This window comes from Dendropsophus ebraccatus, chromosome 8 (assembly GCF_027789765.1).
Source record: "Dendropsophus ebraccatus isolate aDenEbr1 chromosome 8, aDenEbr1.pat, whole genome shotgun sequence".
In the NCBI taxonomy this organism is placed as follows: domain Eukaryota; kingdom Metazoa; phylum Chordata; class Amphibia; order Anura; family Hylidae; genus Dendropsophus; species Dendropsophus ebraccatus.
The window spans coordinates 88,339,504-88,473,610 of NC_091461.1; the positions used below are offsets into that span (position 1 = coordinate 88,339,504).

At 42.8% G+C, this 134,107-nt stretch overlaps 1 protein-coding gene across 3 annotated transcripts; it reads right to left on the reverse strand.

The window, feature by feature from the left end:
- Nucleotides 1-4,559: 4,559 nt before the first annotated feature.
- Nucleotides 4,560-108,663, reverse strand: DLG5 (discs large MAGUK scaffold protein 5). Of its 3 annotated transcripts, none has more exons than XM_069980866.1 (33): nt 107,874-108,663; nt 69,877-69,945; nt 64,609-64,777; nt 64,328-64,471; nt 55,313-55,496; nt 50,718-50,977; nt 48,769-49,081; nt 46,656-46,886; nt 44,981-45,165; nt 43,464-43,589; nt 41,741-41,873; nt 40,876-41,003; nt 40,319-40,494; nt 38,660-38,763; nt 36,171-36,263; nt 33,785-34,699; nt 33,533-33,662; nt 33,275-33,305; nt 32,986-33,107; nt 25,383-25,457; nt 21,122-21,290; nt 14,367-14,529; nt 13,586-13,716; nt 13,322-13,486; nt 12,993-13,176; nt 11,725-11,873; nt 10,887-11,057; nt 9,500-9,696; nt 9,156-9,299; nt 8,887-9,014; nt 7,868-7,977; nt 7,669-7,778; nt 4,560-7,123 (listed from the first exon to the last, which is right to left on the reverse strand). In XM_069980866.1, exons 1-33 carry the CDS (start codon nt 108,169-108,171, stop codon nt 7,020-7,022), a joined length of 5,811 nt encoding a protein of 1,936 aa, XP_069836967.1. In that variant the 5' UTR covers nt 108,172-108,663; the 3' UTR covers nt 4,560-7,019. The 3 variants fall into 3 exon arrangements, with proteins under 3 accessions (XP_069836967.1, XP_069836965.1, XP_069836966.1); XM_069980864.1 differs by having other exon boundaries at nt 33,275-33,419; XM_069980865.1 differs by lacking the exon at nt 25,383-25,457 and having other exon boundaries at nt 33,275-33,419.
- Nucleotides 108,664-134,107: the final 25,444 nt, after the last annotated feature.

The window sequence follows — 134,107 nt, forward strand, 5'->3', positions numbered from 1 at the left end:
GCTGCTGAACTTGGATAAAGCTCTAAGGTTGTCTGGAAAACATGGATACAGCCAATGACTATATCCATGTTTTCCACATAGCCTTAGGGCTTTATCTAAGTTCAGCAGCCACCGCTAATCAAATGCTGAAAGTTCGGGTTCGGATCGACTCGAGCATGCTCCAGGTTCGCTCATCTTTAATCACAATGCTTTGAGCAGCATGTCTGGCTTTCAGGTAGTTCAATATGGAGCAATAATAGATGTCTATATAATACTCAATATATTGTTTTATTTCTCAAATACTGTACAATATTTATGTGTCTTACCTAATTAGCCTTTTATTAGTTGAGTTTCATTACTTTGTGGCTCTTTAGTTTTTGATGGATTTACTATGAGCCAGAGAGCCATGGATTAGAGACCACAATGGTAAAAGGATATGCAGAACTTTATATGGAGAATTTTGTGAGAGTTTTGCCAAACAGGCCACGTTTAAAGAAGTTGGATGAAGCTTTCTGCTCCCCGGCGCTCACTTTCCGATATTTCATGTCTCAGAAGTATGCCTTCCAAGACATGTACACAGGGCTAAGCCGCGAACATCTTGTGTGGGGGCACTATGTAACCAGAGCACGAGGTTCAGAGGATATACTGTAGTTTTATTCAAACATACATAGCAAATGGGGTGAGGCAGTTTTATCAGTGATTGGCAACTTTGTGCATCTGTCTGCCGTGGCTTCCTCTTTCCCGGGTTCAGCTGGTAACCGTAGCACAAATGTGTGTAAGAAATCCTCAGGAGATGGAGAATGCAGTGGGCGCTGAGAGCCTATACCATCCCAATGGAATGTCAATAAGCCTGGAGGTTCCAATCATATAAGTTTTTTTGGATGATGCATGTGCACCGGGATGTCATTTGCACCTGTTCCAGGTGCTCCAACAGAGTTATTAATAAAGTACCTGGCACTGGTGGAGTTCAAATGAGCCGTCAAGGGGGGGGGGGGGGGGGGGGGAATAAAAATATGTATTGTAAAATTGAAAAGTGTGTAATTATTGTACATTGTAAGCTTTTTTTTTTTCTTTCTTAAAATAAAAATAAATAAAAAATGTGCAGGACACATTATTTTGTATACTTGCATTATTCAGTAAAGCTAATTGAATCTGAATCTTCGTGCCTAATTTGGATTCTTACAGAATAGTCTATACATGTCAGCACCTTCCAAGGACAGGAAACCAGCAGATATATAAAACCAGAGGGGGGGGAAAGACACCTGCAGCCCAGGTGCTGTCAAATAATAAGACAACAGTGGAAACATCTATTAGGGGTTTAGAAAGCGATCTGTCCCTCTTGGAACTCCAACAAAAGGGGTAAAAAAAAAAAAAATCAACAACTTTTAGGGAGTTAGGGGGAATAGAGCCTAAACCAAGTTGCATTTTAGAAGATTGAGAGATGATGGCGCTGTGTGGAAATATTTATTTGCGTCGAGAACCGGAGGATGTTTGGCTCAGGGCTGTGCGGTGTACATGGCCATGCCTTTGGTATATTTCAGACTCTGAATCCAGCCTTAGGGTGCATTTACACAGAAAGATTTATCTGACAGATATTGGAAGCCAAAGCCAGGAAAGGATAGATCCCAGTCTTTCCTTTATGACCTGATCCCGGTTTATAGTCTGCTCCTGGTTTTGGCTTCAAAGATCTGTCAGATAAACCTGTCTGTGTAAACGCACCATTAGATTGTGGATCTCCTAATACAGGTCCCTCTGTGGCAGCACAGCTTGGAATTTTAGTTTTGACCTCTATTAAAGGAATTATCCAGGCCAGTAGCGCTTATACACAGAACCTTCGAACATCTTGATAGAGAGGCTGACCCCTGAATCATTATTGCAGACAACAGTAATCTTGTTTGTAAGCTCATTGCTGGCCCTTTTACCGAGGCCTATTATTACTCATGAATGGCCTATGTAAAAAGAAAAAAAAAAAAAGGCCTTAAACTTAAGTGCCTTAAAGGGGTTGGGTCATGACAAAAACTAGTCTATACTGATGCATTATGTTAAATGCAACGTATTTAGAATGTACAAGCATTTCTTAAAATGTATCGTTTGAGACATATAGACTCAATAATCCTCTATAAGCCTGCTTTGTTTAATAACCTGTTGTCCTTGGTTAAGGCTCGCCAGGCATCCACTACATTGGATTACTCAGGCTCAGTTCAATCGCAGTCAGATGATCTGTCTCATAAGTACTGCCAATTGGTTTTCAACCCACATGGAAGCAAGAGGAATTGTGGACAAATGTCTTCACTACTGCATAGCAACAGCAGGGTTATAGTGCATAGAGGAAACCAGGAAGTGAATAGATCCATGGGGAAGAAAAATAGTACAGGGATGTGGAAAACTTTACTAAAAACAGCACATTTGTTCTTCTTTACATACATGTATGTGGTACCCATCTTTGCTTTGTGAAACCATTCTTATGACCCCTTTGACCCTCTGAATACTAAAGGTGTTATCTAGCCCATTAAAGGGGTGTTTTCCTCTCTATCATTAGGATGATAATACTACTGCAAGATGTGTGTATATGCATAAAGAAAGATATTTTAATGTGTTTTTGGCTCGTTCTTTCCTCCCCCCATTACTAAAGTGAACAGCTCATTGTACTATTTCTCTCTCTTACACATACAGGTATAGAAGTGCATATAGAAATGATACAAAGCACAATTATATAAGAATACATTAGCGGGACAAGGAGGAAGGCAATTCAGTGAATTTAGATCCCCCTGTTTATTTATTATTAAAGGGGTTGGCCACTTCATAGTAAAATTGCTCATTGTACAGTATTAGTAACTGTACTCACTGCACTTACTGACAGCAGCTCCCTGTGTACCTCATAGAGCTGCCCTGCCATGGGATGGCAGACATGGAGGAGCATGTGACAATGCCCTGCCCACCCAGTGTCAATCATAGACATATACAGGCTCAGTGTTGGACACTTGGTGGCGGGGCATGGTCACATGCTCCTCCAAGTCGACTATCTTATGGACAGACTTACCACAGAGCAGGGCAGCCCAGTCTGGAGGAGGGGAGTCTGATTTTAGCTCTACGAGATACACAGTGAGCTGCTGTCAGTATATACAGTGAGTACAGGTACTTATACTGTATACTGAGCAATCTTAATATAAAGTGGCCAACCCCTTTAAGATATCTAAATCTGTGTGTGCGTGTGTGTAGAACTACTTTACCACAGAGCAGTTACTAAGGGTAAGACTGCAATGCACTCTGGGAAAATTCATCTGCTTCTTGCTCACATGGTCACGCAGATACCCACCCACAGAAAGTAAGACCAGAGCCAAAACCAAAGTATCAGGTTTTTTTTTAACAAACACAAAAATGAGGTTGACTACTTTCTGTGTACGTTAATAAAAACTGATCTATTTTGATCTAGGTTTTTTTTTTTTATAATGGAATTCTTGCTTTTTTTGGTCCTGCATTTTTTTCTTTTTTTTTTTTACTAATATGGCCACTAACTTTAATGGGTCTCAGGAAGAGATTCTCCTGTGCTTCTGCAGTAACACTAGGTCTAAAAGAGAGAGAGAATTACATTGCCTGGATGTCAGAAGGTGTGTTCAGACACTTGGATACCTGGATGTCTCTAAACCACATAGAAAGACTAGCTCCCTTCTAGTTTAGTTTGCAGGTCAGAATAAGGGCAAGGCATTGAGTATACAGTTGATAGCTAGGCAAATTAAACAGGCATTTAGCTTAGCCTACTTTCTAAGAATAGGCCTATTCAGGTCATTTTTTTACAGCCTATTCTCCCAGGGCCGACACCTTTATACTTGCACTTGTGTTGGCTCACAGGGTGTGCATTAAAAATATATATATATTCATCAATATATACACACATTCTATGTGACTATGCAACCTCTATTCTCTGTAAACATGGAGGAAAGGTAAAAGGCTCCATGTTTTTATAGCTGCAGGTTTGAAGATGAACCTTCTCTCTTCTCATGCTGTCATGGGTTCCATGAAATAAAATTACAGGTGAGTAGTTCTTTATTTTTTTTTACACCCAAGAATGTTTTTTTTCCTTAAAGTGTGCAGCAACTACAAAGCATTAATCAGGAGTTGTCTAGGGACATTTTTTCTTTTTACCAAAGGCCCAGGCACTGCAAAAATAAAAAAAAAGTACAAACACACTGTTATCCTGATGGGCCCCAGTCCTCTCTCTTCTGCCTACCTCCTCCCTGGCAGTTCTGAAAAAAAAAGTCAGTGCCTGGACTTCTCCTTTAATATGTGAACCTAACAATAATAACTCCAAAACATGATAGGAGATCTTGAAACTGAGATGGCCGTGAAAGGTCATATGGTACCTGTAGTCAATGGACCTGAATACATAACTGGCTATTTGGGAATTAATAAAAGATATTATATTATATATAAAGATATTATGTGGATTGTCATTGAGCAATACCAGTAAACAGAATCATCTGAACATGGATATACTTTACCTACTTGTTCCCTTCTTAATACTTATAATTCCCTCTCCCAGCCTTGGATTGTGATTGACTATCTTAAAGCTGACACTTAAGTTTTGTATAAACATATTGATTTATTCATAAATTACCAAATTCCATACTCCTGAAATCATATTTTCCAGGTCCCTTTTATGTGAGAAATACAAAAATGTAGGCTACCAACAAATGGTTATGAACCTGAAGGTGCTGAATGTATTCAGAATCAGAAACCTCAAGAAACCTGTGTAAAATGTAATTTCTAAAATTCCTGCTCTTAAGGGAAACACCACATACTTGAAGAAAGCCTTGAGCATTCCACCGCAGCCCAAGGATGGCAAAAGTACTTTCTCATCAAATCCGGCAATTATTAGATTCACAACATCTAAAAGGTGGGTTTATACAGAACATTGTTTCAGACAATCCAACAGATAACCACATGTTGTAGATATAGCTAAAGCAGGTATGGACAAAACCAACAGAATTCTATATCATTGGCTGAAAAAACAACTCAATATTATTATCATGTAGGGCCAATTGTAAAGTTATAAATGAAAAGACACATATACTGTAGTACTCACAGAAAGCTGTAAAGGGGTTGTCCAAGAATAAACCATCAAATTAGCAATAAAGTTAAACATTAAAATCCCCCACTGCTCAAGTGCCAACGCTTTGGTGGTTTCTAGAGGTCTTTGTTTACACCCCCTAAATTGATGATGTGCTGTACAACCCTGTGACCAATTACAGTTCTCATTGGTGATGCGTAGCATGTATGGCACATAACCATAGCAGCCATGGTCATAGTGGTCATGTGGCTTTATGGCACATCATCACTCCAGAAAGAGGTCAACAGTATTGGTGCTGGAGCAGTAAGGTTTAGAGGCGAGCGCAACTCAAGTAAGCTGGAGTCCAATCGTTCTCCATTTCAATTCCAGTGGGTGAAGAAGTTGGATGCAGTCCTAGGGTGTCCTGGAAAACATCCAACATGCAACATCTCCAGCCAATAGTATTCAAATGGCAAACAATCAGACAACTGCAGCTGATTTAATTTCTTAAAGACTCGGACAACCCCAATAACTTTGCAATGTAGTTCATTAGCAGAGCCCTCCTCATTCCTGATCTACAGCTATAAGAACATCTGTGCTGCCCAATGCAGCTACTAAAAAGTAACTGCAAGAGCAAGCAGAGGCACTGTAATTCCAAGGCAACCCAATGGGAATTTTTATACAGAAGCCTGAGATTATTAGCCACTAATACACCTCTGCTGAAAATATACAAGTGAATAGGTGCAGCCCAGTGAGGCCTGCTTCTGGCTACAGATACCAAGGGGAAATGCCCACGGATCTGCCTGCTGCTAGAGCTTTCAGTCATTAGCTGATTCTGTTGGCTGAGCTCAGAAAGGAAAATGACTCAGCTAATAAACTACATAGCATAAAGCTTATCATAGTTCATGTAGTATGTGTCTTTCATTTATACCATAAGGTGCCTTATAGGGGACGAGAAAAATGGAAATGATTCTATAAAAAAAAAAAAAGATTAAAAAAAAAAAAAAAAAAAAAAAGATAGAACTTGGTGGCGACACATTATCGGAATGTTTGGGTGATCCAAGTTAACAGGTTTGTGTGAAAAGCCATGTTAACACCTTAACAAAGAAAAGAAATGTATTGCATACAGAGCCATTAGGCATGGAGGATACATTGCACTAACATCACAATATCTGTACAAATAAATGGTAAGAAATGTTCGTAAGTGGAAATTTGAGTTACACTCTGATTTACTTATCAAAGATTTAACAACTGGCATGTTTCAAGAAAGATTTAAAAAAAAGTGCAGTTACTTGTAGTGTCACTTAAACTGGTCTACAGAAACCAATCTGGAGCGTGCCATGGTGCCCCTAATTCAAGTATCAGCAGAAGCAAATGACTGCTAGTCACCTCTAGCAGTTAATAGGTAAGGGGTGGTAAGACTGTTTATACTACAGGACCCAAGCAAAAGTTTACATAGTATATTGGTGAGAAACAGCTCTTTATGTTGAAACCCCTGGTCAAGTACCTATGATTAGTGTGTTATGAAAGGAAAAGGAAAGGCTCTCAGGTTGATCTGTATACACTAAAGACTAACTGAGCACTTAAAAACGTCCACCACCATTTGGCCAACTCATTAGTCATTGCTGATGGCGCTCAACATTCAGTCTGTTCTCCATTTACTGGACTGGTTCCTTTTTTCCATGGTCCTGTAGAGTTTGTCCATGACTGTGTTACCTCTCTGCTTCTGTTAGTCTTCTATTCTGCAAGCATCTTGTACAATGTGAGACACAATGGTCAAGGCCATTTATCCATTTTTATATGGTTTGTCCTTAACCGGTGCTCTGAAGAATGTTTTTGTTGACACAATGGCAACATGATTGAGTAATGGATCCAACTGCGGGAACAATGTTTTTTTTTCCCCTCTTCAATCTCCGTGACCGTTAAGCTGCAGATAGGTACAGACTGGTCATCGCTTTTTACTTCTCTTTATGAGGATGAGGCATGGGGAACTTCACAAGGCACCAGCTGGGATCCACAGGGCTTTGTTCTGTTCCTGATCCACAACTGCCAGAATCTGAGTGCAAATGCTGAATAGTGCACCCCCTTGAATTACAGCTGGAATAAAATTGAAGTAAAAAAGGTTGAAGCATTCACAATGGTCAACACAGGGAATTTAAAAAAAAAATCCTTTATCCTAATTTTAATCTGTACCAAAAGACATTTGGGGCACCGACACGTCACATTTTCTTCACACATCATTAAAATGTTACAGGATTTTACAATGGCACTAATGCAGTGTGTGAACAGAGCCTAACACAATGCCAAACAGAAATTTTCACTTTTTTGCTACCAGGGTTCCAAAATAAGATTAAAAAAGCAGAGGGGGCGGGCGCAATTTCTAATCATTGCAGGAAGGCAAAACCACACTCTCATGCAGCAACATTGGACATTGTGTGTGGGTTTGGTTTCAAACACAAGCAATGACTGCAATGGACACATCTTGTCTTAGAAAGTATACTTTCGAGGCTAAGTGAGTGCCAGGGAGCAGAACAGGTAAGCTTTTCTGCTCCCCAGACAACTCTTTATTATCCAAGAGAGAATTTCTCCTAAAAGGATTCATACACAGCTTGAATAAGCTGCCATGGGTCTTGGTAGCTCACCTGTAAAATACTTGCTGTATTCTTGTTCTATTTTCTGTGCAGATTCAAACTGCTCTTTGGAATTTTTCTGTGTTACCTTGTCCCGTAGAAAGATTGGATCCTTTTGCTCCCTACAAAAAAAAATCCAGAGTTTCTCAATTTGTTTATAAGTAATACACAAATTACAAACTAACACTACTGCTGATAATACATGACTTACTTTATCTGTTTAGTGCTTTTGTACCGGATAAAAAGGACAATAGGATATATGTGGACACTGTGAAGTCGTTCGATGGCATGGGGAGCTATGTCCAGGAGACAGTGGCAGTTCTAAGAGGTAAAAAAAACACAAATCTCATTATTATGTTTCTTCAAAAAGCAAGATATTATTGCGTGTAATGATTTTCAAAATCCAAAACTATAAGAATAGTGTAGAGCCAAGATAATGTATTTATTTGCACATGTAAATAAATTTTCACAATTTAAACTGTGGCCCAGGTATACTAAAACTGTCTGTACAAACTTAGGGTACTATTTCACGGGCCGAGGAGGGCCCGATCAACAATGTAAACGAGCGCTGATCTGCTAGATCGCCGCTCGTTTACTGGGCCTATTCCACGGCCCCATGATCGTTGAGCGAGGGCTGCAGGGACATCGTTACCAATGTCCTTGCAGCCCTTGCAGCATACATTAACTGTCAGGTCTTCTGCTCCGCTCCGTCTTCCTCCCCGGGTCCCGCACGTTCTAGCTTCAGCTGACCGGCCACTCAGCCAATCACAGGCCGCAGGGGTCCCGACCTGTGATTGGCTGAGCGCTCCGTCAGCTGACAGGCCATTCTGAAGCTAGAGCGCGCGGGACCCGGGGAGGAAGACGGAGCAGAGCAGAAGACCTGACAGGTAATGTATGCTGCTGCTTCTCAAATCGTTTGGTCGCCCGCCGTGCACCGCTATTCAACCGTAGCGATGTGCGGTGGCCCTTAGAGGGCCCTTACTTAGAGTAGCAGTCTTCAAGTGCCCCACATTTATCAGTGTGGCTGAAGCTATTTAATAAATCTGTGCGCATCTAAATACTGTCTACTCTAGTATTTTGGCAGACTGTTAAATCTGTCTCTAAAGTGACTAAAACCTATAGTAAATGCGAATAAAAAGTCCTGTGCAACACTTTGTACATCTGGGCCTACGTGTTTACATAACATGAATGTTAGGGTGTTATTATTTTAGTCATAGTCTATGGCTATACCTTTTCTGTGATCTCCTTGATTGAAGCCACTGTGGTGACATCAAAATGGCCACTACGCCTCTTATAATCTATGAAGAGACAGTCCTTTACCCCTCGTTCTATGGCCTGCTGCGAGGCTTTCATTACCTCTACAAATGCAAGATGAAAGAAAATAGAAGATGATTAAACATTATCAGGCAATCACGAATCAACACAGAAATCAAGTGCTATGAATTTTCAACAATGACTGCATATCATGATAGGACAGAGCTATGTAACAACAATCTTACCAAGAGGACATCTACAGAACTTCCCAGGGGACTCTTTGACCAGCATGTCCTTTACAGCATCAACTAAGGGTCCTAAGATAAGCACAGGACGTGGCGCAGTGCAGTCCACCCTCTGCACCCGTTGGTACGCCAAGTTCATGGATTCTAATAAGAGATGAGATTTGAAGCATTGATAAAACATTACTGAGTCTATGGAATGCTATATGCAATCAATAAATACCAAATCATTACAATAATGTGCAACTTTCACACATAAGGATATCCAGTGGACAAGAAAACTGTCAGACAATTAATTTAGAAGCACAATCAACTTCTCTGCAAAGAGTTTCCTTAATTCCCCTCACCATCAAGGAAGGGGATAGAATCTGTGCTGATTGTGTCCAATCCTTGAAGCTCCTTGCCATCTCGTGACCCACTTCGCTTATGTTTATTCTTCCTGCGAAAAAATGACCGCCTAGCAGCAGCAGAGAGAGTTTTTGCTGCACCACCTTCATCTCGAACTTCAGAAACACTAAGACGCCGGGAAAATTCTTGCTCCATCCTAAAATAAATAGAATAATAATAATTTTTAAAAAATATCCAATTTTTAGGTGACCAGCAAGTAAAAAACAAACAAACAAACAAAAAAAAACAACCTAGAAATCATAATGAAGGGTTTAGAAGCATTTTGTTTGCCAGGGTGCCTTGGTGTTTCGCAGTAGATGCCATAAGGACACTTATTTTAATGCAGAATTGTCATAAAGACCTTTGGTGGAGCCAGAATGCCAAATACATTCATCCTATGAGGCTTCAGTTGTGGCAGCTAAATGGATACACTGAGGAATTTGTTAATTTGAAGTTCAATATATGAAGTTGCTTACTTGCTTGTGTAAAACAAAACCTGCAGCGTGGCTGTGTCAGTACACCAGTGCAAACCTTCAAACCGTATGGAAGCTCCCAACATCATAATCATGTTGTTGAGAGCTCCAAAGGTCCAGTCCGCAGAACACCGGCCATGTACAGACGGAATTCTACGGATGTGTGCATCAGCCCTAAGCACGTAAGCAGCAGAGTACAAAGGAGTAAATGGGTGGCAGGAGAGAAGGAAAAAATATTTGCTAGTTTTAAAAAAATGTATCTAACACAAAGTTGAACAGAAGTTGTAACCAAAATATGCTAAAACTAAAACTTGAGCTGCCGTGGCCGGAATGCAAAATAAATTTGTTGCCTAGGATTTTTTTAAATTAGATTTTAATTTTAATACATTAATATGGAAGGGTGACTATTTTCCCTGACATGTCTATAACAGCATTTAGTGATACACTTTATGGCAACAAGGCAAGACCCTATGGACACAGACACCATGAACATCTCAGACTCTTCGTATAGGACATGTTAGCAAGCATGCTTTGTGACCTGTGCAGAAGTCATTCAACAGGGGTGGGAGGAAGTGCTCCTATTTTTTTAATATGCTGGTGTCACTTTTCACTGTATTGCTGTAAAAATCACTTTCCAGCTGCCTCCTCCTTATCACAGACAGAATAGCTTAGTGGTGATGACACTGAAAACTGCAAGATCTCGGAATGATTTTAGTTGTACATATTTCTATAAACTAGCCTGCAACTTTCAGAGAAGAGCTCTTAAGTAGCTGAAAGTATTTGTTTCAGTCGTTTAAGGAGGACTTAGTATTCCTAAGAAGATGCCAAAACTTATAAAGGAGGATACAGAGTTTGTAACAGTTTTGGTACTTACATATATTTGCTGGGAATCTGTCCCCTTTCTAGTTTCTGTGCATTCTCATCAAGCTGCCAACCCATCCAAGTACCAAAAGCTCCTTGAGGGAGTGTGTCATCCACATATAATATATCATCCTTCTTGAAACTTAACTCCTGAGGGTTCTCAGCTTGCCGGTCATAAAGTGCTCTGCAAGTGAAGAAATCGTTTTGAAGTGATAATCCTGTCTGTTCTCTATTCATAAGCAATACAGCTATATTGTCAGAAGTTACATGCTACATTTTGTCATTCAGTCATTACCATCATTTTTCCACAATTGCTTCACTTTTGCAACTAGGGATAAGGGCTACTGACATCTCATTTCATGGATCTGACCACAAGTAGAAGCCATTAGAATTATACACATAAAAAGGTTCCTTCTTAAAACAGTGTTCTATATAAAAAGTCTGAATAACCTTGATCGAGTACAGAGTACTCATCTGTAGACTGTTGGCTTGATTTTGACCGAACCTGCTTTGCACAACAAACAGGGACTCATATGCAGTACCAGACAATGCCAGTTTTCGAGGTACTAAGCCTATGTTAAAAATTATGAAGGTAAGGCACTACAGCCCGAATACCTGATGAATGCCAAAGGTTATACCACATTAGTCAAAGATTGGTGGGCAATCCTAAAAGATAGGACATTGATGTTTAAATTCAGAGTTAAAACATTTGATCAGGTAGCTTTGCAGTTTCTACTGCTGCAATGAAATTCTTCCATTACTTGCTATTGGAAGTTGTAGCAATGCAGTTACAAACTGCAATGCAACCTGATCATGTGTTTTCACCCTCATACCTTCTAGAAGAGACTGACCTTACGTAAAACCCATCACCAGGCTGATCTTTGATTTTGTTGAACTCGTCCACTTTTTGCTGAACCTTCAACTTAACATTTTCTGTTGGTTTTAGCATCTCTAGGTAGGCTTCCTCTGCTGTTTTGTTTCTCATGTCAACAGAGCCGTACTAAGGAGGAAAACAAAAAGTTCTAAGAACTAAATGCAAAAGGGAAATGCCACACAATATTATAAAAGCTAAGTAGTAATAAAAGAGCATAACATAAATCTAACAAACTTTCCTGGTTCTTAAAACGTAAAAGACCTCAGGACAAGAATAACTTAAGCGATGTGTACTATAGAGTGGATAAAACCCATAGTCCAGTGTCATTAGAGACTGGCAGCATGATAAGTTTAAGGGTACAAACACACACACTGTATACGCAGGAGATCTGCAGCAGATTTGATGCTGTGTTCAGTTATTTAGATCTTATCTGCTGTGTATCGCAGCAGAAAATACGCTGCAATACGGTGTGTGTGTTTGTACCCTAAGTGTACTTGTAATTTCAAACAACTTTGCAGAAATCAATAGTACAAGTGATTATAAGAAACGGAGTACAGAGGGAAGCTCTTTTGCCTCATAAAACCTACAAAGCCCCCCTCCCTACTGGTTATACCTCTAGCTATACAGCCAAGCAATCGATTTGCTTTCTATACCACCTGGTTACACTGGTGACTCATTTTAAGGCTGTCAGAAATCACTACCCCTAAAGTGCATTATTTTACATTTAGAAACAGTGAACTGCAGTTTCCATTGTTTGGACCGCATTTCTAATAACACTAAATAATTCACGTATTACTGATACCTCCAGGAATATCAACCCTATTGCACATTTTTGTGTCATCAGCAAACAGATAAACCTTACCTACCAAACTTTCTCCTATATCACTTACAAACATATTAAAAAGAATAGGACCCAGAACAGACCCTTGTGGCACACCACTTGTAACCAGTCTTAAACTATATGTTTTATTCAAATAGAAATGTCATAAGTTTTTATAGGTTGAGGGCTTTAATGTTCAGACCACAATTGATCTCCAGATTGAGCCAGGAGAAAAGCGAGCAGCTGAGTGCTTCTCTTCCAGTGTGACGGCTCCACAGACTTACACTGGTAGTCTGTCTTAGTCACATGGCATAGAGCTTAGCAAGCATTCTCCTGAATCATTCTAGTGATCAGACTACAACGGATCAAAACTTCTGACAAGTGATAGTGCTCAATTAAGCAGCTACTATATGCATCTTTCATACGTCTATGATGAAGTCTCCTGTCAGTAGCCCCTCCAGTCCACTAGATGCATTTTCTTCATCTAAATCCAAAACATATATCCCGTGCAGGTTTCCTCCACAGATAAGCATTCCCAGTTCCACAGGAGACTTAGTGAGTGTGACAACGCGGATCTCTGAGTGTTTCTTTATGCCATCCACTGGAGTCCTGGTAAAGAGAAACCAGTGAATTAATGAACCATAGAGGGAAATGCATCAAAGTAAGTTGAAAAAAGTAAATAAAGTTTAGAAGCAGTAAAAAGAGTTTATAAATTATGAAGATGACCATTACTTATCAAAACAAAACAAATCACCTAAGTGAACTGCGAGGGCTTGTACTAGGGGTGGTTTCTTTTGATGGTGGAGTCATGGTTCCCTCATCTTGCTCACTCACTGTGTCGATGACAGAATGATTGTCGGGTGTTGCAGCACCACTACCGTGAGGTGTAGAGTGAGATGTACTAGTATCCAGACGTGAGCTGGTAAAATAAAAATAAAATATTTAAAAAAGTGCATAAAAACATGCAAAGAACTGCAGGAAATAATAGGGATTGTGGTAACATGTCTGCACATATTACCTGGATCGAGAATGAAGTGGCTGGCACATGTGAGGGTTGTACTGGGCCAGGATTGTGATGGTATCACACTGCTGTCCGATGATCAGCCGCGCCTGCTGTTCTGTAGCATTTCTCAAATTTATACCATTGAACTGCAGGAAACAGTAGAGAGATTAACATATGCACAATGTGGATCTTTAGGTAATGTTTTCTATACATAAAGACTGGGAGTATGTGAAACTCTTCTTATACATAAATTTACAATTTTTACTATCCAGAGTATCAGAGTAGCGGGCAGCCCAGTGCACTCATGTGGACTACAATGTGTGCCCCCTATGTGTCCATTACATGACCACAATAACCTTTATACAAACAATTTAAACCATCAGGTACATTCGCTTTAAGTTTTGCCCCGTTCTATCCATGGGCAAAACTTAAAGCGAATGTACCATCAGGTACATTTGCTTTAAGTTCCTATTGAAATACATTAGGGCATTGGTACAGAAAGCATACTAGAAATTGCATAACTTTTTAATATACAAACGATAACTTGAAAGACCCCCACTAATCTCTAGATGTAGCCAAGAGAGGCACATAGATGAGCACTCCTCTCCCTGGCTCCCAGCCGTGTCCCATGCAACAAGGGGCAGGATGGCAAAGAGCCAATAATACGGCCCCCCATACGTCAAAGATTTTTTTTTTTTTATATAGGGAAATGTTAAGAGTTATCCTATGTCATTAAAGAAAACGCTGTATCTGCACAAGACTTTGCCAACTTAAAAGTAATAAAATGCTACATTACCTCAAGCAGCTGGTCCCCATATTCCAGCCCAGCTTGCTGAGCAATGCTTCCAGCCATCACTTTAGAGACAAAAATGCCTCCGCTCTCTCCGCCACCAATTGAAATTCCTAGCGGTTCAGCTCCTTTCTGTACCTTAACATGTCGAGGCTCATCTACCAGTGGTCTGTGGAGAAAACATATGGCTTAGCATCATTTACTGGTGGAAGTGTCCTCGCTGCAGTATCTAAATCATAAATGGAGTTTTGGAAACTTTTCACTTATAGAGGAAGCAGCAGTAAGTTCTCATTTCCTTGCAGCATAGAGGAGCTGGGCAATCTGAAAGCAGAACTGCTCTTGGCTGAATGATTTCCCCTTTGGCACAGCATATTTTTATAAGATGCTCTATGGGGGGAACTTTTGTAAATATTTCCTGTTGACAATGTGAAGCAGAAGAGTGTGTGTGTGTGTGTGTGTGTGTGTACACAGCCTTTTTTATGTAAAAAAAAAAAAAAAAAAAAAAAGCTGCACATAATAGATAAAATAGACTTTCTATCCAACTGGAATTCTTTTTTCTTTTTATTACAAACAGATCTTTTATCTGACCTGTAGGTTAAAAACGACCATTTGACAAGTTTTCATCAGGACAGAGGACAGTCTAATTTTATGTAAAAACAAAAACAATACAAATCTATTTCAACAGGATGCTGCAGGATAAGCATTGTATTGCATCCTGTTGAACCATGAGTAACAACTATGTAAAAAGGGCAAAAAATAAATGGGATCCCTAAAAATGGGATCCTTATGTCCCTATGTGTTCTTTTAACAGACCATTCATCTCTATTTTGTGGCATCAAACAGAATGCCCAAAGCCTGACAACATAAGACTACAAATATTTCAACCTTTCTTGAATACTTAGGTACTAAAACATACATGGTGGAAATACAGGAAGCATTCTAAAAGATAAGGAGCTATAAGAGATTTATAAAACCTGGCACCTTTTGGTGTAACCAAGGATTATTTTTACTTACTATGGATACCTGCATTACCACTTATACTTCCATCTATCACCTATGAGAACTTTTTATGCAATTAAAAATTTTTTTTTAATAAAATGCAGTTTATCTGTATCATTTATGCTCTTTACCGTCTTCTGTTCATATCTGTATTGCTTAACACGGCCTTGTCAGACATACTTGCTATAATGTACGCCTCCATACCCATATAACACTGTTTATTCTTATCTATTGCCGACTCTTTTGGATTAGCATTCAGTAGCCTATTACTTTTAATGGCTACCAGTAGAGGGCATAGACATACCTAAGTGGGGCTTTAGTGCTCAATATCTCTGACTATGCTTTCTTATAAGATCCTGCTATTCCTAGTAACTACCACTAGATGTCAGACACGCACACCAATGCATTGGTGTAATTTACTTAATTTTTGGACAACTAATCCAAAAATCATGGAAAGCTAAAGTTTTCAACAGATTACCTGGAAAATGAAAATTAATCTGACAATTTAAGTAAAAAGTAAAAATTTAAGTAAAAAGTAAAAATTGCATTAATACACAATAATCGGCACAAGCTCCTCCAATTTAAGTCTCTCATTTATACAGACCCTTTCTGTAAATTTATACTGTTAGCAACCTCTGAGCCACATGAAACTGTGTGACGTGGGATACCCTTTTGCTCAGTCCTTTCCCACAGTGCACTGTCAACAGATCTGTTCCAGTGTTTTAAATTAACCTTTTTAAGGGTGCATTCACACGTACAGGATCCGCATCAGATTTAAAGTTGCAGATTTCCTTTTAATCTAATCTGGGCTATCAAGTCTGCTGCAGATTCAAATCTGCTGCAAATCTTGTACGTGTGAACGCAACCTTAATGTACCTGTTGCCGTAGAGCTCCTCATTCTGCTCAGGGCTTCTTATTTTCCTCTGTGGGGCCATTTAGGAGGAATTTGTTACAAAAGATATATGCAAATTATTCAATTTGGAGCCCTAGGGGGTGCCGACTCGCCCGTCCACATCAACTTAAGTCATCTATGCATAAGTAGGCATGTCTCTCTCTTCACACAAGATCTCGCCCTTGCGCAGTCACAGCAACCATATAGATTTTGTCTGAGGGATCCATAGCTACTTATGCATAGATAGATATGCATATTTCTTTTGGAACAAATTTTTCTGAGCCACTGAGAAAAATAAGAAGACCAGCGCTGGAATGAGGAGTTCTTCAGCAACATCTTCAGCAACATGTACATATCTAGTGTCAAAGTTTTTATTGAGGAAGATTTAATGCATACAATAAACAGGATCAAGGCAAAATCTCCCCACGCAGGGGGGATAAAGTACATTGGATACCTCCTCCAGGTTTGGAAGAAGAAAACAAATAAACAAACAAACGGATATACAGTATTAGCATACAAGGTCGTTCAAGTGCCTGCAGGATTTAAACATGAAGGGTAATAGAGTCCCTTGGGGGGGGGGGGGGGGGGGGGGGGGAGTGGAGGGTTCAGCTCATGCATAGGTACAGAGGACTCCATTGCTAGGAAGCTAGACGGAGCATTGATAGTAGGGATGGGGTGGTTGCGTAGTCTAGCCATGGTTGCCAGACAGCTTCATTTATCAGATACAGCTGTCTGAACCTGACCAGTAGTGCTGGTACGAGATTACTTGTGGACTTTATAAACTATTCTTTTCATATGGCCAAAAATAAATACAGCTTCCTACTAGTGATACTCTCTTAATACTAAAGCAATATTGCCACTATTGGGCCTGAATTCCTTGTCAGACTCTGGGGCACAGATACATCAGCAACCTGGCAAAATGGGTTGCTGATGTATAAAACCATGGACAGTCACTTATATACAAAGCTTATACCAGCGCATCACTGCAAAGCTGTTAGTATGTAGTAATGCTCTGTTTAATATAAAGCAGCTGGGGCTATAATCCAAATAGTAAAACAAAAGTACTGTAACACTAGAGTATAATCTGAGCTGCTTTATAATAAATGGCGGACTACTACAGGCTACTTACAGCCGAGCAGTGATTGATGTTCCCCACAAGGACAGGTATATACTCTGAGGAGACGGCCAAGAAGGATAAGTGCTGGTGGACTTTCTATAAACAGCTTGAGATCCTTATTGACTACCTGTCTTAAGATTGAAAAGTGCACTTTAAACGGATTGTTAAGGATTAGAAAGATTTAACTGTTCTGCTTCAAAAACAGTGTTGCAGCAGTGAATAAGCCATTTGTTTTTGAGATAGGTGGGGTCCCAGGCATCAGACTTTTATTGAATTAACTTTTATGACCTTTTCGATAGATAACATTTTCACAGTCTTTATACTTAGACCATTCACAAGTAGGAAAGATATAATACATTTAAAACAAAACTTCTTGGTCCAAGGCTAAAACAGTGACCGATGGTCTCAAAAAGGTTCAACATACGCAGTAATTCTCTGTAACACATGTAATAATGCAATACGATTTTTAAACCAACATTTGTCAACATTTTGCCCTTTACATCCCCAAGACAAATTCGAATCACTACATGCACCAACATGCAAAAGGCTAAATAATGCTGCAATTACAGGAAACATCAGTAATGTACACCCCCACCCAATGCAGCCAGTTAGTAAATGGATAAGGACAGCAATCGGGGCATTCCAGCATGCCATAAGTGCAGGGGGTGGAGAAAGCCGGAGGAAAAGCAGCAGAGGGTCAGGACACATTAGGGAGAGTTTTAAGCCAAAGTCAAGATTCAAGAAAACGCAAAAGGCAGACCTCAAGCATCTTACTGAGGAAAACCTGGGCCTAGAATGGGCTGGAAGCCTCAGTAAAGACCTAGTACGGAAGACATATCTAGAAGATGAGAAGTGGGGAAGAAAATAATAATGGCTTGGGGTATAAAGGAGGCATCAGTGAAAAGATAGGAGGTATGGTGGGGTGGCAGAAGATGAAAGAATATCATAGGTAGATTAGGCAAAAGTTACATGCGTGGTATGGCAAGGAGAACAAAGTTGCATATAAGTTGGAATGAAAAGTGTAATAACAGACCATGTTAAATGGAGGGAAAAGAGGGAAATATAAAAAGGAACATGGATTAATAATCGCTGACACTTAAGGCAGACACCAAGACAACTATTAAAGACCACAAGACACAGCATTCGCTAGTAACAGGAGCTCTTATACACTAAACATACAAACATAAAGCATAGACCTATTCAATATGACAGATTGCACTATACAAATTAATATTTTTTTCTTTTATACACAGCTAAACTTCGCTGGAGTAAATAGCTACAAATGTATTAAAGGGAAACAGTTTAAACTATTTCCCTTTAAGAGGTACACGTCTCCTAAAGGGGTCGTCCAGGATAAATTGGTAATTTGGCATCCTGCCAGGGCCGCATACTTACCTGTCTGGTAACGTGCAGCTCCCTCCATGGTGGCGTGCAGCTCCCTCCATCAGCAGAGAACCTTTATTATGTTGACAGGTTAATTCTGGAGGGAGCGGCATATTACTGGATGTTTCCAAAACATTGACATTGGCCTGAGATTCGGCAGCTGCGGGGAAGCGGGACAGGTAAGTATACCTTACTGACATGTCCCTGGCAGCCCCAGCAGAATGCAAAGTTATTAATTTATCATGGACAACCTTTAATAAACTGTCTGTTTAAATCAGAGTAAAATCTATGCCAGTTAGAAGCTGGGGCAGATGATAGTTATAATTTACACGTTTTCTGGTGTAAATTATAGTAAATGAGACACGGACCCCTTCATGTTAAGCTTTGCGCACATAATTATATATAGTAAGCATGTGAAGTGGTAGTACAAAGTTTAGCACAAAAATGTGTTTGTGTTTTTTTTTTTTAGACATTAGATGCCATACTAACTAGCAATTTACAGGTATACATGTAAAAAACAAGAACAGAGTTTAATATACCTAGCAAACTGTGCTATATCTTTCACACAATTCGAATTTTCATTCAGTGTAGGCTACACAAATACCTTTATATATGTTATGACAACAGCAAGGAATTGCTCTAAGGGTCTACAAGTGGTTAACAGTGGCCTATTCCATGCTTATCTTGTACAATAGATGCATGCTCACCTCAACCATGTGTGCATGAACAAGCATTCAGCAGACGGCTATCTGATGGCTATGGCCAACTTTAGACAGCTTGACGATTACTACATTCTTAAACTTTACTTTTATTTGCTTAATATGGCACAAAAGGTTTCAGTTCCTGGGAACCCATTCTAAAATAGCTCTGTACATTCCGCAAGCTAATAATAGGTCATGTTCACACGCTAAGCATATCCATAGGACTCCATTAACCATATGTAGGCCAAAAGTGTCCTTCTGGCCTCCATCAGGATAGGACAAAACAGTATACTGTAAGAACAAAACAAATAAACAAACAAAAAAATATATGGAATAGAAGAGAATGTATACCATGTAGCATATATGCAGGGCTGTGGAGTCAGTAAGCCGCAGCTCTAACTCCAACACCTGAATTTTATCAGACACTGAATCAGATGCCTACATAAATGGCCAGTCAGACACAGGGGAGTTATTTATCAAACTGGTGTAAAGTAGAACTGTCTTAGCAGCTTCTGTGTAATGTCCTACATGATCCTGGGGCGACTTCTGAGTTAATAAGGCTAAGATATAAAGCAGATTCTCCTCTGTGTGTGTGTGTGTGTGTGTGTGTGTGTGTGTGTGTGTGTGTGTGTGTGATCATGACGGGAGCGGGAGCCCGGCGCGGGGCCATGAGCTGTGATACTGCACTACAGGAGTACAGGGATGAGTAAATAGATTTTTTTTTTTTTTTTTATTATTATGATCCTACCACCCGCTGTTCACCCTAGATTTTAATTTCTGCCTCTCTCTCCCACACAAATGCATCACACACACACACAGACTGCTGCAGCCATAGCACACTGAAGAAAAACACAATCTTCTCTGAGAGAGAAAACTCCACAGTGAGGACAGAGTTTGGAGATACACTAATTTATGTCTTCTTCTCCTCCTCCTCTATATTACACAGGATATCTTCATATTACACTGATGCTCATAAACAATCATCCAGCATCCAGGAAGAGAACAGCACAGATCTCCCACCACACAATAAACTCTTCTAGCTCAGAAACAAACTGCCAAATAGTAACCGCTAACTTTTCCCTGTTCACCCTTATCTATTAGGGCCAGTGCTTTATTACTGATATATGGAGAAAATTCTTCACCCTGTATAACTAAATGTCTGTGAGAAAGTGTTTTTATGGTTTTAATAAATATGGTCCTTACATTGATAGAACACAAAATAAGGAAATTAATGAGAAACATTTATAAAATTCAAATAAAAATTCAATTATAAAATTTTGAAAGATGGTTTTTTAAGCTGGTACATTTTTTTTCCGACTCCAGTTAAACTTAGCTCTGACTCCATAACCCTGTATATATGTATAGGTTTAAAAACAAATAAACAAAAAACAAAAAAACGGAAGCCTGTGGATGTCACAAGCAAAATGGAGGCTATTAAGGTGATGTGAACAGAGCTATTTTTGTAAGACTCTCTCCTATGGAGCTGCATGTGCATCCAATAAAGGGAATAGACGGAAAACAAAGTTCAGATAAAGACATTGCTTTGCTTCCCAGAAATAAAATGGTTACATTCTACAATGCTACAGGGTTCAAAGCTGAACTGACTTTATTTAAAAAAAATAAAAATAGCACATTTAAGTTGTATTATGAAAAAATCATGAAATTTTACCTGTCTTTCCTGCGTTCCCCCATGGGCACAGTGCTGATGGAAATTCTAGGCAAGCTGGCAATAGAATGTTGTGACTGGCTACTGGCAAATGATGATGTCTCCAAGTTAAGGGGAGAATGAGGAGGACTGGCCAGGCTGGGACTGCTGCACTCTGACTGTGATAGGGAACCTATAAAGAAAAGACAATGCACCTAAATACAAAAATTATCTAAAACTATGCAATATGCCCAGACCAGCACAGAGATAAATGCTATATACCTCTATCCAACCCCCCTGAGCATTTAAAGTTTAATGGTCTAGTCAAACAGCAGATATTATGAATTTTTTTTTTTGCTACCTTTGCCTCCCTTTATAAGATTCTGACCCCCAGGATGGCAGCACTTTCAGTCACCCAGCTATGCTTGAACAGCGGTAGACCCCATTCCCATTTAGGTTATACATTTTGGGTTGCTAGGGGCTCTTGTGCACAAGACTAGCTCCATTACAGGTCTATAAAACATTTTAACTCTTGATTGTCAACCCATAATAAATTTGTATATGTTTTCTGCTTTAGGATGTACATGATGTTCCCTTTTCCCATCAAACTGATACAGTACTGAAGTAGTAATTATGAGGACATGGAACAACTAGTCACTATATGACTACTGCATTTAATGTGGTGATTGAGGTTTTAGAAATATTCTTAAAGTGTAACCGTCATTTATAATATTTTTGTAGAAGTCATTAATACATACTCTGTAATAGGTTTTATTAGGCAAAAAAGCCTCTTTCTTTACTCAAAAAAGCTGTTCTGCAGCCTCCCCCTCACTTCATATCTAATTATTAGGCAAAGTCAACTACATTACAGAGGAGCAAATTAAAGACAAGTTTACAGAGTCCATTATAACCTATTAAGGGGGGAGGGGCTAAGGAGGATGAGTGAGCAAGAGGAGAGAACCAGCACTGCAGTTTGGAGACAGTCTGGGCAGATAAAACGCTGGATTCACATGCCAGACTGCTCAATGCTGCTCTGGGAACTTGGTGAGATAAGGAACCAGGATGATGTGCTGTGCTGTGCAGGGCTGCCTTCTCTCCTCTCCTTGCTCATTCATATGCCTCAACCCCTCACCCCTCTATAGACCTTAAGGGACACAGAAAAACTGCTTCTTCTGAAGTGCTTGTGTGGAAGGGGGGGAGCTGCAAAACAACTTTTTGAGTACAGAAGGAAACTCTTTTGCGTAATAAAACCAAATACAGGGTTTCTTAAAATCGCTTGTACTATTGATACTTATTGATTGTTGCAAAGTGACATTTAAATGACAGTTCTGCTTTAAATCAGGTGGTACCATATACTCTTTAACAGAAAAAAAAAATAATGATTGCAATTGCATTTGACACGTCAGAGGGACATGTAAAAACTTTTGATCGGTCCAGGTCTGAGTGATCAGACTTTTACGGATCGTGAGAAGTCCACACTTTCCCGCCTCTGTGTCACGTGATGAGTCAAACTCATCATGAAAATCATTGGAGCATGTAGGGTTGGGCCCCTCTATGTTGGCTTGGATCACCTCTCTGTACACTACTCCCACGGCGGCAACAAAGGTCAATGGGGTGTTCTCGCAACCATTTTCCATCAACAATGGCACGCGCCAAGGCTGCCCTCTCTCCCCATTGATCTTTGCCCTTACCCTGGAACCATTGTTGAGGAGAATTAGAGCCAATCCGAACATACAGGGCCTCACTATGGGATCACACTCTGTAAAACTAGCCACGTATGCGGATGATCTCCTTTTTTTCATTACCCCACCCCTGACCTCTTTCCCTAACTTGTTGGAGGAATTGGGGACGTTCTCCAATCTTGCTAACTTTAAGATTAACTATGAGAAGTCGGAGGCTCTCAGTGTCTCGATCCCTCCCTCTCTACAATCTTCCTTAGCGGACTCCTTCTCCCTCCACTGGTCTTCCTCGGATATTAGATATTTAGGAGTATGGATCACCAGGATCTTTCAGAATTGAATGCCTGTAACTTTCTAACTTTATATAGGACACTTCATGGTGACTTAACCAGGTGGTCTAAAGGTTCGGTAGATGTTCCATCTATAAAATGAACGTGCTGCCCAGAATCCTATATCTTCTGCAGACCCTTCCGATTAAACTTCCTAACCAATTTCTTCGCCTCATGTCCAAGGACTTGACCAAGTTTATCTGGGCAGGGAAGGCGTCCATAATCTCCTGCACTCTGCTGTTCATGCTGAAACACAGGGGTGGCATAGGGCTACCGAATGTCAGGGCTTATTATGAGGCCTCTGTGTTACAGAGAGTATTGGATTGGCACAGTCATGCCAATCTTAAGCAATGGGTCCAATTGGAACAATCTTTCACCACACTGCCTCTTACGTCTCTCCCTTGGATCCACCCTGCGCACCTGGGGAATTTATCTAGTCACCCCTCTATAGGCCCAACTTTAGCTACCTGCCAACGAGTATTCCCTAGAGCAGATTGACCCATTGCGCCATTCCCTCTCTGTTTCATTCCCTTTTTTATTCCCTTCTTGTTTCGCCCCCTGAAGATTTCCATCCTCCTTTTGTAGCTAAGTGGGAGGAGGACCTAAATATTACATTCACTGACAAACAATTAAAAAGCGTGCTCCAATTCACGCATAAATCATCTATTGCTAGTAAATTTCAGGAGGCGGGTTATACATTGTTAGCCAGATGGTATTATTTTCCCAATAGATTACATAGAATCTTCCCAGAGGTGCCCTCTGTTTGTTGGCGATGTGGAGTGGAGAAGGGCACGTTACTCCATGTTTTTTGGTTCTGCCCAGTACTACGTCCCTTCTGGGAGGGAGTCCATAATGTCATCAGTACCAAACTGCAACTTTAAATCCCAAACACTCCTGCTTTCTTTTTATTGCACCTATCAGACTTTCCCATCAAACGGTACAAAAAAATCCATACAAAAATTTTTGGTTAATGCAGCTAGAGCCTGCATACCAGCTCATTGGAAATCAAGGATCCTGCCTACAGTGGGTCGGACAAATTTGCTTCTACCTGGACGGCTTGGACTGTCTTTGAGGGGTCTCCTGACTACAAGCAGCTTTTTACCATCTGTGGACTTTAGTGTGCGGTCCTGGAGTTCTGAGCCTTAGGGCCCTATTCCACGGGCCGAGCAACGATGTAAACGAGTGCCGATCTGCTAGATCGGCGCTCGTTTACTGGGCCTACTCCACGGCCCCGATGATCGTGAAACAATGTCCTTGCCGATGTTACCGATGTCCTTGCAGCCCTTGTTTTATACATTACCTGTTCGGGCGCAGGTCTTCTTCTCCCGATCCCGCGCGGCAGCATCAGCTTCGGAGCGGAGCTGTCTGAACTGACAGACTGCTCAGCCAATCAATGGCGTCGGCCACGGTCTGTAAGTTCAGACAGCCCCGCTCCGAAGCCGATGCTGCCGCGCGGGATCGGGAGAAGAAGACCTGCGCCTGGACAGGTAATGTATGGTTCTGCAGAAATTGTCGGTCGCTGCCACGCACCGCTATTCAACCGTAGCGATGCGCTGGTGGCGAACGATGATTTTAGGTCTGAACCTAAATGAACGATCAGCCGATGACACGATCGGCTGATCGCTCTCTCTATTCCACCGAGCGAAAATCGGCCGATTATCGCTCATGTGGAATAGGGACCTTATTCTCCCCTTCCTTTCCCTGCCCCACCCCCTCCTCCACCCCCTTTTTTTCTCTTTGTTTCTCTTCTCTTCCTTCTAAAAAAAAAAAAAAAAAAGAAAAAAGACACCTGATTAGTGGCTTTTGTTATTTTTCTGCTGATGTTCGCTGGCTGTAGGCGGTTACTGTAACGATATACGTCGATGTTCAATTTATCTTTGTATATCTGCGATCTGTAATCGCTTGATTGTTTTTGTTATGGAAAATTTGATAAAGAATTAAAAAAGAAAACTCATAATTAAAATCTATCAGGCAAGCTTTTATCACTGACTGCACAGTCCTCTCCCTGCTCGTTCTGCCAATCCGTAAGAGGTTGAGCACAAACTTATCACAACCAAGGATTTCAGAGCATTTTTTTTTCAATTTATTATATTCACCATGCTGTGTGAACGTAATATTTGCCCAATGTGTGTGAATGCCCTACTACACACTTACCTACATGACGTATACAATTTTCTTTTCTTTTTTTTCTTTTTTTTAAGTCACTTTCTTATAAATTATACTATACATACAAAGCTTTAAATATACTATCACACCAAAACGATGAATGCTATATACCTCTATCCGAACCCATATGGCACCTCAAATATCTTGGTGTTAGTGGGATTTTAATGCGTTCTGTTCTTGAGGATCCTGAAAGGAAGAATAAGACCTTGTAAAGGATATAAAAAGAGGATTTTTTACTCACCGTAAAATCTCTTTCTCGTAGTCTTCATTGGGGGACACAGATACCATGGGCATAGGCTGCTGCAACTAGGAGGCGCTGACACTAAGAGAAACAAAGGAAGTGAGTCCTCCTGAGCAGGATATACCCGCCCACAGGCACTGAGCTAAACCAGTTTGTACCAGAGCAGTAGGAGAAGTCAAGAACAGGTAAAGTAGGAATAACACCAAAAACTGAGAAAACTACCATACCGAGGAAAAACCCCAAAAGAAAATGGGTGGGTGCTGTGTCCCCCAATGAAGACTCGGAGAAAGAGATTTTACGGTGAGTAAAAAATCCTCTTTTCTCGTGCGTCTTATTGGGGGACACAGATACCATGGGACGTCCAAAAGCAGTCCATGGGGTGGGAAAGATAACCGCTAGACAAGAGCGCTTGGTGAGAAGGCACAGAATAGCACCAACACAACCATCAACTAGGAAGAGAGCGAGGGATGATGCTGAATGCATCAGAGAAAACCCCTACAGGTCCGCAGCAAAGGAAAAAAAAGAGTGTCTAGTCCCTGGAGCAATGTGCTGCACGGCAGACAGAGTGGGTTGTGTCCATCCTGGAAGCCAGCAACATGATGGAACATTGAGTCCAACAGAACTAGTAGGCTAGATGTGGGGAAAAAAAGAAGACGCCCAGCCAAGTAGTCGACCACAGGCGGCAGGGACTTACTCTGAGGTAGAACAGAATAAAGGCAAATACAACCATGACGGGAGAGACTGGAAAATGTTTCATGGCACATAGAGGCCTAAGGTGTCAAATAAAGGAGAGGACTGAGCGTCTCTCATAGAAGGTGCCACATAAGATGCAGGAGAAGCTGCGTCCCTGACTATGGAGCTGGAAAGAATGACCAGGTTGGAAGCTCCATAGGCCTAGGAGTACAGTCTTCACTAAAAAGACAAAGCTTGAGCACAAGAGAAGTATGGCGATCTGGGAGAAGCCATGGCCTATGACATGAGTTTCCCCATCTGAGAAACACATGTTAGAAGAATAAAGCTGTCCAAGCATAATGCAGTCCAGGAAAAAGGAAGGAGCTGGAGGAAGGAAAACCAAGATCAAAATCTTGAGTAAGTTGTCCTGGAAGGAGTACATTAGTACCTGGTACTCCGCAGTACCCGACAGAAAAGAGGAGCAGAGGAAAGCTGGTAAGCCGAGGAAAAACAACTCCATGGGCTGTTAGAGCCTTAGAAGGGAGGTCGATCATATAAAACACTCCGCTCCAAGGAAGCCTAGAGGTACTCGAGAGCCTGAAGTCCCAGAAGAAAACTGTCGAGGGAGGTCAAGGTAAGGCTGATGGGCACGGGAGTTGTCACAGGACAATGGGCACAACAGGTAATACACAGACTAGAGTCCATATGTTGACTAGATCTAGAAACCAAAGCCCCAAAGGGTGAGCAGAGACGTTGCTTGGTAAGAGCAGAACAGCAAATCTAAGTCCTGCCAGAATGCGATAGGTTTGGAGACGATAAGAGGTAGGGCCAGACATGGGCCAGTGAACAACCCTGTTTCCAAGTAGAGGAAACCTCTAAGGGAGTAATTTCTTAAGAAATCCACATGGGAGACAAGATAAGGGAGGGGGACTGGGAGCCCCGTCTGGAGAGCATGGCCAGTCAACAATAAGACCAAGGACAAGGAAGTCAAGCAGGAGTGCTCAAAGGGGCCAGTGAGGGCCGGAAACCCACACCCGCCTGTCGGAAGAAGCAATTACGGAATAACAGTCCTCTGGAGGATACTTATTATACTAAATATTCCATCCTCGTGGAGGAGGGAAGGGCTGCTTGAAGATTTTCTGACAGAGTGGTAAAAAACCAAACCCAGGATAGTGGGGTCATGCACAACAGTGCATTACTCCAGGGAGAAGGAGTAATGGTGTATGCGGGAGCACTGCAAAACCCTGAACTGAGAACAATGCTTCATAGTCCGTATGGCCAAGCAAGGACAGCTGGAGAAGCTAGACCATGAAGAGACTATACACCTATGCTTAGGACGGTAGAGAAACAGTACAGACAGTAAACAGGAAATCCTCACCCTGTGAGACTGCAGCTGCCTAAGAGAGAGAAGACTAAATACTTGCCATGTTGGCCATAGGCAGATGCAGAAGGAGAAGTCCTAAAGTAGCACTGTGATAGACATGTAGGCAATTGATGTCCTACATACACCAGGGGTAAAAGAAACCCTTTACTGTTTTACCTGAGGAGCCAAGAGGCCTCACTTCACCCAGATCAAAGAGAAGAGGCAATGTGGCTGGTGCTGACCAAAGACAGCTAACTGAAGTGGTGCACCATGAGAAAATAAGACCAAACCTTGCAGGACCATCCGCAATATAGCAGAGGGGACGGCCTAAGCAATACAAGCCATACTACTGGGGAACAGCCAGCGAGACAAATGCCAGAACATGGTAGTTATGCCAGATGAAGGACAGAAGAACCACCCTGACAGTACCAGGATGAAATAGTGACCAGATCTGTATGCTGCCGGCCACTCAGAGGACCAGAGTATGAGAGTCCAACAGTCCGGGGGCAGGTAAAGCAGGGGGTTCTGTACCTTGTGTAGCGGGACACGTAGCAGAATGCTTAGGCTTTAGAAAGGATACAGCCGAAGAGGAATACAACAAGGTTACGCTGCCTGAGAGCAGGTAATGATACTTGTTAGTGGAAACATACAGAAGACGACATGGTGTGGTAACAAGTTACCCTATGATGATCCCCTGAAGTTACAGGCACAGATCATGGAAGTCCTACGAGGATGAAAGGTAATATACAGGGTAACACAAGCAGACTAGCTGCAAGCCGTAAGTAACAGAGGACCAGCATTCAAGAGATACAAATCCCTGGACTGGAAGCAGGTAACGTGCCTGGTCAGACCTGTAAACTAGACAAGTAAACAGAAGCCTACAGTGTGTGCTCTGGGAGCAGGGAAGAGAACAGGACTGTGTCCCAATGTAAATGAGAACTGGATACGAGAACTGCCCAGCATCACCAGGATAGTGAGTGGACCTAAAGGAAGGTGTTCCATCGTGTAACAGAATACCACAATCTGCGCACACCGAGCTACAGGTAATGTAGTTGGAGCCATATCATGCAGCAGAGGGCAGAGCTCTGAATAACCTTGTACCACCACCTGGGAGGGGGGTAACCTGTCCAGTTCTATGTCTGTGAAATCATGTAGTAAAGGAATCTATGTCATAAAGATTAGAGGCAGGTCTGAAGCACCGCCCGCTAAGGGGTGATGTGAGTGACAGGACATGTGTTGTGCTTATGACATCCTGTAGCAGAGGGGGAAGCTCAGAGTAACACCGAAACAACGACTGGCAATGGGTGATGAGTCTGGTCCCATAACCTGTCTGACAAACCATGTAGCAGACGGTTCTGTTGTGAGAGCACAGGAACACAGCATAGTAATAGGTAATGTGTCTGGTTCCATGTCCTGCTTGCGACACCATTTAGCAAAGGATTCTGCCTCGAGAACACAGTAGTCCCCTTAGGAATGGTAATGTGTCTGGTCTCATGTCCTGCTTGTGAAACCATGTAGCAGAGGGTTCTGCTCAGAGAACGTGTCTGGTTCCATGTACTTACCGTGACACTGTGTAGCAGAGGGTTCTGCTCAGAGCAGATACACTGCCTGGAAACAGGTAACGTGTCTGGTTCCGTGTACTTACCGTGACACCATGTAGCAGAGGGTTCTGCTCAGAGCACATACACCGCCCTGATAACGGGTAACGTGTCTGGTTCCATGTACTCCTTGTGACACCATGTAGCAGAGGGTTCTGCTCAAAGCACAGATACACCGCCTGGATAGCGGGTAATGTGTCTGGTTCCATGAACTTCTCGTGACACCATGTAGCAGAGGGTTCTGCTCAGAGCCAGTAAACTCCGTCTTGTAGTGAGTAACGTGTCTGGTTCCGTGTCCTACTTGTGACACCATGTAGCAGAAGGATCTCTCTGAGGGCACAGAAACACCGTATGGTGATGGGGAATGTGTCTGTGCATATGTGGTTGGCGGGGAACCAGAGTGTGTCTATATAAGTATTATTGTAATCTTTATATATATATATATATATATATATATATATATATATATATATATATATATATATATATATATATATAATCTGACACAGAGGGGTCAACCAGCACCAAAAATGCTGGATCTGCAGACCAAGGGTTGCTGGAACATTATATGGAACATTGGCTATAAAACATGATGCAAGCCATTCTCATATGTGTAATAACACACTTCCACCAGTAGGTGGCAGGAGAGGTGCATCAAGTGTCCCAAGCTGCTGGGAATAGGAGGGCAGTGTGTGTGGTAGCTCCATCAGGAGACCAGACACACACATGGCAGGGGGAGGTGGGGAAGCAGCATCCCTCAGTGCAGGCTCTGGAGAGAACCAAAAGGGGGGATGTCACGGTTCCCACTGCACCCGAAAAGGGGCGGGACCTACCGGGAGGGGGCAGGGCATCTTACAGTGAAGGCTACACAGAGAGCCACAGGTAAGATTAAGGTGGAATGCTGCGGCCTGCCCGTCTCCCGAAGGGGGCGGGGCCTACCGGGAGGGGGCGGTGCATTCCAGTGCAGGCTCCACAGTTAAGAAAAAAGGCGCAATCCTCCGGCCCATGAAGCGAACCGCGCAGCGCCCGAAAGGGGGCAGGGCATATCGGGAGGCGGCGGAGGTAGCCCTGTGTGTACTCTGGAGAGCCACAATATAGGGAAAAAAGGGTGGGATGTCGCGGCACCCGGTAAGGGGTGGGGCTTAGGGAAAAAGGGGTCTCTAGAGCCACATGAAAGGAAAAGTGCAGGAAGCTGCGCTGCACCCAGTCAGGGGAGGAACATCCCTCACAGTGCACCCCATGGCACCCAGAGAGAGACACAAATAAAAATAAAATGGTGGAGAGGGCTGGCCTGCTACTGACTGTGGGGAGACCCCGAAAATGGCGGGAGAGGAGCATCTGCCTGGGGAGGGCTGCAAGTGACTGGAGAGAGAGAGAGCTGCCTATGTGGAGTAAAATGGTGGCCTGGGAGGGAGGGCAGGGGGAATATACTCACCACATAGGAGCCCATACTCACCCTGTCGTCTTCAGCCGGTTTGTGCCGCCAGCCGCACATAGCTTTGGGGGGCTAGGCGGGAAGGGGCTGTGCGGATACAGAGTCCGCAGAAAGGCGAACAGATAGTCAGACTGATCTGGGGCCATGGTGTCACGTTGCCAGCCGGTGGCGACCGAGGGGTGACAGCCCATTTACATTTATGGTCTGTTCCCTGGTTGCATAGTGGGGGGGATCAGGGTGAGTTTTAGATTACCCACCGTGCCCAAGAATCCATAGGACCTAGAAGGAAAAAAGAAAATCTAACTAACTAAACATAAAGGAAGAAACTGGTCTGGAGAACCCAGACCTGTGTCTGCCTCCTACTGACACTAAGCTAAACTGGTTTAGCTCAGTGGCTGTGGGCGGATATATCCTGCTCAGGAGGAGTCACTTCCTTTGTTTCTCTTAGTGTGAGCGCCTCCTAGTGGCAGCAGCCTATACCCATGGTATCTGTGTCCCCTAATAAGACGCACGAGAAACCACAGTAATACCCAAAAGATTTGCATACTTTAGTAATAAACATGTGTAAAATAGCATATGAAGGTATACTGCATTAGCGCCAGTTCACAGTGAGCAAACACGGCGTAATTCCACGGCGGACCTCTCTGCCGAGCTCAGTGTCCTGTTGTAAGTGAATAAGAGGGCACACGCTCGTCCGCTCCCTCTCCTCTCAAAGTAGTCACATGTTACTTCCTTGAGCGGAGAGCGGCGTCAGCGGACGAGCGCACGCCCTCTCATTCACTTACAGCAGCACACTGAGCACGACGGGACCTTTGCTGTGCTTAGTCAGTGTGAACTAGCCCTTAAAAGGGAACTCCAGGTAGAAGTTAAAAAAATGAAACTTCTGCAGAAGCATATAGCATTATTTATCTATCCTAGTTTTGAAACGACCAAAAATCAATTTGTTCTTTTTTTTTTTTTTGTATTGTGTGGCTGTACTTCCTGGTTGAGCAGTTGTACACAGTACTACAGGTTCCAAAATGCAATGCTTTCCCTCAGCTGTTCATCACAGTCCTCCACCCTGCCCATTCCCCGCCCAAAGCTGTAGCAGAACATCTTGGCTGTGTTCACACATTGCAGTTCCATTGTGTTATTGAATTTTTTGCAGTACTTTAATATTTCATTGCGTCCCCCCCAGCACACAGTAACCACCTGTAACACCACACAGCACGCTGTATTCTCTACCTGTAACACCACACAGCACGCTGTATTCTCTACCTGTAACACCACACAGCACGCTGTATTCTCTACCTGTAACACCACACAGCATGCTGTATTCTCTACCTGCCTCCTATCTGCATTATCAACCTTATCTCAGCAAACACACACAATGAGAGACAGAGGCAAGGAATCTTTGTCTCCTACGGGGGATAGCAGAAGGAGCAGGAGACAATGTGGATTGGAACAGAGGCCAGTTTTCTTCACTTCCTGGATGTGATTCAGCTACCAGTGTGGCAGAACCATACAGATATTGTAATACATTATATAGACACATCTATATAACTTTTTATGTCCTTTTAATAGAAAACAAGTTTTCCTTATCTGGAGTTCCCCTTTAACAGAGGAGTGTGGAACACTCAACGTTCAGCTATTGGTCACAGTAGGTAGCAGCTACAAACAGCAACTCTCTTTCTGAAAGGCCAGTCATGCCCATATATTACACAGACATTCAATTGATTACAATAGACACCATTTTCCCTAGTAATAGAGCAGCACAGAAACTGAACACTTGTTGCTGGTTTCCCTGCAGATGGTAGCTCATCTCCAGGCATATCCAGAGATTAGGCCTTGCTTGCTTTATGAATTAGAAATGTATTGGTTTTTCTTACAGTGTACATATATATCACTGTGACACTATTATTAATTACTCCTCAAGTTATTATGGTTGCATAGATATCTAAAGAATGTAGATTTCTTTTTAGTATGTTTAACCTATTGCTCTCTTTGCAACATCTCTTGATTGAGGACTACATACAAATATATATGAAATCAGAATGTGATCTGGTTTTACGTAATCGCTAGTACATGCATTCATGTGTAGTGCACACTGAGCACCAGTATGGCGCAGAGAACAATAGGCCCGCCTTATTGACACTGCTAATGTCCTAAATAAGGCCCTCTTTTGGGGGGGGGGGGGAGAACAGCAACAAAAGTTATGTTCTAAATTCTTCTACTGATATCTACCCAGTGATGCCACAAGCTCAGTAGGCATTCAGGGGGGGGGGTGACAGCATCGCTGTAAAGCCTAAAGTATTCATAATAAAAATATTTATTTCTCAATCACTGCTCCAGAGATAACAAATCCTATAATTTCTTCTATTATATAAAGACATAATAAAAAGGTAAGAAAGCCAGAACATACTTACCTAATCGGGCACTGGAAGGCAGAGAGTTTGAACCATGTGGCACCCTAGGACGGGAGGTATCACAATATTCACTTGGGTGTTTGTGACTCAGGTCCAAGCTTAACCGGCCATGGTGTTGGGCACTGAGTGAAGAAAGAATACAGTTATATGAAATAATTTTTTAATTCCAGTTGAAAAAACAATGTACAGGGAGTTTGAGCAAACAAGAAGCATGCAGCATGAGATTTAAAGCTTACATTGATGTTATATGTGCTGAACAAATAATCTAACAATAAGCAAAAATGTGTACCTTTGATGCATGTGCTGAGAGCAGACCTGGCCTGTAGAGGAGGGACAATTATTAGACGGAACACGGTGACTCCAAGCTGTGTAGATTGGATTCCTTAAAACTGCGGTAACAGCAGGACAAGGAGCGAGGCTCCGAGGTACAGTACCTAATTAATATGCAATTTTAGGCTAAGCATAATAGATATAGCTACATACTAGCAGTGTAAATATCAAAGGGCTTGAACATAACGTTGTTTACTTGGTCAAGCCTTTAACTCACCTGACATACCGGATCCATACAAGGTAGAGGCAAAAATGTCACTCTGGCGGGGAGAACGGGTGGGAGAGAACCTGACCCACTCATGATTTAGTTCAGGAGACAGGCGATCGTCTGAACTAGGGGAAAACTTCTGTGAAGAGAGACAGGAAATAATCAGTAGCTATCCACTCTCACAGGTTATCGGAAGACTTGTTTTAAATGCTAAATAAATGTAATAGAGTGTACATCAACTGACAAATGATGGAAACTCACTTGTAGTGAATGGTGGGGAATAGTGACAGGTGCCAATCTGTGTTTTAAAGCCGGAGCGGACAAAGGTCTTGCCCTCTTCACTTCAGGCTCTTCTGCTCTCTGCAAGCAACTTTCTACATCTCCACTTCCTCTACAACCTGTTAAAGAACAATCTACCCCATCCTCTCTGCAGCATTTTCCAACCCCTCTGTTCAGATGGCTTTTATGGCTACTCTCTTGTGAGCTGATCGGAAGAGAAGTTGGTAAAGGGCTAGTAGGTGGAGAACCAGCAGTTACGGTGGAATCAGACGCTGAGCTAGACTGATGCCTATGTTTAAACTTAATAGAGTCACTGCGTTTAGGTGGCGTTGGAGGAGATGGGGGTCTGTCTGTTTTTGAAGAGTGAGATATTACTGATCCAGGTGGCATAAAAGTTAGTTTTGGAGGTGTCTGAGGCCTCTTAAAAGTCTCTGGATCAAAGATGGATTTTCTCTGTCTTGGTCTCTTAAAGACGGTGAACTCACTTTGCGAGTGTCCAGGGCTTACCATAACCTTTGGCCATGTGCCACTACTTCTCTTGCCAACGGTTGGCTCAACAAGAGCATCTGTAATAGTATCAGTATAGCCAAGAGGTCTGCCTTCCTCTTCTAGTAATTCATAGCCACGTCCCATAAAAGCATCTCCACCTATAGACCCCAAGCTGTGCTCAGAGTGGCTGTGGCAACTCAGCTGAAGTGCTCTCTCTGATCCGCTGCCATCTCCCATCTCTTTCTTATGATCAAGGATGTCTGTGCGAAAAATGTCAGTCTGTGTTGAACTGTTATTCTTCAGGTTCCTTTTATTCTGTGCTTGAATGTTTGGAGGGAGAATGCGACAAGAATCCTTCAGGTTTTCAAAGATGTTTTGTCCACTCCAAGATGTAGCGGGCTGGAAGACCTAGAGGAAAAATGGTAATGGTTTTTGCTTCCTGTGTAAGGTATTATAATAATCAGAGACATTGAATACTTAGATTTCCGGGTGTTGGCTGATCAGAGAAGTAAAGATTCAGATAATTTCACATTAAAGATATTAGATATCACTGTAGTATATCTAATGGAAGCGTTTATATTGTGACAAACAAGTATAACTTGTCTCTTTGTTAGGCACTCTGCAAACACTCTGCTTGGCAAAGGAGCCAAAATGACCCAGAAATACACTGAAGCTATTTGTCACACTATGCGACCGGCATACGATAGTCTGCAGTGACCCGGAATACCCGGAGTTCTGCAGAGGACTACTCTAGTTGTATCTGCCTTAGCATGTTATTATAATGAAGTATATTCATACAGCATTAGAAAACACAGAGCTCCCAATTTGCAGAGGTTCCATGGGGCAGAAACCAGTACAGGGATGATCAGTATTATCCACAGGAATTAGAAACTGTTTGATCTGTTAATTTTAAAATTCTGCATTTACAATCTCTACTCAAGGCTGTAAACTATACAGTGAATGTACTGTATAAACCTCATAGATAGCTGGAGAGTGATGTTAGGTATTGCCTGCAAAACAAATAAGTTGTGGAACAGCACCGGCTAGAATCGGTAGAATCGTAGCAGAGTGCACACCTCACCAAACGGGATCCCAACCGTCCGGATTAAGTCCAATAGCAAGCGTAGAGACAGCACTTAGGTGAAAACATGTGCCTTTTATTCACATCCTACTCCCGCAACATTTCGGCTGACACTCAGCCTTTTTCACGCTTGAAAAAGGCTGAGTGTCAGCCGAAATGTTGCGGGAGTAGGATGTGAATAAAAGACACATTTTTTCACCTAAGTGCTGTCTCTACGCTTGCTATTGCTGTTAGGTATTGCCTGGTCATCTATTCCATATTTAAAGGGGTTGTTCACCCAAACATTTTTCCTTTCAAATCAACTGGTGACAGAGATTTGTAATTTACTTCTATTAAAAATCTCAAGTCTTCCAGTACTTATCAGCTGCTGTATGCCCTGCAAAAAGTTGTGTATTCTTTTCAGAGCACTACTCTCCTCTAAACAGTTCCTGTCATTGACAGAGATGTCAGCACAGTAGAAAATCTCCATAGAAAACCTCACCTGATCTCCAAATGGGAAATAATAACCACTTCCTGCAGGACATACAGCAGCTGATAAGTAATGAAAGATTTTTTTGGGGGGTAAACTACCCCTTTAGGTTGCCTCTTACCATTGGATGCACAGAGTCAGTTACAGACAACAGCGAGTTGTCTTAAGTACGTCTCCTGTGCCAACGCTCTGTGTTAGCAATGTGCTGGAAGTCATTTAGCTGCTTATTCTAATACCAACAATGATAACCCCTTTAAATATGCCCTGCTAAGTTCACGTTAACTTTCATGCATTGGCTTATGTTTACACTATACTAAACTTTGAATTACCTTTAACAGAGAGATGCTGAGTGATTCCCGACAGCCCCTGAGTAGAGCTTCACATTCTGTAATGGATTTGTTGTCCAGAGCTATACCATTAATCTGTAACAGACAATAACATATTAGGGTTTCCAGTTGTTAAGTGCACAATATAAACTTAGAAATCAGCTTTATTACAGGGATATGACCTGGTGATCTTCAGGGCACTGTGTCCCTTTGACACATACCTTGCGTGCATGTTTAAGTCCCATTTAAGTCTATGGTCAGACCACTATTATTAGATGAAAGATCTGGAGATCTCAGGAAAGAGCACACAGCTCAGCTGGGTAAAGTCTTACAGTAGCTTCTAAGTGAAAATGTGACATGTCCCTATGTTGAAACCATACAGCCACCAACGGGCAATCTGGCTTCAGCAAATAAATTCTTCTATCATGAAAGTTTACACAATTTTCCAATATACTTTCCATAACAAATCCTCATAGTTTTTAAGATCTTTACTTGCAGCCATTCCATAAAAACAAATGAAGGCATCGGTGGCTAAAGTACAGTGTCTCAGATTTCTGTTATGCATCTGGCGATTATCACATGGACAGGGAAAATTCTATCCAGTGGAAATAAACAATGAGATGTCTATTAAATCGCTGCAAGCAGAGATCTTAGAAAAAAATAATTTTCAGTGAAAGGAATAAAAAACTAAGTTTATATTGCTAAAGATAAAACTATCATTTGGTAGATTGAATTGTGGTGTACCCAGGGTGTGATGTTTTATTGGAGGAGCGGCGGGTCACTTGCTAGGTGTTGTAGTGTGACACCACTCCTGTGGTGGATGGCAGAGATACAACAGGACCTTGGTATGTTGTCACGTGACGCCAGTGCCTGGTGGGCACACAGGTGTGATGGCACGCCTGTTTTTATTTTGAAAGGCCGGTTGTACCTTTTTCCCCTGTGGTCAGTGTCCTGCCAGGTTGCTACTGGGTCCCTTGGGGTTAAGTCATGGATGGCCAGAGTGGTGTAGTGACCCTCTCGGATAGTAGGACCCGCCACCCACAGAAAGGGGAGAATGTCCCAAGGTTGCGGTGTGTGCGCGCGCTCTGTCGGTGGTGGCGAAGAATCACAGAGTCTTTGAGTACAGTTGAGTTGGTTTACTACTTGTAAATGTGCAGCAGGTAATACAGAAGTGACAGTATAAGGTTTCTTTAGGTAAAGTCTCTGAAACACACTTGACAAAGTTCCAATAAACATATAGTCGTGTTGGTTGAGTTGTGCTGAGTAATGCAAGAAGTAAAGTAGCAGAGAGGAGGATGCTGTGAGAGTCTCAACCCATGTAGTAATGTGCTCTGCCGGGATGTTGGAGGATGAGGTAGAATACTGAGAAAAATAAGAATAAGAAGAACACCTGTGCCCGTGTATTGACCTTTGACTTCAGTCTTTACACTACCTTATGCCCACTAGACTCGGCTGAACCTTCCTAATGGGTGACACAGGCCCCAGACCTCGTTACCTTGGATGAGTGGAGTGCTGAGGGATCCCTTTCTGACACCCACACTGCAAGACAGAGTTCCTAGGCTACTGCAACTTTGCGCTGTCCGGATCAGTTCCTGGCTCTGTGGCTCTGTTACGGATACTGTCCTACACTGTGACTTCTCCTTGTCCTCGGCATGGGTTGACGTCATCTCTGGCTAGTCCTCTCTTAAGAGGAGTTTAACAGTGCATAGTGCTTTAGAGTGTTACTCGTAAAGAAACTGGTGACAGTGTGCTGTCTTGGGTCCTTCCCATGCAGGGTACTGACTAAGACTGAATTGTAGGTACAGGGACCTGGCAGAGGGCCAGGGCCCAAATAGGATAACTCTGGAGAGCTTTCTAGCTTGTGTCCTTCCTCAACAACGTCGAGAGCAAAACAACTCCTATGCTCCTTCTCCACCCATGAGACTAACTTCCTTCCCAGCGTATAAGAAGCGCTGCGAGTGGGTGAAAGAGTGGAACAGAAGAAGAAAGGAGGGAGATGATAGGAGAGAAGAAAGCAGAAATCCTATTGGTCTACAGATTCTGGTGACACAAACACAATAACCCTTTGCGATCCTTAGGGTACAAACCCACTTGACATATTTGCTGCGTGAATCAGTCTTAAAAATAGGCAGGCAAAACGCAGGTTGGCTTTATACAATTGTTCTGCGTTAAAATACGCAATTGCGTATTTTTGAAGTGTGAAGCTACATGCGTTTTTCGCACAGATTGTTAACAACTGATGCTTTGCTAACAACAAGCTTCACGCTTCAAAAATACGCAATTGCGTATTTTAACCCAGAACAATTGTATAAAGCCAACCTGCGTTTTGCCTGCTTATTTTTAAGACTGATTCACGCAGCAAATACGTAAAGTGGGTTTGTACCCTAAAGCTGTGCAGCTTCCATATAGACATACATAATACAGCAACATCTAGCATCACAATAATACAATACAAGTACAGACTTTCTCACAGATAACTGGGTTATACTTACAGCCACTACTCTGTCACCAACGGTGAGAGATCCCTCTTTGGCAGCAGGACTCCCGGGCATCACAGATGCCACCAATATTCCAGTCTCCAATGAAACTCCACTATCTATTAAGAGAAATCAGTGGGAGTTCATATTTTAGTTACAATCCACAGGTATATTACCATTGATAAGAATGAGAGATTTAATGGGTGACCAGCAATCTAAGATGACCCATAAAATGTACATTATATCCATATCAGAAGTAGCAGTACAGATTTACATAACTTATAATGGAATAATGCAGACATATTGTGCCCGGGCAGTTCATAATGCAGCATTCGATAATTACTATAGTTACAACCACACAGGCAATTACTATGCACAAAACAGGCTCGGTGTGTAGACAAAATTAGATAAGTTTGAGATTGTAATGTTAAAATAAAATAAGTAATAATTAATGAAGACTCTAAGGGTGCGTTCACACATACAGGATCAGTAGAAGATCCGCAGCAGATTTGACACTGTGTTCAGTTATTTAGTCAAATTTGCTATGGATCCTGTACGTCTGAAGCTACCCTAAAGATATAAATAGGGCTAGGTAAGGCTAGGCTCACAACAATTTATTTTTGTATCCTGATGAAAGGTCCTTTTTTCCTTTGTCTCTTTAAAAAAAAACAAAAAGAAATTGTGCATGGTCTGAAAATTGCAGACAGCCCTGGTTCAGTCCAGGTGTAGGCCCGTGCCAGTAGGTGCGAATCCTTAAATTTTTGCGACCACATGATAAATAAGGTGCAAATCCCAGATTATGTGAATGATTAGGTGAATACAGAAAACAGATTATTTAAAAAATTGCATCTAAAATCACTCTGCATATCAAACAAATGATGGGAGTAACCAACACTCATTTACTGAAAAATAACATAAAACCATTGATAAATGACACCCAATGTGTCTCCTTGCCCTAACTGCTATTAGTGTCAGCAGTCTTCAACATGAATTGCTGCTGATAGATTCACTTGATGAAGTCTTTGAAATAAAAAAAAGTGGTGCTTTATAACTTTTTTTTTTTCTTTACAACTATTTCCTTAAAGGAGTACTTCAGAAGGAAAAAAAATACTTACATTCCAAAATCTCAAGTCTTCCAACACTTATCAGCTGCTGTATGTCCTGTAGTAATTGGTGTCTTCTTTCCAGTCTGACACAGTGCTCTCTGCCGCCACCTCTGTCCGTGACAGGAACTGTCCAGGGCAGTAGCAAATCCCTATAGAAAACCTCTCTTGCTTTGGACAGTTCCTGAAATGTACAGAGGTACAGAGAGCATTGTGTCAGACTGGAAAGAAGGCTCCACTTCCTGCAGGACATACAGCAATTGATAAGACGTAAGATTTTTAAATGGAAGTAATTTACCAATCTGTTTGCTAATTTTCCAGTCTGTATAACTCTCTGACACCAGTTGATTTGAAAAAAAGATATCTCTCTGTTATACCCCTTTAAAGGGTTTGTCCAGGAAATTTTTTCTCAGGATAGGTTAAAAGGGACAGTAGCGTTTTTAAATGTCAAATGTGCGTACACAGCCTGAAGAATACACAGATTCACACAACTGGCAGCAGCAGAAGTATGGTTAGATAAAGTATGTGACATAAGTTACATCTCCAGGCAAGTATTTTATAGGACCCAAACCTTTCTGATTGCCCAGGCTGATATGCAGAGGTGTTACAATACGACTTCCAAGAGACTTTCTCCTCCGTATCACCATGTTGATGACATCCCCTCCGCTAAGGACAGCTTTTATCAACTGTTTTCTGTCTTTGTTGGTAAGATCTACATCATTTATCTTCAGGAGGCAGTCATTCACCCTGAAACAAGAAGGAAAAAGTGGTGTATTTTATACTGATACTAACAATCATTCTGAACTACTTTTTTATCTTAAGATGTTCATACAAAATTGCCTAGCTGTTTCCATAAGTCATATAAAACTTTGTAGAGAGTGGCAGCAACCTTGCGGAGCAGAATTGGATGATTCATAATCCCTGTACTAGAGATTAGTGGGAATCCTAGCCGAAGGACCTTTAACAATTAAAGATTTATCACCTAGCCTGTGTAGAGGTGATAAATGTTTATTACAGGAAACGGTTATAATAACTAAATGACTAATACTAAAGATCACAATCTACCTAAAAGGAAAAACAAAGTCCACTATCAGTGTCCCAAAAGAAGGTCCAAAACAAATAAAATACCTTAGCCGGCCATCAGCAATACTGCCTTTGTCCACTTTAGTCACAAAAATTCCACTATCCCCTGGGAAAAAGGACTCGCTAACTCCATCTGCCACATCAAATCCCAATGCTTTGAGGTCCATGTCTTCCTGCAAAAAAAAATAAAGATTGGTTTATTTAACTATGAATATTTTTCTAAACACACTTGCTTCCTTTTTTTTTTGCTTCACGGTGTCCCTAAAGCCATCACTATCATCAATAGTCTGTGCAGTCTATACAGCAAAACTGACAAATGGGCTGCAGAAAACAGAATTAACTGATCAATGGTGGGTGGGGATGTTATTTTCAGCTCTATAATGAAGCTGGCCACACACATTAGATACGTTTTGACCAATCCTGCTAATATCTAACATTTAAGCTACCAACACATCCTGCACATCTGACACAACACAACAGGGATCTGATTGTGGCTTGTCTCTATCCATAATGTCAGAGGTTGGAAGGAATAGCTGTAAGCTGAACTATGTTAAAGCTAGCCCTACACAAAAAGGGGCCTTTTACACAGGCAGATTATCAGCAAGGAGCCTTGTTAGAAACACTCATTTGGCCAATAACTGGCCCATGTAAAAATGTCAGCGATCAGTGCGACGGCTGATGGAATCTTTTGTGCAGGCCTATAAATCATTATTTACCGGCCTCACATCTCCCTGTGTAAACATGTATCTAAATGGCTGTACAAACGATACAGTGATTACTACAATTTATAAAAAATACACAAATACAGTTTATTTCTACAGACTTAACTCAGTGCTACACACAAGTATATAGCATAATAATTATCTCCTTTAACTAATATAGGAGTCTTGTCTGATTGTTATAAACCTACCCTATCACGTTCAAACTCTACCACTTCTGTCTCCCACTCCAGTGAGTCGGTGTCTATAGCTGAGTCGTGAGAACTATGGGCCATGAGCTGCCGGAATCGGGCTTCTTTCTCAATCTGGTTATCCATCTTCTCTCTAAAAAAGAAATGGAAACACAATTGAGGTAATAAAAATAATTACAGGAAATGCAAGCACTACAAATGTATGTAAAATCATTTAGCATAAAGTATACCTAAATTAACCCTAAAATGTAACAGTCGCTCCAGCAAATGTAACCAATCTAGAAAAAAAATTCACTAAGGATATGGTACATTCGCTTTAAATATTGAATAAAGGCCTAAGGCCCTTCTGCACCGTCCCAAACTATGCTGTACTATACATTTGGTTTACTGTGAATGGGGATCCTAACCAGGTAAACTATACGGAACCATAAGATTGTAATGACTGCATTGCATGTGACCATTTCAGCAGCCAGAGATCAAAAATAAAGACGACAAAGTGGGCAGAAAGAGGATAAGGAAAATTTGTTATTCTGTAAATAAAAAGACAGAGGCAAAATGAACCTATAAACTGAGATTTCCATGTAAATATATTACAAATCCACGCACCTACAAGTGAACAGGACAGCAGCATACAATTTTATATTGCCCTTTTATTTATTTCAATAGCGACTACATGTTTTATTTTCTGTACCTAAACTAAGCTACATAGGCCGACCTGATAAATGTCTGAATGTCTCTGCACAAATAGGAATGCATGTGGATGTGCTATTCAAGACAGGTACTAGGAACAGGGAACAAACACTTTTTGTGCCTCTATTTATGAAGGACAAATACAGGAAGTTGTTATTATTCATGTCGGGAGCAAAGACTATGGACATTAATGGCATTTTGACTTAAAGTGTAACTGTCATGTTTTTTTATATTGCAGAAATCAGTAGTATAAGCGATTTTAAGAAACTCTGTAATAGGTTTCATCAGCCAAAAAAGCCTCCTTCTGTACTCAAGAAGCAATCTCCCAGCCTCCCCCCCTGACTTCTTATCTGTGCATTATCAGGCAAACACGTCTTCATTACAGAGAAGCCTGTGAAGACGGGCTCTGCTCTCTCCATTGTAAGCCTATGAAGGGGGGAGGGGCTGAGGGAGATGAGGGAGCAGGAAGAGATGACATGAAGGTCAGCTGTTTGTAGACTCTCTGGGCACCTAAAACGCAGGATTCAGGTGTCAGAAAGGTCAGTGCTTATCTATGAACTTACTGAGAGAAGATTGCAGGGTGTTGTGCTGTGCTGGACTGCTCCGTGCTCAGTTACTCCTAACAGCCCCTCCCCTCTCCATAGCCACATAATGGACACAGAAATCCTGCTTCATTTGATGTGAGGGGGGAGGCTGGGAGATTGCTTTTTCAGTACAGAAGGAAACTCTTTTAGTACATAAAACCTATTACAGAGTTTCTTAAAATCGCTTGTACTGTTGATATTTAATGTTTTCAGAAAAATGGCCCTGAAATGACAGTTACGCTTTAAAGTGGCATTACAGACACAGTATAACATAATCACTCACAGTAAGCATTTTTTTTTTTTTTTTGCAAAACAACTAAACTAATATTGAAAAGTTTACTTTGCTTAAAAAAAAAAAAAAAAAAAAGAAAGAAAAAAGTACAGCGCATTTAGGGCCATGACTAAACCTAGCAGTGAGGAAACTGCTTATTTGTAGCTACCGAACTCACTTCAATTCCTTCAATTCCCGTGTAGCATCATTCTTCTGCTTCCGCATGTCATCTAGGTTTCTCAGCGCCTCTGCTAGTTCACTAACTGCACGGTCCCGTTCTCTGCGTAAATTGTCACACAGGGTCCTGACAGAATGGAAAAAAAAGTGTCAATAATAAGACATTTTTCAATAAATGATTCTTTATGTATAATATTTCACTATAGAGAAGAATCCTGCCTACTAGAAACATTTTTTTTTGAACCCAATGAGTTTGCAGTCAATAAAAAATTTTTTTATATATATATATATCTTTATAGTATATGTATGTATATCTAAAATATAAAAAAATGCAACTGGTGAGTGCTGGTCATTCGTCATATTAAAGCTGCCGCCCAGTGACACAAGCACCACATTGCTAACAGGAGTGCCAAATGGATACTATATACTTCGAGAACCCTTGCTTTAAAAGGGGTGAAATAATAAAGATGCTCACCTCTTCACGCTTCCCAGATGTCTTCCTGCTATGTCTCTGGGTCCTCTGCTGACTGCGGCCACCGCCAAACCAGTCTTAGCAGTGACTGCCCGTTCAGCCAATCACTGACAGAGACAGGACATTGGCTGAGTGAGGTGTCACTGCAGAGATTGGGTCAGCAGGGGTCCCAAAGTCCCAGCAGGAGGAAATCGGGGGAGTGTGAAGAGGTGAGCATTACATCTTTATTATTTTCTATATACTGATGCCCGAGAATCCCTTTAAACACCTATTACATTGAGTGAGTGCATGGCCAGCGGCCGACTGCTCGCTCCTAGGCTGATCGTTGTCTTCTTTACATGGAGCAATATCTGTCAGATTTGGCAGGTAATCGCTTCTTGCAAAAGGGCCTTTGAAGTTTTAGTTGACAGTAAATTTAACTGTAACAACTAGTGTCAGGCAGCTGCTGCCAAGGCAAATAAGAGAGTACATCAAAAGGGGCATAGATGCACATGACAAAGACTGTACAAATCACTAGTCAGACCACACATAGAATATTGTGTAGAGTTTTGGGCACAAGTGCACAAAAAAAGACATAATAAAGCTGCCGTAGATTCAAAGGTGGGGAGGGATTGTTGATCTCAGGATTCATTATTCTAATTGTTTTTAAGCATACAGTATATGTATAAACAAGTATGTAGAGGTTGTTTTTTTTTTAACAACAAGAATGATTTCCCATTGATGGATGATTAGTGTTGAGGGAACCAACATTTGACTTCTGCAGTCGTGGGGAATCAGACATCAAGTGTTGGGGTTCAGATAACGTTGCCGAACCCGAACATTATTATCCATCAATGGGAAATCCTTGTTGTTGTTCAAACAGTGTGGGCTTTTTCAACACAGATTTGTTTATAAAAAAAAACAAAAAAAAACACCCTGGATTTCTCCCATGTATCCATAATGGATTTTTTTAATCTTACATCGATCATACATATCTTTTTATACATATATGCTTAAAAAAAAATTAGAATTTTTACACTATATAAGAGAAAACCTAAATCACTGACCGAATGCTCTCTCTCTCAGCTACAATCTTGTCCCTCTCCTGGAAGGCCCAATCTCGCCGGCACTTGGCTACTTCAGCTTCCTGGGTGGCCTCTTTCAGTTCATGGGTCATTGCTTCATACTGTTTTCTCAGCACCTCTATCTCTTTGTTGGCTCTTTCCATGTCCAGAGTTGCAGAATCCTGAATCTGAAAGTAGTGAAGGCCATACATAGAATTACAAAGGTGAATTCATAAACTTTCTTTTAATCACTTAAACTACTTATTTACAATTGCTTTTATTGTGTCAACATATCCTACAGTGCTGTACAGGGATCACTCACCGCTGTCCACATCACTATAGGGTTGTGTTCACACATTCAGGTCTATGATTGTAACTATTAAATAAAAGGCAAAAGCAGATCATGGAGGACATATATAAAGGACTGTGATTTATCTTACATTCATTCTTAGCCTTGTATTCAACAGCTGCATTTAAAACCTAAATGTGTGAACACGCCCTTCACAATCAATCCCTACTTTATTTCTGTTGCTGAATTAACACAATGCCACTGATCTGAGCTTTATTTACAATGTGTCATATTTGTAGGAACAGAAATCTACCTGCGGTGCCAAAGGGGTATGAGCAATCTCTTTAACTTTAGCTACAATCCCCATTCACAGGATCTTAAAATGGCTTTAGTGGTTTTACATGCACTCATACACAACAGAATTTGCTGAATCACAGTACGCTTTAGTTTACACAAAATAAAAAGGAACAAAAATGTCACTATGTCTACATTCTACTTAAGATCACAAATGTGGTGTTAACATGCAAACTTAAAAGGACAACTTGAAAATACAAGAATTAAAACACACATCACATGTCTTACATCCACACAGAGATCGGAGCCTAATCAAAAGCATTATCACAGATCCACTGGATATCTGAGAAATGCTAAATCCATGGATCTCTGCGGCTAAGAGGTGCTCAAACAAAGCAGCAGTTAAAGGGGTTATCCAGCGCTACAAAAACATGGCCACTTTCTTCCAGAGACAGCACCACTCTTGCCTTTAGCTTGCGCAGGGTTTTGCTGCTCACTTCCATTGAAGTCAATAGAGCTTAATTGCAAACCGCACCTGAACTGGAGACAAGAGTCGTATGGTCTCTAAAAAAAAGTGGCCATGTTTTTGTAGCACTGGATAACCCCTTTAAAGTATGTGACCAGCCACCTCATTCAAAGTGTATGGCTTTCCAGTAGGCTTTTCCAAACCAACATAGTGCTCTCTGCTGCCATCTTGGTCTGGCTCCAGGAACTGTCCAGAGCGGAATAATGGGATTATCTAAGCTTAGAAAAACATGGCCACTTTCTATCAGAAAGAAACAGCACAAGTCTTGTCTCAAGTTTGGGCGTGGTTTCATTTACAAATCAGCTGCCATAAGAACATAGATTTTCCAAAAGCAAAATCTGAACCCATTTTTTCTGATATTTTTAACCCCCTAATAAATAGAATAAAAACAAGAGAACTGCAGCAAAATGAACAAATATGAAAACTTAGGACACTACAGTTTCATTATCTGTTTGGTCTCAATGTTGGTCTGCTAATACATTTGTCTGGACATACATCAAAAGTTGTACGGACTGTGCAGAAATATGGTATGTAATATAAACAAAGTGTAGAGGGAAACCTGGCTGTACCTGTCTGGCCTGATAGTATTCTCTTAGTAGGTGGTCCCTCTGAATTATGGCCTCTGTCCTCTCCTTTCTTGCCACATCCCGTTCTTCCTTCACAGTCTCAATATCTTTACAAGCTTGGTCCAGTTCCTTTTGAGCTTCTGCTTTGTCCTTCACCTCGTGGCAGTATTTCTCTAAAAGTTCATTCCTTTCAAAAATGGCTCTATCCCGTTCCACAAGGGCAGAGTTAAGCTCCTATGTAAGAAATCATAAGGCAATTCAATGGCTTTGCCAGATTTTTTATTCCCATTTTTACAGCTGTCCACAATATTATTACATGTCAGCAGGAGTTTCATCATGAAGGTAGTGGAGTTTCAGACAGAAATGTGTCTGACCTGTATTTTGGAGTATTTCCCTTCTCTATGTGTACATTATCATTGTATAACTGTATTGATGGGCTCATACTGTGACTTAAAGGGGTTATCCAGTGCTACAAAAACATGGCCACTTTCTTTCAGAGACAACTCGACTCTTGTCTCCAGTTTAGGTGCGGTTTGCAATGAAAGGGGTTATCCAGCACTACAAAAAAAAAAAAAACATGGAACACAGTTTCAAAACCCCACCCAAACTGGAGACAACAGTAGGGGGGAAAGTGGCCATGTTTTTGTAGTGCTGGATAACCCCTTTAAGCTCTATTCACTTCAATGGAACTGAGCAGCAAAACCCTGCCCAAGCTGGAGACAAGAGTGGGGCTGTCTCTGGAAGAAAGTGGTCATGTTTTTGTAGCGCTGGATAACCCCTTTAAGGCCCTATTACACCAAGCGATTATCAGCCATATTTGGCCAATTATTGTCCATTACAGACAATAATCGCTTGGCATAATAGGTAGCGGTAAAAGGCAACAATCAGCCAACACGCACGATGTTGGCTGATCGCTGTTTTTCAACATGTTGAAAAGATACTACAATGATAGGACAGTCTGCTGGCTGTCACACCGTCTAGTAGGAGCAGCAGCTGCAGACTGCTTCTCTCTATGCTCTAAAGGTCATCCGGGCAGCCAGCCCCCACCCGCCCCGCAGCTTCCCACAATCCCCCTTTCTCCCCGCTCGCTATTGGTGCGTGTAATAGCACCAACAGCGAGCAGGGAACAAGGAGAAAGTGAGCGCTAACCTTGCGCTTGCTTGCTCCTAAATATCAGCCCCTGTAATAGGCCTTAATGTAGTGTGCTGTGACTGACCTGATATCTCATTGATGGCATTACAGATGCTCTAAGCACAGGTTTGGAGCTGGCTATAAAAAATTAGATAGCTGCTGGTGCATTTTCAAGGGAAATAAGCTGCTGCCATACAAGTATGCGAGCTGCTTATTCTAAGGCTGCATTCCCACGTTCCGTGATCCTGACGGATCACGGACGTGGAATGCATGTACTGGAGCCTCCCCACGCCCGGACAGCATCTGTAATTAGATGCTGGGAGCGGAGGAGACTGTATTCATAAGCACCGCGCTGTAATGAATCAGCCGTGCGGTGCTGTTACTACAGAGCGGCACTTATGAATACAGTCTCCCCCGCTCCCAGCATCTAATTACAGATGCTGTCCTGGGGGGCGGAGGGGCTCCGGTACATGCATTCCACGTCCGTGATCCGTCAGGATCACGGAACGTGGGAATGCAGCCTCAGAATCTCCCAAAATGTGGGAGAGAACATTCACCTAATACGTATGGTCACCATAACACACAGGCTGAGGCACCAAAAACAAGCATTTTAGTGAATAGGGTTTCAAAACCTTTAGGTCGCATCCACATTTTCTGTGGATTTTAAAAACAAACTACAGTGCGTATTTCCATTGAAAATAACAGGTTGCATATTACGTGTGATTTTCATGCACAGCCACGAAATATGGATAAAAAAATATGCAGTGTGAACTTGGCTTTACAGAGAGCCTTCAGGCATGGAGAACCATGGAGAGTTTGCTGGAAGGTGGGGAACATGCCATTTTACATAGTTTGAGGTTACATAGTTTTGTACATGAATGTGTGCTACTTATTTTGTCCTTTATATTAATAACGGGTTGATCATAACAACTTGTAAAATACCCCTTGTAGTCTCCCATAACGCACAATATATTTCCTATAATACCTGTCTAAGGGCTTCCATTTCCTCACTTGCAACTCTCTTCTCACTAGATGTATTTTTTAGCCGTCCTTGCGCTAGTTCAAGTTCAGTTTGCATTTTGTCCATCTCTTTTATGACTTGGTCTCGCTCGCTCATGATTAAACGATACTCATTGAATACAGAGTCTCTCTCTTCCTTGTATTTCTCAGCATCCTTGACGGCTTTAAGCTGCATGGTTTTAAAACGTGTGGCCTCTGCCTGTAGCCGCTCAATCTCTCTTTGCAGCTCCTTGTTCTGTAAGGTCGCCTTATTCAGCTCCTGCTGGATGGAATCGTACCTGTGTAGATTAGAAAACCCATGTGAATATTATGTGGTAAATCAGCATAAAACAGCCCAATATTAAAGTAAAATCCATTCTCTGTGGCAGGGTTCACACAATTTGTCTCTCGCAGAAAAAGACTTAAAAGTCACTATCTGACTAAGGGCCCTTTTACACAGAAAGATTATCTGACAGATTATCTGCCAAAGATTTGAAGCCAAAGCCAGGACTGGATTTGAAAAAAAGAGGAGAAATCTCAGGCTTTTATGTATGACCTGATCTCTGTTTATAGTCTGTTCCTGGTTTTGGCTTCAAATCTTTGGCAGATAATCTGTCAGATAATCTTTCTGTGTAAAAGGGCCCTAAGGGTCCATTTACACAGAAAGATTATCTGACAGATTATCTGCCAAAGATTTGAAGCCAAAGCCAGAAACAGACTATAAATAAGGAACAGGTCATAAAGGAAAGCCTGAGATTCCTCCTCTTTTCAAATCCATTCCTGGCTTTGGCTTCAAATCTTTGGCAGATAATCTGTCAGATAATCTTTCTGTGTAAATGGGCCCTAATGCTGCGTTTACACGTAACGATAATTAGCCCGATCGTACGATTAACGATGTTGGAGTAACGGTTTTTCTTTTTTTCATAACAAGCAGCGTTTAGACGGTACGATATATCGTACGGAAAATTCGTTGTGCGATCGTTTTGCGAACGCTTAAGCCTATCTCACACATTGGTTAAATCGGCGAACGACTGTTGACACGGAACGATTTGCGAATTTTTTGCGAACGACGAACAACAACTTGATAACATGTTGAAAGATCAAAATGCGCGATGTATCGTTCTTCGTATGATCGTTCGCTGCGTTTACACGTACGATTATCATTCGAATTCGATCGTTATCGCGCAAATTTGTACGATAATCGTTACGTGTAAACGCACCATTAGTTTGGGCAATTAAAATGAATGGGCCCATCCCTCTCCATGCAGTCACATGTCAACATGTTAATTTAAAGGGGTTATCCTGTGCTCCAAAAACATGGCCACTTTTGCCCCGCTCTTGTCTCCAGATTGGGAGGGCTTTGAAACTCAGTTCCATTGAAGGAAATAGAGCTTAATTGCAAACCACAACTGAACTGGAGACTAAAGTGGGGCAAAAGTGGCCATGTTTTTGTAGCACTGGATAACTCCTTTAACAGTTTCCAGACATATCCATGCCTCGGAGGGGCACGAATCATGACGTGAACAATCCCCTTCTGAACACATACCCCAGATGTGGTGGCACCCTTAGGCCTCATTCACACGTCTGTTGTGCGGCCATAATTGTGGACCGCACTATGGATGTGTGCAATTCACGGAACACTGCAAAGACAGTGACCTGTCTTTTTTTTATTGTGGGTGTTAATTACTGAGATTGGTTGGTTTCAAACTGCTGGGACCCCCACCAGTTTGTTATCCCATATTCTGTGGATCGGTGGCAACTATGGGAGATACGTCTTTATTTTGTATGCCTGTTTTGTCTGCTGGTAGTTTCCACTTGAATATCAGCTTTCTGCTGTCAACACTCATAGGGAACATGACCAAGAAGTATATTATGGTCCACTGATTTTACACGCAGTGAGACCTTATTTTAGGCGGCACATATGACAATGCATACCTTCTCATAGAGGAGGAATATTGGTGCTGGAGATGCAAAGCACTGTCCCTTTGCTTTAGCAGCCCCTCCAGTTGTTTCTGAAGACTTCTTTTCTCTTCCTCACTTTGCTCCAGTCGCCCTAAATCCAGATTGTGACTAGAAACCTTCTCATTGTACTGTCTACGTAGGGAATCGTAATCCTTCTTTACAACTTCCAGCTTGTCTAAAGCAGTGTCGTATAACTTGTTAATCAGCTCTGAAGAACCATTCTGTTTCACAACCTACCATGTAAAAGAAGAATATTAGTATTTAAAGCAAGGACAGACAATAAGCAGTAATACAGGAGCAGGTAAAGGTCAAACACTGTATACCTTGATGTCATATGTTGCTGACAGACTATGAAGTCTACTGTGCTTATTTCTGCTCCATGACATACCAGAGTGAGGGGGGGGAAGGGGGCATTGAGGCAGTAAATTACTATGGAGGCACTGGAGTGCTAAGCAAGTGTCTTTACTCCTCTATGTCTCCTATAAGACGTTTTAAACATGTTTGAAATGAAAGGACAGTGTAAATCCTTGGCCTACTAAAGACTGATTTAATGTTGCTTGTTTTTCTTTACTTGCAGTCAGGCAGTGTGTTCAGAGTGGCAGTAAAGTACTTCAATTTACTCAGGGGCACTTTTTTTTTCATGGGATCTGACATTATCTTTAACCCATTCAGGACTGCGCTACTTTTCATTTTTGTGCTTTCGTTTTTTTCCTCTCCATGTTTAAAAGGCCATAGCGCTTACATTTTTCCACCTACAGGCCAACATGAGCCCTTATTTTTTGGGACACCAATTGTACTTTGCAATGGCAAGCTTAATTTTTTTTTTCATAAAGTATGCTGTGAAACCGGGAATAAAATTATTTGTGCAGTGAAATTGGAAAAAAAAAAAAGCAATCTGTTTTCATTTTGGGGGGTTTCATGTTTACGCCATTCATCCTATAGTAAAACTGTCATGTTATATATGTTCCTCAGTACAATTACGATAGGCAACTTGTATACATTTGTATATGCATTAGGTTGGCACACCCTCCCTGTCCCTCCTCCCCACCTTCCTCATCATTAGGAATACTCTAGGCAGATTGCTTCCTATTCCCCATCTGTGGCAGCCCAGCACATGGGCTGGATCGTTAATACACCTGTGCAAAGCTCAAACAGCAATAAATGTTCCTGGATCATTCCTAATAATGAGGAGGGTGGGAAAGGAAGGACGGAGAGGTGGTGCCAGCCTAATGCATATACAAATGTAAGCCCCGGCCGTTAGACACAGCGCTGCCCGATTAAAAGTTGTTTTTAGGACAATAACTGCATCCCCTGCCGAACGGACCCCAGGACAGATCTTGGATTAAAAGCAGCTATCTGAAGGTACAAGTGGTTTGGGGGGGACAGATTGTGGGTACGGAGTCGCTTTAATACAGCACTGATTGATTAGATCTATAGATTGCCGAGCTGGGGAACTTCCAATACTTATCAGCTGCATTTACCCTACAGAAAGTGGTGTATTCTTCCCAGTCTGACCCAGTGCTCTCTGCTGCTACCTCTGTCCGAGACAGGAACTACCCAGACTAGTAGCAAATCCCCATAGAAAACCTTTTGTGCTTTAGACCGGTCCAGTGCCCTCAAGTCCACTGCTTAGAATGGTCACCACCACTTCTGAGACAAACTCATCTCATCAGTGACAGCCCGTTCAGCCAATCATTGGCCGTGGCACTGTTCGGTCTCAGTCAGTATTTGGCTGAGTGGGCTGTCACTGCCGGAAGTCAGCAGGGGACCCAGAGGCACCGCAGGAGGACACCAGAGGGGAGCATGGAACGCTAAGGATAAGATGTTTCTCTGTTTTATATAAGGGCAGCACTATATAAAAAGTTTTTAGTTGCCGGATAGCCATTAAGTATTGTGCTCACCGCTGTATTAAAGATAATTCCAGATTCCATGAAAAATAAATAAATGAATAAATAAAAAATTGTGCCAGTCAGTAAACGTTTGATAACTTGACATTGCACACACATTGGTCACTCCATGAATGAAATATGACACAGGTTTCCAATCCTAAATAAGTAGAACAATTATATACGCAAAAGAAATCTAGAATATACTAGGTATTTTATCTGTATTTACCTAAATGATCATGGTGCAAGCCAACACTGTGCACACATATATCATTATGTATTTATTCAACACCAAGTCAATGTCAGATGAATTAATATAGTAAGCTCTTACTACGCTAGACCAATAAAATAGCTGTTGGCTAAATGTTCATTTGTCTGACAGCTGTCTCCTCCAACTCAGCCATAAACATACACTCCCGGATCGGTCAAGCATGGATGTTTAATGCCATAGGGAGAGGGGGATAAGCCATTGCTACAGTTTATCCCCGGGGAACAAAGGCTCAAGCACGTTCAATGTTCAAATCTCATATGGCAGACAGTGGAGGACAGCTGAGTTAACCCTATAAGGATTAGATTATCTGTGAGAAGAGCCAACAGGTAACAAATGAGCAAGAGTAATACTAACAATAAGTTCCACTATTTTCTTCAGCCTTTTTCAGACAGGAAAATAGGGGAAGGTGGCAATGAGTACTGTTCTCTGATCATTTACTAACCCTTTACCCAGCTCAATTAATCCCAGGCCGGGCCAAACAATTTCTGAAACGTTTTTACCACTTCTGATGTTTTCATGTTAAACATATTTTTAAGAATTTTTGGTGACATATTTTCTAATTTCCTGATATCTTGCAGTTTTAGGCTGGGTTCACACTACGTATATTTCAGTCAGTATTGTGGTCCTCATATTGCAACCAAAACCAGGAGTGGATTAAAAACACAGAAAGGCTCTGTTCACACAATGTTGAAATTGAGTGGATGGCCGCCATATAACAGTAAATAATTGCCATTATTTTAATACAACAGCCGTTGTTTTAAAATAACAGAAAATATTTGCCATTAAATGGCGGCTATCCATTCAATTTCAACATTGTGTGAACAGATCCTTTCTGTGTTTTTTATCCACTCCTGGTTTTGGTTGCAATATGAGGACCACAATACTGACTGAAATATACGTAGCGTGAACCCAGCCTTAATTCTCAAGTAATCTGTACAGCATTACAGCAACATGTGACACCAGTAGATGGAGGCGACAATAGCAGCTCCCTGTGGAATGACCTCTTCAAAAGGTCACAGAGCACACTCAGTAATGTTTCACATTTATCTCAAGGGGACAGAGTCTGTCTATTGTCATCTATTTGCCTTGTGAGATTACACATTACTAAATAAATTGTGGCAAAAGCCTGTACTGATTTATACGGACATGGAGAGAAAGAAGCGCTGCACCTCAAACCTATGGCTGACACTAATGCATCTCGGCTACAGTTAAAAACCAACGCCAGGATGTTGGTATATAATTTGAACAAACCATATTTCCCCATGTACCACATGCAGGTCCCCTGGTTCACATAAGTCCCTACACTAACTCAACACTGTGTCAGTCAGCAACCGCTAACCCTGCAGAGCGAGCACAAACAGGGAAGGAAAGCCATAGAATGGCCCTGCAACCCCACTGCCACAGGACCAAACCCCAAAGGCCCCCCCAAACCCCAGCAGGCACCGCCAGCGGAGAAAGCTGCCACCAAGCAACACAAGTGTGAACAAGGTCTTATCACTCACCATTGCTCCTGCAGGTAGAATGGGAAAGATAGGAGGTACTAGTCATGCGTGCACAGGTGCCTCCTGCTGATTGAGGTTACATGGGTCTTACCAGGAGAAGTGCTAACACTCAGAAAAGAGAGAAACTTAAAATACGGACATGGAGAGAAAGGAGCGCTGCACCTCACACCTATGGCTGACACTAATGCCTCTCGGTCGCTGACTGACACAGTGGTGAGTTAGTGTAGAGACTCATGTGAACCAGGGGACCTGCACTTGGTACATGGGGCAATATGGTTTGATCAAATTATATACCAACATCCTGGCGTCGGTTTTTAAATGTAGCCGAAAAGCATTAGTGTCAGCCATAGGTGTGAGGTGCAGCACTCCTTTCTCTCCTTGTCCGTCCTGTACTGATTTATAGTACACAAAAATGCACACAGTTTCAATTCTGATAAACCATGGCAGAATATAGTGATGTATCATATCATAAATAAGGGATACTAGTAGCAAGATTACAACGGATTATAACTTTGGCTTCTCAGGGCAATAGAGACAGTCAGCTGGTAAGCAATAGTGTAACTATTAGAGATGAGCGCAACTAAAGCATGCATGAGGGCGACTGTTCAGTATTTAAATACCGGTGGTAGGTGAAGTTGGATGCAGCCCTAGTGAATCCTGGAAAACATGGATACAACCATAGTGTATCCATGTTTTCCAGTACTCCTTAAGGCTGCATGCAACTTCACCTACCACCGGTATTCAAAGCGACCACACTCGAGTAATGCTCAGCTCTCGTAATTATATCATTACTCAGTAAGGGATCAAGCTGTTCCTACATCGGGCGATTCGGTTTAATAACAATTTGTGTTTTTGCTGACGTACAGTCATTGTGTTTATTCACTAGGAGTGAATAGAAGTAATGGTTACCAGTTGCTGTTGTCTGCGCAGCTCAGAGATCTCCTTCTGATCTGCTTCATGCATCCTCTTCAGATCCTGGCAGGACTGCTGCAGATGGGTGAACTCACGCTGTAGTTGGGCATGCTTCCTGCGCAGGCTCTCACTATCCTCTTGTAGTTGCGTTTGGTCACTTAAAACACGGCTGTGCAGAGTACTGCAAGGAGAAACAAATACTGGAAGGGAATTCCTACTGGTTGTCAGATATACAATTACTAGAGAGTTATTAGTTTGGGAGCAATTTGCCTGAAAAGTACACACATTTCCCTGTATGAAAAACGACTTCCCGAAGGGCAGAGAATGGTCTCTCCAGTGGCCGATTAGGTGGTGGTGTCTGTCCACCGCTGCTAGGAGAGATGGAGCTGGATGCCGTCAGCGAGAACAGGGCACACAGCCAAAACCTGGTAGCCAGGGCCAATTTTCTAGTCACCATGGCGACCAATTGAACAGATTTTTTCAGCTTTGTTTTAAAGGAGTCAGACGTAGATTACACCTACAGGTATCATTTGGAGAGGCTTTTTTTGCACAGGTTTTTACACACTTTTTCCAGGAGACATTGCCTTACAATCTCTCCTTTTTAGAGTTTCTACCTATAAAGTCACTGTATGGAAGGATCGGGGGACAATGGAGACTTTAAAAGCTGGCACACAACCACTGAAGCTGTAGACATGGCTCAAACAAAAAAAGCAGAAACTAATTCATATAAAACATTTACAATTATACATAAGCATATAATTAAGTGCAAAATATTTCTTCTTTGGAAATCAGAGCATTTTAAGGGTAGCTTCACACGTACCGTATCGCTGCGTTTTTAACGCTGCGTTTTTAGTGCGATTTTTGATTTTCACATGAAAATCATGTGAAAATCAAAACGCACATGTAAAAAAACGCAGCGTTAAAAACGCAGCGATACGCTATGTGTGAAGGTACCCTAAAGGAGAATTCAATGTATTTGTATTGTATGTTTGTTGTACAAATGTATGTATGTATTACATCGATTCATAGGCCCATATTTGCCTGACAGAGGCCAAAACAGTATCCTAGGGGGCCTGTATACAGTTTTATTTATCCCACAACTTTAAAAGAAAAGTTCGGGGGGGGGGCGTGTCTGACCGCCCAGCAAGATGGCCGCTCGTTAGAGGAGCTCCGCTCTTAGCCGCCTGCTTCATTAGCTCCTTGCCTGTTTCGCCGCCCACTTGCCCATTCCTCGCTGCTGGTGACTTGCACGGGACCGCTGGGGTGCTGCTGGACCTGTCGCCCACCACATCAGTGTCCCCGGAGACCGAGAGGAGACGTCCGGAGAGCTGAGGAGACTGCTGCGCCCGCCATCTTGGGACACGCGGTGCTGCGATACCGCTACCCTGCGCTGTGGAGAGGGAGCCTTTACTTTACCCCACCGGGCACGGAGACACAGAGACTATACCTCAGCCCTGCACACGATTCAGCCCTGCACAGCGCCCGTAACCTTCCCGGCCGACGTATCTTCCACACAGGAGCCCTGTGAGTAACAGCGCTCGGCGCCATCTTAAGCCTTCCCCTGACGGCCCTGTCAGCACCGGAGGTTTGCGGGAGGACAGTGATTGTCTGGGCAGAGAAAGGGGCTTAATCGCACCAGACTGAGTTACCGCCCCTGCCATATTGCAGCCCTGCATATACTGCCCTGGGGCTGCCCGTCCCTGCCCCCCTAAAGTACAGTGTATTGGCGGGGAACCGCCGCCATTTTATGCACCACCGTGCTGGAGAGCACAGGGTCTCAAACCCCCTCCCTTTTGCGGGACACGAACTTTCTCCCTGCGTCCTTGCAGCCCCTACACCAAAAGTCTTTGCTGCAATACTTCAGTCCTAAATCTATGACAATAAGCCTCTCAAGTAGAGACCTACATACACAAGTTCAGATCTCTGATACACTGCATAATTGTGAGCCGAACCTTACCTATTTTTCAGACGTAAATATGCCTTACAAAAGTTCTAAGAACTCTAACTCAGTGAAGAAGGGCCCTGCAGCCCACACCCGGCAGCATGCAAGCGGTCATGTGCAGCATGAAGATGATTATAGCCTGACCCCTTCGGCACTAGCCCCTGCAAAAGGATGGCGTTCCTCTTCTGAATCTTTGCAAGAAGAGGCGGTGGAACAACATGGGTCTCCACTTACAGCTCCCCCAGAATGGCGCTCACTATTGCAATCCCTGCCCACCAAGGCAGACTTCCAAGCTCTGGTTACTGAGGTGAGGGAGGCATGTAGGGCTGAAATTGCGCATATTCGCAAGGATCTAAAACATGTTGCGGAACGGGTTGATGGTTTGGAACATACCCATGATGATACTAGGAAATACATTTCCAGCCTCCAAAGACACGTGGTGCTTACCACTAACCACCTACAGGAAACAACACGACACTTGGAGGATTTGGATAATAGAGGCAGGAGACACAATATAAGGGTCAGAGGTCTCCCTGAAACATCCCCTAAAGACCTACACACAGTGCTACAGTCTAACTTCAATGGAATCCTGGGACGTCCTGAGGACGCTACTATCCAATTGGACCGAGCACACCGGGCCCTTCGACCCAGAAATGCCTCCACACAACCTAGAGATGTCATTTGTTGTGTTACTGACTACACTACCAAAGAACTGATCATGAGCAAGGCGCGGCAGCTAGATGTCATCACCTATCAGGGACATACTATTCAACTCTTCCCAGATCTGTCGTGGCTAACACTGCAGAAGAGACGCCAACTAAAGCCCCTGCTGAACTTGCTGCGGGATCACAACATCCCCTACAGATGGGGGTTCCGTTTCGCCCTCATTTCCCGAAGAAATGGGCAGACTGCTACGTTGGTCTCCTTTTTCTGACCTGGATGATTTCTGTGGGTCCCTGGAAATCCCCCGCCCTGACCTCCTGGACTGGGAGATCCCACTTCCACCTAGGCCTCCACCACCTGAGTGGCAGAGAGTCGAGGCGCAAAAGAGAAAGTCCACTCCATCCAAAGCTCCCCCGGGACCTCCCCCTCGCTGATGTATCCGGTTCCTTCTTTGTGATAATTAATGCCTACTGTTCATTTTCTTTATACCATAATGCCTACTGGGGAGTTTGTGCCTGATATTGTCACACTGTTGCCCCCGAATATTGTGTTCCTTGGAATCTGATGTGTTTTTCAGCCCCCCCCCCCCCCCCCCCCCCTACACGAGGACTGAGATGGACACCCGGGTGCTCGGGCTGCACAATTGCCTTCGGCTTTCCTTTTACAGTTTTACAGTTTGCTGTGTTATATGTGTAGTGAGGTTCGGGTATAATGGGTTCAAGTGATGTGCCTGGCACTAGACTAGTGCCAAGATAGTTGAGACACTCATGCTCATTTGGCGGTTGAGCCTCCTCTTGTAGAGAGTATACAAATTATAGTTTTTTACTATCACCTGTTGGATCTTGCTGGGTTAGATCGGATACTTTTCCCCCCTCCTTTTGGGGTAATTTTCCGGGTTCATTGGATCTCCCCTTCCTCGTCTGGAATTGGGGGGGATCTAATCGATCCCTTTTTTCTGTAGGCTGCATTCGCCTGATTGTGATTACTTGACCCCGTTATAGGACTCCCAGGACGCCCTCACAGCTATCTGTGAGGCTACCTGGTTAAGTTGATTGGGAGTATAGTTTGTTCGTTAACATTGATTTCCTTTTTCTCTGATTGATCATTCACGTTATTTGGTTCTCCGTTTCTTTGCTCTAGTTTGTGTCCATCCCTGTCTGTCGTCCATCTCCTCCCTAGTGTTTTCATCCTTACCCCCCTGCAGACGAGGTCCTCCTAGTCCTTGGTGAGTACATTACACATCTCTTTCTTTGTCTGGGGATAGGTGCTGCTGCGCTTCTGGGAAATGGTCCGGTTGCTCACCCTAAATGTTCATGGTTTGAACACCAATGCGAAGCGTAGGCTAGCCCTTACTGAGTTCTCCTCCTCAAAGGCTGAGGTAATCTTTTTACAGGAGACCCACTATGATGATACAGGCAACTTCAATTTTGCAAAACATAAGTTTCCTATCTCATACTCGGCATGCTGTAATAGGAAAAAGGCGGGAGTAGCGATCTTACTAGCTAGACATTGCCCCATCCAAATATCTACAGCGGAAGTAGATCCTGCTGGCCGCTATCTTATTCTCCAAGGATCCTGTAGAGGCTCCCCAATTACCCTGTGTAACGTCTACGTACCCAATGCCCACCAAATAAGGTTCCTCCGCAAGCTTCTATTGAAACTCTCACGGCTACCCCCTTCCACACTAATAATTGGGGGAGATTTTAATATGATATTTTCTGAGCAGATGGACCGCTTCTCCCTGACCCACCCACGGACCCCCCCCCCCCCCTTCTACCAGTCTAGCAAGGGACTTCCGCAAATTAATGCGACAACACTCCCTGTATGACCTGTGGCGGATTAACCACCCCCGGGATAAGTCCTATTCCTTTTACTCCCCCCCTCACAAGACCTTCACAAGAAATGACTACTTTTTCAGCAATATTATGGGACTCCGGCTTATGTCGGATGCATCCATGGGCATTATCTCATGGTCAGACCATGCCCCCGTTCTACTGGACCTTAAGGATACTGTCCCCCATATGAGGTCCTGTCATTGGCGCCTCAATCGCTTCTGAAAAACCCCCATCTAAGAGACCCCCTTTCTTCCTCCCTGACGGCTTATTTTACAGAGAATTTGGGTTCTGTTGGGTCCCCGGTGGTTTTGTGGGAGGCCCATAAGGCGGTTATGAGGGGTCTTTACTTCGGAAGGTTATAGGCCTCCGGGCGAAGGTGAAGAACTTGGCTCTGCATAAAGTCGAGAAGCTGCTTCTCTGTACTAGACAAAAGTACTATGAAAGAGGCAATAAAGCCCACACATTATTAGCTAAGCAGCTTCAGGATTGCACTGAGCCTAAGACTCCTCACGCACTTAGGGATAGAGACGGTGCCCTGCTTCATGACCCCTCAGTTATAGCTGAAAAGTTCCGGGACTACTTTGCCCGCCTTTATCACTTGCCTTCCACGCTGCCTGGGGACTCCGCAGAGCGCATAAGGCTTTTTGATGAGTTTCTTGAGGGGTGTCGCCTCCCCAGGCTGCCGCCGGAGGCTCAGGAAGCCCTAAACGCAGAGGTGTCCGCGGAGGAATTGGGAGACATAATGAAAGAACTTCCCACCGGTAAATCTCCTGGACCTGATGGTCTCATATACATATACTACTGCACCTTTGCGCTGATTCTGACTCCCCACTTGCTAAACCTCTTCAATGCGTTCCTGTCCACGACACTGACTCATGCTTACATATCTTTAATCCCCAAACCGGGCAAAGATCCCGCTGATTGCGCTAGCTACCGCCCAATTGCCCTTCTAAATGCTGATCTCAAGTTGTTCACTAAGGTTCTTGCCACCCGCCTGTCGACTTGGCTGCCACAGCTCATTGACAAGGACCAGGTTGGGTTTGTTCCGTGTCGACAGGGGGGTGACAACACCAGGAGAGTTGTCAACCTGATAGACGCGGTCAATAGGGAAGATGGATCGGCCTTGTTTTTAGGCCTTGATGCAGAGAAGGCCTTCAACCGCCTGAGCTGGCCATTTATGACACGGGTCTTGGAAACGTTTGGCATATGTGGAGCCTTTCTCAGAGCGGTCGACGGCCTGTACTCCTCTCCCACGGCCTCCATAAAATTTCCACATGCCATGTCCGGGACGATCCCGATCCACAATGGCACCCGCAAGGGTTGCCCACTCTCACCGCTCATTTTTGTAATGTGTATTGAGCCCCTGGCGGCTGCCATTAGAAACCACCCGGATATTCATGGGGTACAAATCCGTGGGAAGGACTACAAGCTCTCTCTCTTTGCGGATGATGTCTTGCTTACCCTGACTCGACCACATATCTCCCTCCCCAACCTCCATACTCTCTTGACCCACTTCACTTATTGGGGTATAAGGTGAACGCATCTAAAACAGAAGCCCTGCCTATTAATATCCCCAGCCCGTTACTTACTACCTTGAAGAGTAATTTCACTTATAATTGGAGAACCGACTCGCTCAAATACCTGGGGGTTCAAATCACAAACTCTTACTCCTCCCTCTATACCCACAATTTTCCAAAACTATTTGCAGAAATCCGAACCCTGCTGGATAAATGGAATTCACTGCCCATTTCTCTACTAGGGAGGATAGCCGCAGTCAAGATGACGGTTCTGCCTAAAATTCTGTATTACTTTGAGACTCTTCCGATCCAAGTCCCTATGAGTGCCCTTAAAGCAATGCAGGCCTCCATCTTACGTTTCGTGTGGGCTCATAAACGCCACAGAATAGCAAAAAGTATCCTGCAAGCCCCCAAGTCCTTAGGGGGTTTAGCCCTCCCTGACTTGGTTTGTTATTACTGGGCAGCACACCTCCGCCACATTCCTGCCTGGTCGGAGCATTTAGCCTACACGAAATGGATGCTACTTGAGAAACTGTGGATGGCGCCTGTGCACCCCAACTCCTTCTTATGGTCCACCTCTGATACCCCCCTTCAGAGACCGGCCTTAGGCCCTATGATTCACACGAGACAAGTCTGGCGTACCTGCATCAAAAAATTCTCCTTAGTTTCCAAATGCTCCCCAATGACCTCCTTTCTCTTCCACCCAGGCCTTCCGGATAGCTTGACGAGTGGTATGTCTAGAGTGTGGCACCCCAATAAACTATTTAGTTTTGCAGACATTGTTAACCCTAGAGATAGGTCCCTTCTATCTTACTCTTCTTTGGCTGCCGAGTATGGCCTACCTCCCATAGCGCAGTATCAATATCTCCAGATAAAGCACTTCTAGCTTACCCTTTTTTCTACTACTACAGTTTCCTCTCCTACGGATTTTGAGAGGTTGTGCAAGGCAGGAGTGTCCACTAAGGGCCTTATCTCTGATATATATCGTATTTTAAAGAGTCCCCCTCCTGACGAGGAAGTGAGATACCCCTATATGGCGCGCTGGGAAGCATTGTTTGGTAGACAGCTACCGCAATCTGTATGGCGTGTGATATAGGATAGAGCTGCTAAAACTTCTATATGCACAACCTATAAAGAGAATCAATACAAACTGATGTTGTTCTGGTATCACACACCCGAATTCCTTCATGCTATAAATCCCACGCTGCCTAATGTTTGCTGGAGATGCCAGGGGGGTGTAGGCTCCCTTCAGCACATTTACTGGTCCTGCCCCCTAATTACCTCTTACTGGGCGATGGTGAAAGATCTGATCAAGGAGGTTGTGGGTATTGAGATCGCGCCTGACCCAGTTTTCTATCTTTTTAATGTACCGTCTGTGAAATTGGGGCGCAGGACCATGAAATTGCTTCTTCACATCCTTACAGCCGCACGCTGCCTCATAGCGAGGTTTTGGAAGCCGGCGGTCCCCCTACACGAGACGAACTATATGCCCGTATCCTTGATGTGAGGAACATGGAACAGTTAACAGCCATGCTTAACAATAGATTAGATCATCTTAAGCAGGTCTGGAACCTGTAGGATGTTTTTTGGGCCGAAAAGGAGTCCGCGAGTACCAGACCCCACCGTAATGCTTGTCCCCCGAATGACAGGAATCCCTCCCTGTAGCCCTTCCCCTGTGTCTTTTGTCTTGTCTACCCCCTCCCTTTCCCCCTGGGATTGTTTGGTATGAGGCTGTTTATTTATTATGCCTTATTTTGGGTTTGGTTTTTCTTTTTCTCTTTTTTATTTTATTTTACTATTTGATGTGACGTGGGCAACGTTTTTACCGGCACATGCGCCTGATCGTAGGCTTTGACCGTTTCTTTGTATTGGGTTGTGTAAGCTTGTATGTAGCCTACTGGTTGATGCACACGTTGTATGACATGTTGACTGTTGTATAGAAAAGAAAAAATCCTTTCAATAAAAATACAATTAAAAAAAAAATAAATTTCAGTGGATTATAAAATCCTGCAGCCGGCATGGGGGAAATTGATAACAAGTCCTAACTTACCTCTCCCCGTGCCTGTGGTGAGCCATGGGGGTGGCCGCAGGACCCCTGCCGGGCTCCGGGATCTTTGGAGCTGACACATCACGACCCAGCTAAGGGACTGGCAGATCAGTGACTGAGGCGGGACACCTCTTCAGTCACTAAATGATTAAAAGGCTGATCCATCAGCAGGGATGGGCCTTTTCCCCCTAATTGTGCGGCCATCACAACTCCGGGGGGAAAATGCCTTTCGCTGGGGTCCCACCGCTTAACACACATACAGGGAGAGGTAAGTTAGTACTTATAATCAATTTCCTAGCTGCAGGATTTTATAATCCACCTGACTTCTACTTTAACTAATACTGATGACACTCAAATCTCTCTCTGGTTCTGATAGAACCTCTCTGCTATCCAGGATTCCAGCTATATCTGTCTATCAGCTACATCTTTTTTTCCTTCTCTTTCTGCTTCAAACCACACATCCAGACCACCTCCTGCCACCTTCACCATAAAAATATCCCCTGAAACAGCTCTTTCTTCAACTCTTGTTCTTGTCCGATCAATCCTTTACTCTGCTGCCTGACTAATCCACCTCTCCCCTCCAACCCCTTTACTGACTACCCAGTGCTCAGCAAATTGACCTTACTGTTAACAATGACTTGCAGGGCCATCAACAACCTGTCCCTTGATGTCTGACTTGATCCCTCAATAACGCTCCTCACAAGATCTCCGTCCGTATTTTCCCTTTGTCCACTTCTCACACAATCGTCTCCAAAATTTCTTCTGGATTGTAAGCCCTTGCGGGCAGGTTCCTCTCTCCCTATGCGCCAGTCTATATTATTATATATATTATATTATTTTGTTTGTACTTGATTTTATGTTACAATTTGCATGTTAACCCCTTATCATAAGTACAGTGCTCTGGAATCATGGGTGCTTTAAAAATAAGTAATAATAAAAATACAATCATCAGAGTGCTCAAATGAGTGATAAGTGGGAAACCCGTTTAGCAACATGTACTTTACTTACTGGTAGAAATCTGCTTCCTTTGCAGCCTCCTCACACTTTTTAAGTGCCTTAGAGTGCTGGCTCTGTAATGCCTCCAGTTCTGACATAGCTTTCATGCACTGCACCTTCAATCGCTCATAGTCTGGAGTGGGCTTGGGGCTTGGTCTGTACAAAAATTATGACAGACATTTTGTTACTTTGTTACTTGTATTTTGTTGCTCTCTATTCTGTATTACAACATGTATGAAAAAAGTATTAAAAAAAGAAAAGAAAATACTGAAGAAAATGTTCTCTTTTTCTACCTGCAGTCATCAAACGTTGACCCAGGAGAGGACAAAGCCAGACGTTTCCGAAGCTCATCCCTCTCTCGTGTCACTTGCCTCAACTGTGACAGTATGGTGTCTAACTTCTCGCTCATAAGACGACCATCATTGGTAGATAAGGGAGGGGAAGAGGCCTTATTAGTCGTACCTACAAAATGGAGAGACAGTGATAAAAATTAATTATAATAAAGTCTATCATAACAACAACATTAAAGGGGTTATCCAGTTATGTAAAATACATGTGAAATCATCTCCCCTACTGTAGACTAATAATTTGTTCCATACTCATACATCATTACTTCCTTCCCCCAGTTCTGAGCAGCCGCTCAGAAGACACAGAAAACTGTTTTGTGAGCTGTTCTCTCAGTCTCCGCTCTGATCTCCCTCCCTTTCAAGACGGCTCATGTAAACACATGTAAATAGCCTCCCTGGCTGTATGTACACTCTGTGATGCTGGAAGGATTAATCACTGTGGTGTCACCAGCAATTTAACCTCAGATCAATCCATCCCTCATTACAGAGTGCAGAATCAGCTAGTCAGGGACGATATTTACGTCAGCCTTCACGGAAGAGGAGACTAAGAGAACAGTTCACACACAGTTTTCTGGGTGATACAAACACATTTGTAGCAACATCACTACCTGAAGGTTTTAGGTTCCTTCTTGAAGGAAATGTTAAGCAGATCCTTACTTCACACGGTCACAATGCCAATAAAAACGCTAAAATGTTCAGCTGAGAGTAAACAGGTAAACATGAAATGCCATACCCACAAGGCGTTCTTGTGTTTGCCATTTTTTCTGGGAATTTTGGGTATTCTTGTGCCCCTTGGCAATGAAATAGTGGCAATGAGATAATGAGAGCAAGAAAAACACTAGAAAAAAAAGTCATGTCTATATGCATAGTGACCTAAAATAGGCTGACGTCAGCAGGTTGTGGGTCTCTTCATATATAAATGTAATTTAAACTTACAATGAGCAATAGTATATTTCTGCCCAATATAAACCTATGGGCACAATAGATCTGGACACTTTGTTCCCTACGGTATGGGTACATGGGGTGTGAACAGAGACTTAATGCCAGCTGTTTTTGCCTGAATGTGGTCACAAGGATGTTTAAAAAAAAAAAAAAAAAAAAATAGTATAGGAAAATATTCCTGCCAGTGTTTCTATGAAAGCCCATCAGACGCCTCAATTTGAAGAGGATAAAATATTCCTTAAGAGAAAGTTTTCCTTCCATAACTATTTCTAAGTTAAAAGACAGACAAAGAACCTAAAAAGAAGCCATGTAAACAAGTTTTTAAAAGTAGCAGAATTGGTGTGGTTTTTTTTTATTAGACAATCTGTGTTGTTTATTAGAATTAAAGAGACACCAAGTGTCTCAGAAATGATCTTTTAAATACCCTAAACAAGTGAGTAATAAGGAATAGTAAGAGGAGCGGGGCATCCATGCACACCTACACACAGCGCTTTGTTATTCCAAACTAGTGAATCAGACACTGATGGAATAAATGTTCTACAGTGTTACTGCCAACAATAAACTCACGATTTATGGACTCAACAGAAATGGCTTTTTTATATATATTTATACACCCCAAGCTGTCCTGAGCTTTATGGATGGCGAGAAAAGAGAGAGGTAAGCCCTGCATACAGACAGGCTTAGCGTGCAGGGACACAACTCTAGCTTTCTTGGACTCTCCTGTGTCCTGGCCTGCTGCATCTGTTACTAGAGACAGATTTTCACTAACAGGTAGTGGGCAAAAGTCTGCAGGGAAGTAAGACATTTAGTGGTCAAGATTTAAGGGCAACACCACAAAAGTAAAAAAAAAAATAAAAAAATATTTGAATAATTTCTGATCCAGTACTGGAGAGCGCTGTGCTCAATTGCTCTAGCTTTTCTATGAGTTTGGTTACTAGCACTTTCACAATGGGAGGAAGCTTGTACAAGAGTACTTGTACAGCAATGCTGTCCCTGCTCTATGCATATAGCAAATCAGGGCACTGACTAAAGACAATATAGGTTTGATATGGTATTGTATATCAAAATATATAAAAGTTGTGTGATGAAGGATTTTTATGATTTAATGAAAAATTATCTTACCAGATCATCTTACCAGAAGTATTTTTAGCAAGATCTACCACCCAATAATTTGTAGGCAGGACAAAAAAAAAAGAAAAAAAAAAAAGAAATTGGTATAAAAGTATCTCAACACTTCCTTTTTTATTTGCCCACATCAAATGTATACTAAAAATAAAAGCGATGTTCCCTTCACTTATCTTTCCTACTAGAATTTATGCATTAGCTATTCTCTTTTTTTATAGTGCTTGAAAAAGCCATATATTGTAATCCCTTTTCTTTATTCTTCCAGTTTCTCCCGATTTTCTGCAAATATAGACCGAAACGATTGGCACACAAACTCTGTTCAAGCTGTCTTTTGAAGCCTTTGCCAGTGAGAGGTATGCTACTCTATTTATTTTTGGTTTCAATCTGATTTCTAAGAAAATTATGTTTAAGGCTATGTTCACACAACGTAAAACTATGGCCGTAGTTTTCGCCACAGAACTACGGCGGTAGTTTTGCGTTGTGGAACAATGCCTTATGTGCAATGGGATCCTGGCCGGAGCGTACACACATTGTACACGCTCCGGCCGGGAGCCCATACGGCGCCGGAACAAAACTGACAGGTCAGTTTTCTGCGGCCGGAATTCAGTGAACTCCGGCCGCAGAAAGCCCTGTCAGTTCACACAGTGAAGCGAGCGGCATCAGAGCTCCGCGGCCGGAAAGATCACCCGGCCAGAGACCGGCCGTTCCATGACCCGGCCGGGGTCACGGAACGTCCGGTCTCATACGTAGTGTGAACATAGCCTAAAGATTAAAAATTCCCCATAGCTTTAATGTAGCAGCCAATGGAAACTCGCAGGTCCTTCATTCAATGCCTGCTAACATCTATACAATCACATGTCCCCTATTGGCCAATAGAAGACGGCAGGTCCACACTGACAAATACAGATGTCCACAATTCAAGCAATTTTCTTTACCATTATAAGGCAGCTGTGGATATCACTGTTAAGGAGTCTGTATTAAAGTCAAAGTCGCTCTGAAAAGGGACGGTACCATAGTTGCTTTTAGAGGGGTTATCCAGCGCTACAAAAACATGGCCACTTTCTTCCAGAAACAGCCCCACTCTTGTCTCCAGCTTGGGCGGGGTTTTGCTGCTCAGTTCCATTGAAGTGAACGGAGCTTAATTGCAAACCGCACCTGAAGACAAGAGGAAAAGAGGATAACCCCTTTAAAAAGGTACAGTACCGAGCTTACTTTTAAGTAAGTACCACTCTTAAAGGGCTTAGCACTGAATTTGCTCTAAAACGGCTGGTACTGAATTAGCTTTTAATGCGTTGGTATAAATTTTTCACACATACCGACTTGCAGCGGAAATCCGCTACGAGTCAAGGTCCTGGCAGGCCCCTGGGACTACATACGCGAGTATGTATTGCAGCCGCCCCCTTAACCCCTTCGGCTGCCCCGCTGTCTGTATGTACATTACCTGTCTCCTTGCTGCACTGGGTCCCGGCGTCCTGCTCTGCCGCCCAGCCAATCAGTAGGTTGCCCAGCCGCAGCCACTGACTGGCTAGGCGGGAGAGCAGGAGCCTGGACCCCGTGCAGCAAAGAGAGAGGTAATGTATAAACAGACAGCAGGGGAGCCGAGCAGCAGCTGAAGGGGTTAAGAGGGTGGCTGCAATACATAAACTTGCAGCGAGACTTCCGCTGCAAGTCGATACGTGTACATACCCTTAAAGGGCTGGCACCAAAGTCGCTTTTAAAGGGCCGATACAGAATTTGATTGCAAAAAGCCAGTCTGAATTCTTTCTTAAAGGGTCAGTACTCAATTAGCTCTTAAAGAGCTGGTACTGATTTTGCTTTTAAGGGGTCGGCACCAAAGTCTATCTTAAAAAGCCAATAACAAAGTTACCCTTTCAGGTCACTCACCAAGGAGGTGGTATCAAAGAACAAGCTTAATACTCCCTTAATGGACTCAATAGGGTATAAAACACACACACCGTATACGCAGCGTATTTACTGCTGCAATACGCATTACGCAGCAGATTAGATCTAAATAACTGAACACACCATCAAATCTGCTGCAGATCTGCTGCGTATATGGTGTGTGTGTTTGTACACTTAAAGAAAAAAAAAAAAGTCATGTGTCGTTAAAAGGTTAAAGTTTCTCTCTTAAAGGGGCGCTATTGAAGTCACATTTAAAGGGGCACTCTTTTAAAGCACCTAGTTTCACTTATTGTTCCCAGGCTCTGGAGCATTTGTGGATTGTACTTTAACTATGCCTGAAGCTATATACTATAGTGCTGTGTGCAGGATCTGTAGTAGGCAGGAGGCTACTACACAACTCTGTCATGCTCACCTCCCAGCCATTCTCACAGTAGAATTACAGGGAACTGTGCAAGTGTGGCCTAGACAGTAGCAGCAGCCATGTGTGTTAACACACACACAAAAAAAAAAAAAAAAAAAAATATATATATATATATATATATATACACCAACTTTATCTAACACTTTTACTAGGATTGCTCAGATAACTACAGCTTTACCAGCTTTTTTTTTATAGTGGTCCAACTATACATTGGGGATGCAGAAATTTTTGAGCTCTTCCACCGTATGGGGGCGACCATACCCGGACGACCCCCGACTTCTAAGAAGATTGTTCGGGGTTAAAAAGTCATCTTATATGCCAGAAAAAAGTTATATTTAGAGGGGTATTTCATCAAAAAAAAATCTCTTTCAGATTAACTGGTTTTAGAAAGTTAAAAGAGATTTGTAATTTATTTCTATTTTAAAATCTCGAGTCTTTCACCACTTATTGGCTGCTGTATGCCCTGCAGGAACTGGTGTGTTCTTTCCAGTCTGTCGTGGTGCTCTCTACTGCCACTTCTGTTTGTGACAGGGACTGTCCAGGCAGTAGCAAATTCCTGTCAAAAACCTCTCCTGCTCTAGACAGTTCCTGACACAGACAGAGGTGGCAGCAAAGAGCAGTGTGTCAGATTGAAAAGAATGCACAGCTTCCTACAGGACATACAGCAGCTGATAAGTACTGAAAGCCTTGACATTTTTAAAATAGAAGGAAATCTATATAACTTTCTGACCACAGTCGATTTGAAAGAAATAAAATTTCACCGGAATACTCATTTATTAATAAACACTATACTGTAAAAATAAGGGCTGGAGACTTTGTCTTACCAACACTGCTGAGGGAGCCACTGCTTTCGGAGTCTGAAGGCATGGTGGTGAGGACACTGTATGTGGAGCCTGTTACAAAGCATAAGAAATAACAGTAAGGAAAAGTCTGACTATATAGTTATTGTGCTATTAGCTATACAAATCACAAGCAACACAATAAGTATAAAGGCTTCATTAGTTCCAGTAATCAATGAGCAAGCAGGGACACCCATGCCAAACATAACCTCTGGGAAGGACTTCCTGCTCAGTCTATAAGAAATCTCATCCAGTTCATGCCTATAGATTTACAAGAGCAGGACTGGATCATTTCAGGACTCCGCAAGCAATCTTTCCCAAAAGGTTATATTTACCTCGCTCTATGAATTCTTCCAGTCCCTCCCACTGTTACTGACCACCATTCTGCTCTAAAAGCAGTGGTCTGGCTGGTGTGTATATATTTATAGCCATAATGTAGGAGTACAGAGATACAGGGCATATATATTGTATAATACATGTATTTAGAGCTGACTGGTGGTCGGTAAACAGCACACGCTGACTATAGGAGGGAAAAAGCAGCATATCAGCAGGCACGTTTAATGTATTTTCAAAAAAAAACACATGACGAGCCCTATAAGTATAATTATCTTGAGACAGGAATACCCCTTTAAGAGCACATAACAAAAACAGGGTTTCTAAAAAGAGAGGAAATACTCTGAAATATTTGCTCCTACTTATACAGCCAAGATGTTACCTGGTTAGTTCTGTTTACAAAGCAAACTCAATGAAAGATTCCCAAAGCAGGTTGTTGTGGGTGGGTTACAAGACTGCTGTATTCTAGAAAGGGGCTCTTTAAATTTAGGTAAAAAAATCCATTCCTTTGTATTTTTTATATCCATTTCTGTGTGATATTTACTGTTGTTTACAGCTCCCATGCCGCCAAGCTTACCCAGTCTCCTGAGCGGCATGCAGTAATATCTTACCTGTTCCTGAATCTCTGGAAGACTCTGCAGATTTGCAGCTTTGCTCGAAAAAGCTACAGAGTATTGGCCTCATAAATCAAAACCCGGACTTAAAAAAAAAAAAAGTTTGCTTGTTTCCATGGCAACCTAAATCTAGGTTCATAACAAAATCTAAGCTAAACTCACACACAGTTATAGTCACACACAGTAGACTTGTTTTCTGCATGTGTCTCATTCATAAATTTCCCACCTTTTCAAGATCTCTGCATAACGCTGGTGACAAAATTCCTGCTTACACCACGAGCCTCAGGCGCTATTCACACATCAGTAATTGCAGACCCACAATCACAGACAGAAATATGGGCACGGACCCATTGATCGAGATTGGTGGATCTAAGGCACAAATACTGCCCCGTATTATGACTTACCAGTAATTTTTTGCAACACGGATCATGGCCCTTTTATGTGGATCTATAGTAACTATGAATGTGTAATAGGGTCCATCCAAATCAATGCATACTGTACTGTCCGCACTTGTGGATCCGTAATTGTGGACAGTATAATACTGATGTGTGAAAGGGGCCTTAGGCTGGATTCACAGTATGTTTTTGCATTCCGTTTTTGCAAAAATGTAATAAAAAACAGATGCATTTGTGTGTATCCATTTTTCTATTGACTTCAATTTAAAAAAAAAAAAAAAAACACGGATCAAAACACATCTGTTTTTTTAATGTACACAAAAACGTAGCTGACATTTTTGTGAACGTTAAAAAAAAAAAAAAAAACACAAAGGATGCGTTTTGATCTCTTTTTTTTATTTTTATAATGGAAGTCAATGGAAAAACGGATGTATACAAATGCATCCGTTTTTTGGCCAAAAACAGATTGCAAGAAGGTAGTGTGAACCCCGCCTTACTGCCATTGACCTGTTTGTGCTGACAGCTGAGCGGTGGATACATTCTTGTCAAATGAAGACAGTTCTCTGTGGGGTTGCTAAAATCTATCAACCTGGGGTGCAGCCTACCAGGACAAGTATTATGCTGCCGATGAATATAGCCAAACAGGCTGTAAAATAAAATAAAAAATAAATAAATAAAAGATACATCAATCGTCTGCTAATCCAGCACAGATGCTATGATGGACCCTGGCCAATGTACAACAAGCTGTTAGTGATGATGTGCTGCATGATATCCTATCTGGAGAACAAAGCATTCAACTTTCTCTTCCAAAACAACCTAATTGGTGAATTCGCTTCTAACAGAAAATAAAATCGCAACATGTTCCCCAATATAGCAACTAGTGGTAACTATAGTAACACAATTCACCAACATCAGAATCAACCAAAAAAAAAAATAAAATGTGTCTTTGGCTACAAAATAATCTTATTTTTTTTTATTTTATAACATATACTGACCCCTCTCCAAATCGAAGAGGAATTCTGACAAGTGGTCCTGTGACTGTAAGTGTTGCATGTAGGGACATTCAAGATGAAGTCCGGCTTATTTTAATTTTAAAATATGGCAGGGGGAACATAATGAGGAACAACTACTTACCTCTCCCCTTTCCCAAAGGTCCCGGACCCCCGCCGGGAGGCATTTTAGAACGACTCTCGGAAAAATGCCCGACCTGGCTGATGGACAACCTGCTCAGCCAATCAGTGACTGCAGCAGCGTCCCGCCCCAGTCACTGACTGGCTGCGCGGGCTATCAATCGACCGGGTTGTGATGTCAGCTGAGAACATAATCACAGAGGTTGGCGGGGGTCCTAGAGCGGCGATCCAGTGCTGGACAGGCAAAGGGATGGGTGAGTAGTTGTGCTTATTATGTCCCCCCCCTCCCGCCGTCTTCTTTAAAGGTGGATTCACACAAGGCTGTGATGCTGCAGATTACAACAGCAGGCAGGCAGATGACATTATAACAAGAATTTGCAAGCAGCTGGCCGCTGTACGGATTTTTACACTGTTGGTGACATTATCACTGCAGGTCTGGCAGAGACCAACGAAGCAATGAGGGATTTAATGGCTGCGAGTATGTGCTCTCTTGGGAATGAATGGCACTGGATCCGCAGCGGATTTCGTAAAATCCGCTACGGATCCGGTAGGTGTGAAGGCACCCTAAAATTGTGTTTTTGTAGGAGAGTTTTCAGAAATTATTATTTCAGATGTGGTCTCACAATCTTCCTACTGGTTACACTTCTAGCCATGCATCCAAGCACTTGATTTGCTTTAGCCAAAGTCTGGCTGATTGACTCATTTTGCTGTCAGAAATCACTACCCTTAAATCCTTTTCTTCTGAAGTCTTCACTAACACAGAACTGCCAAATGTGAACTTGTCTTTCCTCTCCCCAAGTGCATTATTTTACATTTGGAAACTGTTTGCAATGGTTTGATCACTTATCTAGTATAGCTGCATCTTTCTTCATATTACACATACCACAGGAATATCAACCCCTTTTTTGGCAATGGTACGTGTCATTATACGGTTCAGGGAAGAACCTAAGGGTACAAGCACACAAACACCATATACGCAGCGTATTTACTGCTGCGATACGCAGCAGATTAGATCTAAATAACTTAACACAGCATCAAATCTGCACCATCAAATCTGCTGCAGATCTGCTGCGTATCTGCTGCATATACGGTGTGTGTGTTTGTACCCTAAGGGTACAAACACACACACCGTATATGCAGATCTGCAGCAGATTTGATGGTGCAGATTTGATGCTGTGTTATCTGCTGCATATACGGTGTGTGTGTTTGTACCCTAATGGTGTGTTCACACCTACAGGATCTGCAGCTGATTTTCTGCAGCAGATTTCATTTAAATAACTGAACACAGCATCAAATCTGCTGCAGATCTGCTGCAGATCCTGTAGGTGTGAACGCACCCTAAGGGTATAAACCCACACACCGTATAAGCAGCGTATTTATTGCTGCGATACGCAGCAAATACGCAGCAAATACGCAGCAGATACGCAGCAGATACGCAGCAGATTATATCTAAATAACTGAACACAGCATCATATCTGTACCAACAAATCTGCTGCGTATTTGCTGCGTATTTGTTGCGTATCTGCTGTGTATACGGTGTGTGGGTTTGTACCCTGAGGGTACAAACACACACACCGTATATGCAGATCTGCTGCAGATTTGATGCTGTGTTCAGTTATTTAGATCCAATTTGCTGCGTATCTGCTGCGTATTGCAGCAGAAAATACGCTGCGTATATGGTGTGTGTGTGTGTTTGTACCCTTAGAGTGCGTTCACACGAACAGGATCTGCAGCAGATCTGCAGCAGATTTGATGGCCCAGAATTGATTTGCTTTGAATCTGCAGCTTCAAAGCTGCACCATCAAATCTGCTGCTGATCCTGTACGTGTGAACACACCCTTACAGTATATATAAACAAAGGAATGTTAAGTGACTGGTTAGGGGTCACTGCTATTTTTTATTCATAGACTATAAAAAAAAAGTGTCACATAACAATTGGGAAAGCGTTATAACGAGGTTATAAATCAATGGGGAGTGAATAAATAAAAATAATCGCGCAGAAAATCAGGTCGGTTATGGTCCTTTTACACAGAGCGATAATTCACCCAAACGATTAACGATTTTGTAGTAATGATGTGTTTTTTTATAACGATCAGCGTTTAGATGGAATGCTATATCGTTTGAAAAAATCGTTATTGAGATCGTTTTAAGATTGCTCTCACACATAGGTTGAATCTGTGAAAGACTGTTTAGACAAAGCGATCTGCAAATTTTCAGTGAACGACCAACGATGAATTAAGAACATGTTGAAAGACCAAAATGAACGATTTCTCGCTCATCGCTTGATCGTCCGCTGTGTTTGCACAAGCTGATTATCGCTCAAATGCGATCGTTATTGCGAAAATTTGAACGATAATTGCTTCGTGTGAAAGGACCATTAGTCAAGGCTATATACGGTTTTGTTTTTTTCACGCTTAATCAGCCCTACTTCAGTAATTGTAAATCTAGCCTTACAAATGTTTTTTTGGCCAACATACACGAGGGCCTGGTCTACGACAAAATTAAAAAGTTACTGCTGTAGAATTTGTGACAGAATTCTTTGGAATAATTCTATAAACAACTACGGGAACTAAAATAGAATTTTAGAGCTAGAAAATAACATTTAATAGCAGCAATGTTTATCCCGCACCACTGCTGGCCTTACTTTTAACCTACTCATGTATTAAAATAAAAAATGCAGAAAGATACACTGTACTATGGTAAAAATTCCACCTATACATTCTCAGTCATATCTATTCTAGCGCAAATAATAATCCTGGGCCATGTTCACATGTACGACATTGGATGTTATTTGCATTGGCCATGTCAAACAATGGCCAATGTTTTCACACTGGGTGAACATGGCCCAACACTGCTTTTTGCAGAGTGGTTCTTGCAGCATGCATGGAACTCGGTGATGTAACTGACAGCATCCAGCTCCATCAACAGCAGCAGGGTTGTCAGATCCCGCTAAGAGGAAAATGCACAAAGTGGCTGTAAAATAATGATAGCAGCCGTTTACTCGTCCAGATCTCTGTTGGTAGAGATAGATGGAATAAGGGGAACTCTGCAACCACCGGGAAAATGATGCTGCTTGTAGCACCTGATCCTGGCAGAAGGCACATAACCAAGTGTGTAGGATTGGAGGATATGCAGGTAGACAACCACTGCTTAGGGTATATTCACACTGAGGAATAGGTGAGGAAGTCAAGTTTTCTGTTTGAAATTTCCTCCTCTCTTCGCACAGAATGTGAGCAAAAAGCAGAAATGACTTCTATGGGATTTTTCTAGCGGAAGAAAGATTTGACATGCGGATCGGCGTGTAAATTCTGCCGTGTGAACAACAGAGCAGAAATCCCATTGAACACAATGGGACATTGCTCTGTACAGGTGGAATTTCAAGCAGGTGGAATTACATATTACACATAAAATCAAGCACAGATTTTGCTTAAAATTCCTCGCCTATAAAGTGTAAACATACTTTACTGTGGACGGAGCTGAGAACTGGAAATAAGTGGGGGATGTCTTTCTGTTTACTTATTGAGCCCTTGCTGACACTACCACTGTCGATTCTCGTCTCTGGGTCCCCTGGAGACAACTGGGGCATTGGAAACTTCCTGCTATGCCCAAATATCCAAGAAGGCAGCAGGATAGAGGAAGCATTTGGCAAGAGACCAGAGTGTGTTCCATGACACTACATGCATTAGGTACCTATATACATTATTTAGATGAAACGTATACACTTCCACATCCAAGATATATTATATACCTATGTATTATACACATGGTACAGTATATATACATATAAAATACAGCTGTGTATACTGTTTCTCTGTATATAAATGTATATGTACTGCACCTCTATTATATTTAGTATATACCATGCACATACACTCAGCGGCCACTTTATTAGGTACACCATGCTAGTAACGGGTTGGACCCCCTTTTGCCTTCAGAACTGCCTCAATTCTTCGTGGCATAGATACAACAAGGTGCTGGAAGCATTCCTCAGAGATTTTGGTCCATATTGACATGATGGCATCACACAGTTGCCGCAGATTTGTCGGCTGCACATCCATGATGTGAATCTCCCGTTCCACCACATCCCAAAGATGCTCTATTGGATTGAGATCTGGTGACTGTGGAGGCCATTTGAGTACAGTGAACTCATTGTCATGTTCAAGAAACCAGTCTGAGATGATTCTAGCTTTATGACATGGCGCATTATCCTGCTGAAAGTAGCCATCAGATGTTGGGTACATTGTGGTCATAAAGGGATGGACATGGTCAGCAACAATACTCAGGTAGGCTGGGGCGTTGCAACGATGTTCAATTCAAGAATATGTTCAAGAAAATATTCCCCACACCATGACACCACCACCACCAGCCTGAACCGTTGATACAAGGCAGGATGGATCCATGCTTTCATGTTGTTGACGCCAAATTCTGACCCTACCATCCGAATGTCGCAGCAGAAATTGAGACTCATCAGACCAGGCAACGTTTTTCCAATCTTCTACTGTCCAATTTCGATGAGCTTGTGCAAATTGTAGCCTCAGTTTCCTGTTCTTAGCTGAAAGGAGTGGCACCCGGTGTGGTCTTCTGCTGCTGTAGCCCATCTGCCTCAAAGTTGGAGGTACTGTGCATTCAGAGACGGTCTTCTGCCTACCTTGGTTGTAACGGTTGGCTATTTGAGTCACTGTTGCCTTTCTATCAGCTCGAACCAGTCTGCCCATTCTCCTCTGACCTCTGGCATCAACAAGGCATTTCCGCTCACAGAACTGCTGCTCACTGGATGTTTTTTCTTTTTCGGACCATTCTCTGTAAACCCTAGAGATGGTTGTGCGTGAAAATCCCAGTAGATCAGCAGTTTCTGAAATACTCAGACCAGCCCTTCTGGCACCAACAACCATGCCACGTTCAAAGGCCCTCAAATCACCTTTCTTCCCCATACTGATGCTCGGTTTGAACTGCAGGAGATTGTCTTGACCATGTCTACATGCCTAAATGCACTGAGTTGCCGCCATGTGATTGGCTGATTAGAAATTAAGTGGTAACATGCAGTTGGACAGGCTACCTAATAAAGTCGCCGGTGAGTGTATGTATGCATAGATATTTACTGTACAAAAATAATATTAATGCATCTAGATATACCTTAAAGAGGACCTGTCACAGGCTCCCGACCCCCGTTACAGCCCCCTATACTCACCTGATCCCGCCGGGTCCCGCTTTTGGATCCGGTCGGGTCACGGAGATATCAGCTCCCGAAGCCCGGGGCGCGCACTGACAGGAGAGTCCAACGCTCATAGAGAATGAATGAGGAGTCCGATGCTCAGTCATTCTCTATGGGCATCGGACTCTTCTGTCAGCGCGCGCTCCGGTCTTCGGGCGCTCATATCTCCGTGACCCGGCGGGATCAGGTGAGTATAGGGGGCTGAAACGGGGGTCAGGAGCCTGTCACCCCGGCACGGGGGGGGGGGGGGGTGACAGGTCTCCTTTAACCCCTTAAGGTCAGAGCCCAAAAAGACCATTTGCATTTTCTTATTTTTCAATCTACAGGGCCTTAAGAGGTCTTGTTTTTTTTTCCAGAAAGAAATGTACTTTTTAATGGAGCCTTTCAATGTACCATAACATGTATGATGAACCCTCAAAATATTCTTTATGGGGTGAAATTGGGGTGAAAAAATTACAATTCTGCATTTTATTTTTAGGGGGGGGGGGGTGTCAGTGTTTATGTAATGCACTGTACGATAAAACCAACATGATATCTTTATTCTATAGGTCAGTCTGGATACAGTGATATACACGTTTGTATAGTTTTTCAAATGTTTTACTATTTGTTTTTTTATCAGTAAATTTTCCTTTTGCAAAAAAGTGTGATTACAATGGCCCTATTGTGACTGCGCTTTTATTTTTTCACAAACAGGGCTGTATGGGATGTAATTTTTTGCACCATGATCTAATTTTTATTAGTCTCAGATTTGTGTAGCTCCTGGAGTTTTTTTTTTTTTTTTTTTACAGCTTTTTGCACACGCCATTCACCATACAGGAACAATATATTTTAATAGATTGGACAATTACACATGCTATGTATACAATGTTTATTTTTTATTTTTTTTGTCTGTTTTATTTATCAAATGGGAAAGTGGGGCGATTTAAATTTTTATTGGGGGAGGCTATGTCTTTGTTGTTTAAAACTTTTTTTTTTTTTTTACACCTTTTACGCTCCCCTAGGGGATTTTAACATTAGATCGGTAACACTGATCATTGTTATGCCATAGCATAGCATTTATCAGTGTTATCTGCAATCATTGCATAGAACCTGCCTGTGGCAGACTCTATGCACTGATTGCCCATCTGACTGCTGGGAGGAAAGTAGGGCCCTTTTACACGGAAAGATTATCTGACAGATTATCTGCCAAAGATTAGAAGCCAAAGCCAGGAATGGACTATAAACAGAGAGCAGGTAATAAAGGAAAGCCTGAGATTTCTCCTCTTTTCAAATCCATTCCTGGTTTTGGCTTCAAATCTTTGGCAGATAATCTGTCAGATAATCTTTCTGTGTAAAAGGGCCCTAAGAGAGCTCCGGCAGTCAGTCAGTGCAGCTCCTATCACTAGCTTTTAATTGCCGCGGCACTGCAGGGGTTAATGGCGGAAGGAAACATTCAACATTCTTATTACTTGAAGGACACTTTAAGGTACTTTTTGAGTTACAGCATTTGGGAGTTTCATTTTTTTTTTTTTTTTTTTTTTTTTTGGGGCATGTTAACCCCTCAACCCATTTTGACATTGGGCTATGTCATAAGGAATAAAGGGGATACAGAGAGGGCTCACAACGAGAAGAAGCATGTGCGTTCAAAGTAGCTGCCACCTGTGTTCGTGTTGGCGTCCTCCTATGCTTTGAATAGACACGCTGGGTTGTATGTCTGAAGCTTGCAAATAAACCATCACAAAAGATTTTGGTGAGTGCCCTCCATTTCTCTATTGTTTAGATTGTGGATACAGACTATTGCCTCTGTGGATTGATGCATCACCTATATGACATGTGAAGTATTCCCACTCCAATCTTATGTACAAGCTTTACTGCAAGAGTAAGGGTAGGGGTGCCGATCGCTACCTGTTTATATAGGCATATACTGTATATATTTTTTGTATTATACACAGGTATACACCAAATATACTCTAACCATATATTCTGCTATAAAATAAAAAAACTGAAATGAGTGGGTACTTTTAATCCGCTGGACACTATTGAGTGCGTCCTCTGATTTGGCGAGCACAGCTCCGATATGTGGTCAGTCTTAGTATAGTTACCCATTATTCCCGATAACCTCTCCGGCAGTGGAAAGGTTACAGTGAGTGTACTGCGATACTTTGATGAAATTACGTCATACAGAAGACTCATTTTACTGCCGCTGATATTCTGCCAGTTGCATCATTAACCCCAGAGACGATGAAGGTAAAGCCAGTAATGCAGTCCCAGCAGTTTCTCCAAACAACCAGGTTAGCAGTGATGTAGGTCAATTCATAGACTATGATGCATCCTCTCTACATAACCTATTAGTCACTTACTTCACCTGTAACCTTTTGCATGCTACTGCACTTTGGTAGGAAACAGTTAAAGGCAACAGAGCACAATGACAACGCACTTTGGACACAACAAAACAAAGGCTTGTTGTTAATCGGTGGTGAAACCAGTCAGCCCGGGTGTGCTGTATTAGTCTGTGACTTCTGAGGTGTAATGTTACACAGTCTTCAATGTCTGCATCCGGGAAAAAGCAGGGGAAAAGGCAAGGGAATTAAAGAGACGGACATGAAGTCTGATCAACAGACAGCACATACTCAGATACAATGGTATATAAAGATCACAGCTTAGGGGGACAAGAAAAATAAGATGCAGAAATATTTTATATGACATACACAAGGAAACAATGAAAACACAAAGCTGTATATATACCACAAGCATCTCTGCATACACATAGCTGTAAGCAAAGGGGTTGTCCTGGATTGGGAAAAACAGGGTTGTGGAGTCAGCTGGAGTCGTAAAAAATGTACTGACTCCAGCTTAATAAAAAAAACTTTTAAAATGTTATAATCGAGCTTTCATATGAATTTTATAAATGCCCCTCATTAATATATATATATATATATATATATATATATATATATATATTTCCCTTACGTCCTAAGCAGCAGCACATAATGGGGAAGATTCTATCTTCCTGCAATGATAGGACAGATGGTAACAAGCAATAAAGAGTTAATTGCCCCGCCTATAAGGCCCTATGCTGACCCAGCCTCCTTGTGTTTTTTTCTGTCCTTCTGTGGGACAGGTGGTAGGAGGAGAGCAGGGAGCAGGCCTATGTGTGTTTCTCTGCTCTCCTTCCAATAATTCTTCTTTTCCACATGGTCGTGTGGAGAGGGAGAGTTTTTTTGTATATGTATTTTGTTTTTATCCTGCTTTGTTGTGTACAGAGCAAAGATTTTATTTTTCTTAAGGAAACAGCTGCCATCTCAGTGATCGCTCAGCTTCTATGCTCTGGTCAGTAAGTATTATGGCGCCATCCGCTGCCGGGCTGCACGTGGCTGCTAACCATGGCGCTGCTCAGTCAGGACGCCGCTTCCTGGTGTCTGTCTTCTCTCTTCAGAGAGGTAAGTCATACGGCCTTTTTTGTGAGGAGCTGTATGGTGCCTGTGCAGGCTCTCTGCCTGGAAGCCTGACCTGTATTGCAGGAGGCCTGTGTGCAGGCTAATGGATATAAATTACATGAGATTTATAATAGTTTATCATTTTTATTATTTTTTTGCCTGTGTGAGCTCTGTGAGACAGTTCCGCTATGTGATCATGCAGTATGGGTCCTGCTATGTAATAATACAGTGAAAGCTATGGATCTGCTATATGTGTATGCAGCCTTAGATAAGAGCTGTTAGTTGTGCGGTCACTGAGCTGATTTCTTGCAATAGTTGCTGGTTGTGTATTGATTGCACCTGGTATCTTTCTTACACTCGCACTGCTTTTTCTTGTTGCATTGAAGCTATGAAACTGCATTGTGTGTACACAAACCTAGATTTGCTAGGTGTGTATTGGTGACACCTGATGTATGATTCATTACACCTGAGTGTGATTCCTGGCTCTAGTTCTGCGATTGAAGGATGCAAGTGAAGCTGTGAGACTGCAGTGTGTGAACACAAGCCCTGAGTTGCTAGGTGAATATTGATTCCTTGCTCCAGTTCTGCTGTGGAAGGATACATTGTGTGAACACAAACCTAGAGTTGCTGTTATTGCACCTGACCTCTGATTCCTTGCTCTAACACTGCTGTGGAAAGATGCATTGTGTGAACACAAGCCTAGAGTAGCTATTTATTGCACCTAATGTCTGATTCCTTGCTCTAGTTCTGCTGTGGAAAGATGCATTGTGTGAACACAAGCCTAAAGTTGCTATTTTTTTTTATTTATTTATTTTTTTATTACACCTAATGTTTTATTCAGTACTGCTATTGAATGAGGCTGTAAAGTTATGAAACTTCGTTGTGTGAACACAACCCTAGGATTGCTAGTGGTGTATTGATTGCACCTTACATGTCAGCTATAGCTCCGCTTTTTGTTTGATGCAGTGCAGTTATGAGACTGCATTGTGTGAACACAACCCTAAAGTTCCTGGTTGTGTATTGAGCATCTGGGGTCTTTTCTAGCACGGTTACTGAGATTTAATGTTGCATTGAAGCTATAAAACAGCATTGTGTGTACACACGCCTAGAGTTGCTACATGTATAGTACTGCTATTTTTAAAATAGTAAAACGAAGATATTGCAGGGTATGATCACAACTTTAGAGTTTCTAGTTGTGTACCGAGTATACCTGGTAGCTGTCTTACATTAGTTCTGCTATTGAAACAATGATCCATTGAAGCAAGGAGGCTGCATCGTGTGAACACAGCCTTAGAATTGCTAGTTGTGTATCAGCTGCTCTGAGGTATCTGGTTTTCTTGCACTACACAGCAGTCTGTTGCCTCTTTACCTGGCGCAGGTTTATTTATCATTTTATCTCACTTAATGCAGGAATCTAATGCCCAAAGTTTCAGGGTGAGTAAACCTTTGGGAAAGCTCAGTCACTTATGTATGTGTATCCTGCAAGATTCCACATCCAGATGGCAGTGGAATTTATTTTTGTTTGTAGATTGTATCTTCATTGTAACCCATTACAGAAGATGCTATGTCTTAAGCAGATGGTGCTCACTTCTGAGTATGCGTGTAACTCCACATTTGGCTTCCCGATTCGTGGCCCCTCCACATTTGGCTTCCCGATGCGTGGCCCCTCCACACTTGGAGAGGAGCATTAGACTTTGCCAGAGATAGATGTTCTTTCTAATAATACTCTCTGTACCATGAGAATCCACCTGAATGGATTGGGGACACTGAGGAAGGACTCTTCCTTACAGAAAGGTACAATCTCTGCCCCAGTCTGAAAAGGAGAAGGAAATCCTCCCTTGTTCCCCATTCTATAGAAGTTTCCAGCATGGAAGGTACTGGAAGAAATGATGGATCCGTCACTAAAAGGGATCGTCCATCTCAGAAGTCTTGTGGATGGGGACAAATAAGCTTGTGACTAAAGCTTCTCTGGCAGCAACCGTGGGTTTACCTTATGGTGCCATATTCTCGACAGTTTCCGATCCAAAGAAGGTAAGTTGTTGGTGAACGTCCATAGATCTACAGTTCTAAGCAAAGAAGGTTCCATATGGAGAACATATGCTCTCTGCTCCCCCTCCTAAAGGAGACTAACCATGCTAGTTGTGAAAGACACATATCTACATGTACCTGGCTACAGAGAAGACTGCATGTACCTAGCTACAGAGAAGACTGCATATTCCTTTTGCATCTTTCTGAAATCACCTTCGCTCCCTTTACATTGACTAAGGTTACCTGCCGGGTCTGGGATGACATATATCTATCCTAAGATAAGAAGGGAAGTAGATGGGACACTCTTCTATGTTATGTCGGCTGTAGTCACCATCTGGAGAGAATCCAAGATCACCATTGTCTCCTTCCTGCACGAGTGATTGTTAATTATCAAAAACTTACAGTATTATATTTTCACCTACCCGTAACCATTCCTGGGTCAGGATTCCTAGAACTCCCCATTGGTATATCTTCACCCAATGATGATTGTCAGGTCTCATGACGTCTGCAAGCAACGAATTGAAAAGGCAGGTTGGCATATGTATCCCCGTGCAGCAGATGCTGTCAGTATGGGACCAAAGAATAAACAGCCTACATTGGGTTATGGTTTATACCCAAAGATAAAAGGGCCTCAACATTTTCTTCAGTCAGTGGCTGACCAATCTCGCCCTCAAAGTGGGTGGAGGCAACCACCGATCCATCTAAGAAAGGGTGATACAGGCGAAGAAGACTTTGTTCCTAACAGAAGTGGCTGTCATCCAACATGTGAGAGATGAGTGCGGTAAGTGAGCTCCAGTCCACTTCAGCACATCAATCTGTGGGGAAGCTATTGGAGTAAGCTCAAGAATGCATCTACAGTGGTGCATATTGATCTTCAGAGCTGCATGTGACCAGTAGCATTACTGTTAAAAGCAGAAGCTGTTTTTTGCATGGACCAAGAGATCTATCCAGCAACAAGGGAAGTCACAATGCCTTAATGTAAAAGGCTAAAGCCATTATATTACCCTGACAGAAGAATGGTCTCTGGACCAGGAGAAGTTCTGGTGAATCGCCAGATATTACAGCTACCCATTGGTCCCATGGCCATTTCGGGTAAAACCAGGGTGCGTGGTTTTAACTCCCTAAAAACTACTGTGGACAACAATCAGTAGAAGTCTTGTAAAAGACAATGCAGGATCAGTCTCATTAATCCTGATAGCCACAGATTGGCCCAAGAGGTCATTGTGGTAATTGTTGTTCTCTCCTGATGAATATGTCCAAAAGGACATTTTGGAGACTTCCCCAGATTCCTCACCTACTGCCCCATGAGGACGGATTATGTCTGGCAAATCACCAGATATTATGGCGACCCTTACGTGGACCTAATGGCCATTTCGGATAACGCCAGAATACGTGGTTTTTACTCCCTAAAACTGCTAGGGACGACAACCCGTAGTAGTCTTGTAAGGACAAGACTGAATCATGCCTCATTACTCCTAATAGTTCAAGAAGGCATGGCTGTTCTCTCCTGATGCATGTGTCCAAAAGGACATTTTGGAGACTTTCCCAGAATCCTCACTTACTGTCACAGAAGGGCAGATTGTGTCTGGGTCTGGACCACCTACGATTGACGGCCTGAAGATTGACAGGCCTGATGAGCTGAGGCTTTTTAGAATTGGTGGTAAACATGATTCTGCTATTAAGAGCAGAACCCACAAAGAGAACCTCCCTGAGGGTTAAGGACATTGTCTATCCTGGTGTGAAGAATCGGACTTCTCCCATATCACTGTCTATCAAGGCGATCCTTCGATTTCTCCAGGATGGGTTTGAGAATGGGCTGAAGCTGCGACCGTCAAAGTACATGTCTCTGCTCTTCCAGACAGCTGACTGTCCGAAAAAATCCCTAATACAAAGATTTATTAAAGCTACGCAAAGGATTAAAGCAACTGTAATGGATCCAACTCCCAGGTGGGATCCGGGACTCGTCCTTCATCACCTTGCACGGCTCCGTTTTGAGTTCTTATCTTTAGTTGAATTAAAATACCTGACCCTCAAGGTATGCTTCCTAGTAGCTATTACATCTGCTAAACGCAGGAGGATGTTCAGACTTAAGGAGCCACTGAACCATATCTTGTTATCCTTCAGGACTTTGTCTTTTACCCTTAAGGTTCCTTCCTTGTCCAACATTACTCCGCAGATTGAGTTAGCTGTTTTTGCCTAAATTCCTCCAATGAGGAAGCATTACAACGGCACTCTCTGGTTGTGGGTGGAGCCTTGGGCCTGCGCTCTCTGGTTGTGGGCGGAGCCTTGAGAGTTTATTTAGTGAGAACCAGAGAAGTCAGAAGATTTTATCTGTATCTTTTTCAGGAAGTAACAGTGATTGGAAGTCCTCAAAAGCCACTTTATCCAGATGGATACGGCAGACTCTGTGTGTTACCAAGAGGTGAGAGTCCAAGTACCTGAATCCATTAAGGCCCTTACCACAAGGGCAATGTCTACATCCTGGGTGGAGGAGATGTGCATTCTCATTGATCAGATATACAAAACTGCATTGTGGTCTTCTTATACTTTTGGACATTAGAACCTCTGGGCAACCAATCTTGGTAAACCGGTTCTCATGACTGCTGTATGATTCTCCCACCCTTTATGTGATCTTGCTATATCCCCATTATGTGCTGCTGCTTAGGACGTAAGGGAAAGTGGAATTTTATACTCACCGTAAATTCTCTTTCCTGTAGTCCGAAGCAGCAGCACAAACTAACCCTCCCTATAAAAGTTTATGCATCATACCTTGAGTGTTTTGGCTTATGTTTTCCTAGATCGTTAGAAGTACACAAGGAGGCTGGGTCAGCATAGGGCCTTATAGGCGGGGCAATTAACTCTTTATTGCTTGTTACCATCTGTCCTATCATTGCAGGAAGATAGAATCTTCCCCATTATGTGCTGCTGCTTCGGACTACAGGAAAGAGAATTTACGGTGAGTATAAAATTCCACTATATATCACTTCCTAACATACATTTAGTTTTCTCCATATATCGGTAATAATGCACTGGCCCTATTAGATAAGGGTGGATGGGGAAGAGTTGGCGGTCACTATTTGGCAGCTTGTTTCTGAGCTGGAGTCCATTGTATGGGGGAAGATCTGTGCTGCTCTGTTCCTGGATGCTTGTATATGAGCAGCAGTGTAATATGAAGATATCCTAAGTAATAGAGAAGGAGGAGAAGCCATAAGTAGTGTAGCAGTAACCTCTGTCCTCAATGTGGAGCTTTCTCTCTGAGAGAAGATTGTGTGTTTTTTCTTCAGCGTGCTATGGCTGCAGCAGGCTGTGTGTGTGTTTGAGAGAGAGAGAAAAACACTAAATTAAAGGGGTATTTTGGGCAACGGTGGAAAATCCAGGGGTGCCAGGGGGTGGTGAGATGATGATAAAGAAGTACTATTTACCCGTTCCCCATGCCCCCGCAGTGCAGCGTCATGGTCCCAATCCTACGATGTTACAGCCCTACTCAGGCAATCAGTGACTGAGGCGGGGCACAACTGCAGTGACTGGCTCAGCGGGCAGTTCCTGTGGGGTTGCGATGATTCAGAAGCGCAGACACTTACAGAGAGCTGATATATCTGGGCCTACGTCTGACCTCTTTATCATAGGTATCACTGGCATTGTTAACAGTATTCCTTTGTGTTTGGTGAATATTTTGTTAGTGGTGAGTTTTTCAGGACATGGTGGCTGGTTTCCCACCTTTGGCCAGGTGCTCCCTGATTGGTGTGATGTCAATGGTGGGCGGTGTTACATATGAGATCAAACAGATGAGGAGTGGAGACAGAGTGGAGCAGTAAGTAAGGATTCTCAGCAGCTTTAGGGTGTGAGTTAGGATATGCTGCAGACAAAAGGCCCAATTCATGTAATAGAAACCTGTTACAAAGAAGCTAAGATAACGGATGGGGATTGAACAGGGTTCAATATTTCTTTACCAGAGTTCCCCTTTAACCATTGTTTATTAACCTGCCATCCTGTAGTAAACCGGCATGCACCATGTTTCACTGTAATTTGCCAAGGTTTAAACTATTCTATGCAGAAGAATAAGTTTTGAGATTTTTTGGGCCTTGGGTGGTTTGCACAATTTCTGCCTGCTGATCATCAAGCTTATCACATTTGTTTCCTACTTGTCTTCAACGAGATGAGAGTATCCCTGGAAAAGTGACGGTGAAAGATTGCGTCGTCACGATGCTCTGTAATACCACCTGGTTACACCACATTATCTAGTATCTTTGTGCCCTTTATAGTCATACCTGGAGACACAAGCTGACCATTAAAAGCATGCTGGGATTGTCAATTCTGCTTTCAACTGTTGTAAAATTCTAAATAGTCCCCAAAGATGCAAATAAGTTACAAAAATAATCACACAGGTTGATTAGGGTCCAAGATTATCCAAGTTAAGGGAGTTAGGGATCACTTTCGACTAGTCCTGAAAGACATCGATCTAAGAATATCTCAGCGCTGGACCAAGGGACTGAAATAAGAGTTATATCTCCCTACTTAGGGTAAGAAGCCCTAATAAGCACTGCCTTTAAGTTTCCGTCAAGTCCACTTTAAGAAAGGTATACTGTGATTTTTTTTTTTAACCTAGACATTCCTCAAAAGCAGTCTTCTGTATATTGGAGCGGCCAGAAAGGAGTATGTTATTTACCAGTGTTTAAAATACAGTAGAGATGAGCGAACCGGGTTCGGGTCGATCCGAACCCGAACGATCGGCATTTGATTAGCGGGGGCTGCTGAACTTGGATAAAGCTCTAAGGTTGTCTGGAAAACATGGATACAGCCAATGACTATATCCATGTTTTCCACATAGCCTTAGGGCTTTATCCAACTTCAGCAGCCACCGCTAATCCAATGCCGAACGTTCGGGTTCGGATGGACTCGAGCATGCTCCAGGTTCGCTCATCTCTACAATATAGTATAACCTATTTTTATGACCAATGGTTGCTGCACCTGCATCTTCCTGTACTTCAATACACCCTTTACCCAAGATAAACAATGGAACTATCAATGTGAAACAGGCCGTTTCATGCTCAGCAACAGTCCTCTCTGGTGAGACGGAGGCAACACCATTGCAAGTGCAGCCACCTCTCCACAGAAGGGAGCCTGTGGTCACCAGAATATTGAAGACAATGTTTGCCATACATACACACATCAAGGATTTTTGGTACATGCTGTGGATAGAAATGCATGGTGAATAACAAACACTGTAATAACTAAAGTAACATTATGTCTGTCAACACCCTGGTTGATGTCTACGGTGTATATGGGTGCTGGGGCCTGTGTGGATATACCTTCTCACTACCAATAGCAAACATACAAGGGTTTCCCCTCTGATTCAGGCAATATCCTTTACACTAAACAAGCACTGCAATTTATATATTTTTTGCCCATATTTGCAGCCTCAGCACAACCATTTCTGCGTTGTCATCTGTTTCACCGCAGCTCTGTTGCACCCACACAATTCATTACTGCCTCTAATGCTGGGTTTACACAGAACGATTATCGCGCAAATTTGCACGATAACGATCGAATTCGAACGATAATCGTACGTGTAAACGCAGCGAACGATCGGACGAGCGAGCAATCGTTCAGTTTGATCTTTTAACAGGTTCTTAAATCGTCGTTCGCAAAAATTTCGCCGATCGTTCCGTGTAAACAGTCGTCGCGCGATAGTCCGGCCGGCCGCCCGCCGCCCCGCCCCCCGCGATCGCCACCCCCTGAAGAGGAGCACTGATTGGCTGAAGAGGAGCCGTTTGAAATTCCCGACTCCACTCTTCAGCCAATTAGTGCACCGATGAGCGGAGTCGGGGATGTCGAAGACCTGATACGCGGAGCAGGTCACGTATGCTCGCGGCGGGGGCGATCGGAGCGGCGGAGGGGTGGCGATCGGAGCGGCGGCGTTCGGAGCGGCAGCGGGGGGGGGGGGGGGCGATCGGAGCGGCGGGAGTGCCGATTGGAGCGGCAGGGGGGGGGGGGCGATCGGAGCAGCAGCGGGGGGGGAGGGGCGATCGGAGCAGCAGCGGGGGGGGGGGGGGGGTTGGGTTGTGGCGGAGCAGGGCGGGCCGGGCTGCGGGCGCGCGATCGCAAAACGATTTTTCTGTACGATATATCGTACCGTCTAAACGCTGATCGTTATAAAAAACAATCGTTACTTCGAAATTGTTAATCGTGCGATCAAGCCAATTATCGCTCCGTGTAAACTTAGCATAATGGTGCGTTTACACAGGCAGATTTATCTAACCAATTTTGGAAGCCAAAGTCAGGAATGGACTTGAAAAGACAGGGAATCTCAGTCTTTACTTTATGATCTGCACCCTGTTTATAGTCGGTTCCTGGCTTTGGCTTCAAAAATCTGTCAGATCTCTCTGTGTAAACGCACCATCACTCGACAGTGATCGCCAATCACTATTTTGCCTTTCAGATTGCAAATTGCATCCTTTCTCTGTTAAAACTGCTGTCAATCACATGATGCATCACATGGGCAATTATCTGTAAATAAGCTTAAGACCCTATTACATGAAATGATTATTGGCCTTACTTGGCCGATTACTGTCCATTCAGGCCAATAATCGTTTTGTGTAATAGGACATGTTGAAAATCCAATCAGCTGACATACAGGATATTGACTGATCGAAGTCTTTTAACACGATCAGTTTAGCACGATTTATGCAGTAATAGTCTGGTGTGTGTTGCTCTAAGGATCCAAGGATTGTTTGGGCAGCCCCTTCAGCTTGCTGTCTGTGGGTGCAATAGCGAACAAGTCTGTGCTTGCTTCCCCCGGATTATTGAGCTGTGTAATATGGCTTTTAGAAATCAAAACTATACAGTCAGGGAGGCTAAACTGTTATCAAATCCATTAGCTGTATAATCGACATCAGTAAAGCCCCTATTACACGGGGCGATGCAGAGGAGCATGCTCCTCGTTCCCCGCTCGCAGCCGGCGCTATTACACACGCTGGCAGCAAGCGAGTAAGAGCCAGTGGGCCACGGGGAGCTGCCCGGGTGATTGCACTCTGCTGCCACCGCTCCTATTCCGTGGAGCGACGGCAGCAGATCACAGCTATAGTGATCGTTGACATTTCAACATGTTGAAAGATAACTATCAGCCGACATCGTGCATGTCGGCTCATCATTGTATTCTATTACATTAAGTGATTATCATCCGAATACGGCACATAATCGCTTTGTGTAATAGGACCTTAACTGTAATGGGAGTTTCTGCTCCGCTACATGTATATCTATATAGATAAAGCGGGGGTGCACATATTATGCATACACATTTAACAATCTTATATTTTCCTCTGACAACTGTGAAAAGTTTGAATGTAATTCTATCAGACAGACACATAAGCTTTGAGAATCTGCCCTTAGTAATACATCTGTATGCATTTTATTTTTAGCTTTAATAGGTTTAGAGGGTATAAGTGAGGATTCAGCGGTGTCCTAGTTAGCTCTACACGCCATCAGCTATTATCTGCACAAAATGGCCTCATATTTCATTTCATGGACTATTACATTTTCTCAGACGTGTTACCCTTTTATTAGCTGCACAAGATTTACACGTTTATTTGGTTGGGGGAATTTCATTATACAGTCTTTACATATCTGGGAGTCTAGTAGCGGTGAATTTCCCAAACATAAATCAATATAATTGACCGGTCAAGGTCAGTGGACAGAATGTTAAATAAAGAAACTATTTCTCAAATAAAAGGCGAAACAACAGTGTCCTCTAAATTGCTCCAAGTGGAATAGAAAGGTGGACCCCCCCCCCCCCCCCAAAAAAAAATAACAAAACAATGTCTGTGATATTATTGCTATTCTTTAATCTCAGCAGGATGTTCCTCACTTGGCTCATTGTAATTTCACCATCAGGCTAGGTTCACACCACATAAAGATGGCGGCCGTCTTTCATAACAGCTGCCAATGGGCAAATAAAATCCATTATTTAAAAAAAAGCGCCAATTTGCGCAATAACCCCCATTATTATGAAAGACGGCTGTCATTTTCACATAGTGTGAACCTAGCCTCAGACTGTTAAAGGGAATCTGCCAGCTGTAATTCATGTTCCAAACTGCTGACACGGTTAGATAGCTGTTAGGTCAAGAGGATACATGGTATTTTTCTGCATTCTGGAAGCACAAGTGGATATATGTTTCTATTCTCTGGTACAAAGAGTCAGAGGCTTTTCCAAGCTTCTGAGCGGCTGCAATGCCAAAAGCCTCCTCTCTTTCCCTCCCTGCTTCATTAAAGGGGTACTCCGACGGGCGGGGGGCTATTTTGGGATCTGGCCGGGGAGGAGGTGGCTGAGGGAGACGACGTCCACTCACCTCCCCGGTTCCAGTGGCGGGTCCCGTATCGTGGCGCTCCGGTCCCCAGTGCCCGGCCGTTTCCTGGTGTCTGTCGCGGGATCGAGACGTCACATCTCAAGCTCAGCCAATCAGTGACAGAGGCGGGATCTGAGCGGACTTGAAACGGATCCCAAGCCCGCGTCAGACACCAGGAAGCGTCCGGGCACTGGAGCGCCATGATACGGGACCCGCCGCTGGAACCGGGGAGGTAAGTGGACGTAGTTTCCCTCAGCCACCTCCTCCCCGGCCAGATCCCAAAATAGCCCCCCCCCCGCCGGAGTACCCATTTAACACCTGGAAGCTAAGCCCCAAGCAGGTTGACATGTCAATTCTTTGGGCGGATGGCACTGTGCGTGTGAGACATCCTATTGAATTAATGGGACAGGCGAAACTTCAAACAGAGTCTGTGGCGCAAACTCCACTTGAAATTCCGCACTGATTCCGTAGTGTGAACATACTCCTACAGTTTGCTGTACTTGGAAAAGCCTCTGACTCTTTTACTAGAGAATAAAAACATTTTCCTACATTCTGGAAGCGCAGATGGATATATGAAAGGTACCACATGTCTCCATAACCATAACAGCTATCTAACAGTGTCAGCCATTTGGAATGGGAATTACAGCTGAAAGTTTCCCTTTAACTGCAAAGCCATCAAACTTATTTTTGTCCTAGAGACATGTCAAACGTTTTGATCTTCAAACACCCACCAATTATTTAAGGGGTTATCTGGCATTTTAAAACTTTTTATATAGCACTGTAGTATTAAAAAAAACAAAGAATTTATTCTTACTTCTCCACGCTCCCTCTGTGTCCTCCTGAGGTGTCTCCGGGTTCCCCATGGACCTTAGCCACCGCCATTTACATTTCTTGGCAGTGACAGCCCGCTCAACCAATTATTGGCAGTGGTGCTGTCCCGTCTCAGGGCCCTTGCACACTGAGGAAATCACACAGATAACTTGCCGCAGATTCTGTGCACGCTCCCGCTTGACTCTCCCCCTGTCCCATAGACTCCATTCTATGCTCGGGTTGATTCAGCAGTCACTTCTTTGGGCGGACAACGGAATCCCCCTGTCCATAGAATGAAGCCTATGGGACCGGTGGAACTTCAAGCGGGACTGCGAAAGACGGAATCCACAGCGATTTCCTCAGTGTGCAAGGGCCCTACCTCAGTGACTGGCTAAGCGGGTTGTCACTGCTGAGTCAAATTCGTCATTAAAGTTGTGGTGGCTGTGGTCAGTGGGGAACCCAAAGACACTGCAGGACGACACCGGGGAGCGTGTAGATACAAGAATAGCTACTTTATTATTTTTTTATTAACTGCAGCACTATATAAAAAGTTTAACAACGCTGGATAACCCCTTTTAAACAGAGGCGGAAGATGCGATCAGCTAATTGCTTTACTCCCCGCCTTACTGCCTTTGCTGTCTCGCCACAGGGAACAGCCAAATCCATTTCCTACTGACTTCCACGATATTAAAAAACAAACAAGTATTGTAATATACATTTCTCTAGATGGCAAAAAATAAATAGGTAGGAGAAAAAAAACCTAAACACAAAATAGAGTGTGAACCCAGCCTTACAGTGATGGTTAACTCTAAACTACAAGTTGCTTTTTTTCCAGGAAAAACAAACATTTGCCTTTTGTTTAGAATGAAGCTTTTTCCACAAAATGAAGTTATTACCCACTAGGAAATGGTGTATTGTAAGAACTACGGTATCCAAATAAATGCTTAGGACACCAATGTTTTAGGGACAGACTTTCTGCAAGGTCCCAGAGACATTAGATTGCAGTCACATCTTTCATCACTGTAAATATCTGCCTTCAAAAATCTATTGCCCATGGCTGCTATACAGATGCTGGATTTTCCATTTTGAATTCATGTTAAATAAATGGATAGGTAACAATTCCAACTAAAGAGTCTTCAGTATTTACTCCACCCCTTCTTGACATTTATTGAACATGGTACATCTCCGGAGCCCACTTAACAAATTGTCACCTGAGGCTGACAGAGGCTGGGATCAGAAATAACTCTGATCTTTCCACTATATCCTCCTAGATGCTGTGATCAATAGCAGAGGTGGTCTTCTGGAAAGTATATTCTGGCTTGCCAACAATCCCAGTCATGTTTTAGGGCTTCTAATTTGACAATTAACTTGAAGAGGAAGCTTCCTCTACAAAGGTGGTGTAAGAGTTGGTTTGCATATTCTTCTTCCTAAGTGACCTATAAGTCTCCACTCTTTTTTATGATGTTCTCCTCAAGGAGAGACATTACCCCTATGGTCCCAGAAGACAAGAGGGGTAAGCTAGAAGGGGTTAAAGCATCCAAAATGTATTCCATTGGAATTATGTAATAAATGTAGAATTTAGGCTTAACGCTTTAATAAGTAGGCAGCACCATAGGAAGAGGCTGAGGACAATACAAGTGCATAGAAATGAAGGCTCTGTGAAAGCTCAGTAGTAAGAAGATTATACATAAGAGTCAAGTTAAATATGAGAGATATATATTTGCAGAATATTTCATTATACTGGAGATTTGAGACTGGAATAATTTTTTTTTATTATTGATATGTGTACATAAGAAATATGTGTGCTGTGCTCTAGTTTTCAGCAGCACATGATATCCCATTCTACAACATTAAGCCAAATAGCCAAAGACCGCTTTCCCATAGGCGCATTATAGGAACACATTTGCGCTATCATGGTGTCTGTGTGGGTATAATATGGACACAAAAATGCCTCATAATATGCTGTGTAAAACTGGCCTTTCTGCTCCCAAAACTGTTGCAAGACTAAAAAAAAAGATAATGTCATGATTGGTACTGTCTAATTAAGGGGATTGTCTGGTATTAGAAAGAGTATTTTCCTTAGAAACAACACCACAATTGAACATGGGCTGTGTCTGGTATGGCAATTTATAGATTGCTGCCCCTCTAACATATAGTTATACCTCAAATATATATATATATATATATATATATATATATATATATATATATATATATATATATATATATATATAGTCCCCTTACAGACCTTATCATGCACAATCCTTGGTCATCCCCATAAGAGAAGTGTTATCATTAGTAAAAAAAAAAAACATTCCTGAAACCAGTTTTCCCACCCGACCATGTGCCTCATAACAGACTGACACTTACAGCTTTTAATGATAAAGCTGGTAACATAGGATTGACTGACAAGAAGTCTCTCTCCCTATACAATGACCTCTGCACAGGTCAAAGAGCATGCCCAACAACACTCCCCCACAAAAGTTTCTAAGGACCATGTAGACACTGCAAATCAAATCGCTGAATGCTCTGATGGTTGTCTATGACACTACTAATGATCGTCTGAGACAAATGGGAATCTGCATCGACTGGAATATTAAAAGCTCAGGCCAGCAACAGCGACTGTGATCAAAATGACTTGGTGTGCAGGAAAACATCAACAACAAAACTATCATTCATCATTGTATCGATCAATTGTTCCAAGCAGATAATAAATCACCTACAGCAATGCCAGCTGCCAGGATGGTTACAGTGGTAATGACCCCAGGGATCGCTGGCTGTTCCAATAATCCTCCCATCTATGAGGGTTTTCACTGGTCAGGCCTCTATTTTTGTCATTTTTGACAGCATTCACAGTGCATGATAATTTATATACTGTACTTTTATACTTTGGGATGTTATGGATGTGGCAACACCAAATATGTCTGTTTTTTTTATTGATTTTGTGTTTTATAAAAACATTTAACCCTTTAAGGACATGGCCCATTTTCGTTTTTACGTTTTCGGTTTTTCCTCCTTGTGTTTAAAAGGTCATAGCACTTGCATTTTTCCACCTAGAAACCCACATGACCCCTTATTTTTTGCGTCACTAATTGTACTTTGCAATTACAGGCTGAATTTTTGCATAAAGTACACTGCGAAACCAGAAAAAAATTCAAAGTGTGGTGAAATTGAAAAAAAAAAACGCATTTCTTTTATTTGGGGGAAATGTGTTTTTACGCCATTCGCCCTGGGGTAAAACTGACTTGTTATGCATGTTCCTCAAGTCATTACGATTAAAACGATATATAACATGTATAACTTATATTGTATCTGATGGCCTGTAAAAAATTCAAACCGTTGTTAACCAATATACGTTCCTTAAAATCGCTCCATTCCCAGGCTTATAGCACTTTTATCCTTTGGTCTATGGAGCTGTGCGAGGTGTCATTTTTTGCGCCATGATGTGATCTTTCTATCGGTACCTTGATTGCGCATATACGACTTTTTGATCGCTTTATATTACATTTTTTCTGGATTTGATGCGACCAAAAATGCGCAATTTTGCACTTTGGGATTTTTTTGCGCTGACGCCGTTTACCGTACGAGATCAGGAATGTGATTAATTAATAGTTCGGGCGATTACGCACGCGGCGATAGCAAACATGTTTATTTATTTATTTATTTGTTTACTTTTATTTAAAACCTGGGAAAAGGGGGGTGATTCAGACTTTTATTAGGGGAGGGGGCTTTTTACTATTAACAACACTTTTTTTTTTTTTTTTACACATATACTAGAAGCCCCCATGGGGGACTTCTAGTATATACACTTGGATCTCTCATTGAGATCTCTGCAGCATAGATATGCTGCAGAGATCCATGAGATCGGCACTCGTTTGCTTTCGGCTGCTGCAGCCGAAAACGAACGAGTGCCGAGCAGAGGACGGCGCCATCTTGGACGCGTCCCCGGCCGGCATCAGTAACGGAGATCGCTCCTCCGGGACAAGGTCCCGGAGGAGCGATCTTCCCCACTAGACCCCAGGGAAACGTTGCCTCCGGTAATCGGAGGCAGCTGTCAACTTTGACAGCTGCCTCCGATTAGCTAATTAGCGGGCACGGCGATCAGACCGTGCCCGCTAATAGCAGCGGTCCAGGGCTACTCGCGGCACTTCAAAGCTTTGAAGTGCAAGTGAGGACATATGACGTACGCATACGTCCTATGTCCTTAAGAGGTTAAAGTGTCACTGTTGTTAAAAATTTTATTGCAGAAATCAATAGTACAGGCAATTTTAAGAAACTTTGTAATTGGGTTTTATTAGCCGAAAAATGAATTTTTATCATGAAAAAGCAGTTTGAAGCTCTCCCCCCTGTCTTTATGGTTTTCCTATGGAGAGAGAAAGTAGAGGCAGAAAAACAGGACAACAAAGAGTTAATTTACATTCACATCATGGTCTCTCTCCTCTGCAGTCATGACTGACCTCTCTGACCTCTGAATAGCTCCCCCGCTGTGCAATCCTTTGTTCTTGGCTCTCTGCATCTGGCTCCTCCCCCCTCCCCTCTTCATAGACCAGACAGATCAGACTGATGAAAAAACAGTCGAGATTTCCTGATTCTGATCAGTGGATGACAGAAAGGAGAGGAGGGGGGGACCTGGGAAAAGGTTTTTTACATGCAGATAATGGCATATTTGTCTAATAAACCCAATTACAAAGTTTTTTAAAATCGCCTGGACTATTGATTTCTGCAAAAAAAATTTAACGACAGTGACTCTTTAAGGTAACAGCCTAAACTAAGGGTACATTCTTATAGCCATATTTCCTGTCCGCAACTGCAGGCATATTACAGACCCCCCTTTAATATGGCCCCCTGTACACGCATAGGTGTTACAGGTATGTGCTGCGGGGGCGATCCATGTCCCAAAAAAATGCTGGCAGGCCCCAGTACGGACCGCACTTGTGGCACAGATCTCCATACAACAATGTTTCTTTCTGCGGGGCACAGACAAGATTTCTACAAATCCATCCGCCTATTTACCCTATAAGAGCCTACCATTAAATGATATTCTCATCTGGAACATTATGGCACATCCATGTAACACATACATTCCTATATGAAGTGGCTGCACTCCTGGCCACTCATAGATGTCCATTGCACCTGTAACCAATAGGAGACCCAGCTACATAGACCATTATACTGGGTCTAGAGCTGGCTAGGGGACTATGGAGATGAAGCAAGAGGATAATGCATGGTTATGAGATGGTGGAGGCACAAGACAATGGCCACTTCGTACAGGTATTTAGACTGTGAAATATTGAGGACCATGACAAAATGTTGCCTTAGGGTACAAACACACACACCGTATACGCAGAAGATACACAGCAGATACGCAGCAGATTTGATGCTGTGTTCAGTTATTTAGATCTAATCTGCTGCGTATTGCAGCAGTAAATACGCTGCGTATACGGTGTGTGTGTTTGTACCCATAGTCTAAGTGATTCTCCACATTTTGGTCCAATTCTCTGTAGGATGTGCGGGCAAAAAGTCAAATCCATGAAGGGACCATATCACGACTCACGCTGAGTTCAGATATGTCCAGTGATTTGGCATTGCTGCCATCCAGCACACAGGCACCAGATTTAAAAAAAAAAAAAAAAAAAACATGGCCCAGAGGAGACTGCACCATTTTAGCCTACAGGATGCCATACATAAAAGATCCAGCAACCGGCTTTCCCTTCCATGACATCTTAACATGGCTAGACAGAACCCAGCCTTACAGTGGATCTACTGCTAGCATCTCTCTACTAGACACCACAGAAGTCTACAATTTTATTGTGTGGTCCATACACTAAAGGGTCTTTGCTTTGACTCATAGGGTGCCTTTACACAGAGATTTATCTGACAGACTTTTGAAGCTAAAGCCAGGAATGGGTCTGAAAAGAGGAGAAAAGAGAAGTCTTTCCCTTATGACCTGTTCCCTGTGTATAGTCAGTTCCTGGCTTTGGCTCTAATAACCTGCCAGATGAGTTTCTCTGTGTAGCAGGCAGAACGAAAATCTGCTGAGAGAATGTAGAGTCCATAGCTGTAACAGTACACAGTATCACAGGGGATGTCACTGCGGAACTTCACTGTGAAATTCGCTGTGATACAGTACATGTGAAGGAACTCATATGTTTTTGCAGAGTGCTCACAAGGCTCAATCGGTCCCCCTATTAAATGGGAAATGTGTGGGCCATGGCCAATTATTATTTTTTATTTTATTTTTTTCGTTTGCTTGTTCATCGGCTGTTTGTTAGCCCCATCACATAGGGCAATAGAAGCCCATTTGGTTAATAATCACCTGTGTAATAGGAGATATGTAGCTGAGAGCTAACTGCAGCAAGTGGTGCATAATGGTGCTGTGATCTTTCCTGTGTTCCAGCCACACAACTGATGGAGCCTTGTGAAGGACTGTATATTAGGGTAGCTTCACAGGTACAGACTCGCAGCGTTAATAACACTGCGAGTCGGCTGGGTCCTGGCAGATCACTGTCATTACATACATGCAGCGGTCTGAACGACCGCTGCGTGTATGTAATTCTGCCGGCCGCTTAACCCCTTCTGATGCCGCCCGCCTCCCGCTCCGCTCTGTATACATACCTCCTCGCTCCACAGGGTCCCGGCGTCCTGCTCTCGCGCCCAACCAATCAGTGTGTTGCCCTGCCGCACCAGCGGAATGGCCGGGCGGGAGAGCAGGATGCCGGGACCCCGTGGAGCGAGGAGGTATGTATACAGAGTGGAGCAGGAGGCGGGCGGCATCAGAAGGGGTTAAGCGGCCGGCAGAATTACATACACGCAGCCGTCATTCAGACCGCTGCATGTATGTAATGACAGTGATCTGCCAGGACCTAGCCGACTCGCAGCGTTATTAACGCTGCGAGTCGGTACATGTGAAGGCACCCTTAATCATCAAGATTGCTGCTTGTGTACAGATGGGCTTGGGTCATGTAATCTGGCCCCAATGGTCCTCTGTGGTCAGCTGTACACACTGCTTGCAGAGGGTTCGGCCATCGGTATAGGGTGAATCGGGCTCCCCTGATCAACCATTGCCAGATGTCGCTGGAGACAGGAGTAGGTGAAAAATCACCACCTGAGCCCTGTGGTCTGGGAGAGATAAGCCACAACCAGAGCTCTCTGGCGAACGTTTTTGTATATGGGGAGGACCAGTAAAGGCCCTATTCCACGGAACGATTATCGGCCAATAATCGTCCTGTGGAATTGACAGCAATGATCAGCCGACATCGTTCATATCGGCTGATCATTGCAGTCGTTTTTCAACAAATACTAATACAGCAACGATCTGCTGCCGTCGCTCCATGGAATAAGAGCGTCGGCAGCAGATGCTGCTGTATCCTATGGGCTGCCTGGACAATCAGCGGTCCCCCAAACAGCCCCCCCCCCCCACACCTCCCAGCGGCCACCACCCAGATTCACCCGCTCGCTGTTGCCGCGTGGAATAGCGGTAGCAGCAAGCGGGGAACGAGGAGCAAAGAGCGCTAATAGCGCTCGTTTGTTCCTGTCGGTCGGCCTGTGGAATAGGGCCTTAAAGGAGAAGTCCGGCCAAAATTAATTTTTGATATGTTGTTACTTATGAAAAGTTATACAAATTTCTAATGTACATTAATTATGGGAAATGCACATATAGAGCTATTTCCCTTAATTTAGTAGATCAGGAAGTGTTAGAAATATCTCTGAAGAAGTGACGTCACGACCCAGGGTGTAATTCCTATGGAGTGTCCAGCAGGGGGCGCTCTCTATATAGAAGTCTATGGGACTTTATTGTTTCTATGGGTTTCTATGTAATGTAATGTAGTGTACAGTGCTTTATTGAATGAATACATCTATGGAATACTTTGGGGAGCAAGTGTCCTTGCTCCCCAAAGTATTGCATAAATGTATTCATTCAATACATTCAATACACAGTAAGCCCGCCGATCCGCCGCATTTCCGCCGAATCGCCGCATTCCCGCCGATCCGGACCATATACATTGAACTACAGCTCCCATCATCTGCTTATAGTATGAACAGGTGATGGGAGCTGTAGTTGGGTAATGGATATGACATGCCGCCGGGCGCAGGGGGAGCCGCTCAGTACACAGCAGCTCTCCCCCCTCCTCCTCCTCCTCCTTCCGGGATAACTTCCGCCTATACCAATGCTGACTCCCTGCCTGGCCGCCGCTCTCCGCTCACATATACCGGCTCCCGGCATCAGCGCGGACACCAGGATGCATCGGGAGCCGGTATGTATGGGGGGGAGAGCGGAGAGCGGCGGCCAGGCAGGGAGTCAGCATTGGTATAGGCGGAAGTTATCACGGAAGGAGGAGGAGGAGGGGGGAGCGCTCCTGTGTACTGAGCGGCTCCCCCCTGCGCCCGGCGGCATGTCATATCCATTACCCAACTACAGCTCCCATCACCTGTTCATACTATAAGCACATGATGGGAGCTGTAGTTCAATGTATATGGTCCGGATCGGCGGGAATGCGGCGATTCGGCGGGAATGCGGCGGAAATGCGGCGGATCGGCGGGCTTACTGTGTATTGAATGTATTGAATGAATACATTTATGCAATACTTTGGGGAGCAAGGACACTTGCTCCCCAAAGTATTCCATAGATGTATTCATTCAATAAAGCACTGTACACTACATTACATTACATAGAAACCCATAGAAACAATAAAGTCCCATAGACTTCTATATAGAGAGCGCCCCCTGCTGGACACTCCATAGGAATTACACCCTGGGTCGTGACGTCACTTCTTCAGAGATATTTCTAACACTTCCTGATCTAATAAATTAAGGGAAATAGCAGTATATGTGCATTTCCCATAATTAATGTACATTAGAAATTTGTATAACTTTTCATAAGTAACAACATATCAAAAATAAATTTTGGCCGGACTTCTCCTTTAAGGGAGAGAGCAGGTGGCTGTGTATGCCCCTTGTGAAACTTAAAGAGGTTGTCCACAGGATAGGGGAAAAGTAAGAGAAAGGCGATGGGTCAGACCTCCCCCGACCCGCTGATCTGCGTATCGCTCCCAGCTTATTTGTTATGAATAGAGGTGCGGGTACGAGTCCTCTCCCAGACAGCGGAGGAGCGCACCCTCTCATTCACTCACAGCTGAACACTGAGCATGGCGGGATTCCGCAGCGTAGCTCTCCGCAGCGGAATCCCACCATACTCAGTATCCCACTGTGAGTGAATGAGAGGGCGCGCTCCTCCGCTGTTGCCGCTCTCCGCTCAGAGTAGTGACATGTCACCTCTTTGAGCGGAGAGCCGCAGCTGCGGAGGAGCGCACGCTCTTCGATTCCGCTGTACTTGCTTAGTGTGAACATACCCTCAGCCGGGAAAAAGCAGCTCTTGGCTCTCTCCGGCACCTCCAAAGGAAAGAATAGAGCCATAGAGCCGAAGGTCACATGCCGTAACTGTGTCTCTATTCATAACAAAGAAGCCAGGGGCTGATACGGAGGTCGGCGGAGGGTACAGAGGTCGAACCCCCTCTACGATCTTACTTTTATCCTATCCTCTTTAATGCAATACTGTAATATTGCTTCAAAAGTAGAGTAGAGTGACTTACGTGTGAATGAGGCTTCCAGATATAACTCCATTCAGATGTATAAAACAGATTCTTCAGTCGTAAAAATTTCTTCTGCAAAATCTGCCACATGTGTGCCCTAATAGCTAGGTCCTGGCAGCTCAGGTAGGATAATGAGGGGAATGCTCATTATGTGTAAGCACGCATTTTATTGAACAATATATATGTATAGGAACTTATTGTGAATGCAGATTGAAGATGTTTATTTTGCAGCAGCAGCACATAAGGATGCAGGGTACCCTGCTCCCTGCTGGCCACTGCTAGACGCTGCTCACAGAACACTAGGCTTGGCACTCGGCCACGTTCCCCTCTGTTTGTTCACTAAAGGAACATTAGCTAAAGGCTGTAGTGTCAGCACTTCCCAGCTAGACTAAAATGCAGAGCGTCTGCTACAAGAAGGAACTATCAAACTGATGTGGAAATTGTACATGAAAGTGAGATCCGACTTTACAAAGTCTCTCCCCAGCACTTTAGACAGGCCTGGCACCAACATTGCATACGTATGCGCTATCTCTATGCAGAGTCTACCGTGTAACTCCTAAGATTTCGCAGAAAGCGAACAATGAAGAGCAGAATCCAGCATGAGGGCAGCTCACCGGCCATGTTCCCAGAGCAGGGACACTCCTGTTGTTTTCTGAATTATCCTAAGTGACTTTGTATTCATGAACGTCATCATTACCGTCTGACTATGGAGCTATTTATAACCCGCGTGTGTGAAATAAAGACGAGAACAAGCATTTGCATGGCAGCCTATGAGATGGACAGCTGCTTTCAATTTGTTTTGTATAAATTACAAAGTTAAACTGGATAACAAAGCAGAGGCATGCAAAAAGCTAAGCACATGGTCATATTATGGCTCTGTGCATGATATATGCTGAAGGTACGTGTGTGTATATACACATCTATATCAGAGAGATAGAAAGGCATAACATTACAATCAAATCATTCCCCATTATATCCGCCTGCTTTGGGACAGAAGCAAACTTGATCCTGTCCTTGGCCCCAAACGCCAAACAGCTACCATTGGCCATGGCTACTACACGTCTCGATGACCACTTAATTTAGGCACACTTTAAAGGGGTTTTCTGGGGAGCAGATGTCTTCATCTCCCTGGAAAACCCATTTAAAGGGACTCTGTACCCACAATATGTCCCCCCAAACTGCTTGTACATTCAGATAGCTGCTTTTAATCCAAGATCTGTCCTGGGGTCCGTTTGGCAGGTGATGCAGTTATTGTCCTAAAAAACTACTTTAAAACTTGCAGCCCTGGGTCAAATTGGCTGACCTAGAGTACCTATGCCCTAGGTCTGCACCGCCTCTCCATCCCTCCTCCCCACCCTCTATATCATTAGGAATGCCCCAGCCAGGATTTCTCCTATTCATCAGCTGTGGGAACACTGTTGGATCGTTAAGGCACCTGTGCAGTGTTCAGCCAGGTGATGAATAGGAAAACTCCTGCCCAGGGGCATTCCTAGTGATGGGGGGGGGGGCGGGGGCCATGCCGATTTAACACACAAAAGTTGTTTTCTAGGACAATACATGCATCACCTGACAAACGGACCCCAGGACAGATCTTGGATTAAAAGCAGCTACCCAAAGGTACAAGTGGTTTGGGGAACAGATTGTCGGTACAGTGTCGCTTTAAGCGTTTGTCAAATCAAGACTTGCCATCCATCTCATGTGTCTAGTGGCTTCCCTACGGTAGAGAGGACAGAAGGATAAAGCATTTTTTACTTCAACTGCCCCGTCCTTTAGTTCTAGGGTATAATAATCTATCTCTAGGCAGCTGCTTTCTCCCCTTTTCCCACAGAGAACACATGCACGGTGGCTCAGTGGTTTGCACTGTAGCCTTGCAGCGCCCACCAAGGGCAACATCTGCAAAGAGTTTGTATGTTCTCTCCGTGTTTGCGTGGGTTTCCTCCGGTTACTCCGGGTTCCCCCCGACACCCAAAAACATACAGATAGGTAAAGTGCTGTGGAATCTGTGTGCACTATACAAATAAAAGCATTATAATAAAAGCATTATTACATGCATGCTTGGCCAAGCATTCAAGTGGATGGTGGATCTAAAGAAATGTGATAGGTTCAAATATCCACTGGAACTCCGTTTGCATTTATTTTGCTGGGATGTCAAATTCATTGCCCCCCAGCTGTTGCAAAACTACAATTCCCATGATGCCTGGACAGCCATGAAACTCGACGGACCCCAATGAAGTCGGACGCACAGCTGAGAAAGGAGGCACACAGCAATCAGAGTGAAATTTGTTACAGTGTCATTTGCACTGGAAGAATGAAGGCTGCAATAGGACTGGCTGCTACCAAGCTCCTAATCTGCTCCTTGCTAGACCAGCTATATATAAATAGTAGAGATGAGCGAACCTCAAGCATGCTCGGATCCGAGCCCGAACTTTCGGCATTTGATTAGCGGTGGCTGCTGAACTTTGATAAAGCCCTAAGGCTATGTGGAAATCATGGATATAGTCATTGGCTGTATCCATGTTTTCCAGACAACCTTAGAGCTTTATCCAAGTTCAGCAGCCCCAGCTAATCAAATACCGAACCCGGTTCACTCATCTCTAATGAATAGACTAGGGCTTGCCTGATGATTAGAGATGAGCGAACTGGGTTCGGGTTCGAGTCGATCCGAACCCGAACGTTCGGTATTTGATTAGCTGGGGCTGCTGAACTTGGATAAAGCTCTAAGGTTGTCTGGAAAACATGGATACAGCCAATGACTATATCCATGATTTCCACATAGCCTTAGGGCTTTATCCAACTTCAGCAGCCACCGCTAATCAAATGCCGAAAGTTCGGGTTTGGATCGACTCAAGCATGCTCGAAGTTCGCTCATCTCTACTGATGATGTACACCTATCAGACAATGTGCTTACTGTAGTCCAGAAAGTGACATCTCAGTGACTGCCACCACATGGACGGGCTGTTTGTTTACACATAGACTGTGCTATATGGAAATTACATAGCGGTGTCATATGTTGCACGTCAACTCCAGTAGAGCGCCCCATCATAAAGACGCTCTGCCCTGACTTCTTGCAGGAAATGGAGGGAGGAGAGACTGTGTCCTTACACAGACACCTATGGTCATAGCTCCATCTAGGACCAAACAAATTAACAATTACCATCAAAACCAGCGCTTACAACTGGAAAAAGTCAACAAGCTATTTGGTGGACTAACGCCTAACAGTTAAGCCGAGCTCTTATGGTGCGTTTACACAGATTTATCTGACAGATTTTTGAAGCCAAAACCAGGAACAGACTATAAACAGTCATACAGGAAAAACTGAGATTTCTTCTCTTTCAAATCCATTTCTGGATTAAAAAATCTGTCCAATAAATCTGTCTGTGTAAAACGCACTATTAGGCTATCTTCACACTGCGTATGATTCCGTCCGTAGTTCGTACGCCGCCGTACATGTGCGGCTGAAACTACGGGCGCTAACATACGTCACTAGTACAGTTATGCTTCCTTAGCTTGATTCGAAGTGATCGGAAACAGGTCATTTACTTTGAAATCTTCGCCCAGCCCAATAAAACTCACAGAACCTTTTGGATCGAAAAATCGAGTTTAATTTGGCTGAAATAAGTACTCCGTACGGGACCGCATGGAAATCCACGGCCGTCAGTTGTAACATTTCCGTCCTCAAACAATGGTCTTGTTCATTTTTCACGGTGCCGTATACGATCCGGCCGTAAGCTCATACGTAGTGTGCACTGTGCGGGCGTATATTGTATACTTTCCAGCGAACGCATCAACCTCAAAACTACGTGCGTATATTCGCGGTTCGCACTACGGACGGAAAGATACGCAGTGTGAACATAGCCTTAGATGGCAAAGAAAGTAATTCATATTCACATGTGGTGTGTGTTATGGAAGCAGTGGAAGGCAGAGAAGCCCGTTACTAGCATCTCTCCCTGTCAATCATCCCCGCCAAGCGCGCTGACAGGGAGAGAGCGGTGACTAGACTCAGGCATGGAGCCGCCCAGTTGACTACCTGCTGCGTAGGGGAGTAAACTTCATTTTCTTGGGTATAAAGTTGCTGCTGCAGCCACGGGTGGTACGTATACTGTCCTATAAAGAACCAAATCAGCCCAAATGGTCTGATTGGTTTCCTTTAAGTGCAATGTCCTACTTCTCAGCTGTTACTAAAAGATGTATTTTTTTTTTTCTCTTTGGAAATAGCTGGCTCGCAACCTTACTAAAAGCAGCTATATTTAAAATTATAGTGGACAAACTTTTTCTAGGACTACGGAATAGGATATGAGGCATTATCACTACTAGATTATTTATACTATACATCTATAGATATCTTTATGTCTACTAATCTCTCTTCATCATGTCTTTGGGACTGCACTGGTTGTTTATACACAGGGTGTCCACAGACAAGGAATCAGAGCATGAAACCAAACACTTCATAAAGTGTCAGCACTTCCTGTACGTTGTCAAATAAACTTTATTGACATTATCATACACACAAAACCTGTTTTATTTTATTACAGGACATGCATGCATAACCATGAACTCATAGACGGGGGTCAGTGCTGCCCAAAGCCACCAATCAGCTCTCTGCTTTCATTTTTAAACTTATTTCTGTTTCTACGGGCAACACAAACTTTTTATGAATGTGAAGGATGTATTATACAACCATTTTTGGCGTCACAATGGGGAGGATTAATGTTTTTTATACCAGTTTACACTAAGCTGAACCCACTGACTATATATTGGGTATCGGACGGTAGATTTTGGGTGAAAAGGATCTCCGTACTGGCTTTCACCATGGCGGACTCAGGAGAGATAGCTTTTAGTCCAACTCTCTTCCAGCTGAAAGCTCTATTAGGTGTACAGCCACCTTTAAAGGGGTAGTCCACCCAAAAAAATTTTCTTTCAAATCAACTGCTGCCATGAAGTGACAGAGATTTGTAATTTACTTCTATTAAAAAATCTCAAGCCTTCCAGTACTTATTAGCTGCTGTATGCCCAACAGGAAGTTGTATTATTTCCAGTCTGGAGAGCAGGAGGGTTTTTCTATGGGGATTTGCTCCTGCTTTGGACAGTTCCTGACATGGACAGAGGAGGCAACAGAGAGCACTGGGTCAGACAGGAAAGAAAACACCACTTCCTGCTGGACATACAGCAGCTAATAAGTACTGGAAGACTTAAGATTTTTTAATAGAAGTGAATTACAAATCTCTGCCACTTTATGGCACCAGTTGATTTGAAAGAAAATTTTTTTGGGTGGACTACCCCTTTAAATACTATCTATCCATTTCTGAAACAGCTGGATGACAACTGTTACTGCCCGGACGCCATAAATGTTTTCTTAGTGGTTGTCACCCAGCTTCTGTAAGGTCCTTATTTTCCTTTACAGGGTACCTATCTCTTCGTCGGCGCATCAGGATACGTTGCGAAGATGCCGACAGGTAGGCTGTCTCTCTTCTCACGAGCGAGGTACGGAAACTCCTGGAAGTGCCATAGACTATAATGTAATACACTTAAAGCGCAGTCTATGGCACAGCCGGGAGATCCCGTACCACGCTGGCGACAGGAAAGACAGCCTACCTGTCGGTATCCTCACATTGTATCCTGCTGCGCAGAGATGGGTACCCTTTAGGGGAAGCCACAAGGGTTGTCACAAAGCTTTCCCAGAAACGGTTGTAACAGTAGGGTAGATTTACACGATGAAGAACATATATGTCGGCAACTTGTCAAAACGCAATGTCAACATACATTGGGGCCCATCGGCTACCAGTGGCCTAAACCAGCTAGTGACTACATAAAGGTCATTTCCTGCATGTAACCACCCACTGACCAGGTCAGGGCCATTGGAGTCTATCTGGCCCATGTGTGTATCTATATCCCATTCTGACAGGCTGCGATGTACACTTGCCGTTGTATAGTAGTGTGAATAAGTAGAGGTGAGGAAAGGTCTTGGACAGCGTTCCGCACTTGTGACTCTTCAGCAAACTACAAACTACAACTCCCATCATGCCTCAACAAGCGATGGGGTTGTAGTTTGCTACTGCTGGAGAGCCACAGGTTGGGGGGCACTGCTCTAGTAATACACAGAGATGGATCTCACCTGCAGTGTCTCCACTTCCCAGGCCATTCAAGTAGAGGATGGGCAGCAGATGGGGCTCAGTCTTCTCCAGGGCCACCCTCAGGTCCTGGAAGTGGTCCTTCTCCTTGACCAGAAGCATCTTGAGCAGGAGGTCCACTTTATCGTGGTGTGAGGAGCAGCTGCTGTCCAGCTCCTGCCTGTCCCTGAGGGTGAGGGTGCCGGACTCCTCCAGGAGGTTCAGCAACCTGTCCGCATCGCTGACGGACTCCACCAGGTTCTTGTGGCACTGCTGGAGGAGTTCCCGGTGCTTGGGCTCCATCCTGACTCGTCAGCTCCTCTCGTCTCTAGGTCTGTGAGCTTGTTCCCTGTGTGGAGTTACAGGCCCAGCAGGAAGCTCCGGCTTGCCGCCTGCACAGGAGCGGAGCACAGCGCTGCCCTCATGCACCCTCTGCCTGCACACAGCCTGCAAGCAGCAGCAGCCATATTGCTGGGCCGGGGAGGGCTGCGGGGCGGCATGCTGAGCCTCACCTCACAACCTTATCACCGCTCCTCTCCCTCCTTCCCTGCAAACTGTTTCCAGTCAGCAAAGGCGAGAAGAAGAAGAAGAAACTGCTCCCTCCTCCCCCTCCTCCTCCTCCGGCAGACAGTCAGCCTCTGTTTCCTGCTACATGACTGAACAATAAGTGCGGCTCCCGTGCGGCTCTCACAGGGGGCTGCGGCTTCTTGTTGTTCAGTAACTTTGCTGCCCCACAGCTCGGTGCCCTCGCCCGTCTACCTGGCAGTAACAATGCGCCGCCGCCGCCGCCGCCGCCGCTTCCCCCTCAGCCCTCTCCTCCGTGCGCCCTCCTCTGTGTCCCTGGGGCTTCCTCCTCTTCCCCTCGGTCCCTCCCCTTCTCCCTATCTGTGGATACAATGCCAGGTCACATCTCTGTACCTACAACAGAGTTACTTTCTGTGCAACACAGAAGCCTCCTCCTGACTGCAGCCACAAGTGGAAAGTTTATCATCAACTGTACTGCCGCTATAGAGGAAGCTAGGGGGGCTTAAAGGGGTACTCCAGACATACCGTCCATGTATATAGGGTATTCCAGACATACCGTCCATGTATATAGGGTATTCCAGACATACCGTCCATGTATAAGAGCTATTCCAGACATACCGTCCATGTATATAGGGTATTCCAGACATACCGTCCATGTATATAGGGTATTCCAGACATACCGTCCATGTATATAGGGTATTCCAGACATACCGTTCATGTATATAGGGTATTCCAGACATACCATCCATGTATAAGAGCTATTCCAGACATACCGTCCATGTATAAGAGCTATTCCAGACATACTGTCCATGTATATAGGGTATTCCAGACATACTGTCCATGTATATAGGGTATTCCAGACATACCATCCATGTATAAGAGCTATTCCAGACATACCGTCCATGTATATAGGGTATTCCAGACATACTGTCCATGTATAAGAGCTATTCCAGATATACCGTCCATGTATATAGGGTATTCCAGACATACTGTCCATGTATATAGGGTATTCCAGGCATACCATCCATGTATAACAGCTATTCCAGACATACCGTCCATGTATAAGAGCTATTCCAGACATACTGTCCATGTATATAGGGTATTCCAGACATACTGTCCATGTATATAGGGTATTCCAGACATACCATCCATGTATAACAGCTATTCAAGACATACCGTCCATGTATAAGAGCTATTCCAGACATACTGTCCATGTATATAGGGTATTCCAGACATACTGTCCATGTATATAGGGTATTCCAGACATAACATCCATGTATAAGAGCAATTCCAGACATACCGTCCATGTATATAGGGTATTCCAGACATACTGTCCATGTATATAGGGTATTCCAGACATACTGTCCATGTATATAGGGTATTCCAGATAAACCGTCCATGTATATAGGGTATTCCAGACATACCGTCCATGTATAAGAGCTATTCCAGATATACCGTCCATGTATATAGGGTATTCCAGACATACTGTCCATGTGTATAGGGTATTCCAGATAAACCGTCCATGTATATAGGGTATTCCAGACATACCGTCCATGTATAAGAGCTATTCCAGATATACCGTCCATGTATATAGGGTATTCCAGACATACTGTCCATGTATATAGGGTATTCCAGATAAACCGTTCATGTATATAGGGTATTCCAGACATACCATCCATGTATATAGGGTATTCCAGACATACTGTCCATGTATATGAGGTATTCCAGATATACCGTCCATGTATATAGGGTATTCCAGATAAACCGTCCATGTATATAGGGTATTCCAGACATACCATCCATGTATAAGAGCTATTCCAGACATACTGTCCATGTATATAGGGTATTCCAGACATACTGTCCATGTATATAGGGTATTCCAGACATACCATCCATGTATAAGAGCAATTCCAGACATACCGTCCATGTATAAGAGCTATTCCAGATATACCGTCCATGTATATAGGGTATTCCAGACATACTGTCCATGTATATAGGGTATTCCAGACATACTGTCCATGTATATAGGGTATTCCAGATAAACCGTCCATGTATATAGGGTATTCCAGACATACCGTCCATGTATAAGAGCTATTCCAGATATACCGTCCATGTATATAGGGTATTCCAGACATACTGTCCATGTGTATAGGGTATTCCAGACATACTGTCCATGTATATAGGGTATTCCAGATAAACCGTTCATGTATATAGGGTATTCCAGACATACCATCCATGTATATAGGGTATTCCAGACATACTGTTCATGTATATGAGGTATTCCAGATATACCGTCCATGTATATAGGGTATTCCAGATAAACCGTCCATGTATATAGGGTATTCTAGACATACCATCCATGTATAAGAGCTATTCCAGATATACCGTCCATGTATATAGGGTATTCCAGACATACTGACTATATAAAACTTATACATGGTCTTTATTGTTAGAATACCATTTGAGTTGATGTAACAGCTAAAATACCGCCTATACATCTCCATTATGGCTAGAACATCCCTTATACATGGACAGGATGGCTGGAATACCTCTTATATATAGACAGTATGGCTGGAATACCTCTTATATATGGACAGTATGGCTGGAACACGTCTTATATATAGACAGTATGACTGGAATACCTCATATATAGACAATATGGCTGGAACACCTATTATATATAGACAGTATAGCTGGAACACCTCTTATATATAGACAGTATGACTGGAATACCTCTTATATATGGACAGTATGGCTGGAATACCTCTTATATATAGACAGTATGGCTGGAATACATCTTATCAGGGCCGGATTAAGGGGAGGGCACCAGGGGTACGTGCCTAGGGGCCTCCACCAGCCCAAACCCGGAAGTGGTGTCTGGGAGCCAGTCCCACGCACAAAAAGCATGTGGAAACCCTACCTGGACACAGCACTGGGCACACTGCATGCTGTCCAGGGAGGGAGGGAGGCAGGTGTAGGGTTAATTCTGTGTAAACATTTCCATCCCAGCAGGCTCAGACTCCCCACTGGTGGGTCTTTGAATGGATTCTTCCTGTCAAGATTCCAGGTGCCTGTCTCCTGCAGAGGTCCTCACTCCCCCCTCGCCCCTCCCCCTCACTGAGGAGAGGACAGCGTGGGACCTCAGCAAAGAAACCTGATGTCTCCAGTAGGGATGTGATATCATGGAGCATGCTGGAGGATCTGTCACAGTGGCCTTCAGGCTGAAGGAACAGAGAAGAGCCAGAAGAGAGAAGACCTGTCATCTGCCCAGATCAGATGAGTATGAGGCTTTGTTTTGTATTGGCACATCAGAAGAGGGATATATACTATAGGGGCATATATCAGAGCAGGGATATATACTATAGGGGCATATATCAGAGCAGGGGGCATATACTACGGGGGCATATATCAGAGCAGGGGGCATATAGTATGGGGCATATATCAGAGCAGGGGTATATACCATTGGGGCAAATATCAGAGCAGGGGTATATACTATAGGGGCATATATCAGAGCAGGGGGAATATACTATTGGGGCATATATCAGAGCAGGGGTATATACTATGGAGGCATATATCAGAGCAGGAGTATATATATATATATATATATATATATATATATATATATAGCCTGTGTGCAGCATATGACAAATAGCCTGTGTGCAGTGTATGATATATAGCCTGTGTGCAGTGTATGGTATATACAGTATAGCATATATATAGTATATATAGTGTGCAGCATATGACATATAGCCTGTGTGTAGCGTATTATATATAGCCTGTGTGCAGTGTATGGTATATAGCCTGTGTGCAACCTATGATATATAGCCTGTGTGCAGTGTATGGTATATAGCCTGTGTGCAGCATATTATATACAGCCTGTGTGCAATGTATGATATATAGCCTGTGTGTAGCCTATGATATAAAGCCTGTGCGCAGTATATGACATGTAGCCTGTGTGCAGCATATGGTGTATATATAGCCTGTGTGCAGCATATGGTATATATAGCCTGTGTGCAGCATATGACATATAGCCTGTGTGCAGTGTATGATATATAGCCTGTGTGCAGTGTAATGTATATAGCCTGTGTGCAGTGTAATGTATATAGCCTGTGTGCAGCATATGATATATAGCCTGTGTGCAGCATATGACATATAGCCTGTGTGCAGTGTATGATATACAGCCCGTGTGCAGTGTATAGTATATAGCCTGTATGCAGAGTATGATATGTAGCCTGTGTGCAGCATATGACATGTAGCCTGTGTGCAGCTATATATGCCATGATCCTTAGGGTATATTCACATGTACCATATCCGCTATATATTCTACACAGCTTTTAAGTACTTTCTGGGTGCTCTTTACTGCTTCAGGTAGTTTATATGGTTGGAAACTGAAGACTTTCTGGGAAGTCCAGGTTCTGCCTGCAATTCACAACTGCACATGCTAGCTGTGGTGGCTAACATTGTGGGCAAGAGCGCACAGAAAGTGCTAAAGTGCTGTGTTCTCGCATTGAATTAACTGGAATCACACCGCAAGGCTCACCCCTCCCCATCCTGTCTCTAGGGCCTGGCATCTTCCTCTGGCCTGTAGCCTCTAGGGACGATCACATGCAGAACAGAGGAGAATGCTGAGCCACACAGCCAGGAGTGAGGAGGGGTAGGTGCTAAGTCCCCTACAGTAATCAGCCACCTATATAGATTGCTGTATGGTTTATTTGTGGGGGAAGAAAATGGGGGGGCCCCCAACAAAATTGTTGCCCAGGGCCTCCACCAACCTTAATCCGGCCCTGCATCTTATATATAGACAGTATGGCTGGAATACATCTTATATATGGACAGTATGGCTGGAATACCTCTTATATATAGAGAGTATGGCTGGAATACCTCTTATATATAGACAATATGGCTGGAATACATCTTATACATGGACTGTATGGCTGGAATACATCTTATATATAGACAGTATGGCTGGAACACCTCTTATATATAGACAGTATGGCTGGAATACCTCTTATATATGGACAGTATGGCTGGAATACATCTTATATATAGACAGTATGGCTGGAATACCTCTTATATATGGACAGTATGGCTGGAATACCTCTTATATATTGACAGTATGGCTGGAATACATCTTATATATAGACAGTATGGCTGAAATACCTCTTATATATAGACAATATGGCTGGAATACCTCTTATATATGGACAGTATGGCTGGAATACATCTTATATACACAGTATGGCTGAAATACCTCTTATATTCTTGCCATAATATCTATATGAGTATTCCAGCTATTCTTTCCATGTATAAGAGGCGTCCATCATGCAGAAAAATGTTCATGTTTAAACAATCTATTAATAGTAAATTAAAGTTAAAATTAAAACGTTTTTGGTTTTGCTATTACGGTGCATGCCTTCACATCTAAAAAACTGATACGATGAACATATGGAAACATAAAGGCTTTATACTTATACAGTATATCTCCTATTGAATGTAATGTTACAAAATTGTATTTGTTGAGAATTATATATATTTTTCAAGGACAGAAAAGCGTGGAATGCTTTACTTTTACATCCAACAAAAAAATAGATGTAAGGAAGACCATTACAGAGTCAGACACATTTTGCACTTTGTTTTGTTAATTGAAGTCTACATCGGGCAGTACTCTCAATTTATTGTTGTGGATGAGCCCCAAGGGGTACTCCAGGCATACAGGTCATGTATAAAGGGCAGACCAGGCAAAATGGCTATAAAGAAGTATTGCAGCAAGAAATATTGATCACCAATCTCCTGGATGTGCATTGATCACTAGAAGAGGGACGCCCTCCAACCCAACAGCATGACCACAATGAAGACAAATTTGTAAGAAGCAGTGGGGGAAACACGCTGCCACCCCTTCAAAAGCCACTTGATTTAGTTCCCCCATCAATCTAGTATTGATGGCCCATCTTGATGTTAGGCTATCAATATTTAAATGCTGGATAACCCTTGGAAATCAATAAGGTGTTTATAATTCTACAACATGCCATTAGTTGACTGAAAGAATATGTAGAATACTGGTTTAGCCTGAATGTAAATCCCCATAGAGTACAGCCATAGACTGGAAATCCATGTAAGCAATAGGATTTTCAGCAATGGACAATTTCTATAATGCCTATGGGTTCTAATAAGGCAAATAAATAGACAAAGCTTGTCCTGATAGGAAACATTTTTAAAGGTGCCCAACCCTTAGTAGTAAATATTTCCTAAATGTTATGTATTTTCATTGTTGCCAATAGCAAATGACTCACCCGCTAACCAATGTCAGAAAACCTACAGCATTAGGGGCACCCACAGAAGCCCAAATACAGAGCCCCAAGTCCCCTGCTTCCAGTCTTATAGTTAAAGAATAAAGGTCCCCTATGAGCATGCTTGGACTGGTCCACTGGGGAGCAGGGGAATCCCCCGGTGGGCCCTACCCTCTGGTGTGCCCCTAAACAGGAGGTGGGCTTCCCTGTCTAGTAGCTCCAGGATGACATAAAATCACCCAAAACTGCTGCATATGCCTTTCATATTTTGGGGCTATTCAAATAAATATTATTATTATTATTATTATTATTATTAATAATTACTGCCTCTATCTAGTAACCTGGGGTTTCATCATATTATATAAAGGCAGGGAGTGACTAGAGTGACAAGCAGCAGCATGTAGTGTGCAGATTTAGCGCAGCCCCTCCCTCTCCCCTTGGACCCTCCGCCACCTTCTCCTCTCAGGCTGCCTCTATCTGCTCTACATCCTGCTGCTGGTAGTCGGGACAAGGGAGAGAGGCTGCAGCCTGCACAGTGTAACGCTGGGGCTAAAAATCTGACAGCATGTGAGCTGTACCTTGTGCTTTCCTATACCAGAGGTAAATATGTGTGTGTGAACATGTATATTGTGAGTCTGTGTGTATGGTGCATGTGTGTGTGTGCGTTGTTAGCACTGTAGCCTTGCAGGGCTGGAGTCCTGGGTTCAAATCCCACCAAGGACAACTTCTGCAAAGAGTTTGTATGTTCTCTCCATGTTTGTGTGGGTTTCCTCCGGGTACTCTGGTTTCCTCCCACACCCAAAGACATACAGATAGGTGAAGTGCTGAGGAATCTGTGTGCGTTATACAAATAAAAAAACATTATGTATGTATATAGGTAATTTCTTTATTTCTGTGTATGTTGTGTATTGTGCATGTGCGTGTACTATGTATGGATATAGGTAATGTGCATTTCTTTATATACGTGTATGCATTGTGCATATTTGTATGTAATATATATATGTACACGTTATGTGCACTCACTTGTAACCCCCCCCACACCAAAACCTACTGAGGACTCGACATCCAGGTGTCAATTAAGCAGGGAGGGAGGAGAGAGGAGACATTCCAGGTTGCAGCTATCCAGGAGCATGGAGAAGCCTCTTAGACTCTTTGTACCAGAGAATAGAAACATTTTCTCTGTCATAGAAGCACAGACAAATATATTTAGGGTACCATGTACCAACAGTGTCATCAGTTGGGAACACGCATTACACCTGACAGATTCCTGTTAAAGCAGAAGTCTTGTGAAACTAACAAATGAGAGGCAGGCAGGGGGGGGGGTGCGGGAAGATAATAAAGAAACTATACTCACCAGTCCTCATGCCCCTGCGACACTCTCTCTCCCACAGACGCTGGAAGTAATTTTTTGTCATTTTCAACCAGATTCCATGTATGTCACGGCGCCAGCTCCTTTAGCTGCAATGTCACATACTCAGCTGATGGATTGCCTGCTCAGCAATGACTACAGCGGTGTCCATCCCCAGTCAGTGATTGGCTGAGCGGGCGATCCATCAGCCGAATATGTGATGTTGCAGCTGGAGGACCTGCAGGAGGCCGGTGGCTATTAAATATCATTAAGGAAGAGCTACCCTATAAACAGGAGCAGAGCTGTTTCTGAGAGACGGCTGTGTTCACACAATGCGTATATCTGTTGTGTTTTTAACATGTATTTTGATTGGTGAACTTATTGAAAGACTTAGGAGTTACCCAACCAAATCGCTTTATAAATATCCAGGCAGGGATCCCCTCCTTCTCTATTCACTTCAACAGCTTTATTATTAATACTCTTTGGCAGCCCTTTCAGCATACAATTACATTAGATTGTCAGCTGTCTCCTTCATGTTAACAAATCCACGGTATATACCTGTATACCAGAGGAGGATTCTAAACTGAGTGATTGGAAATGCTGAGAACTGTAGTGTATAGAAATGTCTGTGAACCACAAGTGTCCCTCCAAAAAGTTGGGAGGTATGGAGGAAGGGTTGACTGCAAAGCATTATAGGGAAGCTTGATGTCATGTGTTTTCAGTCATCATCATCATCATCATCATATGCTTTAGAGCAGTGGAGCAGCTTAATCAATCTGTCATAGACAAAGCACAGTCTGATTCGCCTATAGTAACCAACCACAGCTCAACTTTTATATCTTAACAAGGTCTTATAAAATTAAAGCTGAGCTCTGATTGGTTGCTATGGGCAGGTTAGACTAAGTTGCACACAGCAACCAATCACAGTTCAGCTTTTATTTTACCAGAGTAATTTGAGAAACAAAAGCAGCGCTGTGATTGGTTGCTATGGGCCACATCAAACCATATTATTTAGTGTTCTTAGTGTGGCCTAACCATAAGCTGTTTTCTGGTCACAAGTGTGTTTAGTGACCTCTGCAGTAAAGCACATTGCCAGTCATTAATGGGTTAATGCTTCAGATGTGTTTGCCTGCAGTAACCATGGCAACCGTGCACTGTGATGACAAGCGCTTATGTCATAAAGAAGCTTCCATAAAGCCATGCACCGCGCCCTGATCAGTGCCATCTTGGATGCGCCAGAGGACCTTGAGCTTGACTACTTTACTGCCCCCTACCCTTGATGAAATTTGGAGGTTCTAGCAGGGAAAAGGAGTGATCTGCTTTGGACAACCCCTTCATCGAGTCTCCACCTTTTTGAGAAGTGGACCTGGATCAGTGAGGGAGAAGATATATACCCGCCTAGCCATCAATAAGGGGACAGATATAGCAGCCAAATTTCTCTCACATCCAGTTTATTATATTTATAGTATGGTATTACCCTGTAAGCCCAGGGGAGGGGCAACTCTCCAGCCATGGCTCCCTCGAGGTTTCCCCCACAGGGGGTTTTTCCTCGCCTGAGTGCTGGAGGGTGACTCTTTGTGAGTTGGGGGTCATGTCATGTAAGTTTTAATAAAATTGGGACCCTATGACACCGGATTACAATGTGTTGTGTCTTTATTTTGTGTTCTTTGGTTTAACTTACTATGCTTGGGAGTTGTTAGGTCCATCACATATACTGGACATCTGCCTGCTACACAGATCTATCACCTGCACAATGCGCACAAGTAGGATGGAGCAGTGGATAGTAGAACTCTTGCATGTATGTGCGTATCCCTGGATTAAAGGGGCACTCAAATCTTAAAGAAAAAACATGCATCGCAACTGCAAGATTTGTCAAAAAAATGATCAGGGTTTCACATGTCCCCCAGAATTGTACAGATGTACTTGTCAACTTGTCTTGCTAAAATATTTTGACACTGCAAGGCCTCTGTGACATGATATAAAAAACTGAAATAAAAAAAGGCCCCCAAATTCCCAATATCTCTGTCATTCTGAGGCCTGTGGTTTAGTCAGAGACGCATTGTGGCCACATATGGGGGATTTCTAGAAACATTATAATACGGGGAATAAATATTGAGTTGCATTTCTCAGTTAGTTTTTGCTGTGTTAGAGAAAAAAAAAAGGATTAGGGTGCGTTCACACCTACAGGATCTGCAGCAGATTTGATGGTGCAGATTTGATGCTGTGTTCAGTTATTTAAATGAAATCTGCTGCAGAAAATCAGCTGCAGATCCTGTAGGTGTGAACGCACCATTAAAATGGAATATCTGCCAAAAAATGAACATTTTAAGTTTCTCCTCCAACTTGCTTAAATTTCTATGAAACACCTCTGTCTTGGACAGAGATGTCAGCAGAGAGCACTGTCAGACTAAAAATAAAACAACACTTCCTGCAGGACATACAGTAGCTAATAAGTATGGGAAGACTTGAGAATTTTAAATAGAAGTAAATTACAAATCTAAAAAACTTTTTGACACCAGTTAATTTGAAAGAAAAAGATTTTTGCTGGACAACCCCTTAAGGTAAAAATTGCAGATATAGAATTGTTCAATCCATCTACAGGTAACTTATGTTTAGGGGGTGTTTTGGAGGTGACAGAGACCTCTTTCTGATATCAGTTGATTTGAAAGAAAAAGATTTTCGCTGAATAACCCCTTTAACTAAGTTGTCCTTTCTATTATATTCTTGAGCTAAGGAGTCCTCTCTATGCATCAATATGCCCAGGCTTACAGTGGGGAAACGCAAAAGAGTGAATATCTACAAATTACAGATTTGTAATCAACATCTTTTATCCTGTTTACAGATCACTTTAGTTTAGGGTTAGAGGGGGGCAGGTAGGAGATGAATTTAAAATGGTGAACTTCTAACAACCATCCGTTCCTGGACAGAAGGACCAGCACCTGTGTCCCAGGGTGGGGGAATTTCAAAAGAGCCAGCACCAAAACTCAATTTCAATTCTATGGGCGGATTGCATTGGCGGAATTCCATAGAATAGTTCATTTTTTTAACAGAATTCTGCAATTCTAAAAATGTGCAGAATTACGTGTGGAAAATTCTGTGTGGAATTGCGCGAGAATTACTCAGTGTGCACATACCCTCAGTCTGCAAAAATCACACGTAAATGAACTGTCATACATCCCAGCTGAGTAAAGAAACTCAGCTGACAGCAGAGGGAACTTTGTATATAACAATTCCCATGAAAAATAATACTAAATATACATTCTGGACTATGTAACATAGTTGTATTTCCGCTGGGCTAACAATAATATATAGAGAACATTATTTTTTTTCTCAGAAGTCTAAACCTACCTAGTGATGCAATAGGACAGGGGTGAGGGGCTGGATAATACTGGATAATAACCCCTGTGGGAGCTATACAGACAGTCACATTTATAGTCAGCGACCTGTCCCTAATACAAGTTGAACAGGGGCAAGTAAGGGCCTTCAGCAATGTTGAGCCACTTTTAGATCTAGGCAATCTATGTGAATTCAGGAGATGACATGAGTCAGGAGACACACAAGAAATGTCTACCACATTCTTGCCCGACATGTCACAACATATTCAAACACCAGAGCTAACCATGTTCTCCTCCAACAAGGAACCACAAAGTGTGTCCTGTGCTGCAACAAGGAAAATGACTATTATATGTGCCTGCTGTTTTCTTAAGGAAATTTTACAAAAGCTGAGATTTTTGCCAATGTCTGTCAGTGGAAACAATGGTTTATACCAAACCTACATATACAAATACATACATAATAAAACATTCACACACAGTCCATGACAACACTGCAGGGCTTACGTAATGGATTGGCAGCTGTTGTAAGGTCCATGAGAATTGGAATAACTATCTCCTCTTACTGTGACTATATGAAACTGCAAAAGGCAATGCAAACAAGTGGGAGAAAACAATAGACGGGTTATTAGGTTTTCCATCAAACCAACTAGATGTCATATTTATTATATATACTATATATGTCAGTTTGTTGGGGGCTTGACTCTCAAAGCAATTGCTAGGCCAATTGCTAGCTAAAGCTTTGGCTGTCCAGGCATGATGGGAGAGTTATAGTTTTGCAACAGCTGGAGAGCCAATGTTCTCTACCCCTATGCTAGGCATTAGGGGACACAGACAGTTTTGGCGTCTATGAAAGCCAAATTTTTCAAATATGACATGTGTTATTTTATGTATTAATAACTCTGGAATGCTTTAGCATCCAAAATGTTGTGGGGAAAAAATGCATTTCTCTAAAGTTGAAAGTCGCTTCCAATAAGGAAGATAGTTCTACCACATAAATTATTGATTAATTAATATCTATAACATGTCTACTTTATATTGGCAGCATTTGGTAAATTTGCTTTAACTTTTTTAGGATTTTAGAGGCCATTATTGTTTAGTAGGAATTTTAAAAAACAATTGTGAAAATTTAAACTCAGAATTTTTTAGGGACCAGTTCAGTTTTGGAGCATATTCTAGAGACTTGTATACTAGAAATCCCCATAATTTACCCCATTTTGAAATCTTTGCACTTTCAAGTATTCAAATTGACATTCACACTTTTTTTTTTTTTTTTTAACCCTTTAGGCATTTCACGGGAATAGCTGCAAAGTGGGAAAAGTAAAAATGTCCATTTTTGCAGAGATTCCAATTCAATCCTATGTCTTTCATACCAAAAGTGAAATGCAATAAAAAATGTATTCCTCTGAACCTACAGTTTTTACAAATTCCCCATTTGTGAACATTAAGGGGGAGATTTATCAAAGGGTGTAAAATTTAGACTGGTGCAAACTGCCCACGGCAACCAATCACTGCTCAGCTTCCAGCTCTGGTGAAAGGAAAGCCCGAATACCACCTCGGTTGAGAGTGGAGCGCAGAATGCGTTCCAATTCATGAACATGAATGAGATAGAGGCATCATGTGACAGGCGCCCGAATATGACGTCATTCTAACCAGCCAGGTTACTCCATGTGATGATGGAACGCTGAGTGCGGGTCAGCAAACTAGCGGGCGCGCTTGTGAAGAGTCTCCGCCCACACACTATTACATCAGGATGGAGGAGGGGATTTGGTGTAACAATATGCAGAGCCGTTAGTCACGGCCTTTCTCCTCCTCCCCCCCTCTGGATCCCTCCCCGTCCCTTGATATCAGCTGGATAATTCCTCCCCCCCTCCCTCCCATCAGGTATATAAACCACCCATTGTGACCACGCTGCTGCCGGAATCACCATCTCGGGCACGTGGGGGACAGTGAGTGATCCCTTAGGGGACATGTGGTTCTGACCGTCTCGTCTGTGGTTATGCGACTATAATATAACCTGTGTGAAATGCTTTGTGACATCAGATACCAATGACTGTTCATCTATATCATCTGTTTGGTGGAAACTATGAAATACTATGTGAAATAGTCTGGGAGTCATATATGCAAGAAAGGTGTAGTAAGCCCTATGGGGTATCAGGGGAATTGATACAAGCATTGTCTTAAACCCCAACACATTCAGTTGAGTGATACCTCTGTATCTGTAGGCTGCTACCCCGGCATCCTATAGACCCCTTCTGCCAGAAAAGTGTGTGTTTCATCCTGCACAATATGGTCTTTGGTACACTATTACATTGATTTAGAATTCTTATTGCATTTCTATATATCGCCACACTGTCTTGACTAGGCGCTCCAAGTGTATATCGGGGGCCTACCTCCTGATAGTGTAATATGAACTGCATGGACATCTGATTACAGACATCAGGAACCACATTGCCGCCCTTTATCTCACACCCCCATAACAGGTGTATACATGTATATTGCCCGGCTGGGCTTCTAATACATGGTAACCCATTACATCTGCATTTTTGTATCATTTATAGTTACTTTACTAATCTCTATAATGAATCATTGTGTCATTCTATAGTCTTCTGATGATCCCAGAGTGACCTCTGGGTGAAACGCGTAAAGACAGAAATAGTAAGACAGAAATAGTACACTATTAGTGATCACCTTGTTTTACGTATCTATCAGTACCATCGAGTACGAGTAAAACAGGGTACCTGGAGATTTAATACTCCAGCATTGTCGTAAGGTGCCCTTTTAATATTTGGACATAATTTCTTGTTCTTGTTTTGCTGTTGTAGCTAGGTTGTTTATACAACACTTTTAAATGAATTATTAAAAGTTATATTTTAATACGTGATTCCGTTGGCTGAAAGGAAAGAGGAGCTGTGATTGGGTGCTGTGGGCAGTTTGCACCAGCCTAAATTTTACACCCTTTGATAAATCTCTCCCTAAGTGTTGTTCGGGCACACAACATGGCTCAGAAGAGAAGGAGCACCTTTTGGATTTTGGAGAGTCAATTCGGCTGGAATGAATGTCGGAATGTTACATTTATAAAGCCCCCTTAGTGCCGAGACAGTGGAAACCCCCACAAATTACCCCTCTTAACGAATGTAACAAGAGGTTCAGTGAGCATATGGACCCTACAGGTTTTTCACAGTTTTGTGCAAAAGTGGTCCGTGAAAATTAAAAATCACATTTTTCACAATTATACGTTGGTGAAACCCTGCATTTTTCAAACTAAAAATACCTTAAGGAAAAAAAAGCCCCCCAATATTTGTAATGCAATTTTTCCTGAGTACAGAGCTATCCCAATTGTGGGCGTAAACTAATGTGCGGGCGCACAACAGGGCTCAGAAGGGAAGCAGCACCTCTGTCTGTGTGTGCACTCCTGCTGTAGCAGTAAATGCACAGACATTTACTGACACTTACTAACAGATGCTGACGCTTAGTAACAGACGCTGATTGACGCTTACTAATGGGCACTGACTGGCGCTTACTAACAGACGCTGACTGACACTTACGGATGCTGATTGATGCTTACTGACACCTACTAATGGACACCTAACTAACTGACTGACACTGACGGACGCTGAATGATGCTTAGTAATGACTGACGCTTACTGACACTTACTAATGGATGCCAACTGATGCTTAGTAACGGACGCTGGCTGATTCTTACAGACGTACACTGACTGAAACTTACTGACGCTTACTATGAACGCTGATTGACTCTTACTGAGTTACTGATGATTGCACCGGCATCAGTGGATGTTACTGATCCACTGATGCCGGTGATGGCCAGTCCTGAACTCCTGCTGGGGGTCCCGGTTTATGTAAACAGTGACCACCGCGAGCCGGTCAGTTATTGTACGTCCTGGTGCGTAAACTAACCTCCAGCCAGGACGTACAATAACTGACTGGTGTGGCTAGGGGTTAAAGTGTGAGCAAACCTGTGAATAATTTTCAGATATTGGCTCAGTTTACACTGAGCAAAAACGTCGGAATTCCACGGCGGAGCTCTTCGCCGTGCTCAGTGTGCTGCTTTGAGTGAAGGAGAGGGCGCGTGCGCATCCTCTGCCACTGCTCTCCGCTCAGAGAGATGACATGTCTTATCTTTGAGTGGAGAGCGGCGGCAGTGGAGGAGTGTGCGCCCTCTCATTCACTCAAAGTAGCACTCTGAGCACGGCGGGATTCCGTGGCAGAGAGCTCTGCCGCAGAACTCCGACGTTCTTGCTCAGTGTGAACGGGGCCAGTAGGGTGAGTTCATTCTCCCTGTTCAAATAATTTTTTTTTTTCTGTAAAATATGTACAAATCATGGCAAAATAATGCACTTTCCTTGTGATATGTGAACACAAGCTAGTTTTGGGTCCATATTACATTCATTTTTTGCAGACTACAGAGCTAATGGTAATCTATGAGGTTAATTACATAGTCATAAAATATATGGCCCAGATTTATCTAAGGGTGTAAAATGAAGACTGGTGTTAACTGCCCACAGCAACCAATCACAGCTCAGCTTTCCGCTCTGGTAAAGTGAAAGAGCAGGTGATTGGTTCCTGTGGGCAGTTTACACCAGTCTATATTCTACACCCTTTGATAAATCTAGGCCTATGTGCTTATTTTAACCCCTTTACGTCATAACCCCATCCAGCTATATACGTTCCTGCTGCACATACCCTGTATATAAATGTTCCTGACTTGGGGTTTTAATGTGTGCATTGCCATTTCATTGCGATCATGCATATGAATCATAGCAATCACAGCATTTAAAGTAGTCAATGACAGGACTAGCACCTGTCACTGACTACCCGCTCATTCTTTAGGCGGACAGCAGAATCTGGCATAAAATGAAGCCTATGGGACCAGCGAAGATGCGCATGTCCGCAATCAGGGACGAGCTGTGGAATCTGTGGCAGGTAATCCACCGGGATTCCGTAGTGTGCACATACCCTCAGGTTATTTTCCCTCACAGTATTTTTGCTCAGTATTTTGCAACCAAAACCTGGAGTAGATTGAAAACACAGAAAGGCTATGTTCACACATATTGAGTGGATTTCCACCATTTAATGCAAATAATGGCCATTGTTTTACAATAACAGCAACTATTTTAACCCTTTGAGGACCAAGGCCAAAATGACTCAGTGGACCTCGCCAATTTTCATTTTTGTGTTTTCGTTTTTTCCTCTTCCCCTAGAGCTGTAGCACTTTCATTTTTCTATCTACAGGGCCATGTAAGGGCTTGTTTTTTTTTTTTTTTTTTTTTTTTTTTTTCAGGAAAAGGTGTACTTTGTAATGGGGTCTTTCATTTTACCATAACATGTATGACAGAACCCCCAAAATATTTTAAATGAAAATATAAATTGGTGAAATTGGAAAATGAGAATGCAATATGGTAACTTTTTTTTTTTTTTTGGGGGGGGGGGGGTTTCTGTGTCTACTGTACGTAATGCACTGTATGATAAAAGCAATGTAATACCATTATTCTCTAAGTCTCTAATGTTATACATTTTTTTTTAATGAAATCCTTTTTTTTTTTGCAATTAATTATTAATAAAATGGTCCTATTGTGAGGCTTATAACGGTTTTAGTTTTTCACCTATGGGGCTGTGTGCGGTGTCATTTTTTGCGCCATGATCTCTAGTTTTTATTAATACCATATATGTGTAGATCAGACGTTTTGATCATTTTTTATAAAATTTTTTATATATAATGTAACAAAAAAATCTGCAATCCTGGCTTTCCCCCCCCCCTCTTTTAATTTACGCCGTTCACGATAACGATTGTTATATTATAATAGATTGTACAATTACGCACGCTACGGTATATATGTTTATTTGTTTAATTATTTATATATCTTTTATTTATATAATGGGATAGGGGTGTGATTTTGATCTTTTTTGGTGGAGGGGCTTTGGGGCATTTTTAAAAACATTTAAACTTTTTTTTTTTTACACACTTTAAGTCCCCCAGGGGGACTTTTACATGCAATCATTAGATTGCATACACTGATCATTGCTATGCCATAGGCATAGCCAGGGGCATAGCTAGGATTCATGGGGCCCCATAGCAAAAAACTGTATGCCTGCCCCCCCCCCCCCCCCACACACACACACACTATGGCCAAAAAAAAAAAATTCTCTTGTGGCCAGAGGCAGAATCCTATGGTTATATACATAGGTGCAGTAGCAGACTACCTTTTGCTTAACGCTTTTTTTACTGCAGTGTATAAGTGACCCAGTGTTCTCTTACATGCTGCAACACAAAAAAGGGTTAATACAGAAGACAATTAGCTCTGCTACTCCTGCACTGATAACCCCTGACCCCCTGACCTCTGCAGGAACTCAGAGAACAGAGGTCAGAGGTCATCAGAGTAGTCAGGCAGAGAGCTAATTGTCTTCTGTATTAACCCTTTTTTTGTTTTGCAACATGTAAGAGAACACTGGGTCACTTATACACTGCAGTAAATAAGGGGTTTAGCAAAAGGACAAAGGAGACTCTTATCTTACCTGGGCCCCCTCCCTCCACGGGCCCCATAGCAACTGCCTTCCCTGCCTCTATGGTAGCTACGCCACTGGGCATAGCATTGATCAGTGTAATCAGCGCTCTGCTGATTGAGCCTAAGGTAAAGATTAAAAATGAGTCAAGCCTATGGCTGTCTCCATGTTTTCCAGGACTACCTAGGGCTGCATCCAACTTCTTCAGCCACCGGTACACTGGTCAACAGCCAAAAATGTTCAGACATGAAAACAGTTGATCTTAACTAATTTTGGGGTGCTGAGATCGAAAATGATGTTCAAATTTTGAAATTGGCTCCAATTTTTAAGATATAGACTTACTTTCTATATTTCTCACAGTCTGTTATACAATACTGGGAAACATTTGCATCATCAGTATTGTATAATCAACTGGTATATTGCATCATCTTAGAATGACCAATATGGAAAAAAGGTATCAGGGTAAGGCTAGGTTCACACTGCGTTTTTGTAATCCGTTTTTTGCCAAAAAACGGATGCATTTGTGTGCATCCATTTTATTCCGTTTTATCATTGACTTCCATTATAAAAAAAAACGGATCCGTTTTTTTCAAAAGATACAAAAGTAGTGGCAGCTACCTTTTTGTGTCTGTCAAAAAAAACGGATGTTTTGATCCGTTTTTTTTTTTTCTATAATGGAAGTCAATGGAAAAACAGATCAAAACAGATAAAAAAAAAACGGATTGCAAAAACTTAGTGTGAACCTAGCCTTCATGGAACCCATCAATGCTTCCAGATTACTGTTGGACAGTTAGGTCTAGTTTGCATATATTAGTTGCATCCGTTTCCGCTTTTTTCTAAGATATTGATCACAACTGATGTCACAACTGATGCCAAAAAGGCATCAGTTATCATCAGTTTTTCTATCCTTTTTTTCAGAAAAAAACTATCAGTTCCTATGATTTAATATCAGTTTCCATACGTTTATTTCATCAGTTGTCATCATTTTTTTTCCTCTTCAGCATTACAGGGGGCGATCTATATAGGGAGCAGCAGGACACCGGAGCCCTCTACTGTGGGCAGCAATAAATGGGGGCATCTCCTACTACAGGGATGTGGAACCTTGGCTCTTCAGCTGTTGCAAAACTACAATTCCTATCATGCCTGGATATCCCAGACATGATGGGAGTTGTAGTTTTCCAGCAGCTGGAGAGACAAGGTTCCCTACCCCTGTCCTATAGTGCTGCACTGTAGAGAGGAGCTGGGGGCTTCCCCCCCTGCAAGTGGGCACTCTGCTGCATAGCCAGGGTGACAAGGGTTAATGGGGGGGGCCACGGACAGGGACATCTCTATGGAGCGCCGGAGGAAGCATAATGCATGCGTCTGTGCAAGACATGCCTTAAGGTGCGTTTACACGTAATGATTATCGTGCGAATTTGCGCGAAAACGATCAAATTCGAACGATAATCGTACGTGTAAACGCAGCGAAACATCAAACGACGAATGAGAAATCGTTCATTTTGATCTTTCAACATGTTATCAAATCGTCGTTAGCAAAAAATTTGCTGATCGTCCCGTGTAAACAGTCGTCGCGCGAAAGTCCGTCCGTCCGCCGCCCAACCCCCCGCTCATCCGCAGCCCCCTGCGCCGGCTCGATCGCCCCCCGCCGCTGCCTCTCCGATCACTCCCGCCGCGAGCATACGTTACCTGCTCTGCGTAGCAGGTCTTCGAAATCCCCGACTCCCCTCTTCAGTGCATTGATTGGCTGAAGAGGGGAGCCAGGAATTTCAAACGGCTCCTCTTCACCACTGATTGGCTGAAGAGGAGCCGTTTGAAATTCCTGGCTCCCCTCTTCAGCCGATCAGTGCTGCCTTGCATTGATTGGCTGAAGAGGGGAGTCGGGAATTTCAAACGGCTCCTCTTCAGCCAATCAATGCACTGAAGAGGGGAGTCGGGGATTTTGAAGACTGCTACGCGGCGGGGGCGATCAGAGCGCCGGCGGCGGGGGTGGCGCAGGGGGCTGCGGTTGACCGTGGGGCCGGGCTGCGAGCGGAGGGCCGGGCTGCAGGTGCGCGATCGCAAAATGATCGCAAAACGATTTTTCCGTACCATATATCGTACCGTCTACACGCTGATTGTTATGAAAAAAAAATCGTTACTCCGACGATCGGGCCAATTATCGTTTCGTGTAAACGCACCATTAGGCGCTCCATTCACTTTAGTGAAGGCAGTGCCGGATAGCTGAGCTGTCCGTACGTCAGAACTCTGCATGTCGTGTTCTGTCGTGTGATCTGTCTGTCGGTCCGGCGGCATCAGTTGTAGTACGGATCATCCGAACTGTCCCATTGAAAACAATGGGATCAGTTCAGAGATGCGTTTCCCTGCGGTGATTCTCTACTGCGCCAGAGGGAGACGCAGACGGATGGACGCATGTATGTAAACTAGGCATGTATGTAAACTAGGAGACAATCCCATGTATGAATACAAAAGACGTGTAAATGCTCCAATTACGCGCATCTCTAGCAAAGACATTTTCATGTCTTCTAAATGATCTCTACAACTAAAAGTAGACATTTCTATTATAAAGCCATCTACCTTGTGGTTGTGTTTAAGGCTATGAAATACACGCAGGTATAAGGAGCTCTTGTATCCATACTACATGCTCTATTCTTATCTATTCACTGTTATCACACTCTGAGCTAAAGTTGCCTTTTGTATAAAATGTGTGATTTTTCTTCTTTAGTTCTCAGGCTAAACATAAGATACACAAGGTTATGCGGAGAACTGATACTTGCTGAAAATTGCAGGACCTTGTATCAGTTGGTACATGGTATTGCTGCCAATAAATTACCCTCAAAAACAAGTTTTTCAGGCTGTATTCTAGTCGGTGACTGCTACAATTTATGTTTTACTGGTGGTTCTCTCAACACTCCTCTTTCCACCTACTGCTGTCTGTGTCTATAATACATAAGGCCTGGAGGAGAAACAGAAAAGTCACCCTGCCTAGTATGCAGTCCAGATCTCTTCTAGACGAAAAGCATGTTGGTGACGTGGGGAGCTTCATGCTTCTGCAAGGAAAGCATCACTTTCTATGAGTGTCAGTATAACAGTCCTCAGGCTCTACGCTTCACCAGCTGCAGATCAGAGCATTTGTCGTAGTACTGTAAAAAGAATACATCACATGCCACCAAAGACAAAACTAACAAAGCATTTTAAACTGTAGTTTTATACATTCAAAAAGACTAAGGCTTTAGGTTTAATGTATACATGATATTCTCTTAAAAAAAAAAAAAGAATACAAATGTGTAAAAAATATGTGAGAAATGCATTCTTCTGTATTCCATGTAGCAGAATCCATTTCCAATTGACTTACTTTGCATTATAAAAATTTTTTATTTTTCTTTGCTGGACACAATAATGGAGACTACTATACTGCTCTGTACAGCAAAAAAATGGAAACCAGTGAAACAAACACAAAAAAAAGTGTAAACCCAGCCTTACAGTAAATAACCAGATTGGTAAAGGGGTACTCCTTAAACTAAAAATGTAAGTTGAATACATTGCTTATTTAAAGTTATATTGCTTTGTGATATAACTATCTTAAAAAATGTATAGTTTTAATGTACATATTCACTTGCGTTTACTGGCCTTCTCTGCTACCACTAACGTTTGTGTTGAGAAGTGCAGGGAAATCTAAGCCCTGCAGCTCCTGATCCCCTGCCCTGCTTACATACTGCCAAACAACATAACATTTATCAAATAATGTATTATTACAACGTAATATATCTTTATTAAAGCAAAAAATAAAAGTTGTTTTTCTCTTGAGTCTCTGAAATACACCCTTTTAATACATCCTTTTAATACACCCAAGCTCAGGTTTATCATAGTCACTCAAATTTTAATTATTATTATTTTTTTTTATAAAAAAGTGTTTAAAATTGTTCTGGCTTGACTCTTATAATGGTTTTATTTTTTAGTCTGTGGGTGTATTTGTGGGGATCATTTTTGCCATAATCTGTAGTTTTTATGGGTATCACACTTGCTTATATGTAACTTTTTATTAAATTTTCTCCTGGGATGTGAAGTGACCAAAACTCAGGAATTTGATATTTTAATAGTTTAGGCAATATATTTATAGCTCGGGCAGTTTAACATGCTGCAATACCAAATATGTACACCAAAAAGGGGGCATTGATTTCAACTTGTATTATGGAATGGATTATATATATATATATATATATATATATATATATATATATATATATATATATATATATAATATATATATATATATTTTTACACATTTTTATAGTTCCCTTCTATGAGCAATACACTGATTGCTTATAGAGATCTATTCAGTACATATGTACAGCCTTGATTCATGATTCAGCAGTTGATTACTGCTGAAGGCAGCCTGTAGCAATCATCAATCTTAGGCAACCCAGGCGGCCTACCAGAGGCCTGTAGAACGTATCGGCTCCCTGCCATCTCACAGCGGGTAGCCATTCTGGGCCACATTCATGGTTTCATGTTTTTATCATTTTGCATTTTTAACTGATAAAGTGGTGTGTGCAAAGGTTTTTCTGAAAACCCACCACATTTTTATTGCACAGTTTCACTTTTTTAATGGTAAAGCATCCCTTTCTATGATGATGGTAAAACTTTCTTCTAGGTGTAGAGGATGCCCCTTTGTTATGGTAAGGGTCTAGACATCACAAAAATCCTAGATTCACATATTTCTTGCGGCCTAACTTAGTTGATAGAACTACTTTTGGGAAAGGACAAGGCCACCTGTTTTATGGGACTAATTTAATTGGCTTTAGCTTAAAGTAACTCTGTACCCACAATCTGACCCCCCAAACCACTTGTACCTCCGGATAGCTGCTTTTAATCCAAGATCTGTCCTGCGGTCTATTCGGCAGGTGATGCAGTAATTGCCTCCTATTCCCCACCTGTGTCAGCCCGGTACATGGGCTGGATCGTTAAGCACCTGTGCAATGTTCAGCATGGAGAAAATGTTTCAGTGGCATTCCTAATGATGAAGAGGGTGGAGAGGAGGGACCGAGGGGTGGTGAAAAGTTAGGGCACATATACTCCCGTTTGGCACGGGCTGCAAGTTTAAAAGTATTTTTTTTTAGGAGAATAACTGCATCACCTGCCGAACGGACCACAGGACAGATCTTGGATTAAAAGCAGCTATCCGAAGGTAAAAGTGGTTTGGGGGGTCAGATTTTGGGTACAGAGTGTCGCTTTAAGAATATATGTTGCCTGTGTTATCCTTATATTTATTGCACTTTAATAGTGCAAACACATTTTACTAGCTAGTAGAAGTCTGTACTAGTAGGTTTCCATATTAAACTACATTATGTACCTTCACACCTACAATTTCTGCTGTTAGGCACATTTCCTCTTCCACCTATGCGGCATCTAACTCTCTTGGGTGCTGGACTAGTATAAGTGAGTTTTTTGATACTTTATAATGTACCCCTGGACTGAATCTTTATTGAGTATATATACCGTTTACAGGGCTCCCACCTTAGTACCTCCTGAGAAAGCTGGAGGCAAAATGTGTGTTGAGGTTGGGGTTGCTGCTGTATTACCACATTTATCAAACAGGTTAATGGGGGAGAGGTGTGGGTAAAATATCTGTATATACTGCTATTATAGCCTTTATTAACATATATCCCAGGCCTCGTTGTAAGTTTACCTGGTTGATATAGTGTTCTGTATTTGCACTTACTTTTTATTTTGGCCACTAAGCCTAATGATAAGCTGATCATTTTTATTTTATAGAGAACAATTTTCGGCAGTCCCATCACTATCACATCATGGAAAAGAGAAAGAAGACAGAATCAGGCCATTCACAATGATCACAGCTCCCTTTCTCCGTGCACAATAACTTCACAGGTCACAAAGCATGCCTAGAAGACTTTTCTATAGAAGTCAATAAGCCAGCTCCAGACTATTGTTTCCTATATCGTGTAGCTGCTGTAAAGCATCTGTCTAAATATATACAAAACCAAAATATTTACAATTAGAAAATATCAACAAATCAAGAAAAATGATACATTTATTTAAAGGGGGTTTCCTGGCTAAATGGACCGATGAGCAGGGCTGTATTAACAGCTGCTGCTGCCCTAGGCACTATACCATAAGACGCCCCATCGAGGGGGACGACGGGGAGAGTGATTTCGACCACATGCATTTCTCTACATGTAGAAATATTATCTGAATCACATTTTCATAGTTTTTAACTGCTTAAAACATACATTTCCACATTAAATGAATGATTAGAATAGTCTGCATATTGTATAAAGGAATTCTCACCAAAGGATTGGTAGATTGATATGTAATAGCTCCAGGCGCCACTGCCACACCAGACCTGATCATACCCCCCCCCCCTCAAAAAGTCACCAGATTTACTGGCAAGTCTGACCAGGAGGTGGGAGACTAAAAAAATAAAAAACAAAAAAAAAGTTGTTTTCTTCCCCCTGCTCCCTGGTGCTGCCCCCCTGCAAGGTGCTTACCTAGGCACCGGACCACGGGTGCCTAGTGGTAAATACGGCCCTGCCGATGAGCTATCTATATGACCAACTTTCTTGAACAGGAACTGAGCTGCAGTTACACATTGTCACCTTTACACAGAATTTATATTACATCTGTAACAGCATGCTATTGGTCTTCTCTCTTTAAATGCATTAGAGAAGACAGCATTTAATAGATTGGCCTTTTTTCCTTCTTCTTCTTCTTCTTCTTCTTCTTCAGTCTTACACTGTTCAGTCTGAGGGGGACAACAATTTTCTTAAGATGTAAATGATTAAAAAATATTATTGGCTTATTTTTATTTTCTTTAACAACGATTCTTTCTTAGTCTTTGCTGCATTAACTTGTCTTTTGCTCAATCTATTTTTGTCTTGGCACCCTTGCAGTTATAATAAACTACATTTGTTTACTTTTTTTTTCTAATGCTTTTTTTTCCCTATAACACAGTCATGTCAAACATTGGCCCTCTAGCTAACGCAAAATTAAAATTCCCATTGTGTCTTGACAACCAAAGATATAGCCAAGCTTCACTATCACGGTAATAAGATGTGACAGCTTTAAGAGCTAATACAGGGCTCTCTACTGTCACCAAGGTTTGTGTCAGGAACTGCAGAGATGCTCAAGCACTGGTTGCTGCTCATCCTCTCTTTTCAAGTGCTGTTGTACACACAGTGCTAGTGACACAGAGCTGCCCCTTTATTAGAATATAGAATACATTGGGGATGCTCTGAGGCAGCACTTGAACAGAGCAGGCAAGTGAGGGGCCACAGCATGAGCAGACCTGCAGTTCCTGACACGTCCTGGTAGCAGCAGAGACTTGTGTTCGGCCATTTGAAAAAATTGACAGCTTGGGGGGGGGGGGGGGGGGGGGGGGGTTGGGGTCGATAAACAACTGCTGCTGGACCCGGCTCATGGATTGCCATCAGCCAGTCAGTGACTGCAGTGGACTTCCATCCCAGTCTCTGATTGGCTTAGTGGGCACAGTCTTTAACAGAGCTGTTACTGCCAAAGATGATCCTGTAGCCTGGCTGGGTCTCAAAGCGGCGAGTAGAGATTGTTTATTATTTACCTCTGCTGGCGGACAATTTTTTCACATGGCAAGATTTCTCCTTTAAAAGAAAATAATTTTCTCTGAAATACTCCTTTAAAATTTGTCCCCTGCCCCACTCTTATGGGATCCTGCACTGGCTCTTTTTTACTATTATTATTCTTTCAAGTTTCTCTACAACTATGCCTCAATCTCACTTTCAAGCACTGTATAGTAACATGAAAAATTACAAGCCTTGTTTCCCACACATTAGGCAGATATACTTAAAAATGTAGGAGGATGACAATGGCTTGTTGCACGGAGGTATAATTCACAAGTCCAAAGTTTGGGATGACAATCATCTTAAACCGCGGCATCTATAAATAGATGCAGACACCACACAGCTCTATAATATAACCAATATAGAACTAACAACATAATATTACACTGAACTCTGCACACACAGTCATTAGAAAATGCTATGGTTTTTTACGCATCAGGACGTCGTTTAAAAAAAAACACATCTGTCCCTTAGATGGTCTTAAAATTAGGTTAATACAACCTCTAAAGATGTCCCCGATAAACTTTCTCAGTGTACAATGTTGGACTTCAAATTGTTTAGAAATGGCTCTATGATTCTTTGCAGACACAGAGGTGGTCACACTTGCTGTTCAGG

What these genes read in the sequence shown, in the direction of transcription:
- DLG5 (XM_069980864.1), bottom strand. Translation starts at nt 108,171, where the DNA reads ATGGAGCCCAAGCACCGGGAACTCCTCCAGCAGTGCCACAAGAACCTG. An exon ending in TGGCTCCCTCAGCAGTGTTG is followed by an intron (nt 64,778 to 69,876) that starts GTAAGACAAAGT and finishes TCCATTTTGTAG; the next exon opens with GTACGACTAATAAGGCCTCT. An exon ending in TCAACGTTTGATGACTGCAG is followed by an intron (nt 64,472 to 64,608) that starts GTAGAAAAAGAG and finishes ATTTTTGTACAG; the next exon opens with ACCAAGCCCCAAGCCCACTC.